The sequence below is a fragment of the Physella acuta genome, unplaced genomic scaffold (genome assembly GCF_028476545.2).
Source record: "Physella acuta isolate Inbredline_101_S28 unplaced genomic scaffold, ASM2847654v3 ptg000137l, whole genome shotgun sequence".
NCBI classification, from domain to species: Eukaryota; Metazoa; Mollusca; class Gastropoda; family Physidae; genus Physella; species Physella acuta.
Window position 1 is genome coordinate 68443 of NW_026731656.1, and position 111879 is coordinate 180321.

General features: G+C 39.0%; 1 protein-coding gene across 1 annotated transcript; it reads right to left on the reverse strand.

Annotated features, from left to right (window-relative positions):
• Window positions 1-28029: 28029 nt before the first annotated feature.
• Window positions 28030-104359, reverse strand: LOC131935203 (parathyroid hormone/parathyroid hormone-related peptide receptor). Its single transcript, XM_059291577.1, has 13 exons — window positions 104252-104359; window positions 63648-63738; window positions 50985-51128; window positions 38124-38239; window positions 37660-37754; window positions 36651-36819; window positions 35574-35730; window positions 34620-34680; window positions 33884-33953; window positions 33053-33141; window positions 32071-32212; window positions 31633-31674; window positions 28030-30383 (listed from the first exon to the last, which is right to left on the reverse strand). The coding sequence occupies exons 1-13, from the start codon at window positions 104252-104254 to the stop codon at window positions 29976-29978; spliced, it is 1587 nt and encodes a 528-aa protein (XP_059147560.1). The 5' UTR covers window positions 104255-104359; the 3' UTR covers window positions 28030-29975.
• Window positions 104360-111879: the final 7520 nt, after the last annotated feature.

Here is a 111879-nt window from a genome sequence, read left to right on the forward strand (position 1 = left end):
CTTAATACAAACAGCCAATCAATTTTGTGTTTAACGCATTTTATATTTCTTTAAACATAGAGTCGTTAAAATGAAGTGTTAGATTGAGTTAAAGATAAACTGGACTAAAATGAAACAGAAAATCTCACCATTCTCAAGGCTCCATTGACAAACGCTCGTGTGGTAGAGTCCATCATGGGGTTATCAGAATCCAAGGGTTCGAATCCTTCGCTGTGTCCTCACTCTAAGACTCCTTATTCACGGTGCTGCTTGTCGCTAGTAATCCATGACACAGGTGTAATCCACTGAATCCAGAGACACATTCACTGTGAGGACACACTTTTCACTTTAACCACCTAGTTAAGAATTGCTCAACTCACGGTGACATGGGCGGTGTGTCATCACTGCCAAAGACACAGGAACTAACTAGGAGACTAATCAAGCATCAGTCACTAATCCAGCATCAACCACACCAGGCTACCTAGACGCACGGTTCTGGACTGTCGTTTAATTTTTGAAATTCTTAAAATATTTTTTTAATAACTGTTTTATATTTATCTGGAAAAGAAATTTAATTACATTAATGTTTTGTAAAGCTATATTGACTCATATATACGTACATGAAGATGCTAATTGTATCTTCCTTTACAGACATACACACATATATACAGATGTTTCTTCTAGGCTTGTTTTTTCTACAGCTAAACGTCTTTACTGGAATGTTATGAAAATAACGGTTTGAATGAATGTTTTTACTACTGTTTATTTTTTTTAAAGGACAAGCGTTATCACGTTAATTTCAGCTCTCCCCCCCCCCCCCTCCCCGCATAGTTTTCTCTAATTAAAAAGTGGCCGTTACGTAATCTGAGAAAACATTTTTGTCCCCCCCCCCCTCCCGCCCCACCACACACACATTCTAGCAGCAAGCCATTCATCACAATGTGTCAGATTAAAACAACGGCAGCCATTTTAAACTGTGGATGTCGCCGTCGACACCGGAAATGAAATTTAAAATTATGAAACAAGACCTTGTACACTGTTGACACCGGAAATGGGCTTTCTGTGAACTGCGCATGCGGTGAAATTAATATTTCGCGGTGGGAAATACATGTATTCGCGTTTTAGTTAACTCAAACGGTTTATTAAAATTAATTTTTAAACTTTAAAATCAAATTCTAATTTTAAATTTAACCTAACCACAAGAAACTCAAAATGACTTCGCACGACAAAGTACGGCTTAGAACTGGAGTTCTAGGTCAATATAAGTACAGAAAAAAACCAATCTAATAAACGAAGGTAAAAATCGCCGGTGAAGGCGAATTAAAGAACAGTTACCCCAATGACCTGAGTGTACGTGTAGATGAAAAGATTCAAAATGAGATCGTTTGTCTAAAGTGCAAAATTACCCCGGGTTTCCCCTTCTTACGATCAAAGATAACTAAAAAAGCAATTTTTACCACATGGTGTTTCTTAACTTATTCTACTTTTAATTTAAACATATTTTTATTTTTTTATTTTTACACATCTTTATTAAATTCAAATGGTAAATATTTTTATCTTCATTTTATAATATGAAAATAATTTATATCCATATTTATTTTTACTCTCAGAAAGTAAAATTTGAGTTGCATTTTTAACGAAGTTTTTTTTTTTAATTTTTAAACAATAAAAAAAAAAAAAAAAAAAAAAAAAAAAAGAGAAAATAAAACAAGCTAGACAACTCGGTCTTGGCTGTTTTAGGGGCAGGAAACTCTAATGTCCTTGGTTCGCGTGGCTAGAAATAGCCCAAGTTTAAAAATTATTTCCGGAAACGTAACACAAATCTCTTTATCCCTGCGCAATGTTTAAACCTAGTTTCAGACATTCTTTTGATAAACTTTACTTTGTAATTGTATTTTCCAAACTTTAGAGGGTACATTACAGAAATAATTTTACTTTCAACAAACTGAGCTTCGTATTAGTTACTTCAAACTAAACGTTTAATGCTGACAAGTATTAAAATGTTTAAACCGCAGTTTTTATTTTGTTTGAAGATGTGATGCCCATCCCCCTCCCATTAGAATAGTTTAAATGATTTTCGCTGCTAAACTGACCATACCGTTTGTGCAAATATTAATATTAACCATAGCCATAAACTTTTCTAGTTATCAAACGACCCGTATTTTAAACTTGAATAAAAAACTAAAACTTCTAAACTTAAAACTAAAATTAAACCTAAACACAAATCTAAACTTAAACCTAGACGTAAACCTACTTATAACAACTTAACCATAGATAAACATAACCATTGCCTAACCAACCAAACCATTTTAAATTTAGAAAACTAAAATAAACATGAGCGGAATAACTCCGTCGCTTTTAAAAACCTAGTGCTATTTAAGTCGACTAGCATACCGAAAACAATAAATAAACGGCGTTAAAATACGAAGGTATGCTCGCATCAACAGAAGCTGCGGTTACATTTTTTAAACAGTTCACCGCAGCGCAAAACCTATGTAGCGAACAACGTGCTATCTAATCTTAACCTTAACCCACTTCTCACCACCACTAAACAACACAGGATGTGGTAATCAGAACTACAACATTAGTTGTCGTGTAATCTAAACTACAACATGTGTCCCTGGTGAGAAAGTATTGGATCAGGATATGTTTTTTTCTACAGAAATTCCATCGCAATAAGATTGTATTACAGTCCATGACATATATATATATATATATATATATATATATATATATATATATATATATATATATATATATATATATATATATATATATATATATATATACCGTTAAAATATTGGCACCATAGTCCACACATTGAAAAACAGATGTTTTGTAACGTTGATATATAGGCTTAGTATCCACCAATAGAAAAAAAAATGATGTTAGAATATTGGCCAAGAAGTCCACACTAGAAAAAAAAACGAAATTCTGTAACGTTGAAATACTGACCAAGAAGTCCACACTAGAAAAAAAACGATATTCTGTAACGTTGAAATACTGACTGTCTGGTCCAGTGCCTGCTCTAAACGATGACAAAAATGTAAAAATTTCGGATCAACACGCCGTGGATGACGTAGGTTCTAGCGTCACCTACAGGAGAAAATCAAATAAAAGCCACCGGTACATTCTCTCTATTCAACCTAGCTTATTGATCTCTAGAATCACACCCAATAGAATCTGATCAGTCGTATCAATAAATGAAAAGATTTGAACTTTCAAAGACAGGACATGAAAATCGATATATATTTTTTCTAATATTCATTTTCTGCAATAAAGTTTAAAAAAAAAATATATTCAATAAGCAATCACGGCTTGTATTCGAAACCATTGTATCGAATACGACCACCGATCCACACAATATAATAAAGCTTATCTTCAAAGCCGATTACTGAAAAGCTTTTTCGAAAGTCCGTATTCAAAGTTATGAAAAGTTCTTTAGAATGTGTTTCTTAGTCTGAAACCAGAACTACAAACTACATACATATGAATGTCTTAAAGCATAAACGTATGTTTTTTGTTGGCGTCCAAGTTTTGACATAATTTGACACGTGACTCGCGCATTGACACCTTGAACACCTAGTAACGCTGACGTCATCAAAGGCGTGACGGTTGTGTTTACATAACAACTCACGTTCATTTACTGAGAGGTGGAGTCCACGCGGAGGTTCAAAGAGCCGTTGGGTTAAAGAGTTGGGACAGGAGATTGCTACAGCACCAACAGTACAAGTTGTACACTTGGAACAATTTGAACATAACTTCCCAACTCTACTTCCGCCAAAAATATGAAAGAGTGTATGATAATAGGGACACTTTGAACAATTTGAACACAACTGACCCACTCTACTTCCTCTAAAAATTTGAAAGAGTGTATGATAATAGGCACACTTTGAACAATTTGAACACAACTGACCCACTCTACTTCCTCCAAAAATATGAAAGAGTGTATGACAATAGGCACACTTTGAACAATTTGAACACAACTGCCGAACTCTACTTCCTCCAAAAATATGAAAGAGTGTATGACAATAGGCACACTTTGAACAATTTCAACACAACTGACCCACTCTACTTACTCTAAAAAATTGAAAGAGTATATAATAATAGGCATACTTTGAAAAGCGTATAATTGCCGATTCCAAAACTAAAGATTTCGGACCCACGGGAAGATGAGGCTCTTTATCTGGGGACAGGAACTTATCAGGGGAGAGAAAAAGGTCTGAATAAAAAAAAAAAACGGCTGCTTCGCAGATTGTTCTTGGTTGGACAAAAGCTAAGGAAGCCAATCTAGAAATAAAAATTTAATAAGTCAGAGTCAACAGGCCATATGGCGCATACCATGTTTACACGTAATACTGAAATCTGTGGGAGGAGATACCATTTACTATGACCATTTCAAAAGTCATCATAAATCCTTAAAATGTCACATACACACACACACACACACATATATATATATATATATATATATATATATATATATATATATATATATATATATATATATACGTATATATATACGTATATATATATATGTATATGTATATGTGTATATATATGTATATATATATATGTATATATATATATATATATATATATATATATATATATATATATATATATATATATATATATATATATATATATATATATATATATGTGTGTGTGTGTGTGTGTGTGTGTGTGTGTGTGTAAAATATAAGCTTGTTACCCCTGAAAAAACTTCTGCTTGCGTCTATGCTTGTTAAGCATAAGGCTTTGACAAAATAATTATAATGTAAGTTACAAATAAGCAGATCATTCGTGTGTCTTGTAATCTGAAATTGCGCTACGGCTTTTGTAGTGGTGAAAACTAACGCCTCATTGATTACACGCTTCCACTTAATACACGCCTAGCAGGGTAATGTAGATTGGGTAGCAAGCTCAGGTCGATCTTACGGAGAGAGTTTTAATCAAACCAGTTCAATGCTAAGTTTAATACATTTGTTTATATTTTAGTTGGTATCTGAGTCCGACTTTAAGAGATTTGCCCCCTTGCTCCGACATATGAAGAGAGTAATTTGTTAGGCGCATGCCTTATCTAAGTCATATACCCTGTGGGTCTTTCACTTGACTTAAGTCATATAATTATTGGGGCTTTTGCTTGCCCCATTTAAGTCAAATATACTGTTGACGTTCTGCATATTAAATCCAAAAACTGAAGTCAAGAATTTCCGGCTAGAAATCAAGCGCCCTCAACTCAAAGCTGGAATTATAAACTGGTACTCCAGTAATTCTTTAACACACGAGTACAGGGCTGATTGCGGGCTGTATGATGGTCGCATGCCGAGGACCCGAGTTCTAAACCATCACACACACACACATGATAAGTAGGCCGACATCCATTGTGTTGTTACACATGTGAAATCTAAAATAACGTGTGTAGTTATCTTTGATGTATACATATCACAAAGTAGTAAAAATGTATCTAAAAATAGTATCACATATTCCCAGTTATATAAAATCAACACTAACCTAGTAGGACTTGATGCATCATCGCTAGATCTTCCATACATGTCTACTGAATTAGATGACTACATATTTGTAACATATCCAACTCGTCATGTAACTGAATCGTCGTTTTAAAATAACCCATTTCCTAATACGAATTTAAGCTGTTTAATTAAGTTGTTAAGGACGTTTTTTAAAACGGAGAGAATTAATATTCTAATTAGAAACTGCTTTGGGCGGCTAAAAGTACACGGCCATGATTGATGTCTGATGACGTCACTTCCTGTATTGTTAGTGCATGTAGTATAGTTGCACTTCATCATGTCAGGGTGGCTAATAGAAGTATGGGAGGGGAAGGGGTTTGAAACTGTGGGACAAGGCATGCACGTTCTGGTGTGTGTTGTGTGGTTGACCTTGTATGTGTGAGTGTGTGCTAAAAGTGGGTAGTTGAGTTGACCATGTGTGTGCATGGATGTACATTGTGGATCAAGTGTAACGAGCCGCTAAGTTGACCATGTATGAGCATGGTTGGTCATTTGTGTACATTATTTAGTACTTAAGTTGACCATGTGTGTGTGTGAGTGTGTGTGAGTGTGTGTGTGCTAAATGTGGGTAGTTGAGTTGACCATGTGTGTGCATGGATGTACATTGTGGATCAAGCGTAACGAGCCGCTAAGTTGACCATGACTGAGCAAGGTTGGTCATTTGTGTGCATGAGTCAGTCAGTAACTAAGTTGACAAATAATGACCATCACTGACAACGTGTATGCATGAGTGAGTACTTAAGTTGACCGTGGATGACCATGGCTAACCATGTACGCGCATGAATGAGCAGTTAAATTGATTACGAATGAGTATAGCCGACCATTTGCGTACAGACTGGAGTTTGTGCCGCATGTGACGTCATCAGAAAATTGAGAGAAAAGCCGGAGGCACTGTTTTACCTGTACAGGTAAGTAGGTCATCCGAAAACGTGAGAAGCGACTGATTAGGTTGGTCACTGGCCTACATATCTCAGACGATAAGCCCCCTCGATGACGTCACACCGATGCTTTGATTAGGTTTTTTTTTAAACACGTTTTTTTAACTTCTGTGAGAATAGTTAGGACTACCAACGGAGCGGGGGAAAAAAATTAGGAGAATTCTTTCAAACGTAGCGTTGATTTGATTGGTTAAACAGACCGGTCGGCGCGTTAAGATGTGCATGCTATGACGTCAATAAGAGGGGTCAAAGTTCACAGCTTTAAAAAACGTAATGTCTTACATGAGGCGAGGTATTCGTCTGTTCGCCTTATTTCTAAAATTAGTTTAACTGGGAAATATCAAACTATAACTTAACAGTAAACCTAGCGACGGATCTTTAACCAAGATTACAATTAAACTTAATTATTAAACAAAATTTAAGGCTACATTTAACCCAAACCCTTAACATTACAGTAAAGGTTTAATTAAAAAAAATTAAACTATAACTCCAAGAACAAAGAGTACACAGAAGACTAGAAATCCTACACTGTCCTGTTGAGATTACAGTCCTCATTCTCTCTCAAGGGTCACAGATTATCATTGTCACAAAAACACAGTCATTAAAGGTCAACAACTTTTGACAAAAAAAATTAAAACACAAAAACTAACGCCACGACAAATGTAAATACTGACTTTATCAATTTGTTGCAGCTTCTTATTCCTGTAACATGATGTACAAGTTTACACTGATGATACATCTAATTTAAAACACAACTTGAATCAACAGTATAAATTCTCTGTTTAAACCACAAAACAAAACATGTGTTACGTTCGAAATCCATCTCAAAAGCACACGAATCAAATATCCAACACATAAAAATGTCGCTGTCACCGTGAAATATTTCAACGCTGTAAACGGAAGTTAGTAAACCACAAGAAGTTACTAAAGAGGTCACCACAACAGTGCATAGGCCGTGTTTGGTTGCCATTCATTTGAGATAACGTGGAGATAGTAATTGGTCTAATTGGACTAATCAATTGAATGATAACAGGACCTTGTGTCCCTTTTGTCTTGGTAGGGTCAATATTTGCCGTCAGTTTATGGTCGTAGGGGTATAGTCAGTATTTGCCGTGTGCGGATATTGTCAGTATTTACCGATAGTTATGTTCGAGGGGTACGGTCAGTATTTGCCGTCAGTATTTTCCAGTCGTGGAGATATGGTCAGTAGTTGCCGTCAGTTATGGTCGTGGGGGTATGGTCAGTAGTTGCCGTGTGCGGATATTGTCAGTATTTACTGTTAGTTATGTTCCGCGGGGTACGGTCAGTATTTGCAGTGTGCGGATATTGTCAAAAAAACGTAGTTGCCGTCAGTGAATGGTCGTGGGGAATGGTCAGTATTTGCAGACGGTTTATGGCCGTCCGAATATTGTAAGTAATTGCCGTTAGTTTACAGTCGTGGGGGTAGGGTCAATATTTGCTGTTAGATTTTGATAGTGGGGAGATATTGTTAGTATTTGCCGTCATTGTCTTTGGCGTATAGTCATTATTTGCAGTCAAGTTATGATTATGCGCATATGTGTACAGGAAGTAAGTTAAAACAACTACTGTATGAACCAAATGTGTTGACCTTTTCAATTGGATTGTGGGTGGGGTGGACGTCTCTTACAGAAGATCAGCGTTATCCAGACAATATTCTAGGCTGACTGTCATGTCACAAAGTGAAAGTAGACTAAGAAAGGTTACAGTAAACAATACCGGTGACATTAGACTGTAGGCGAGGTGGAGAGACCGCGGTGCATACTTAGAGATGTATCAATGCTAAAGGCGGTGTTAATTTTAAGGTCAATTTGTTGTTGTCGAATAATTTATTGTGCTTAATTAATTATGTAACTTCCTTTCGAATTTTGGCGATTTTGTTCTAGCGTTTATTCGAGTATAAAATTTGGGTCAATCGATCATACTTGACCTATAACCTAGTGCCCATACCTCTGGCTACCCCCCCCCCCCCCACCCCTATCCCCTCCCTCACAAAGAACCCGGAAACACGTCACCACTGAGGAGAGAAGCGCCTCTCGTCCAAAACTCTCGCTGCAAATGTGAAGCACACCTCACGCCGACTTTCAACTCACCGCAGATGTGAAGCACCCTTAAGCCCCCAACCCTCTCCCCGTCCCCCCCCCCCCCCCTACCGTCACACAGTAAAGAAAATCCATTCTCTAATCCTAATGAAAATCGACATATGACGCAACCTTTTGGCTAATTAACCCCCTTTTTACGGCCTAATGATCTCAACATTGTCTTAATGAACGGCTACCAGTGACACCAAATGGATGATATAAATACCGACACGGACGAACGATTCTTATACTTACATATCTCAGGGCATTATTCCCACTTCCCACGCTTGAGTGCTTCAGCCTACACAATGAAAACACACGTCCTTTTCTAAGCCAGGTATTGATTGGTTATTCCTGTCACATGTCGTCCGTCATCGCATGAACACATTCACTTACATTTTTTTACCACTCAGATTGCACATTTCCATTTCAAAGTTAAAAAAAAAAAAGCAACGCTAGTCGGCATTATCTCCCTTGTTTGAGTTTTTGAGAGTTATCTCCCCTAGTAAATACAGCGACCAGCACGTCCCCGTGAACACACGTACACACAACAACCGTCTACACGTCGATACTAGATTGATAGGTAGACAATCAACGACTGACTTGAGAAAGTCATACCGCGACTTTTCCATAGCCCCTCCTTTCGGTCTCACCTTTAACCCCCCCCCCCCCCTTTTTTTTTCCCCTTTCATCGCTAGATAGCGCCATGATTAAAACAAACAAGTAATATGACGAGTTGAGGATTGGGGCAAATGGAGTGGTGTCCCCTGTTTGACGTCATGTACGAGACAGAGGCGTCGATCTTTTGGCTATTCGAGTGGGTGTATTAGTATAGACACGCAATGGTTAAAATAAATAAACGTACACTGTTTGTGTACAAAATAAGACGTATTATTAGTATGGTTCCCAGATGAAAAAATGCTCAGCGGAAACCTGCGCAAACAGAAAATGCTCAAATACAAACTAATTATACTAATACACTTACATTCTGTCATATTTCTTTATGCTGCAATATACATGTGGTCATTCTTTCCTAATATCAATCAATGCTCGATTTAACATTTAAAAACAAATTCCCTTGCGCATATTTTGTGCGCAGATTTCCGTTGCTCATTTTCCGGTTCCCCATACATCTAATGGTACACCTCGGGTGGAGACGCCTTAGCACTGTTAGCTTAACAGGTAGCACAAATCACTACCGACCGCAACTACCCTCCCCCAGGAGTTCCTCCACCCCCACCCCCACCCCCCTATCCCTCCACCCACGTCCCAGCGAAACTGTGTCAATGAAAGAGATAGCGGAACTCTAGACAGGAACGACAACTGCCTTTTTTGATCAAGTCCCCAGAGGGTATGTCGCATCTCGGATGTCGTACAGCACATGCCGCATGCCGTGTCGTGTAACGTATGCCGCATGCCGTGTCGTGTAACGTATGCTGCAGGCCGTGTCTTATATGAAACTTGTAGCGTGCCGTCTAATACATTATATGCTGCATGTGGTATGATACAGGTCTGGCTTTATTCATTATAATGTTATGTATGCTATGTTGATGCAACTAGCTGTATGACATGTCATATATAGCATGCTGTGTCATGTATGCCATTGTACATTCCGTGTCATATGCCGTATGCTGCATGCCATAAGTGTTTCTTCCAGACTTTTTTCTATAGGGGGGGGGGGGGGGGCTGCACTTGATATTTTCGGGGGGAGGGGCGGACAAAATTTTCCGGGGCGAGGGGGGGGGGGACACTGATAAAAGTATATGTTTTCTATATAAATTAATACGCCTGGATGGAGTACGTGTGCATCAGCCAGAGATTATTGGCTCAACCACCGGACAAATTACACATTGCCTTAAATGAAATAAATTTTTTTTTATTTTATTTTACTTTTTTTATTTTTTTTAGAAAGAAATGTGTCCCTTTAACTAGGGATCCAGAAATAGCCAAAACTAATAATCACGTGGACTTAAATGAAATAAAATTAAATATTTTAATAACCAATATAGCAGATGTACTGACTAGTGAATGACGACTTTGGAGCAACTATATATTACTAGTAAATATAGAGTTAATGTTGTTTAATAATGCAGAATATATAAACATAAATATAAGAATATATAATGTAAGTATTAATGTAACACTTTATGCGATGGAATAGTTAAACTAGCACACTAGTTATTCAAGTACCATAACTAAAGCCCAGCTCAAAGACGTATTTCAGTTGTAAAAGTCCTACAGCCTTGTTAGGATAAAAACCTATGTGAGTGATTTCCCTTTGATGGCCGCGCTTACAATAGGGACAGAGCACAATTTATTCCACCATTGGTTGGATCGATCGTAACAAATTCTCGCTGTTATAGTGCTAGTGACGTAACAGTTATCCCACTTTTCCTTTACATTTCAAGGCAACTATCATGGTAAACAAATAATAAACTTAGGTTTATTGGAAAAGAATAATTTGGGAATTAAAATCTCAGATTAGTCAACGTATCTTGATTTATAAGAACAAGGAAACCGTTTTTTGTGTGTTCAAAACCGCTTCTAAATTTCGTTCAGCAGAGTCGTATCTAAAGCAGCCCAAATGGAAGTCTTATTTTAGGACGGCGTGGTCGAACAGTAGCGCACAAGACTGTTAACTCAAAATACTTGAGTACTCATCTTGGACTAAAGATATTTTTCCGTCAATATCAATCCAACAGATGAACTGCACTTCATTTGCCGTATACTATATAAATATAAGGAGACCACGAATAGAGCTTATGACAGGTAACCCAAGAGACTTCAGTTCGGATCCAGGGAACGAGGCTGTATGATTCCCCGAGTACACCCAGCTCTGATAAGTACTTGACTTGCGAAAAACAAAAGTAATAGTGCTAACCACACTACCCGTTCATATGCCAAGTTCATTGAAACAGATGAACTCTACTTCATCTGCCGCATGTTTCTTAGGCACAAAAGAATGATGTTGATCTAATATTTTTGTCCTGGGTGAGTGTTATCTACTGTGCCATCCTTCTTGTTATTCGGGTTTACCAGAAGGCCATTTAAATGCATTGAAAACCCGATAGGCAATGGAAACCGGAGAGATGAATGGGGGGGGGGGGGGGGGGTAAGCCGTGACTAGATTACCAGATTACAATAACAAAACTCGGACACAACACAACACACAAAGGGGGGGGGGGGAGTAAGCCGTGTCTAGATCAGTGGCGTAGCGAGGTCGGGTGTCACCGGGTGCGGCACTTAATTGTGTCACCCCCCATAGGCGTAGCGACTCTTCCCGTGGACAAACTTTCAATTTTCGATTTGCAACCCCCCCCCCCCCTCAAACTTTCGATTTGCCTCCCCCCTCAAACTTTCGATTTGTACCCCCCCCCCCCACTCGAACTTTCGATTTGCACCCCGCCCCCCTCAAATTTTTTCTATATATTTTACTATTTTTTGCCTTGGTGTCACCCCCCCCCCTCCCCTAAATTGTGTCATCCGGTGCGGTCCGCACCCCGCCCCCCCCCCCCCTCCCCTCGCTACGCCTATGGTCTAGATTACCAGATTACAATAACAAAACTCGGACACAACACAACACACAAAAAGAGCGAACCAATAACAAAACTCGGACACACAAATAGAGCGAACCAATTACAAAACTCGGACACAACACAACATACAAATAGAGCGAACCAATTACAAAACTCGGACTCAACACAACACACAAATAGAGCGAACCAATTACAAAACTCGGACACAACACAACACACAAATAGAGCGAACCAATAACAAAACTCGGACATAACACAACACACAAATAGAGCGAACCAATTACAAAACTCGAACACAACACAAAACACAAATAGAGCGAACCAATTACAAAACTCGGACACAACACAACACACAAATAGAGCGAACCAATTACAAAACTCGGACACAACACAACACACAAATAGAGCGAACCAATTACAAAACTCGGACACAACACAACACACAAATAGAGCGAACCAATTACAAAACTCGGACACAACACAACACACAAATAGAGCGAACCAATTACAAAACTCGGACACAACACAACACACAAATAGAGCGAACCAATTACAAAACAACTCCCGGAAAAAAAAATAAGGAAACGGATCCGGAAGTGAGGAGTCGAGCGTGACATTCAACTGATAGCGTCGACCCTGTCTTCTCGGACGCTCGCGTGTCAACAAGCAGTGGGTCGTCTGATGTCCGTCTGCTATCAGCCCCGGCAGATCGCGTCGGGTTGCACCGGGTGTTAAACCCCTTACAATAACTTCACTTCTGCAAACCTGAATCCCACGTCTGCTACTATCGAGCGTGGAAACACTTGTCAAAACAATCAAACTTACCTGTAAACCCGCAGACGTCATTGGGGGGTCCGGGCAGACGTTGGCTTGGCTTAGAGTTCTGATAAACAGAGGAAGTGACGTCAGGAGGTGGGCTTATTGCCGTTTTCTCTGATATAATTTGTGTAGATGGATGCATGTTTAGAAACCGTGTGGGAAACTTGCTGCGGTTAAATCGAAACATTGAGAGGTTACTAAGCTGAAATCTGATCGATTGCTTTACCAGAACAGGCCGAGACGAAAAACGACCTTCATGATTTGACCTCTAGTGTAAGGTTTATATTTGGGCATGGGTTACAGTTAACATAGACGTATGGGTTATGATTGACGTTTAGTTTAGAGTTGAAGTATTAAAGCAATTGTTGCCGTAGTTGTTTTGGTCTAAGGGTAGTAGTATAGTAGGTCCCTTTTGAGTCGATTTTGTGCAGACATGTTTATATAGTAAAATATTGAGCAGCCAGAGCAGACATGTTATATAGTAAAATACTCCAGCTGGAGCAGGTGTTCCCCTCCTCCTATTGTCTTCCGTGACGCTCCTTTACGGCCGCGACGACAAACAATAGAGTATCGATTTATTTTTTTTGAAAGATATGTTTAAATAGTCATTAAAAATAATTTATTCAGCTAGGCTTGCTTTACAATAGGCCATATTTCTCATACAATTGATCTATAAATAGCCGTTACTATTTACTATTAAGTCTGTTTTTGTCCTGTTTTTTGTCTAGTCGTGTTAATTATGTTGCTTTATTTGTTGTGGCTGTTTGCTTTGTTGGTTTTTAATATTTACATATGTTGTAATCACAACGTTTTCATTGTTTTCATTGTTTTTTTATTTATTTTTTAACCACCTTTTAACTTTAAGGTTCTATAACCATCATTTTGACGACCACTTATATATATATTTAAATACATTTTGTTTATAATTTTATAATTTTCTAAAAAAAATATTAATATAGAAGATAAACAAATAATTTTTTTTTTTTCTTTCTGTGATCTCGGCATATGAAGTGATAGTGTGTTCATCACTATGTCCAACCGCCTTACTTTCCCTAACGTAAGTTAGGTACCCATCAGAGTTGGGTAGACTCGGGAACAGTCTACTGTCTTTGAACCTGGATTCGAACTCGGGACTTTTGGGTTAGCAGTCGTAAGTTCTACCACGCTGCCCCCTTCATTCATGACTATATAAGTTCCTATTGATTTGGTTTTTTACTAAATAAAACTAATATAGAAACGAAGGCAGAGTCGAATTTTTCTAGAACAGTCTTGTTAACAACCACGAGTAGCGTCCCGTAAATTTAGGATCCCAATGGTTTAACATAGAAATGACACTAAACACCCCTTGGTGATGTCTTTGTAAACGAAAAGTCCGTTAAGTTTCAAATATCAAGTTTTGTAAACGTCTTTGTTTAAGTATTTACATTGTTTTATGTAGGTTCAGAAGTATTTCATAGCGACAATGGACCAGTGTCCGTGCGCGTTTGTTTACATTTAAAAATACATGTCGCGTGCTTTGCGCGCGTCTCTCGACGTTTTAAGTTTTCCTAGTGTTTTTAAAACAGCGATTTCTTTCTAAAATAGTGACCAGGGTCAGACATCAAAGAGTATATTAATCAATTATCATTAACAATTTTAAAAGTAATTTAGGATGTCAATGGTTTAACATAGAAATTACACTAAATACCCTTGGTTATGTCTTTGATTTTGTAAACAAAAAGTCGAGTATGTTTCAAATCTCAAGTTTTGTAAACTTCTTTGTTTAAGTGTTTACATTGTTTTAAGTAGGTTCAGAACTAGGTTTATTTTATTAACATAAAAGTTTTGTCTTAATTAAAAATAATTGTCAGACTAAATAGCTAATTAAAATGATCAATAGCAGTTTGGTTTAATAAGTAATATATGTGTTACACCAGCGTTAATCTTAGAAAAATATTTTATTGTTATGATTATAATTGTTTTTTTTCCAATTGTCTTATTAATACTCGGCCCTATGATTTGTGAGATAATGACCAGCATGGTATATATTATATTTATATACACTGTTATTATTTTTTTAAAGTCATCACTACCCCACTGAAACCTCTTAAAATAAGACCATTTTCCTATGATCAAAATTTTAGCTCAAATCAGTGAGAAATAAATCGGGTCTAGCATATATTAATCCAACTGATGTCGTTTAGAAGAAAAGCTGTACCTACAATTAAATTTACTGAAAGGTTTGCTTAAAAGCTTTTATCAAAATGGTTGTGCACTTATACTTGTAATAAGTTATAATTTTTTTTTTTACTTTTCATAGATATGTATTGAATTAGTCCATTTTGATTATGACTTGTTGTCCTGGCGTTGACATTTTACACTTTTTTTTTTTTTTTTTTTTTTTTTGAGACTCACATATACACATACATATACATACACACACACACACACACACAAATGAAACTAAAATCAAATCACAACAAGTCTTGTTTAATTTTATTAATTTTATTTTCCCTAAGCCGATAAAATACTATGGTATAATATTTACAAGCTTCCAAAACATACACGCGTCATTCACTCTATGTATTTTTTAAGTGCGACGAAGGCACGAGACCGCCTTTTATTGTGTGCCGTGAGCACAATACCCATTGTATGGGTATCTGAGCATAGGGCAATAGCTATACCCCAACGCACATGGGCGGTTAGATAATAAGCGAGGTAGCTTTTCCGCGGAGCAAGCTGTGAAACAGGTGAAATAAAGAAAGCCGCTTTTTTTTTTTTTTTTTTTTTTTTTGTATTTTATGTCTCAATCAGGGTGGTGCGATATTTTTTTTTCTCTTTGTATCCGTGTTGTAAACAAAATGAGGAGGAGAAAGGGTAGTGACCTACCCTCCCACCCGTGTGTTCCATGATGGCAAACACAATTTTAAATGTGTATTTGTTAGGTTTTAGTAGCGATACATCTTCTACTTGTTTCTTCCTTGTGACATCATTAGCAGGGGAGACGATTCGTTTCCGCGGAGCGAGTCGTGCGTCATTTAAAGACATCAAATAGGGTAATGTTACACAAGACAAGCTTTTTTAGTACTCTGTTGAAATTAATTAAAGGGAGAAAACCCTAAAAAATATTTACTAACATCCCTCTGGTGTAATCTTTACAAGCTAACAAAACATACGCCGTCATTCACGCTACGCATTTTTTTAAAGTGCTACGAAAGCACGCGGCTACCTTCCATTGTGTACCGGGACCACATTACCCATTGTATGGGTATCTGCGCATAGGACAATGAATCAAACAGACTGTGTCGGAAAAATACTTCCACACAACACCCTTCTCTCGAAGAAGACAATTTATTTTTAACTTCACGTTGAGTAATTTTATTTTTATTTTTTTTTTAAAGTGTTTTTGGTACGTTTTAGTAGCGAGATATCGTCTACTCGTTTCTTCCTTGCGATGTCATTAGCAGGGGAGATGATTCGTCTTTTACAGTGAGCTTGACCATCTCTTTTCCAAGTGCAACGTACGCGAAATAAAGACACTAGCTTTTGTATTTTATATCGCAAGCAGGTGACGGGATATTTATACATCTGCTTGAGCGTTATCGGCGAAACTTGTTTTAAACATTATTAATACGCTAAAATTTTAAAATATCTATTATTAACAAATATTGTCATTTTAACACACTGCGTAACTGCGTAACCATCAAGTTGAATCAACCACACCTGATGTTACCACTCGTAAAGTCAAGTCTTCAAGACAAAACACTGATACTAAACAAGACATTAAACTGAATTATATGCCACTATGTGATACAACTAATATTATCTTTGCAATGTTAAAAGAGGGGGTATAACTTGTATTGAGTATAGATGTATAGTGTTTAATATTTAATACATAGAACACAGGACAAAAAAAAACAGATTTACATCACCGCAACATCCGACATAAGGGTTGGGGTGGGTACGGGGAGGGCGGAGGAGAAGAAAAAAAACACCATAAAATGTATAACGCTACAAATGTTTGGCTTTATTCAACGACTTAAGAGTAGAAATGTGCTATAATTTTATGTATGTCTTCATTGTAACAGTCACCATAACAAATGATTAAACTTTATGATTTTTTTGTGTGCGAGAAATGCTACCAGTGTGATTGCACCAAGTCCTGCCACAGACCATTTAATTATTGTTTTAAAAGATGCCCAATCTCTCTGACTTTCAGTGCGGCGTGAATAAAACTCAACCAGACCTTGCTGTAGAAGATAAAAATAAGAGAGACTCAATTTCTTAATTTCTCTATCTTGAAGATGGGTAATCAGTATACTTTAAAGTCATGGGGAGAGGGGTGATAAAAGATGATAGAGATAAAATATAGCTGTAGCATACATAACAATTATCCTAAACGCAATATGCATTCTAATGAAAACACAGCACATAAATTTGAATTAATCAATATTCTGTTGTTCAAATGTATCAGTTAAAACAAGTCAATATACTGATTTAGATTCTTCTTAACAGGTGATATAAATTTGATATTATGATGTATGCAACTAGAAACTATTCTTACCCATTTATCATTAGACGTCAACCATTCTTGTAAGTTAGTGTCGATATATGAGGTAACCCATTCAACAACATTATCCGCCAAATGGCTTTTATTATGTACGAAACAATATACCACAAAGCATCCAGCGAAGCCTAAAAGCGCCACAATCCTGCCCCAGTTAACACCATCAGAGAAGGTTTCATCAACTATTATTTTAAAAGTATCATAAGCGTTGTTATCAGTAATATTAAGCTGTTCAATCAAATCATTGAATCTATTTCGAAATCGTTCCTCAAATTCATCACCAAGATTACGCATTGCCGCTTGGACAACATTTGGAGTAACACTACTTTGTCGCCCATCATTTTCCCACTGAAAACCTTCCTTCGCTACTCGATGTTTGATATAATCCACTACTATCGAACGAGTATTATAAGATTCCATGTTTTCAGACAATTCACTCGAACTTAACACATCTGTTTTTAAAAAACCATCTCAAACTTTAAATGAGATTCATTTATATTACACAAAAACAAAAATACCTAGTTCAGCAAAAAAAAAAAAAAAAAAAAAAAAAAAAAAAAAAAAAAAAGTGAAGACCTTTTGTTATTCGTAGCAACTAAATCGCCAACCAATCTTACGACCACCTGCATAATCGATCAAATTATAGAAAGAACGTGGTTTGCATCGCAAATTTAAAAACATGGCGATGTTTACCTATGCTTACAGACCTCAACCAAAAAAGGCAATGAAACTATAAGAAGGAGGAATATATATCTTAGTCATGCAGCAGATTACCTGCCCATGTTCGCTTTAGTATTACAGTTTTCATTTAATTTCTTTTTGACTTGAACTTCTTTAATTTAAGAAGGTTTACTTATACATAATACATTACGTCTAATTACAATTTTTTTATTTTTACCACTCAATGTATTTTGTTTTTTCTATATCTTGCATTGTCATCTTAATTTTTGATCACCTTAGTAAAAATTTGCTTAAGACTATAAACTTCAAGTTTTAAAAAACATCAACGTTATAGTACGTCGTGTCAAATGACACACCGTTTAAAATGTCTACATTTAAAGTTCACCAACATAATGACGTAAAAACTAAATATGATATGACGTTAGCATACATATCATTCAATCTAATCACTCTAAAGTACAAATCAATAATTTTTATTGATTGAGGGGCTGGGTGAGTTATTTTTATTCGGGTGCCCAGGGAAGGTTTGGGGTTGGTTGGGACAGATTTTATACACGAGTCGGTGACGTTTTCACCGAGGCAGGGTTCGAAGCTAGACCATGCATGTTTTGGAATTGTTAGGGTTCGAGTCTATAGTAGGGTCGGGGGAGTTTTCACCTAGGCAGGTTGCAAAGTTGGTACATCCATGTTTTAGAATTGATAGGTAGAGAGTTTATACGAGAGTCGTGGGAGTTTGTATTTCACTGAAGCGTGTTTCAATGTTGGGACATCCAGGTTTTGGAATTGGATGAGGTACACTTTATACTAGGGACGGAGGTGTTTTGGTTACACCGAGGGTGGTTTCGAAGTTGGTACATGCATGTTTAGGAATTGTTGGTAACCGAGTTCATACTAGTGTCGGTTAAGGTTGGTTTTGAACTCGGAACATGCATGTTTTGGAATCGGTAGGTGTAGAGTCCATACTAGGGTCGGTGAAGTTTTCACCGAGGCATGTTACAAAGTTGGGACATGGATGTTTAGGAATTGTTGTCAGTCGAGTTCATACTAGGGTCGGTGGAGTTTTCACCGAGGTAGGTTTCAAAGTTATTACATGTATGTTTAGGAATAGATGAGGGGCAGAGTTTATACAAAGGTCGGAGGTGTTTTGTTAACACCTAGGTAGGTTTCAAAGTTGTTACAGGTATGATTTGGAATAGATGCGGGGCAGAGTTTATACAAAGGTCGGAGGTGTTTTGTTAACACCTAGGTAGGTTTCAAAGTTGTTACAGGTATGATTTGGAATTGATGGGGGTAGAGTTTAAACTAGCGTCGGGGGAGTTTGGGTTTCACAGAGGCGTGTTTCAAACTTGGTACATGGCTGTTTTGGAAGTGATCGGGGAAGAGCTTATACTACCGTGGGATGGATTTCGTTTTCACCTAGACAGGTTTCAAACTGGGACCATCGATGTTTCGGAATTGGTTGTGTTAGAGTTTACACTAGAGTGGGACGGTCTTTGTTTTCAACAAGACAGGTTTCAAAGTTGGTACATGGATGTTTGGTACAGGACTGTTTTGGAATCGGTGAGGCAAAGTTAAACTAGGGTCAGGGGAGTTTTCAACGAGGCTGGTTTCGAAATTGGGCCACGAATGTTTCGGAGTTGGATGGGAACGATGTCACTTGTAACATTAGTTGAATACAGATACAAGTTTGTCTGTTACTTTGTCGTTTGTCTGTCCAAGTAATAGTGTGGGTAGTGGTACGGTCTGTTTATCTAGCGGGTGTTTAGGGCTGGGGCGAGGGCGGCGGACATAGGTGGCTAGGCTGCAAGAGATATTCAACGAGGAGTGGTGTCTATAAGTTAAATATCCCAGTCTGTTGGAGTAGTGTCTAGGAGTTGTGATATTAGTTGAATAAATATTTGTCTGTAAGATTGTCATACATCCTTTGTCTCTTAAATGGAATAGAATGGGTAGTAGTACGGTCTGTGAATCTAACGGTTGGTATTGAGGTTAGGAATGGGAGAAGGGGAAAGGGGTTGCGGACAACGGAAAGGGGAAGGGCGAATAGTGATAAAAATAACTCACCCAGCCCCTCAATCAATAAAAATTATTGATTTGTACTTTAGAGTGATTAGATTGAATGATATGTATGCTAACGTCATATCATATTTAGTTTTTACGTCATTATGTTGGTGAACTTTAAATGTAGACATTTTAAACGGTGTGTCATTTGACACGACGTACTATAACGTTGATGTTTTTTAAAACTTGAAGTTTATAGTCTTAAGCAAATTTTTACTAAGGTGATCAAAAATTAAGATGACAATGCAAGATATAGAAAAAACAAAATACATTGAGTGGTAAAAATAAAAAATTGTAATTAGACGTAATGTATTATGTATAAGTAAACCTTCTTAAATTAAAGAAGTTCAAGTCAAAAAGAAATTAAATGAAAACTGTAATACTAAAGCGAACATGGGCAGGTAATCTGCTGCATGACTAAGATATATATTCCTCCTTCTTATAGTTTCATTGCCTTTTTTGGTTGAGGTCTGTAAGCATAGGTAAACATCGCCATGTTTTTAAATTTGCGATGCAAACCACGTTCTTTCTATAATTTGATCGATTATGCAGGTGGTCGTAAGATTGGTTGGCGATTTAGTTGCTACGAATAACAAAAGGTCTTCACTTTTTTTTTTTTTTTTTTTTTTGCTGAACTAGGTATTTTTGTTTTTGTGTAATATAAATGAATCTCATTTAAAGTTTGAGATGGTTTTTTAAAAACAGATGTGTTAAGTTCGAGTGAATTGTCTGAAAACATGGAATCTTATAATACTCGTTCGATAGTAGTGGATTATATCAAACATCGAGTAGCGAAGGAAGGTTTTCAGTGGGAAAATGATGGGCGACAAAGTAGTGTTACTCCAAATGTTGTCCAAGCGGCAATGCGTAATCTTGGTGATGAATTTGAGGAACGATTTCGAAATAGATTCAATGATTTGATTGAACAGCTTAATATTACTGATAACAACGCTTATGATACTTTTAAAATAATAGTTGATGAAACCTTCTCTGATGGTGTTAACTGGGGCAGGATTGTGGCGCTTTTAGGCTTCGCTGGATGCTTTGTGGTATATTGTTTCGTACATAATAAAAGCCATTTGGCGGATAATGTTGTTGAATGGGTTACCTCATATATCGACACTAACTTACAAGAATGGTTGACGTCTAATGATAAATGGGTAAGAATAGTTTCTAGTTGCATACATCATAATATCAAATTTATATCACCTGTTAAGAAGAATCTAAATCAGTATATTGACTTGTTTTAACTGATACATTTGAACAACAGAATATTGATTAATTCAAATTTATGTGCTGTGTTTTCATTAGAATGCATATTGCGTTTAGGATAATTGTTATGTATGCTACAGCTATATTTTATCTCTATCATCTTTTATCACCCCTCTCCCCATGACTTTAAAGTATACTGATTACCCATCTTCAAGATAGAGAAATTAAGAAATTGAGTCTCTCTTATTTTTATCTTCTACAGCAAGGTCTGGTTGAGTTTTATTCACGCCGCACTGAAAGTCAGAGAGATTGGGCATCTTTTAAAACAATAATTAAATGGTCTGTGGCAGGACTTGGTGCAATCACACTGGTAGCATTTCTCGCACACAAAAAAATCATAAAGTTTAATCATTTGTTATGGTGACTGTTACAATGAAGACATACATAAAATTATAGCACATTTCTACTCTTAAGTCGTTGAATAAAGCCAAACATTTGTAGCGTTATACATTTTATGGTGTTTTTTTTCTTCTCCTCCGCCCTCCCCGTACCCACCCCAACCCTTATGTCGGATGTTGCGGTGATGTAAATCTGTTTTTTTTTTTGTCCTGTGTTCTATGTATTAAATATTAAACACTATACATCTATACTCAATACAAGTTATACCCCCTCTTTTAACATTGCAAAGATAATATTAGTTGTATCACATAGTGGCATATAATTCAGTTTAATGTCTTGTTTAGTATCAGTGTTTTGTCTTGAAGACTTGACTTTACGAGTGGTAACATCAGGTGTGGTTGATTCAACTTGATGGTTACGCAGTTACGCAGTGTGTTAAAATGACAATATTTGTTAATAATAGATATTTTAAAATTTTAGCGTATTAATAATGTTTAAAACAAGTTTCGCCGATAACGCTCAAGCAGATGTATAAATATCCCGTCACCTGCTTGCGATATAAAATACAAAAGCTAGTGTCTTTATTTCGCGTACGTTGCACTTGGAAAAGAGATGGTCAAGCTCACTGTAAAAGACGAATCATCTCCCCTGCTAATGACATCGCAAGGAAGAAACGAGTAGACGATATCTCGCTACTAAAACGTACCAAAAACACTTTAAAAAAAAAAATAAAAATAAAATTACTCAACGTGAAGTTAAAAATAAATTGTCTTCTTCGAGAGAAGGGTGTTGTGTGGAAGTATTTTTCCGACACAGTCTGTTTGATTCATTGTCCTATGCGCAGATACCCATACAATGGGTAATGTGGTCCCGGTACACAATGGAAGGTAGCCGCGTGCTTTCGTAGCACTTTAAAAAAATGCGTAGCGTGAATGACGGCGTATGTTTTGTTAGCTTGTAAAGATTACACCAGAGGGATGTTAGTAAATATTTTTTAGGGTTTTCTCCCTTTAATTAATTTCAACAGAGTACTAAAAAAGCTTGTCTTGTGTAACATTACCCTATTTGATGTCTTTAAATGACGCACGACTCGCTCCGCGGAAACGAATCGTCTCCCCTGCTAATGATGTCACAAGGAAGAAACAAGTAGAAGATGTATCGCTACTAAAACCTAACAAATACACATTTAAAATTGTGTTTGCCATCATGGAACACACGGGTGGGAGGGTAGGTCACTACCCTTTCTCCTCCTCATTTTGTTTACAACACGGATACAAAGAGAAAAAAAAATATCGCACCACCCTGATTGAGACATAAAATACAAAAAAAAAAAAAAAAAAAAAAAAAAGCGGCTTTCTTTATTTCACCTGTTTCACAGCTTGCTCCGCGGAAAAGCTACCTCGCTTATTATCTAACCGCCCATGTGCGTTGGGGTATAGCTATTGCCCTATGCTCAGATACCCATACAATGGGTATTGTGCTCACGGCACACAATAAAAGGCGGTCTCGTGCCTTCGTCGCACTTAAAAAATACATAGAGTGAATGACGCGTGTATGTTTTGGAAGCTTGTAAATATTATACCATAGTATTTTATCGGCTTAGGGAAAATAAAATTAATAAAATTAAACAAGACTTGTTGTGATTTGATTTTAGTTTCATTTGTGTGTGTGTGTGTGTGTGTATGTATATGTATGTGTATATGTGAGTCTCAAAAAAAAAAAAAAAAAAAAAAAAAGTGTAAAATGTCAACGCCAGGACAACAAGTCATAATCAAAATGGACTAATTCAATACATATCTATGAAAAGTAAAAAAAAAAATTATAACTTATTACAAGTATAAGTGCACAACCATTTTGATAAAAGCTTTTAAGCAAACCTTTCAGTAAATTTAATTGTAGGTACAGCTTTTCTTCTAAACGACATCAGTTGGATTAATATATGCTAGACCCGATTTATTTCTCACTGATTTGAGCTAAAATTTTGATCATAGGAAAATGGTCTTATTTTAAGAGGTTTCAGTGGGGTAGTGATGACTTTAAAAAAATAATAACAGTGTATATAAATATAATATATACCATGCTGGTCATTATCTCACAAATCATAGGGCCGAGTATTAATAAGACAATTGGAAAAAAAACAATTATAATCATAACAATAAAATATTTTTCTAAGATTAACGCTGGTGTAACACATATATTACTTATTAAACCAAACTGCTATTGATCATTTTAATTAGCTATTTAGTCTGACAATTATTTTTAATTAAGACAAAACTTTTATGTTAATAAAATAAACCTAGTTCTGAACCTACTTAAAACAATGTAAACACTTAAACAAAGAAGTTTACAAAACTTGAGATTTGAAACATACTCGACTTTTTGTTTACAAAATCAAAGACATAACCAAGGGTATTTAGTGTAATTTCTATGTTAAACCATTGACATCCTAAATTACTTTTAAAATTGTTAATGATAATTGATTAATATACTCTTTGATGTCTGACCCTGGTCACTATTTTAGAAAGAAATCGCTGTTTTAAAAACACTAGGAAAACTTAAAACGTCGAGAGACGCGCGCAAAGCACGCGACATGTATTTTTAAATGTAAACAAACGCGCACGGACACTGGTCCATTGTCGCTATGAAATACTTCTGAACCTACATAAAACAATGTAAATACTTAAACAAAGACGTTTACAAAACTTGATATTTGAAACTTAACGGACTTTTCGTTTACAAAGACATCACCAAGGGGTGTTTAGTGTCATTTCTATGTTAAACCATTGGGATCCTAAATTTACGGGACGCTACTCGTGGTTGTTAACAAGACTGTTCTAGAAAAATTCGACTCTGCCTTCGTTTCTATATTAGTTTTATTTAGTAAAAAACCAAATCAATAGGAACTTATATAGTCATGAATGAAGGGGGCAGCGTGGTAGAACTTACGACTGCTAACCCAAAAGTCCCGAGTTCGAATCCAGGTTCAAAGACAGTAGACTGTTCCCGAGTCTACCCAACTCTGATGGGTACCTAACTTACGTTAGGGAAAGTAAGGCGGTTGGACATAGTGATGAACACACTATCACTTCATATGCCGAGATCACAGAAAGAAAAAAAAAAATTATTTGTTTATCTTCTATATTAATATTTTTTTTAGAAAATTATAAAATTATAAACAAAATGTATTTAAATATATATATAAGTGGTCGTCAAAATGATGGTTATAGAACCTTAAAGTTAAAAGGTGGTTAAAAAATAAATAAAAAAACAATGAAAACAATGAAAACGTTGTGATTACAACATATGTAAATATTAAAAACCAACAAAGCAAACAGCCACAACAAATAAAGCAACATAATTAACACGACTAGACAAAAAACAGGACAAAAACAGACTTAATAGTAAATAGTAACGGCTATTTATAGATCAATTGTATGAGAAATATGGCCTATTGTAAAGCAAGCCTAGCTGAATAAATTATTTTTAATGACTATTTAAACATATCTTTCAAAAAAAATAAATCGATACTCTATTGTTTGTCGTCGCGGCCGTAAAGGAGCGTCACGGAAGACAATAGGAGGAGGGGAACACCTGCTCCAGCTGGAGTATTTTACTATATAACATGTCTGCTCTGGCTGCTCAATATTTTACTATATAAACATGTCTGCACAAAATCGACTCAAAAGGGACCTACTATACTACTAAGGGTAATCTATAGATAATCTAAGGGTGGCTAGATTATTGGGTAGAGTTTACAGAGGTCTTCTAGTCCACATAAGGTGTCGGTATGGTCGGGTGGGTAAAGCTCACGGCTGCTAAACCGAAAAGACCCGAGTTCGAACAGACGAGGCTCGATAGGAGGGGACAGCAACCCATCTCGGGGAGGGCGACACTCCAAAATCAAACAACTGATGCTAACACGGCATCGTGGGTGTATGATCTCCCACTATAGTCACCAACCAGAGCACAAGAGTTCCTAGATCAACTTCCACGCGTTTGTGACCAAGGCGAACCACCTAGAGGGAGGGATCCATATGTGGTCAGGCTTGGAGAGGGGATGGCGCCTCCATGCGACACTTAACCCCTGAAACACACCACAAATATGTGTTTCTTCCAGACTATTTTCTCTGGGGGGGGGCACTTGAAATTTTCGGGGAGGGGGGGGGTAGACTTTCTTCGAGGGGGCGGACACTGTTAAAAGTGTATATTTTCTATATAAATTATATAAATTTCATTTCGTTCGGGGGGGGGGGGGGGGAAGGGGGCGGTAAAAAAAATTTCGGGGGGCGGGGCAAAGCCTCCCCCGAAGAGATGCCTGGAAGAAACTCTGTTCTGCAACGACCTCAATAAGGGTTAAGGGATTATTATTTTAATCTTATAAATAAAGCATACTAAAAACAACCTACGTTCGTTTTTTTACTGTCAGGGTATACTATTTTATATTGTGTTTTAAAATGGATGTTATGCTATAAAAAAATAAATGAATATCGATAACATAGTGCGATCATACGTTTACCACAGCAAACCCATACATTTTATACTATAATAAATCTGCTAAGGTAATCTGTACCTAAACAGTTGCAAAAATTTAAACTCTATAAATTTTATTGGCCAAGCAAGACTTTAAATACACGACAATGTAGCGACACATCGTTTGAAAAAAATATAATACTTTACATGCCTTTTAAATGCAAAAAAACCCTAGAGATATTACATTCTTATTAAAAGAAATAAGTGTGAACTGTTTCTTGTTATTAAATCAATTTCACCTTTTCAAAAAAAAAAAAATTAAATAAATAAAAACCTGTAAATGACTACTGTTACTAGCTAAAGGATAAATAAAGTTTAATTAAAGACCTCACCGTGCTCTTAAAATATTAATGTAGCAAGATTTGTATAAACCAAGGGACATAACACATGTATTTTACATTTTTGGATTGGCGCTGATTATGTACCTTGAATACATTCTTAATGAAATGTGTATATTTAGTCACAAATATTGTACAACAAAAGAAACGAAGGAAAGAAAAAAAATATTTTTCTTGAAATGTTCATGAAGTAATCGAAACACTTATAGAAAAAAATGTAACGCTATACATCCAACGATGCTCCACAATTGGTGCTGTTCAAAATAAAGTGCAGCGAGAATAGAAATAGATTTACCTCAACATTCTTGGCTTGAAGACGCTATTTGCACAACCACTCTCTCTCTCTTTGTTTGGATGTCAGCTCTATGATGTCATTTTTAATGTCCGTGTTTTAATGCCAATTATTTGAACATTACTTTTTAAAATGCCATCTCATGATATGTGGATTGTTTAAATGTCAGTTTCGAATGTCAAGAGTTGAGATGTTATAGGTTCAGATCTCAAGAGTTCAGATGTCATAAGTTTGTATGTCAATAGTTCAGATGTCATAAGTTTGTATGTCAAGAGTTCAGATGTCATAAGTTTGTATGTCAAGAATTCAGGTGTCAGCTTTGAGAATGTTTCATATTTGAATGTGATCTGTTGATATTTCAATCTTTATAAAACAAATTGTATTTAATTGTCTTGAAACTGTTTTACTTTCTTTGGATAACTTCCCTTTCCATATTAGCTTACACACACAACTATTGTGTCAACACTAAAACTATTTCCTTCTTTTAACTTGTATGTCATTCAGCTGTTTAACCTTTTGCATCTTTCAAACATTTAAGGCTACATGTAATTCAAAACGTAAAGATTACACAATCAAAAATTGAAAGTTTCACATTGATTCAATTTTTTTTATTCAACGCCATTCAACTAAAGTTTTAAAAAGGCGGGAAGATTTAAATCCTATGTACAATTTATTTCTAAACCACAACAGCAGACAACATATATAAAGTCACGTGGTAAAGGTTAACAAAAGTGTACAGCAAGTCCAGGGAAAGATAAAATTGTCGAGTGTTAACATTTACCTGTCCATGATGTGTTGTGTGATGTGTTGTGTGATGTGTTGTGTGATGTGTTGTGTGATGTGTTGTGTGATGTGTTGTGTGATGTGTTGTGTGATGTGTTGTGTGATGTGTTGTGTGATGTGTTGTGTGATGTGTTGTGTGATGTGTTGTGTGATGTGTTGTGTGATGTGTTGTGTGATGTGTTGACTGATGTGTTGTGTGATGTGTTGTGTGATGTGTTGTGTGATGTGTTGTGTGATGTGTTGTGTGATGTGTTGTGTGATGTGTTGTGTGATGTGTTGACTGATGTGTTGTGTGATGTGTTGTATAATGTGTTGTGTGATGTGTGGAGTGATGTGTTGTGTGATGTGTTGTGTGATGAGTACTGTGTCAACATCTTGTCCATATTGTGTGATGTGTTGGCTGATGTGTTGTATGATGTGTGGAGTGTCAACATCGTGTACATGATGTGTTGTGTAGTGTGTCAATATTGTGTACATGGTGTGTTGGGTGATGTGTTGTGTGATGTGTGGAGTGTCAACATCTTGTCGATGATGTGTTGGTGATGTATTGTGATGTGTGTAGTGTAGTTTTAACATCTTGTCCATGATGTGTCATTTTTGTTGTGAACATCTTTTCAATGATGTATTGTGATGTGTAGTGTGTCAACATCTTGTCCAAGATGTGTCAAGTTTGTAGTGTCAACATCGTGTCCATGATGAGTTGTGTGATGTGTAATGTGTCAACATCTTGTCCATGATGTGTTTTGTGATGTGATGTGTGGATTGTCAACATCTACTTGTCCATGCTGTGTTGTGTGATGTGTTGTGTGATGTGTTGTGTGATGTGTGGAGTGTCAACATCTACTTGTCCATGATGTGTTGTGTGTTGTGTGATGTGTTGAGTGATGAGTTGTGTGATGTGTTGTGTGATGTGTTGTGTGATGTGTTGTGTGATGTGTGGATTGTCAACATCTTGTCCATGAATGTGTTGTGATCTCTTTGATCTGTGATCGATTTGAACAAAAATCAATATATTTGATCAATTTGATCTAATAAACTTTGAAATTATATAGAACGAATACATATAACGATTTCCATTGATTGACTTAATCATATTGATGTGTTTGCCCTGTTTATCTCTTTCACCAGGTTGTTTATTCTATCATAATGATTTTTTATTGCCGTTTTGATCAACCGGACCATTATAGTTTGTTCACAAATAAGATATAAAACAGCAATAAAAATAGCGATGATAGACAGCAACATATAATAAAATGGTTAAGTGTCTGGTTGTTCCTCGGAAAAAAATGGTATGTCGGGTAGATAGTAGCACCGATCACACAGCGGGCTGGTCACTTTAGCGCGTACGTAAGAGAAGTAAACAATTGTTATACATCTTCACAGAGTCACATAGGTAAACAATTGTTATACCTCTTCACGAAGTCACATAGGTAAACAAATGTTGTATCTATTCACAAAGTCACATAGGACACAGTTGCTCTATCCTTAAAAAAAAAACACATTCTCGTTGAAGGTGTCAAACGTTCAGCAGACGGCTATATTGCGTCTTTGAATTCTTTGGCGTGAAGGTTTGGTGTAGTAAACACGTAACTAGGGTGGCAAATTTTAGCGCTGTAGATGGTGGGTTCGAATCCCAGCGATTTGTCAATATTTCCAGCAGTTAGTTCAACTTTAGCAAAGCGCATCCTATAAAGTCTTACTCAAGTAAGATAGTATTGTTTAATTCAATCTTGATTTAATATAAACACAGTGTATCTTTGGTAAAACAAAAAGCTGTATGATCTAATACGTTGTCAAATATCACATTGTCACTGATAAAAGTATTTTCGGTATAATGTGCAGTATTGAAAAGGTACTTACATTATCAAGTACTGTATTTAAAATGTACTTACGTTAAATAGTACTACATTTAAAATATACTTGTATAAAATGTACGGACTTCAGAATGTAACGATATCATAGCTTCTTGAATTGTATCAGAAGTAAAAGCTTATATAATTTTGTTAGAGAGAGCTGTGCTTAAACCTAAAAGCTGATAATGGCTTTTGGTGTATTGATGAACTGTCTTTATTTGATACATTATCGTTTATTTTAGGAACATTTTTTCAGTAGTATAAAAAACTCCCGTTCAAATAGTGGATGTGTTGGGTTTTTTCAAAATCGGATTCAAACAAGATTTTAATTTCCTTTCTGTATCGATCTATAGAGTTAGTGGCGGGGAGTTATCAGCCAGACGACACCAGATCATCCTCGTCAAGTCTCTTGTTTTCTCGGAGCTTGAGCTTCAGCTCCAGGTCCTCCACCGTCATAGGCGGCGTCTCCATGTTACAGTTGTGCCGGACGATAAACGGCGGCGTCGGCGCCCGCACGATGCTCCGGTCTTTGCTCTGCGCGATCCCGAGAAACCGGAGGAACCGGTCTTTCAGCCGGACGGCCCACGGCTCCTGTTTGGTGTCGAAACTTTCAGAGCCGGAGAGCCGGCTGGAGATGCGGGAGGGCTGGGTGTTGTTGAGGGAGGAGCGGTGGTGGTAGGAGCTCCTCTTGAAGGAGGAGAGGACGAATGAGCGGGTGGCCACGCTGTCCCGGCGACGGATCCGGCGACGGAACCAGATGTTCTTGATCTCGCTGTGGACCTGTGGGGGAGGGGGGGGGGATAAAACAATTTAAGGGGGCAGTATCACCCAGACTACGGGAGGGAAACAAAAACTATCACCAAAAAAAAACTATTTGACATACACATGTCAATTTTTTACAGCAATAGTAACGTTTCTTCTGCTATAATACAGTATATAAATTGTAGGGTATATGTATGGCAATAAATTGTCAAAAAATTATTTTGTTAATATTTTATCACATTTTAAATTTTTTGTAAACTTTTTTCGAAACCATAAGTAAAGTACTTAAAATTTGGTATAAACCTTCCTTGCGTTGTTGGCCACGTCTGGGACTAAGATAATAGTATTCTATTGAGAGATAAATTTTTTAGGAAATTTCAAAGTTCAATTATTTTGGTCTGACTTTGAAAAATTCTAAAATTTTCAAAATTTGTCACAATGGATATCTCCTAGCCCCGGACATAGGCAACCCTGTTATGCATCTCCTAGAGTATTTTCAGAAGGAAGGGCCTAAATGTTGGAAAACCGCAGCCAAAAATTACTTAGTAAACATTTTTTGGTAAAATTATTTATAAAAAATGTTTGCATCATACGTTAACTTTCTTTTATGTGCTGTTTTATAGTTCCTTGCTATTTACTATTATGGTAAAAGATTTATGTGTGTATGTATAATAGTTTTTTTTTGGCAAATTTTTTCGTCAATTTTCAAATTTCTGGGTGATACTGCCCCCTTAACTGATAAAATGATGACTTGGCAGGGCAGGGAATTATACACAACTAGAGTTGAGCCTTGATTACACATAATTTTGATTGGACGAAATGTAGACTACTAAATAAACATCAGTTATTTTTTTCTAAATCTTAGCAATATTGATTCAGCAGAACTTTACTTCATCTATAACATAGACAGTCTAAAGCTATTTCTCATTTTTACCAATGCTGATAAATGCCAAGTAAAACTTTTGCTTGGCAAATATTAATGTTCATGTATTAAAACAAGTCTTCTGTTCAATTTATTTAGTAAATCTAATTTCTTCCTTAAAAAATACATGGTGCCATTTATTTGATGCCACTGACATTAGTAAAAAAACAATTAGCTCAACAAAAATAAAAGGAAAAAAAAAGGAGTTCAGAATGAACACAATTCTAAAGGTTACGGGCAATTATTATGTAACCATATTCTTAAGTTTAAGTAATTTAGATCATTCAGGTCATTCGTTTAATATGTCAATGTGATCATCAATTTCACAAGAACACACATGCTCACCTCCTCATTGAGGAAACAAAATAACAGAGCCAGGACGAATCCCTGGGGAATAAAAAAAAACATTAAAATTATTATCAGCAAATCCGAAGTAATCATGTAACCTGTGTTTAAATCTTGAGGTGAGATGGTAGTTTATCATTTTCATATAGGGGTTGGGGTAGTCATTAAGATTCGTGTTTTAGAACAATTTTTGTTTTCTATACTTTGATCATAAATTACTGAAATATTTTATTAGTACAAATATCCGCCAGTGCTATTCTACGGTATATATATATATATATATATATATATATATATATATATATATATATATATATATATATATATATTCTTTGTAATGGCCAAACGTTCTGTTGCAATGACGAAAAACACTTTAGATGATGGCCAAATACACAACAGAGATGGCCAGAACCAAACTTATGATGGCCAGCAACTCACCTGGAAAGCGTTGTACGTCTGCTCCACATACATGGGCATGAGCACGAAGCGATCCCGGTACCCCAGGGGGAAAGCGAAGTTGACGGCGATGTAGAAGACGCCGAACAGCGGTATCAAGACAAGGATAAACTTAGCCAGCTGTCTGAAACATGCAGTCACATTTCCGTTAGATGGTACCAGTCGAGATGGAAACTATGAAACATAAGCTGGTTTAAGTATCAAGTGCATGGAAATCAAACTTATGCCTTTGTCTTTTCTTTGTCTGTCTGTTTATTTTGTATGCGTTCCTACACTAGTCGTCCGGCCCCAATAAAATTTTAGGAAGTTGAATAGTACATTTCTACGAAGGTTTTTGGTATAACATGTTATAATTATTGAAAGGTCAGCGCCCCAGTTGTTATGATGGTCTAACAGATGATTTACACATACAGCATACACTGGAGCGTGTGACTAAACCCTGCCCCAACAGCTGATTTATTTTCCAGGAACATCAGATTGCGCCAACTGATCCCCCCCCCCATGATGATATTTTAACCGCACCTCACTTAGTTTTAGTAAATTACTGGACAGGTAGGCGAACGCAATATTTTGTTGTTGAACTCACTAATTGAATACAAGTCATTTTTTAAATCTTAGTTCAGAGCAACGCTTAACAGGACCCTTAGTTTCACAGGCGTAGCTATGGGAGAGCAGGTGGAGTAGCCGCCCTGGGCTCTAACCCTATGCGGTGGGGAGCGCCAAAACGAGAAGAAACTATTAATAAGGTCTTTTACAGCTGACGCGTATTTTTTAATCTGTAACATGATCGTAAATTTCGTTGACTTGTATTTATTATCTCGTAACTTTAAGTAACATGTGATATTTGTTTGTCTACCCGTAACATTTAAATTCTCGACATGTATTTGATTACCTGTGACATTTAAATTCTCGACATGTATTTGATTACCTGTGACATCTAATTGATTGAAATATATTTATTTACCTGTACTTAGCTCGCCCCATGTGTCGTTGACTTGACCTTACACGTGTGCACAGCACGCGCAGAATGTTCAGGAAAAAGAAAAAGTTGAGCTGAAAAAACGCACGAGAGAAATTATTGTTTGACTCGACAGTGACTGACGCGATGCATAGAAGATTTAGTCACAGATTCGTTCAGTTTTAAGACAATTTAACTTAAATGTAGATTAAGTTTAAGTAATTTCTACACGCTAAACACGCGTAAACTTCACACTCAACACGAGTACACATTACATACTAGACAAGAGTAGAAATTACACATTAGACAAGAGAATACATTACAAATTACACACTAGAGATGAGTACACTTAATACACTCAATACGCGTACACATCACACATCCAACAATAAAACAAAGTACACACTGAACACGAGTACACACTACACATCAATACGAGTACACACTACACATCAATACGAGTACACACTACACATCCAACAATAGTACACACTACGCACTCAATACGAGTACTCACTACACATCAATACGAGTACACACTACACATCCAACAATAGTACACACTACGCACTCAATACGAGTACTCACTACACATCAATACGAGTAGGCCTACACACTACACATCAATACGAGTACACACTACACATCCAACAATGGTACAAATTACACACTAAAACAAGTACACACTACACACTAAAACGAGTACACACTACACACTCAACACGAGTACACACTACACATCAACACATCAACACGAGTACACACTACACACTCAACACGAGAACACAATCAACACGATGACACACTACACACTGAACACGAGTACACATTACACACTATATTTGTTGCCAACATCGGTCCCTGTGTAACCCACAAATATCCAGGTTTGGCATTCAGGTTCCAGCAGCTGAAATTACAAATAGTCTATTAGGTCAGAGGTTAAAGTTCACTGTTCGATACATTCATTTTACTCACAGATGCTAATGATTTTAAATCAACCTTAGCTACTCTCAAAACCAAAGCTTATATTTAGCTCATTTCAAAGCAGTAGATTAGCGAGGGGGAGGGACATATGTCCCCGGGCGTCGACCTTAGGGGGCGCCAAAATGGGTTGGAAATATAAATTGAAAGGTTGAGGGGGGTGCAAATCGAAAGTTTGAGGGGGGGGGGGGTGGAAATCGAAAAGTTTGTCCCCGGGCGCCGGGAAGGGTCGCTACGCCTCTGTTTCAAAGCAAAAGCAAAGTTTAGCTCCTGTCAAAACCAAACCTTAAATTTAGCCCCTCTAAAAACCAAATCTTAAATTTTACTATTCCCTTTTAAACAGCGTAGTTTTATAATTTAATCTCCTTTCATGAACTATTTATTTATAACCATAACGCTAATTAACTTTCTTCAAATTAAAATCCTAGCTTTAACCGTAATTTAAAAAGTATTTCTCAACCGGAGCTTAAATTAAACGGCTAGGTCACAGCAGAGCTTCAGTTAACTCCAAGGTAATAAACAGAGCTTAATTTATATTTAATGCTAAATTAACTTTAACCCCAAAACGGAGCTTAAATTAAGCTAAACTCACATATTGTTGTCAGCAACTGCCTTTAAAATGATCCATGGAATGACGAGAATCAAAGGTAACGCTGAAATCAAAAGTAGAGAACATTGTTTCATAGTTCGAACATTGGTTCATAGTTCGAACAAGTTATCCTAGAGTGAAATTAGAAGTAGAGAACATTGGGTCATAGTTCAAACGTTATCCTAGAGTGAAATTAGAAGTAGAAAACATTGGTTCATAGTTCGAACAAGTTATCCTAGAGTGAAATTATAAGCAGAGAACATTGGTTCATAGTTCGAACAAGTTATCCTTAAGTGAAATTAGAAGTAGAAAACATTGGTTCATAGTTCGAACAAGTTATCCTAGAGTATCACGTGATGCCATCACGTCCCATAAACAGGACTGTAAGTCACGGGAAACTTTTTACACCATACTATCTTTAATACATTAATGAGAAATATACGTTTAGCGTCAGAGCATTCAATGCTATATCAGGGAAGGTTCAACGAATGCATTAGTTTAACGCGTCTACATTTTAAGCCGTGGAGCTGTTAAAATATAATTGTGGATAAAAGCCACTATATATATACGTTTTTCTTGTTTAGAAGTCAAATATTCAGTTGTATAATTTAACACTCATATTTTAATTTGTGTTATAGTAGCTCTTTAATTATACTTGAGAAGTCTAGAATCTATGAAGTCCTGTAGCTATTGAGTTAGACTTGAACAAGTCTAGCAGGCATTTAATTATAATACTTCTATCGACCCAGTGTGTGTGTGTGTATGTGTGTGTGTGAGAGAGAGAGAGAGAGAGTGTGTATGTGTGTGTGTGTGTGTGTGTGTCTATTCTAGCAGCAGTAACCTTGAACTTACTCCAGCCCAGAGCCACGTATAGCTTGACCCAGTGTGTGTGTGTGTATGTCTGTGTATGTGTGTATGTGTGTGTGTGTGTTCTAGCGGCTGTAACCTTGAACTTACTCCAACCCAGAGCCACGTATAGCTTGACGCCATTCCTCTCTGTACTGAGGGTACGGTAAATCAACATGTGGAGGTACAGGCCCTCAACAAAGATCCACATCTGGCTGGCAGTGATGGCGTACATGAACACTGTCTGGAGCAGACGACACTCCCAATGCTGCGGGGGAATATTACAGTACACTTTGATATAACTATATAAACAGGGAAATATGACAGTACACATTAATATAACGATATAAACAGGAAAGTATTACAGTAGGTATTGATGTAACGATATAAACAGGGAAATATTACAGTACACATTGATATAACAGGGAAATATTACAGTACACATTGATGTAACGATATAAACAGGGAAATATTACAGTACACATTGATATAACAGGGAAATATTACAGTACACATTGATATAACGCTATAAACAGGAAAATATTACAGTACACATTGATGTAACGATATAAACAGGGAAATATTACAGTACACATTGATATAACAGGGAAATATTACAGTACACATTGATATAACGCTATAAACAGGAAAATATTACAGTATACTTTGATATAACGCTATAAAAAGTAAAATATTTCCGTATACTTTAAAACAGCGCTATAAACAGTAAGAAATATGGGTTTTCACCATTTTACTAGCTTAAGTTATCATTAGATTCCACATGCCTTAATCAGAATTTGTAAAACTATTTGATTGTCTGTGAATGTTTTCAATTCTTCATCCCTTTTCATAATTGTGATGTTAGAGGTGATTTTCTCCAACATAATTAAGTATCTTATGTCAACATGTTATGCGCCATATGTCATCGTGACAACTGCTGATTTGTAGTTTGTTCTAGTTTGGACAAAGGCTATGGAAGCAAATCCAAAAAGAAAAGTAGGCTGAAATCGGAGTCAACGGCCTATAAGGCGCTTAACCAATTGACACGTATTCTTAATTGTGTTCGACGGAATCTCTTCAAACAATAAAATTAAGAAAAAAGGTGAATAAGAAGATTTCTTAACCACTCTGTCAAAATTTTAAAAATTAGTTAATGAATATTTTTTATTAATGAAGGCGTGAACTCACCGACCCCTCGTGGTTAAATATAACCTGACCATTGGCCAGTCGCCTGATGTCCTTCTCCAGACCAAGGTCCTGGATAAAGAGCAAACTCCTGATGAACGAGATACTAGCCCTCAGGATGAAAGCCAGGAACAGGTTGACGTGAAGGTTGTTGCTTTTTGACTTGAGCCGTCTGCGGAGGTAAGGTACGGTGGTCAACTGTATATCTTGTAACATGTCAACAGTCAATATAGCACCCTGTCAGCTGTCAATATTGCATCCAGTCAACAGTCTATGTAGTACCCTGTCAGCTGTCAATGGTGTATCCAGTCAACAGTCAATGTTATACCCTGTCAGCTGTCAATGTTGTATCCAGTCAACAGTCAATGTTGTACCCAGTCAACAGTCAATGTTGTACCCTGTCAACAGTTGATTTTGTACCCTGTCAGCAGTCAATGTTGTATTTTTTCAACAGATAATGTTGTACTGTGTCAACAGAAAATGTTGTACCCTGTCTATAGTCAATGTTGTACCATGTCAACAGTAAATGTTGTACCCTGTCTATAGTCAATGTTGTACCATGTCAACAGCTTGAACCGTTTCTTTTTACATCGAACAACCAACGGCACATTAACCATTCAATAACCTAAGTTAAACAATCACTCAGTTACTTAAAACATTCAAACACTCACGTAACCATGTTAAGCAATCAAACACTCCTCTATATAAAACAATCACATATATGAAACAATCACGTATATAAAACAAACACCTGTCTATATAAAACAATCAACCACTCTCTTGCATAAAACAATCAAACACTGACCTGTATAAAACACATGCCTATGTTAAACAATCACACGCTTACGTGAAAGAATCACTCCCATAGCGATGTTAAACAATCACACACACTTGTGTGAAACAATCACACACACTTGTGTGAAACAATCACTCACACACTTATGTAAAACAATCCCTCCCGTAGCGATGTCAAACAATCCCACCAGCCAGTTAAAGACAACGATGTACTCACCTAGAACAGCACATGATGACGACAGCCAACACCAGAGAGCAGAGACTGATGCCATACCCGACCGTTGAGATCAACTTCAACCTGTTGCCGTGTTCCTGGTGCCATCAGAATTGTGTATCAACAACATGTATGTTTGGTATTACGCACATAACAAATATGTAAACGATATGCATATGCTTTAGTATTTAATTAGTAATTTTGGTACTAACCCTGTTATGTAAAGGTGTACTATCTATAGGGCTGGTAAGTAGGTCACCAATCAGTTCTATGGCTCATGCAGGTTTTATTGAGCCGTAGAACTGATTGATGACCTACTTACCAGCCCTAAAAACATAAGCATGTACTATTCCTATGAGTTTTCCTGAAATAATCTATGACCTAAACCTGCACTATTCCCATGGAGTAAAAGTGTACTAATCTATGACATAATGTGTACACATCCCATGACCTCATCGTGTACTGACCGTGTGAAATACCATGTTGTTTGATTGTGTACACGCCGTGTAGTTGGTCCAGTCCTTCCTGTACTGGTGGTTGTAGAACCAGGTGCCATTAGGGGTACAGTGCCGGACAGCCATTTCTGTGGAACATGAATAAATTATACAGTGCCGGACGGCCATTTCTGTGGAACATGAACAAATTATACATTGCCGGACAGCAATACATGTAACATAAACAAATTATAAAGTGCCGGACGGCCATTTCTGTGGAACATGAACAAATTATACAGTGCCGGACAGCAATACATGTAACTTGAACAAATTATACAGTGCCGGACGGCCATCTCTGTGGAACATAAACAAATTATAAAGTGCCGGACAGCCATTTCTGTGGAACATGAACAAATTATACAGTGCTAGACAGCCATTTTCACTTTCTCGTATATACGAAGTATAAAGAAAGTATTGAACAAATTATACAGTACCGGACTGACATATTTGTTACATGAACAAATTATACAGTGTCGGACAGCTATCTTTGTGGAACATGAACAAATTATACAGTGCTAGACAGCCATTTTTACTTTCTCGTATATACGAAGTATAAAGAAAGTATTGTAATCGTGCAAAAAAATAGAGATTTTTGCAAATCTCGACATTTTACACCTCCCTGAGTCGGAAAAACATTGTTTTGCAATCTTGTCTGTATGTCTGTGTGTGTGTGTGTATGTGTGTAAATACGCTAACTTGAGTACCGTTACAGCTAGTTTGATGAAATTTCATATATAAGTATTATATCAAAATCGGAGATCCGTATCAACTTCTGAGCGATTTCCGATAACCAGAAGTGGTACTTTTTCTACTTTGAATGTTTCAAAAGTATATAACTTGAGTACTATTTCAGATAGATAAATGGAATTTCACATGTAAGTAAAAGATCTAATTTTCTGCCTTCTGTCAAATTTTGAGTAATTTCCGTTGACCGGAAGTACTAATTTACGCTATTTCTGATTTCTCAAAAACGCATGTTAATTTATAAAGTACTAATAATATTCCGCACTATTATACACATCTTTATTCGGCGTTCGCTTGGTGCGCAATTCTTTTTTCTATGAGATTCTATTCTATTTTAAAAAGTTTAAGTATTTAAAATGGATTAAAAATCATAACTATATCCCCTATTGTTTTATATAAGAATATTGGAGAAAGTTTAGGGGAGATCACTCCCGGTTTATTTTGGAACATGAATACATTTTAACAGATAATTAATTATTTCAATTACAACGTGTTTGATTTCAATCTAAAGTCCCGAGTTCGGATCTCAGGTATCGGAGGAGTGTTAGCTGGGCAAAGCAACCCATTTGGGAGAGAACACTCCAAAAATCAAACATATGCTGCCTTGTAGATTGTTCTTGAATTAATTGCACTCTTTTGAAGTCGAAATCAACAGGGGAATTACCAGAGGCGTAGCGACCCTTCCCGGCGCCCGGGGACAAACTTTTCGATTTGCACCCCCCCCCCATCAAGATTTTCAATTGCACCCCCCCCCCCCTGAAATTTTCAATTTGCACCCCACAACCTTTCAATTTAATTTTCCAAGCCATTTTGGCGCCCCCTAAGGTCGGCGACCGGGGACATATGTCCCCCCCCCCTCGCTACGCTACTGGGAATTACGTGTTGACACCTCTAATTGTGTTGGAGGAAATTCCCTTCAATATTACAATTAATAACAAAGAAGGAGAATTATCACAAAACCTAATTAATATAGTCCTCCTTAAAACAAAGGCAAAATGCTCGTAAAGGAAGCCCTTCACCATTATCAATGTTATCAAAACACTATATCGCGGACTTCATCAATCCAACAAGTAAACAAATTTATGAAATAAAATATGTTTTCGTTAATAAGTGATGAAGGGTGATAAATCATATTTTATACAACGTTTTGCCCAGACGGAGTTAACGTTCTTGTAAATTTTTCCATAAGTGGTTGTTGAGTGGTGTATAGATGGCAGGTGATGAATGAATGCTGCTAAGTATGTAATGCATGGGTAACATGCCCTTGTGAGAAAATATGGGATAGAGAATCAGACGCACTTTGACTATTCCGGCATAAATTTTAATTTTTGTTACGTCGACGAGTAGTTTCATATCTTGATGGTGAATTTTACACATCCATCAACGAACTCCCATACACTCACAACCACACATACAACCACATACAACCACACATACAACCACATCTAACCACACCTAAGCTCACATATTCACACACATTCACACACAACCACACACAGCTACACACAATCACACATACAAACGTACACACAACCACACATACAACCACACAACTAACCTTAGTTACGAACCCATTGTCCATTAAGCCGCTTTTTCATGTTGGTAACTGATGTAGGTTTATATGTTAAATCTCTGATATCACATTTAGGATGTTTATCGCCTTATGTATTTCTATATGTTTTAAGTGATTTTGCTTTTTTTAATACACTAGCCGTCCCGGCCAGGCCCTGCTCTGGCTTCTGTAAAAAACCTTTCTGTTAAAGACCATCACCTGTGTGTTTAGTAATCATCATAAACCCGGCACTGCCCACCCAAACCACAACCAACCAAAACCAAAACAACAAAACGCAAACAAAACGCTAACACAATTACAAATACAAACGGAAACAAAAACCTAACAACAAACCCAACCACAACCAGAAACACCAATACAAACACAAAGAAAAAACAAACAAAAAAAGAAACGAAAACAAAAACCTAAAAACAAATCCAACCACAACCACAAACACCAATACCAACCAATAACGAAAACAAACCAAATCCAAACGCAAAACCAACCAAAAACACAAATACAAACCCTAAGAAAAAAACACAAACAAAAACGAAAAAAAGAAAGACCAAAAACGAACCAAATCAAACCGCAACCACTAACGCAAACCCAACCTAAACACAAAGAAAACACTAACGCGAACATACACGCAAAGTGCTCACAGTCTAGCCCGGGGCGAAATCGCCTGTTTTAGCTTAATAAACGACAATAGTACCCCAACTATTTCATAGTCTTTTGCTCTCATTTAAACGAACGCACCTGTTTCAATTTAATGAACAATTATAATACTCCAAGCTTATCCGTAAAATACCTACAACATTTGCACTTGATCAATCCCCGCTAATTATGTAATTTTTTTTTTCCCAACACCAAAACAAAGTAATAAAAAGTAAATTCTTTTCCACTAATGCAATGTGTTTATAAAGGGAAGTAATTGTGTTTTCCTAATTTATCAAAGGGAAGTAAGTGCTATAGGACTAAATAAAGACATAATTAGAATTTTTGTAGAAGATGATATTTTTTTAAAACTTGTGTTTAATGAACATGCCGAAAATTATTACTTTCAGTTTGATAAATGAAAATTATTTCCCAAAACTTTCATTATTAATTTTTTAACTCATAAATTTAGTTCATAAGGACTTTAATTATTTAACACTTTAATCCATCGAAGTATGTCAACGACAAACATGTATTTTTACATACAGAATTGAGCTTTATATATTAGATTCATACTACATGTAGATAATTAAATCTCCTGTTACAACGTTCATTATAGATAAAAACCTTAAGTTTTCTTTTACCCTTTACCCTTACAAACCAAACCCTTCACCCATACACCTCGACACACCTCTACACACCTCTACACACCTCTACACACCTCTACACACCTCTACACACCTCTACTACACACCTCTACTACATACCTCTACACACCTCTACACCTCTACTACACACCTCTACACACCTCTACTTCAGACCTCTACTAGACACCTCTACAGACCTCTACACACCTCTACACTTCACACCCTTACATCCTTACACCTATACATCTCTACACGTCTAACCCAACCCTAATGACACCATCACTGCTATCACCAATCCCCCCTTCCCCCGGTTCAAACCACGACTGCATGTATGTGTAACAGTGATAAGAAAAAACGTTTTAAAAACAAACAAATCCCCAAAATACGCCTTTTAATTCTCCTCCACTCCCAACCCACGCCTCATATCACACAATCAAAACATCACCCCACCCCTCACACCCTATCCCCCCAACTTCGAGGTCACCGTACGTAAACATCCCCACCCACGGTGATACATTCCCCCATTGTTCACCACCCCTTTAAAGACCACTTGCTCATCTTGATGCCACTATCTGCATGCAAGCAGGCGGCTTCTAGTCGAGCGCTACCAATTGTCTGAAGAACCGCCCGGCTACCCGTACATTGACTGCCAGATTTAAAAACCTGAGGGCGAGTCGCCCGCCAACCCGGCAAGTCTGATAACCCAACACTATTTTTATTCAAGTTGAGATAACTCTTTCAGCATGTCACGTCCCACCCAGTTGCACACCCCACAGCTATAAAGATACATTTATTAGTACATACGTGTACATTTATGGAACGGCGTGGTTGGGGGGTAGAGCGATCGACTGCTAAACCGAATGTTCGGAACTCGGTCTTTACTTAAGTCTGAACCTATCCAGCTCTAAAGAGTACCTGACTTGCGTGATTCAACCACACCCTTAAAAACTGATAATTAATATAATCTTGACTTCATCTTAGCTACTGATCAGTTGTCTGAAAGGGGAACTACTAATTTAGTTGTAAATTTAACGTCTAAAGTGAAGTTAAAAAAAAGTAATCATGAATAAAAAATTTATCTTAGTACTCATACATACCTCCTACCCAAAAAAAAAACCAACAATAAACTGACATAAATTACATACAGATATTTAAAGATACATTTCAAATATAAATGTATCATTATATAGGATACAATCCTAACATTTATTTTTAAAAAATGCAGCATGTTCTTGAAAATACAAACCAAAACAGAATACGATCCTAACGTATGGAATACAATTTGTCGTAGCGTAAAAAATAACATGTATCAACACAGCCACACTTGAAACCACACACCACACAGCCACACTTGAAACCACCCGCCACACACAGAATTTCTTTCACACATCAATTACAGGGTGGGGAGTATTTGAAACATCCGGGGTCGGTGTAATGGTTGAAGTATATATTTTCTAATTTCATTTATTTATTTATTTTCATGCGGAAGAAGGGGCGTATGTTCTTTATACGGTTAGTGCCCCCACGTCCCGGAAAGGCATGAAAGAAACACTTCATGTGGACGAGGTCATGACATCCTGACATCTACTCAACAGACTGTAGTAGACGATGTTATGTAAGATGTTCACACATTTTCTTGTCAGTTGATATGGCCATCCATGCCATGACATCTGGCCAACCATGTCAACTGACATCTGGCCAACCATGTCAACTGACATCTGGCCAACCATGTCAACTGACATCTGGCCAATCATGACAACTGACATCTAGCAAACCATGTTAAGTGACATCTGGCCAATCATGACAACTGACATCTAGCAAACCATGTTAAGTGACATCTGGCCAATCATGACAACTGACATCTGGCCAATCATGACAACTGACATCTAGCAAACCATGTTAAGTGACATCTGGCCAATCATGACAACTGACATCTGGCCAATCATGACAACTGACATCTGGCCAATCATGACAACTGACATCTAGCAAACCATGTTAAGTGACATCTGGCCAATCATGACAACTGACATCTGGCCAACCATGTCAAGTGACATCTGGCCAACCATGTCAAATGACATCCGGCCAAACATGATGCATGACCCCATTGGACTGTATGATATATGATCTAAGATGTATAACATCATTGACTTTGTATGTACTGCATATGGTATTTGTTGCTAAAAAAAATTAGGCTTGCAACATGCTTTAGGTAGCACACGTACCAGTATCTTGCCAATGTTACACCTTCATTACCTGCCATCGATCCACAGAATGATCGAACCATTATGTTCATATCTCGGTCAACAGATACCGTGATCGTAGTGATTGATCTGGGATAGTTGATTAAAGATTCCCAACCTAACATGACAGTTTGGTCTAAATATAGCCAGGGCCGGAGTTAAACGGACTGATTGACGTGTTTAATGACAGGGCGCTGTTGGGTAATTAGAGCAGGCACGTGATTGCTGGCTAATGAGGCTGTAGGTGTCGTTACGGGGTGAGTAGAACAGGTGTAAACGTCAACTTCAGCTAAATGAATATACGCACTTACATAATGATGCGGTGGTGTTGGGAATCTGGTAAGTTGTAAGATACGGGAGTAATTACAGAGGTAAACGTGGGTGGCTAAGTTGGTATAATGCAGGTAACATATGGGTGGTAGAGGTGATGTTATACAGGTAACATATGGGTGGTACAGGTGATGTTATACAGGTAACATATAGGTGTCACAAGTGATGTTATTCGGGTAACATATGGGTGGTAGATGTGCTGTTATACAGGTAACCTATGGGTGGTACAGGTGATGCTATATAGGTAACATATGGTGGCACAAGTCATGTTTTAAAGGTAACATATGGGTGGTACAGGTGATGTTATACAGGTAACATATGGGTGGCACAGGTGATGTTATACAGGTAACATATGGGTAGCACATGTGATGTTATACAGGTAACATATGGGTGTCACAGTATGATGTTATACAGGTAACATAAGGGTGGCACAGGTGATGTTATACAGGTAACATATGGGTAGCACATGTGATGTTATAAGGTAACATATGGGTGTCACAGGTGATGTTATACAGGTAACATAGGGATGGCAAATGTGATGCTATACAGGTAACATATGCGTGGTACAGGTGATGTTATACAGGTAACATATGTGTGGCACAGGAGATGTTATACAGGTAACATATGGTGGCACAGGTGATGTTATACCGGTAACATATATGTGGTTCAGGTGATGTTATACAGGTAACATATGGGTGTCACAGTGAGATGTTATACAGGTAACATATGGGTTGCACATGTGATGTTATACATGTGAAATATTACTGTTACACGTGATGTACACACCGCAACACCTACACTTACACCTACATCTATATCAATACTTATATTTATATCTACATCTACACACACATGTGCATACATATACACCTACACCTTCATGTCTACAAATTCATAAGCATACGCATGCATCTACATTTACAACTATATCTACATACATATTGTTCCATCACATATATCTACATATTATACACTTGACAGATCTTGGAAAATATTTAACTTGATACCCCTCCCCACCCTAGACAAATCCTGTTTACGCCCATGCATGTTGTGTATCAAGAAGAAAACTTTCTCTTCTAAAAATAACTCGCGTGAGCATGGCAATAAATCAGAGAAAAAAACGATGACACGATTCATTTCATTCATGAAGAACAAGAGGGGTGTATAATGGTCGGGGGGGGGGGGGGGGCTGGCCAACAGGTGTGTTTCCAGATAAACAATTCCACTCACGGCAGGTAAACACTTCTACCTCCCCGTGGGACGGGCGTGAGCAGACTCCCCCAATCACTCAAGGTCAGGTGAGTGAGCAGGAAACGTACACGCCGCGTCACGACCACTCACAGTTTTATTGTTCCTGATAAACCGCGGTACCCAGGAGTACCAGAGCTTGTTCACTTCCCGCCAGGCGGCGCTGGAAGACTTTTAGGTTCACGCAGCATGACCTTCACCCGCCCGCTCGTGACCTTCAAGCGCGTGCTTCATTATGTTCCAGAGAAAATTACCTTGTTAACTGGAAGAAAAATTGGAACAGGTACCTTAAAGTTCATTGACCTATAGCCGGTTATTTTTACCTGGCGAATGTTATCCAATTTGTGTCAGCTGGTTTGACACAAAACAATCTTGTTTTACCAAAACATGGTGCCACCCACTGCTTCATCTTGGTACTTTCATTCGCGTGATCATCTTTGGTACTTTCATTCGCGTGATTATCTTTATTGCTTTCATTAGTGTGATTATCTTTGGTGCTTTCATTCGCGTGATTATATTTGGTGCTTTACCTAATAATTTTTGGTGCTTACATGCACCAGATTACCTTCGATGCTTTAACTATCTTTGGTGCTTTTATTCGTCAAGTTATCATTGCTGCTTTAACTAATTATTTTTGGTGAATACATTCACCTGATTATTTTTTGTGCTTTCATTCACCAGATTATCTTTATAGCTGTATTTGTTGCAGTAATGTGTTAAGATACCTGCAGTGATGGAGAGTGAGCTTTGATTGTTTTGTTACCTACACAATAAACCTGACAGAACGATAGAAATTAGGGGTATGTGTCCTGGTATTTTGCTGACCATCCTTCTTCTTCTTCTTCTTCTTCGTTCTTAATTATTAGTGTTGAAGGGGATCGAGATTTATCTGCCAGTGGGTTTGAACTCGGGACTTTGTTCAAATGTATCAACCATGAACTTTTTGCCGACTCGACCACGCCTCCAACACAATTAAGCGTAACGTGTCAACTGGTTGTGCGCCATTGAGGCCATCGACTCCGATTTCAGCCTGCTTTTCTTTTTTGGATTTGTTTCCATAGCCTTTGTCCAACCAAGAACAAACTACAAGGCAGCAGTTGTTTAATTTTGGAGTTGTTTCTCCTAGAAGAGTGGCTGTCCCCAGCTAACGAGCCTCATCTGCCCGAGGGTTTGAACTCGAGACTTTTCGGTTTAGCAACCATGAGCTTTATCGCCTCTACCACGCCGACCCCGCTGAACATCCAACAGCCAAGATTTTCGGATGGCGTCATCAATGATTTAAACTTTAACAATAAATAATTGTTCTATTAAATATGAAACCATAAAGAAAGCAACTCTCTAATACATATTTTCAAAAGCTGTGTTTCTATGTGTAAATTTCAAGTTGTATTATGATGTGAACTATCTTTACATAATTGATAATGTAGCACAACTTTACATTTTTTATTATGTAGCATGACATTACATCAGGACAACACCTTACAAACGTGAACTACCAAACCGGCTCGTCAAATTCCTTCCAAACTTCTAGAAATCTCTAATCAGCAAAAATTCATTTCACCGTGTCAAAGGTTGAGGCTGATAAATGATATGAACACGACGTAAATCCAAATTAATTTTTTTTTACTCAGTCTCACCTCATGATCCTAGCAGTATAAAAATCTTCGCCATGAGCAGATAACTCGGGATGATACTATAGAAAGGCTGGGTAAGGGGAGGGAAGAATGGAGTGTAAAACGTGCGACTACAAATTCACGGTTAGGGTGACCTAGTCGTAGGGTGGTTATGACAAGAAATACGGTCAGTGGAAAGACGTACAGTTGAGAGACGTACAATTGAAAGAAATACAGTGGAGAGACGTACAATGAAAAGACGTACAATGAAAAGGCATACGTTGAAGAGACGTATTGATAAGAAGTACAATGAAAAGACAATGAAAAGACATATAGTAGATAGACGTACAATTGAAAAAAATACAGTGGTGAGACGTACAATGAAAAGACGTACAATAAAAAGACGTACAGTGCAAAGATGTAAACTGGAAAGACGCAGAGTGGAACGACGTAGTGGAAAGACGTTCTTTGAAAAGACGTAGAGGGAAAAACATACAAACGATATATAAACTAAAGCGGTATAAACTAGAGACGTACATGGAATATCCACACATTAAAGACGTACCACGAAATTAATCAAGCTTCACAACAGACGTCACGTAAAATTCCTACTAGACAAAAAAAAAAGACGCACTAAGAACGGCATTGATAGAAAACACAAACGGAGCTAAACACAACACAAACACGAGAATCAAAGTTTTGATTGTTAGATCAGCGGATTTTTCGGCGCTGATTTTAGCTACCGGCCCAGCGAGCAATAAATCAAGGTTTGCCCATGTTCCACTAACTTAGGGGACTGAACTAATGGACGTTCTATAACCTCACATAGACGTGTACCGGCTCAGGGGAGTGAACTAATGGGGGCTGTATAGCTGCCCACAGACCAATCAAACATATCCACAGTACACATCTTTCAACGGTCGTTCACTGGACAAGGTCGAGACGCCGAATTTAGAAGTTGGTCACATTTTTCGGTCAACGGTCGAGGGTCGTTTGGTGCGTTGGGTTGATCTATAAAAAGCTTTTTAGTTGATTTAGTTGGCAAGACGAGAGATGAGATGATGTACTAGACTTAACTAGACCGATGATAAGATTTGTGGGGCATTGGTGGGATGAGAAAAACAAGTTAAAATATTGAAATCTGGTTCCTTGAAGAAATGGAAACCTCTCTCCACCACTCGCTTTTATTACAATTTACTGTCTGGAATATTACTTTTATTTTCAAGTGCTAAAACGTGATGTCACACGTTATGAATACGCCCCCCTCCCTCTTCCTTGTAACACATTGTCACCAAATATCGAATATGTCTACTCGGGAACATGAAGCTATTTATAGACAACCTTAACCCTATCCAAGCCGTAACGCTAAAAAAACAAAAATTCAAACTAACTTTTAGACAACTATTCGAGGAAGTACGGTTAAGAAGTTAAATTCCTATAGTGGTCGAACGGTACCCATGTAACGGAAATGTAGCGTACACGTGTCCCATAAAATGGGGAACTGACCAGGGTAAGACGTGCCTAAAACAACTCACGTTGCTGGCGTCATAGACGTTAACCTTGACCTCTGGGTCACCGTGCTCTGGCCTACAACAGTTTCATTCATTAAACCTGCTAGCACATTTTGAGGTTTTACACAGATTTTATGTTTATGGCTTCACGTGATCTGCTCTGGCTGCTCCTATAGCTGGATATGTGTGCGTATGTCGTGCTGTAATTTCAGCTATGGTCGTATAACTGAAAGTGTTATTTGTTTTTAATGTTACTATATTTTACTTTCTCGTATTTGAAGTATTGAGGAAGTATTGTAATCGTGCAAAAAATCGAAATCAAATGTTCACAAATCTCTACGTTTTACACCTCCCTGAGTCGGAAAAACATAGTTTTGCAATCTTGTTCGTATGTGTGTATGTATGTGTATGCGGGTATTTAAGTATGTCTGTGAACACAATAACTTCAGTACCGTTACAGATAGATGGTGAAATTTCACATATATGTATTTTATCAAATTTGTAGTTCTGTATAAACTTTACAGCATTTTCCGGTAACCGGAAGTGGAAATTATTATGCTCATGGTTTTTCAAAAGCCTATAACTTTTCACATAGATGAACGAAAGTTCACATATACGTAAAAGATCTAATTTTCTGCCTTCTGTTAAATTTTGAGTAATTTCCGTTAATCGGAAGTAGTACTTTACGCTATTTCCGATTTCTCAAAAAGAAAGCATATGAATTTATAAAGTACTAGTATTCCGCACTATTATACACATATTGTTTCCGTTCACTTGGTGGACAATTCTTTTTATACAACATTCAAATCTATTTTTAAAAATTTAAGTATGTAAAAACTTATTTAAAATCAGGTCTCAATCTCGAGTAGCCATCCCCGTAGTGTTGTATCAGAATATTCGAGAAAGTTTAGTGAGATCACTCCCGCTTTATTTATGATCATGTATATGGCCAGCACGGTCAGTTCAGCTCAAACACGTACCTAGCATAAATTGGGGAAGATGTAAGAAGGTTTACTGACATTTACCCTCGTAATACACTAGACCGATACCCAGGTCAACTCTACTCCTTACACAGACACAGAGCACGAATCGTCTCTTGTTGACTTGGTACTCGAGATACTGGCGTCAAGAAAAACAGATATAGTCAAATCAGATACAAGGACTTTAGATTGAAGTTTAAATGTTATAATTTTAGACAATACTGCAAGCTAAAGGGCATTTAGCGTATAAAACACTGTGCACACAATTATCGTTTAAAATACAACTGAATTAATATTTACTTATGACTTAAATTAAATCAATAACTAATGATCTAAGATTTTGTAAATTTTTGCCAAGTATTTTGACCGCTTTCTTTGGCAAAATGTGAGTGTACTAATCAAGACAAACTCATTGTAAATGTGTGTTAGTCGGAGAGTCAAAACATAGATCGGATATGACTGAAGATTCAGTCAACTTAAGTGACTTACCTGTGGGGTAAAAATCATAAATATTGGTTGGGAGACGTAATCCAGTTAAGTAAAGTGACTTACCACAGGGTTTAAAGACTGATCGTTGTTTGTAAGACCTAGTTAAGTCAACTAAAGTGACTTAACAGCTGGATTAAATCATACGTTTGTGAGACCTAATTAAGTCAACTTAAGTGACTTACCCGCGGGATTAAAGTCATGAATGTTAGTTGTGAGACTTAAGTCAAGTGACTTACCCGCGGGATTAAAGTCATGAATGTAGAGAGACCTAATTAAGTCAACTAAAGTGACTTACCCGCGGGATTAAAGTCATGAATGTAGAGAGACCTAATTAAGTCAACTAAAGTGACTTACCAGCGGGGTTAAAGGCATGAATGTTAGTTGTGAGACTAAAGTCAAGTGACTTGACTTACCCGCGGGATTAAAGTCATGAATGTAGAGAGACCTAATTAAGTCAACTAAAGTGACTTACCCGCGGGATTAAAGTCATGAATGTAGAGAGACCTAATTAAGTCAACTAAAGTGACTTACCAGCGGGGTTAAAGGCATGAATGTTAGTTGTGAGACTAAAGTCAAGTGACTTGACTTACCCGTGGGATTAAAGTCATGAATGTAGTGAGACCTAATTAAGTCAACTAAAGTGACTTACCCGCGGGATTAAAGTCATGAATGTAGAGAGACCTAATTAAGTCAACTAAAGTGACTTACCAGCGGGGTTAAAGGCATGAATGTTAGTTGTGAGACTAAAGTCAAGTGACTTGACTTACCCGTGGGATTAAAGTCATGAATGTAGTGAGACCTAATGAAGTCAACTAAAGTGACTTACCCGCGGGATTAAAGTCATGAATGTAGTCCGGGCAGGGCTGCCTCTGGGTGGTGTTAGCCTGTGAAGCGTTCCAGCAGAGGACGTTGTCCCAGACCGTCTCACAGTAGGGCGTGGTCGAGTTGTCGTCTCCCGGGGTCGGAGGGTCTGAAACACGTGAGAGAGGTGCATCATTAGACGGGTTCAGTTGGGGTCGGGATTGGTGGGGGTGGGGGGGGGGGTGAGAGGAGGGGAGCACTTGTGAGTTTTCTTATTTCATTCAGTAAGCTACGTCAATTACTTAACAAATAAACGCTAATCTTTGTATATTAACGCTAACCTTTAAAAATTACTTTGTCCTTAGCATATTAAAGCTATTCTTAAATATAAGATGTTTATATATATATATATATATATATATATATATATATATATATATATATATATATATACATAATAATATATTATAAAGATATCTTCGATATAACAGTGGCATTAGCACATAAGCCTGGCCATAGCACAAAGACGGTAACCATAGCCACATCACGCTGAAATTTGAAGATTAACGTAGGCATTTGTATATTAAACCTGATCTTAGCACATCGACCCTGACCTCTGTTCTTTAGCCTTGACCTTAGCACATTAACCCCAGTCTTTTCTCATGAACTGAGGCTTTAGGACATCAACTAGCACGATTTCCTCGTCTAGACATTGTGACGTCCGTGACGTCTACCAGGCCATTAGTGTAGGCTGTTCTCAAATTAGGCAAATCTAAGTTCCGCTAACTCGCGCTTTTTAAACCGTCGTCTGCCCTAGCTAAATCCTGGCACTACTGACCTTTGCCCACTGTTTTACTGACATTTGCTGACCACTGTACTGACATTTGCTGACCACTATACTGACATTTGCTGACCACTATACTGATATTTGCTGACCACTATACTAACATTTGCTGACCACTATACTGACATTTGCTGACCACTATACTGGCATTTGCTGACCACTATAATGACATTTGCTGACCACTATACTGACATTTGCTGACCACTATAATGACATTTGCTGACCACTATACTGGCATTTGCTGACCACTATACTGACATTTGCTGACCACCATACGGACATTTGCTGACCACTATACTTACATTTGCTGACCACTATACTGACATTTGCTGACCACCATACGGACATTTGCTGACCACTATACTTACATTTGCTGACCACTATACTGACATTTGCTGACCACTATAGTGACATTTGCTGACCACCATACTGGCATTTGCTGACCACACTACTGACATTTGCTGACCTTCTTGCTGATCACCCTACTGACATAGTTTGCTAACCAATCCAGTGAAATGATTTTCTGACCGCGAGTTCAATCCTAATCAGTCACACCATATGGACAAAAAGGACGCACATTGTGGCAAATGTAAATATGCCCAACTTTAACCTTGGTTTCGATTTTATAACTCGCTCTGGCCCCTTGCTACTCTGGTCCATACAACTCTGGCCCATACAAATTATGTGGCCCATACAAATTATGTGGCCCATACAACTGTGGCCCATACAACTGGCCCATACAACTCTGGCCCATACAACTGGCCCATACAAATTATGTGGCCCATACAACTCTGGCCCATACAACTCTGGCCCATACAACTGGCCCATACAACTATGGCCCATACAACTCTGGCCCAAACAAATTATGTGGCCCATACAACTCTGGCCCATACAACTCTGGCCCATACAACACTGGCCCATACAACTCTGGCCCATACAACTGGCCCATACAACTGGCCCATACAACTGGCCCATACAACTGTCGCCCATACAACTGGCCCATACAACTCTGGCCCATACAACTCTGGCCCATACAACTCTGGCCCATACAACTGGCCCATACAACTCTGGCCCATACAACTGGCCCATACAACTCTGGCCCATACAACTCTGGCCCATACAACTCTGGCCCATACAACTCTGGCCCATACAACTCTGGCCCATACAACTCTGGCCCATACAACTCTGGCCCATACAACTCTGGCCCATACAACTCTGGCCCATACAAAATATGTGGCCCATGCAACTCTGGCCCATACAACTCTGGCCCATACAACTCTGGCCCATACAACTCTGGCCCATACAACTCTGGGCCATACAACTCTGGGCCATACAACTCTGGCCCATACAAATTGTGTGGCCCATACAACTCTGGGCCATACAACTCTGGCCCATGCAACTCTGGCTCAAACAAATTGTGTGGCTCATACAACTCTGGCCCATACAACTGGCCCATACAACTCTGGGCCATACAACTCTGGCCCATACAACTCTGGCCCATACAACTGGCCCATACAACTCTGGGCCATACAACTCTGGCCCATACAACTGGCCCATACAACTCTGGGCCATACAACTCTGGCCCATACAACTGGCCCATACAACTCTGGGCCATACAACTCTGGCCCATACAACTGGCCCATACAACTCTGGGCCATACAACTCTGGCCCATACAACTGGCCCATACAACTCTGGCCCATACAACTCTGGCCCATACAACTGGCCCATACAACTCTGGCCCATACAACTGGCCCATACAACTCTGGCCCATACAACTCTGGCCCATACAACTCTGGCCCATACAACTCTGGCCCATACAACTCTGGCCCATACAACTCTGGCCCATACAACTCTGGCCCATACAACTCTGGCCCATACAAAATATGTGGCCCATGCAACTCTGGCCCATACAACTCTGGCCCATACAACTCTGGCCCATACAACTCTGGCCCATACAACTCTGGGCCATACAACTCTGGGCCATACAACTCTGGCCCATACAAATTGTGTGGCCCATACAACTCTGGGCCATACAACTCTGGCCCATGCAACTCTGGCTCAAACAAATTGTGTGGCCCATACAACTCTGGCCCATACAACTGGCCCATACAACTCTGGGCCATACAACTCTGGCCCATACAACTCTGGCCCATACAACTGGCCCATACAACTCTGGGCCATACAACTCTGGCCCATACAACTGGCCCATACAACTCTGGGCCATACAACTCTGGCCCATACAACTGGCCCATACAACTCTGGGCCATACAACTCTGGCCCATACAACTGGCCCATACAACTCTGGACCATACAACTCTGGCCCATACAACTGGCCCATACAACTCTGGGCCATACAACTCTGGCCCATACAACTGGCCCATACAACTCTGGGCCATACAACTCTGGCCCATGCAACTCTGGCTCAAACAAATTGTGTGGCCCATACAACTCTGGGCCATACAACTCTGGCCCATACAACTGTAGCCCATTTAACTCTAGCCCATGCAACTCTGGCCCATACAAATTGTGTGGCCCATACAACTGGCCCATACAACTCTAGCCCATACAACTCTAGCCCATGCAACTCTGGCCCATACAAATTGTGTGGCCCATACAACTGGCCCATACAACTCTAGCCCATACAACTCTAGCCCATGCAACTCTGGCCCATACAAATTGTGTGGCCCATACAACTGGCCCATACAACTCTGGCCCATACAACTCTAGCCCATACAACTCTGGCCCATGCAACTCTGGCTCAAACAAATTGTGTGGCCCATACAACTCTGGCCCATACAACTCTGGCCCATACAACTCTGGGCCATACAACTCTGGCCCATACAACTCTGGCCCATGCAACTCTGGCCCATACAACTCTGGCCCATGCAACTCTGGCCCATACAACTCTGGGCCATACAACTCTGGCCCATACAACTCTGGGCCATACAACTGGCCCATACAACTCTAGCCCATGCAACTCTGGCCCATACAAATTGTGTGGCCCATACAACTGGCCCATACAACTCTGGCCCATACAACTCTAGCCCATACAACTCTGGCCCATGCAACTCTGGCTCAAACAAATTGTGTGGCCCATACAACTCTGGGCCATACAACTGTGGCCCATACAACTCTGGCCCATACAACTCTGGCCCATACAACTCTGGCCCATACAACTGACCCATACAACTGACCCATACAACTCTGACCCGTACAAATCTGGCCCATACAACTGACCCATACAACTCTGGCCCATGCAACTCTGGCCAATACAACTCTGGCCATCCTAACGATGGCCTTCCTATCATCTCTCGCCTTGTTAATGTTGTAAGCCAGACTATCAGACGCCGTGATACGAGTATCCGCTTATCTCGAATGTTTAATCACTTATCTCTACCTCAGGATAATCCGGGATAACACGGACACCTGGTCAGCAAAACGCGTGAAGCATCACTGCTGGCCCTCCCCCCCCCCCCCCCTAGGGGACTGACAGAAGAATGTCTGGAATCTGGTTTCGTTTACGACATGGAGGTGTCCCTGACCTTGGTGCTAGACAGTGAAGTAAAGGATTGAATCTCCGCGCCGTTCTTTAGTTTAGCCATTGACACTCTCCAGACTAGAGGATAATATTAAATTGTTTTTTAATGCACAAGTTGAAGGTTGTGCAGATATTTTATTAGGTGAAGGATTGCAGTGGGTGGTTTACCTTTTTGTGTTTTTATTCCGTTTGAGTTTGTCATGCATGGCAGACAGCAATGTTTATAAAACAGATTATTTTATTTATTCTTATATTATTTGTTTTATGTGTTTGTTTTTTTTTTGGAAAATTTGACTTATTAGAATATTCGTATGAATAATTATTTGTTTTAACAGATGGTTTCACAGCTTTTTATGGTTTATATAAAACATGAAATTATTTTTTTTTAAATTTATAAAAGTAAAAAATAATATCAAAATTACAATTGGTATTTTGATGAAATGGGGATGGGGTCCTAACAAAGTTGTACGATATAAATCTTGTTGGTCTAATGAAAATGTATTAAACCATAACGAAAAGCATTGGTTTGTTAATAATATTCATTAAAATGTGTTAGATAATACCTGTACGATAGGTCTACGACAAATTCCCGAAAGACACTTGCCCGAATGCCGTTTTTCCTAAAGGACACTTGCCCGAATTCGACAAATGCCCGAATGGACACTTGCCCGAATGGAACAAATACCCGAAAGCCACTTGCTTGAATGCTGTTTGCCCGAAAAATGCTAACATTATATTATATTAAAATTGTACCATAAGTTGATCTTATCTGTTGTCTGATACGATAATCTGTTGACAATGTCATCTGTTCTACGATTTATGTATCTGTAAGATGTTCAAGAAACTACGTAGGTAAAAATTTGCATACATCCGCCTTTTCTTGCCTAAGAAAGCTAACTCAAAGGCCTCGAATTATAGGATTCGAGAGTGTAGGATATGCCGGAGTCTGTCCAGCTCTAATGGGTACCTGACTCTTTTTCTTGAAACCTACGCAGCTCGGCGTATTGTTAGTCACTCTATTCCTTCATATGAGGTCATTGAAACAGATGAACTCTACTTCATTTGCCCCATGTGCCGTGGTCACAAAAATAAAAATATAATTAGGAAAAATCCGACGTTTTACAGTCTTCAGATTCCGAAGACACCGGCAACAAAATGTCCCCACATCAACATCCATCTTTAATTAAAAGTTATACTAATTTCAAGAAATACATCTAAACCATCTTTTATTAAAGGCAATAAAAATTTGAAAAATACATTTAGACCATATTTAATTAAACACACTATTTTATCAAGCTAAATATATAATTAACCTCTAAACCTACCACAAAAACCTACCCAACCCCATTTTAATAAACCAACACTAAATCTTCAAGCCTAAAACGAGATCATTAATTACCTTCAACCTTCTGAACTAAATCTTGAACGTAAAAAAACTATCAAAAGCGAGCTTGTTTGGATTACGTAGATAAGGATAATTTAATTAAGCTCACCATGGCCAAGACATCACGATCCGACCGAAATTCTACGGGAATTAGACGAGAAGGATCATCGCCCTTTGCACATGTTTTTACAAGCCGTGTGACAAGTCGCATTTACTTCCCTTGCCATGTGATAAACCACATGATAACAGACGCTAGTTAATTGGTATTTACTTGTTTAGTTTAGCGGACAGCAAACAGCTTGACGTCTGAATCTGAGGGTTAAACTCCTGACTGTATACACTTGCTTTAAACACAAACTAGTGGCTTAAAAACATGTAAACATAGAATTCTGATGTTAAACACCAACTCTAGACTTAAACACAATCCCCCGACATCAACACTAACCCCCGACATCAACACAAACCCCCGACATCAACACAATCCCCCGACATCAACACAATCCCCCGACATCAACACAATCCCCCGACATCAACACAATCCCCCGACATCAACACAAACCCCCGACATCAACACAATCCCCCGACATCAACACAATCCCCCGACATCAACACAATCCCCCGACATCAACACAATCCCCCGACATCAACACAATCCCCCGACATCAACACAAACCACCGACATCAACACAATCCCCCGACATCAACACAATCACCCGACATCAACACAATCCCCCGACATCAACACAATCCCCCGACATCAACACAATCCCCCGATATAAACACAATCACCCGACATCAACACAATCCCCCGACATCAACACAAACCACCGACATCAACACAATCACCCGACATCAACACAATCCCCCGACATCAACACAATCCCCCGACATCAACACAATCCCCCGATATAAACACAATCACCCGACATCAACACAATCCCCCGACATCAACACAATCCCCCGACATCAACACAAACCACCGACATCAACACAATCACCCGACATCAACACAATCCCCCGACATCAACACAATCCCCCGACATCAACACAATCCCCCGATATAAACACAATCTTTCGACATCAACACAATCCCCCGACATCAACACAAACCACCGACATCAACACAATCCCCCGACATCAACACAATCCCCCGACATCAACACAATCCCCCGACATCAACACAAACCCCCGACATCAACAAAATCCCCGACATCAACACAATCACACGACATCAACACAATCCCTCGACATCAACACCAAAACCACTTGAACCGCATCCTTAGACTTATCATAACAAACTTTGTTTTATTGTTATAGTTCGCGACACCGTTATCTAAATACATTATATAATGATAAACCCAAGCATTAAGCTCATATGAAAAAAAACAATCAAAAGCAGTTTACGTAACACAAGGTTTAAACGGTCATACAATATGTGAGAAAATGGGTCGTGGGAAGTGGAGCGAGTCAGGCAAGAAATACAGGGGTATGGTCAATGTTACATGGTGTTGTGTGTGGGGATTGGTTATATTGTGGGGGTCAATGTTACATGGTGTGGGGAGTGGTTATATTGTGGGGGTCAATGTTACATGGTGTTGTGTGTGGGGAGTGGTTATATTGTGGGGGTCAATGTTACATGGTGGTGTGTGGGGAGCTTTTATATTGTGGGGTCAATGTTACATGGTGTTGTGTGGGGGAGCTGTTATATTGTGGGGGTCAATGTTACATGGTGTTGTGTGGGGGGAGCTGTTATATTGTGGGGGTCAATGTTACATGGTGTTGTGTGGGGAGCAGTTATATTGTGGGAGTCAATGTTACATGGTGTGGGGAGTGGTTCTATTGTGGGGGTGAATGTTACATGGTGTGGTGTGTGGGGAGTGGTTATATTGTGGGGGTCAATGTTACATGAAGTTGTGTGGGGAGTTGTCCTTTCTCCATTTTACTTCGGCGCTAGTCGCTACGACATAGCAATATCTGTGTATTATATAGAATACATCATGATAACACCATTACATAGATAACAACATGCTGATAACACCATTACATAGACTACACTCCTAAATACAACATCATAGACTACACCATATACTTCTTGTCATAAAATAGACACTAGGAAATAGAATAGGTCATTGATTAAGTTATAGACTACGACATAGGCTTGGTGATAGACTAGACACTAGATCAAAGACTAGACAGTAAAACATAATCTAGATCCTATGATCCTTACAAGTTCAACCTTCCATAGACTGACTTGCCGCAGCTTCGAGACACACAAAAAACATTTTTTCTCGCTGTGTCAACTCTCCTAGGATCTGGCTTCCATTAAACTTTCATGCCGCTCTGTCATGCCTGTCTGTCACCCTAGACTAAGGGTCGAAAACCTGTGGCCCTAATCGGCTCCCGGGATTTGTAATTAATAAGTTTCCCTATTTATTAGCTTTTTAAAAACTACTTGTAAAATAAAATTTAGGGAGGGATATAACACCTATTAGTTTTTGCACTTTGGAGTTTACTATTCGACGACTTTAAAGTGCGTTTTCAGTATGGAACCTCCCCCCCCCCTACCACAACAAAAAAAAAAAAAAACAATGAGAAGAAAAGAAAGTTCTTTAGAAAAGGTGTTAGATACAGTGTTTCTAGTCATGGTCTTAATACAGTGCTCTTACATATACAATTCGGTTAGCTTGTCCTTGAAGCAGAACATTTGCAAGCAGAATCAGCTTTAAGAAAGTGAAGGTCTACGTAAATCTTATGCTAATCTTTCGGAATACCAATCGTATACGCGTTTAGCGTAGTCGTTAGGAAACAAATCAATGGGAAGAAATCGATTCAGTTAAGTTAAATTTACCTTGATACAATGGTTTAAGGTTTAGATTTATTATCGTTTGATCGGGCAAGACTGAAAGTAAAACTAAATGGACGCCCGCAGATCCGGAGACCACAGTCCAGTTCATTCACGAAGTTGGACTTGTTGGTTAAATTCTCCGACATGAATAAAATTATGACGGAGAATAAGAAAAAATAAGTCGGGCAAGTAAGGAGAAGGTGTTTTAAATCTGACCTTCGTGTAGGTCGGATTGAAGTTAAATTGGGCGAGGAATCAAACGGAATTAGTAAGAGTTCTGGAACGTTCTGACCTTATTATCAGCTGACAGGATGCTGGGTGTCACGCTTGACTTCACCTGGTTGATAAACAATAGCAGAGGGAGTTACACCTCACCTGATGCGTCCTGCCGTATCACGACGCAGGTGAGAAAACGAAAGGTAGAATCTAATCAACGATACAGGTTGAGATTTATGTGTAGCCATCCAGGGCGACTAACGCATAGAAATGAAATGCTCGGTATCCACAAACAACACACAGGCCGCTACATCAATGTATTTAAATAAACATATTTTACCGTTCTTATTCACTTTTTAGTTAGCAGTCGCCATCTTGTAAATTGTTCATCAATGTGCTGATTAAAGTAGGTAATTTTAACTACGTTTTTAATTACCTAGATGTCGACTTAGGGGCCCTTTTGTAGTGTACCAACCGGGGCCCTAAATACACGTAGCACGTCTGTGTAACTATTTTACTGAGATTAATTAATTCTATTCTGTTCTGTTTTGTTTGCTATGAAAATAAAGAGACGTGTCTGAAGTTATTTGTTAGAAGATTCCATGAGCTGACATCTTTGAGTAGGGTACGGGTTCTAAATCTATTTCAAGGAGACATTGGAACCATAAACTGACCACCATTTTGGCTTTATAAAGGCATGATCTTGGATGACCACTATCTTCTCCGTGAGAAGCATTTTCTGTGACATATTGTCCTACCTAAACGCCATCTTGTTTAAATCACCATTTTATCGACCTTGACGCCATCTTGTTTAAATCACCATTTTGCCTGACCTTGACGCCATCTTGTTTAAATCACGATTTAGCCTGACCTTGGCGCCATCTTGTGGGACGCCCTCTATCCTGTTTGACATCACCTACCCCATCATTTGTCGTGATGCTGTCTGTTGTTTCTACCCTCCATTACCGTGTCTCACAAACAAGCAATCAATAGCACTAGCGTACTGTAAACCAAAGGCTTTTACTTGTGTGTATATGCTTGTTTCTGGTCGGGTGTTTATGTTTGTGAATCAATAGGTGTTGTAAAATCTTTAGTGTTTAGCGCAGCTAGACTATTGAAAGGATAATACTGTATAACCTTCAATTGAGCATTTGTAAACTCTACGGGAGCAAAACATACCCACAAGTGTAATATAATGTGAGGGTGGGGTGGCGTGGAGAGTGGGGGATTAAAACACCTTGACATTAAGTAGCCAGATAATAGTCCACATTGTCACCTCAAGGAATTAGCATCTAAAAAGTAAAACTACTTGCTTGATTACTGGTGGCAAAAAGATATTTGCGCAGCTCTTATTAGCTGATATTATCACAAAATCAAAATAACTTATTGACTTATAGTATAGTAAAATTGATCTTTCTCTTTTTTTTGTTGTTATGGTGAATTCGTTTTCCATTAACTTATTTTGTTATCTTTCTCGTAGCAAATTTATCTTTGTATGTTATCGCTAGTTTATTTTCAAGTTTCTTTTAGATTATAGTGGCGCTTGTTTTCCACGAACAACCCACTACGTAAACACACGAGATCTAGTTTAAGACAATTCTATTTAACATTTACTCAACAGAAACCAAATATTATAATGACTGTGGCATTGTCTACGCTGGTTTGGTCCACATTAAAAGACACGCAACTCTTCTCGGTCACGCCAATGCTCCCCCCTTCTGTCATTAATTGGGGGAAATTTCTATTTCCTTAATCAACGAAACAATAATCGATAAGCGATTAAGTTAGGGATCTTATTCGATTACAATAAAAATAATCGATGCTAGAATATCGGGATGGGGCGATTTGTTTGAAATGAGATCTGGATTGAAATTACAGACATTTTTTTTTAAATGTGTGGGCAGTTGTGTGGTTTTTAATGTGTGGGCCTTTGTGTGGTTTGGTGGTCATGTGATACGTGAAATAATTACCGGAACTTTGAGGGATGAACATTGTTCAGGCGAACTTAAACCTGACTCCGCCTCGTAAAGGGGAATCGTGACATCGGTATATTAAGGTGTATAGGTTTACATTGTTTGTAAAGCATATGGAGGGGGAGGGGGTGGAATGCCGTGACAGGAAGAAGATGAAATTTAGACACGACACAAAATGTATCATGTTTGGTATTAGGTATGAGGTTTTATGTCAAGAGGAGGTCTGGAATTAAAGAACATTTATATTAAAGAACCAGTTTCAAGGTAGGGAAAGCAAAAACAAAGCCTTTACAATAATAGTGACATCGGACTGCACTCAGCAGACACGTTTAAACTAGACTTTAAATTAGTGTTGTTTAGTATTGAGATACATGTTTGGTTTGAGACTTTATGAAAATTAGACCATCGGAAACGAGTCTATGATATTACCCCCCCCCCCCACTGTCAATTAATCCCGGTCGTAACCCTCTGAAGTAACATCCCAAATCAATTCCCCGCTCCCCCCATGCTATACCCGGCGGTCTATAATATGCCTGAAATTGGAAAGCAGAATCTGAATATATTGCCTGAAATACGTTAAACTGGTGAAGTGTATATTAAGCTTTAATGCTCTAAAAAATAATAATAGAAATGGAAAAAAATGCATAATCTTATCACCAACCCTAACCTCATATCTGATCAAAATTATGACCACAACACTAGCCTTAACGATACCTTAAGATTTAGTTTAGGTTTATTTTTCAGATTATATTTAGCATCAGTTTGCAATCACTAGCAGTGTCTAATGTCCTACTTCAGTTTTTTTGGTCAGCGGGTAACGTAAAGAGAGGAAAATGGGTAACTGTCACAATAAACACAATTTTGCAGAACATCAGGAAACTACGACTACCAGAAGTTAACAATAGCCACACAACACAAACACACAAGTGACAGAAAAAGTCCTAGAGTTTACGTCAACAAGTTCGACAACCCCACAGAAAAATCCCCCCCCCCCCAGCCTTACTGCATGTAGGGCCAGCCATTATAAGCACTCATGTATTCATATATTCATAGCGCCTCCGTGTTTCCCAGAGTGGTTTATGGTTTTCTCCCCTGTCCCATCTCATCCCATAATCCATACTATCGAAAACTTGCAATTTCCTCCCACTTCTCGCTGTTAAAGGGCAGCAACTTTGTATTTTTTTTCCACATCTAACTTGTTGTTACGGGGAGACAATTGCTGCGTAAATTCTCTCCCCTGATAATAAATAAACGTCAAAATTCCGATTGTGTCAAAATCTGCTACACCTTATACAATTTAGCAGGTAAACGTTTGATATTAATCCTAAAAACTTATCTGATGTAAATTCTCAAAAAAAATCAGTTGCGTCCTTTCAGCTGTCATCACTAGTTAAGTCAACTTTTGTTTTTATTGTCTTCAGGCCGGCAAAAAAACTGGGAATCAGGCAAGTGAGGAATGTACACAGACAGTTGTGTGACGTGAGTGTACACATCTTCATGTGTGAGTGTACACATCATGTGTGAGTGTACACATCTTCATGCGTGAGTGTACACATCGACATGAGAGAGTGTACACATCTTCATGCGTGAGTGTACACATCTTCATACTAGCAGGATCCTTGGGTCGGTACTTCACCCTTTTCTTCTTTTGAGTTGAAAGTTTCAATAAGGAAATTAGTAACCGTTTTGCGTAGGGATGCATCGATACAGTTTTTGTAAGAATATTAGCTACATGTAATTATAATCTTTAAATATATAAATGTAGAAAAAATCTTTAAAAATATTTTTAAAGTAAAGATATGTAAAATTATCACACACATAGCTAAATGGATAAATAAATAAATAAAGTTAAAGTGAAAATAATAGTGAAAGAACTATTAGACATACTTCTCATGGACTCGTTAATCCGTTTCTCACACTCCCACTTTGCCTTGAACAGATGTTCCCGTTGTTGGCTGGCTTCAGTGATGGTCGCAGCCTGTACAGATGGGATATATGTGTTATATAAGTCATGTACAGATGGAAGATATAAGTGTTATATAAGTCGTGTACAGACGGAAGATATACGTGTTATATAAGTCTTGTACAGATGGTAGACATATGTGTTATACAAGTCATGTAGGCCTACAGATGGAAGATATACGTGTTATATAAGTGTTATATAAGTGTTATATAATTGTTATATAAGTCAGGTACAGATGGACAACATACGTGTTAGAAAAGTCGTGTACAGATGAAAGATATACGTGTTATATAAATCGTGTAACACACACGCTTCTGCACATAAAGACACGCACATGTATATGCATTTTAGACTAACGTATCATAACGTTTTGTAACTCACAAAACAAATACACACACAGACACACAGACACACACACACACACACATATATATATATATATATATATATATATATATATATATATATATATATATATATATATATATATATACATATATATATGTTGGCATGAAGCTTTTAAGGTGTTATTCTGTGAATATTCCCTTGACCTTTACATTTCGATGAAACAAAAGCTTCCAAACCATGTTTTTATCCACCCTGACAGAATTAGAACGACGTCACATTATGGCATTCTGCCACTTCCGGGCACAGAGTGAAAACGAAAGTTGCTGGGATTTTTTTTAACGTCTTGTGTACACCAAATTGACCTTTCACTGCAAAAAATTATATCCGGAAAAAAAAACCCACACAAAAACAAAAACTTAAACAGAGAGCTTTATCTTTCATAGACGACAACAGGCCACACCACAAATCAATTTTTTAAATCGCTCCCGAAAGGCTTTTCCGGCGTAAGAAAATTTAATTCGATAATAAATCTCGGAATTTCAAAGGCTAATGACACTTTAAAAAGCAGCCAAGTATGAATAAAAAAAAAGTTTAAAAAAAAAATTAATTTGCCTACACTACAAAAAATAGTTTCTTATTTCCTGCAGTTGAGGTTACAGAACTTGATTTTTAGCTCTTATCCATTTTGAATGAGCTTGTTTTGAGCTTAAAGATCATGTATACGTCTTTATCTTAGATCTAACAGGCAGGCAATAACTTTTAAATAAAAAACATTTCCAATGCTGCCATGTGCTGATTAAATTAAACCAGATAATTATCTATAGCCCTCCGGAAGAATCAATTAATATCTTAATTACTAGATTTCCAGAACGCGGTGTGTATAAAATATCGGTTCGACCTAGAATTTGTAAAGCATTTCGTTCAGGCGATTTTAAAACCCTTCATCATCTCATCCTATTAACACCCTCTTTCCCCCACCTAACCTCTTCCCCTCCCCCGTTCTATCTCCCCACTCCCCCATTCTAGCTCCTCACTCCCCCGTTCTAGCTCCCCACTCCCCCGTTCTAGCTCCCCACTCCCCCATTCTCAGTCCCTTCCTCCCATTATTGCCCCTTTTCCCCATATTCTAACACCATATTTTCTCATTCTTCCCCACTCTAATACTCCGCCCCCCCCCTCCCCCACACACTCTAGCCTCCCTATATTTTTACTCACTTACCCGCCCACACATTTTAATTCTCCATCTCCCATTCTAACAATTTAAATATCTTTTCTACCACTCTAGCCCCTCCCCCATTCTCACCCCCTCACTCCACACTAACCCCACCACCCCACTCTACTGCCCCTTAGCCTAAATGCACTGTCCGCTTGCCGAGTCACACAACTGTCAAACCATTTAACCGGTTAACGACCAGATTAGCCTGACATTTCAGTACACACCAGCCACCTCTTCAAATCTGGTCCAGCCATTGGTGTGTGGCCACTTGTCTTAGACAAACTGCCCATTGGAGGGAAAACAAACTCCCACGTAGAATCAATTAATAAACCCAGACACACCAAACCCTCCAAGACAAATCGAGCAGTTAGTAACTGGGTAAGGTTTACTTCAGAGACGACCCTTAAATCACGATTAATTTCAATTTTTTTTTTGAAAAACGATTTAGAACAGATACGGTCTTTGATACATGACTTTTATTTTACTACCGATTTTGTTTGAGCTAAAACTCCCATAAAATTGGTGTTGCTAGCTATTTTTTTTTAAAATTTATAATTATATTTTTTTTTCTAACAAAGAGCATATAAAATAGTTAACACATTTTAAAATTTATAATTGCGATTTTTACTAACAAAGAGCATATAACATAGTTAACACTTTTTTTAAAAACTATTATTAAAATTTTAACAAAGAGCATATAAAATTATAATTAACACTTCTTTAAAATGTATTATAATTATAAAGAGCATATTAGATAATTTATAAGTTTATTTGAGAAGTCCCAACATAAAAGTGTGCAAACACGAACAAATCTTTAGAAACAACGAAATAGGCCTACCTACTCCTGAAATAGACTTTTTTTTTCTTGCTGCTTCACAAATAAGCAGAAGTCTAGAAGTTTAAAAAAACACTCCATGGTAACAAATATGATTCATTAAAATTTAATGGGCCAGTCTAAAGACACTGTAGGAAAGGGATATGAGGTGGGGGATGCTGGGTTTTTTAAAGCTAAAAAATCTCGCACACAGAAGGAAACAGTAAAAAAATGTTTTTTTCGAGCAATGTGAACCTTTTAACTTCCACCCGAACTTAAAATCGTTTACTAACTACAAATCAGACACCCCCCCTCACAAAGACGAAACAATGTCAGGAAACCAGTCTCTTATTGCGTTAATACCTAACAATAATTCTAGAGTAAATAGAAAATTCTGTTTGTTTTTTATTCTTAAGAAATACAGCCCTAATACGTCACATTTTTCACTCCCAAGTTACTTTTTTCCGCTGTTTGATGTAACGCATCATCATACACATCTAAACCCCAGTCCCAAGGTGTGCGACGTCTATCATGGATGACCTTTAAAGTAGAAACCAACTAGCAACGTTTCTTTCAATGAGGATGGTTTGATCTAGGCGATTAGCCTAGGGTCAGTGATGCGGTTTTATCTAGGCGATTATCTAGTCGATTATCTAGGCGATTATCTAGTCGATTAGGCGATTAGGTCAGTGATATGGTTGTGTCTTGACAGTAAAGTGCCGTAAATAATTTATTAGAAGATTAAAAGCCTTGTCATAAAACCGAGTGAGCTTAAAATCCAGCTTATCGTATTTCATAATTTACATAAAGTGGTAATTGGAGTTGCACATGACGGGAATTTGAAGACATGACATTTTTAAAGTTGTGACTCTTTTATTTATTTTATTTCATTCTAAAACTGAAATATATTTCTCGTAGTTAACACTAATTTAGACGTCCACTGTTTGATTATCAATTTGTCAGACGTCCAGCGTTTAACCATCACTCTGTAGACCGTACAGTATTCGACCATCGTTGTTCCTGTCAAGGTTTGTCTAAATGCAGAGGCGTAAAGAGGCGGGGGGGACATATGTCCCTGGGCGCCGACCTTAGGGGGGACGCCAAAATGGGTTGGAAAAACAAATTGAAAGTTTGAGGGGGGGGGGGGGTGCAAATCGAAAGTTTGTTCCCGGGCGCCTGGAAGGGTCGCTACGCCTCTGTCTGAATGTAGATGACGATGGAACTTTAAACACGGCAGTTATGATTCAATATTTGAAAGAACAAAATAGAAAATGCCAGATATAATTTCCTTAAAAAAAATGGCCAGCAGGTAATAATATTTTAACTTTGGAAGCAAAAAAAAAAAAGACGCAGTGATAAAATAAAAATGTAATTACAGTCAGAAGTTAAAACGACTATTGTAATTAAAGAGATAGAATAATCAATATCAGTCACAGTACCGACGCTAGACTTGAGTAAAGACTAGAATTCTGTGGAGATTGCGCTTAAAAGAGAATAATTTCAAATTCGCACCGAAATAGAAATAAATGCCATTTCTTTATCCTCTTTAAGCTGACGACGATGCTTTGAACTTTGATAGAATTAAGTGAGATTTCTTCCCAGATATAACGTCAGTTACAGCTATTGGTGAGGGGAGGCTACTTAAGACGTCGGTGGAAGAAGGGAGGATACTTTAGAAGGGGGAGGAAGAGGGGAGGATACTTTGGAAGGGGGAGGAAAGTGAGAGTTAGTTGTAAGGGGAGGCTACTTAAGACGGAGGAACTGCACAATGGCATTGGTGGAATCGGATGTCAAATGAGAGATTGATAAAGCGCAGGGGTCAAACACTAGGTCACGTGACTGAAGTACTTTTGTAACTGATACTATTTTTAGATGGTTTGATTCTTCAAGAAAATCTAGATTTTTTTTTTTACGAGCAAGAACGCATTGTTTATTAAACAGGAAATAAAATAGGTAATCTCTTAAATTCTATATGTGTAATTAACACTTATCATTGAGAACCAACTAAACTTAACACAGCAACTACACTCAACAACAACAGTAAAACATTCGTTACACGAACCACGCATAACACGATAAATAGCAACGGCTCTTTATGAGGTAGGCAATAAATCTAAGTTTTAGACCCGTTTTTCCATGACCCCGTTACGTGTTGACATCATAAATGGATGACACATTAGCTTATATTTTTAGTAACACTCAACATACTCAAAGCAATACGCAACCTATCATGCTCATCTCAAAAAACACATTGATCAAAATCCCAGCTAGACACATTACACACACACACACACACACCCTTAACACATCCCCTCAGCGCCCTCCTAAACATACAGCCTATACCCCTGAAAAGAATCCCTCAATACACCCCGTCAGTACATCTTCTCATTCCCCCCCCCCCCTTTCAACACACCCCTGCAAAACACTCCTTCAACACACCCTGACTCCACGCCCTCAACTCATCCAAAAATACCCCCTTAACACACCTCTCAACAAATCCCATCAGCACACCTCTTAGACACACTTCCTCAACACATCCAGACAAAATACCACTTCAACAAATCTAGACAAAATACCCCCGAAACACAGACAAAATAACCCCCAACACATCCAGACAAAATACCCCTTCAACAAATCCTAATATATAATTTCCCATGTGCGCACTTCTCTCTCTCTCTCTCTCTCTCTCTCTCTCTGTCCGCAAAATATTTTCACCGGACATCACGTCAGAAACGGCAGCGATATATGGAGAACTTTATACGGACTTTTGTTGAAAATAATATGTTAGATGTTTTAAATGTATAACCACAATTTTATTTAAAGAAGAAAAATAAAAATTAAAGGCGTATTTGAATGTAGAGAAACAGTATTATTTATGCAACCGGGAAAGCATTAATAGATGTGAAAAAGAACGCATAAAACTGTGACGTCACTATTGCTTATACATTAACTAATGACGTCATCTGCCGTGTTTAGAATAAAAATAAATGAACTATTTCATTCAAATTTGATTTAGATCTACGTACACTATGAAATGTATACAATACAATTTTTCCGGCCTAAACTCATAAAATTTATTTTATTTATTTGGATTCTAGATCTAGATATTCTAGATTCATCTATTCAAATAATACATTTCTATACTAAAGTATTTCAGGCCTTAATTACTTTATTGAAATCTTTGTTTATCTATGCAATTTGCTAATCTGTATAATATATAAAGCAAAGTTGTCGGGTGCCCGATTGGGCACTTCCCGGTGCCGCAGGCGCTTCAAATTTGGCAGGATCTTGCCTTGGGGCGACAGAACACGGGGGACGGTTGGCCGAAAAGTCTACGCTGATAGGGTCAAAACTGACCTCGACTGACCGGCGCTTTATATGAGCTATAAATCGAAAAAAAATGTCCACGGAGGAACCTCTTCATAACTCTTGAGGTCGTAGACCGACCCTCGGGCGAATTAATTAAGCATTCAAATTCTCAATGTTTTCGAAAACCTAAGCAAAGCTGGGCAGCATGCCTAATCTAGACAAAATACCCCCGAAACACAGACAAAATAACCCCCAACACATCCAGACAAAATACCCCCACCCCCCCAACACATCCAGACAAAATACCTCCCCCCCACACACACATCCAGACAAAATACCCCCCCCAACACATCCAGACAAAATACCCCCCCCCCCCAACACATCCAGACAAAATACCCCCCCCCCAACACATCCAGACAAAATACCCCCCCCCCCCCAACACATCCAGACAAAATACCCCCCCCCCCAACACATCCAGACAAAATACCCCCCCCCCAAACACATCCAGACAAAATACCCCCCCCCAACACATCCAGACAAAATACCCCCCCCCAACACATCCAGACAAAATACCCCCCCCCAACACATCCAGACAAAATACCCCCCCCCCCCCCCCAACACATCCAGACAAAATACCCCCCCCCCCCAACACATCCAGACAAAATACCCCCCCCAACACATCCAGACAAAATACCCCCCCCGAACACATCCAGACAAAATACCCCCCCCCCCCCCCAACACATCCAGACAAAATACCCCCCCCCCCAACACATCCAGACAAAATACCCCTCAACACATCCAGACAAAATACCCCCCTCAACCCACCCCCTTAACACACCTCCAAGCCAAAATTATTTTTCCCCACCGTAATAAACCCCTTAATCCTCAGCCATTTGGACACCTGTTTTAGCCAGAAAACAGCTTTTCCTTCCCCAACATGAAGAGTGAAGCGATTCCTTATCCAATTTCCCCCGGCGTAAAAGCCTTTTTATTTTCACATAAAGCGAGAGCTGACATTTTTGTGACATCTTCCTACTGGTCAAGAAGCTTCGTGCACGAGGCCATTGAACCCGTGACCAGGGAAACTAAACGTCTGCCTATTTCCAGACCTATCTAGAACTTTACTTTATCTAGTGTTTTTCTTTTTTTTTTATCGTGGGTTATCTTTCCTTCATAGCCGAGAACATAAATATACATTTCGAGGTTTTTTTTTAAATTTTTATACGACTGGTGGTTGAAAGTTTTTTATACACATGAAATTTTAATAACTTCGTCGCGTAATGTGGGGGATTATCAGTTAAACGTTTGCCACGTGATGTCATTATGACGTCAACAAATGTGAGATGAGATTCCAGCGAGTAGATTTGAAATATGTAAAAATTTGTCCCATATAATATTTGTATGTGGTGATTTATGGGGAGGGCACGTGAGGGAATGTGGTGTGGAGAGTAAATATGGGTGAGAACTAGCGCACTTATGTGAGTTACAAGGTCAGTTTAGGTCAATTGTAGGTCGACTTTCGACTAACTGTTTCGTCAATTTTAGGCTTGCGGTCAACTTTAGGTCAATTTTAGATAAATTATAGGTAGGCCTACACTTATATTAGGCCAACTTGCGGTCAACAATAAATCATCTTTAGGTCAACTTTAGGTCATTTTAGATAAATTATAGGTACACATATATTAGGCTAACTTGCGGTCAACTTATGGTCAATTTTAGATCAATTATAGTTACACATATATTAGGCCAACTTGCGGTTAACTATAAATCAAATTTAGTTCAACTTTACGTCAGCTATGGTGAACTCTAGGTCAGATATAAGCAAGCTTATCTTAGGTCAACTGTGGTCAGCTTTTCGGTCAACTTTAGATCAACTGCCGGTTATGGTTATGGTTGTATTATGTTTCAGCTGAGCTATTGGTTCTAGAGATAGATGTCCAAACCTTTTACTCTTTAATCATGTATGGCATATCAGCTATCAACAGAATTAACACTCTACTTGATCCGTTTGACATGTGAAAATCGTCAGTTGTGAAAATATTCAGTTGAACCAATATTTAAGGTATCATTCTTGATATCTTATGATATTAAGATACAAAGATATTTGGTAGCCTTTCAAAATTAAACTGTAATACTTATCTGTGTTTGTGCTTAAGTTAAAAGCATTGGAGCAGAGCTGGCAAAAATAATGTATCAAATTTAACTTATCAATGTATTGTTGTATAAACAGTTTTATCAATATTTAACTTATCAATATATTGTTGTATAAACATTTCCATGTTTAATCTTCAAGTCGGCGGTTTCTATATTTTTGTTTTCTCTGCGTCTCTATTGAAAGGTTAAAAAAATTATTTTCGCCGATACATCGCAGAGGTCACTTTAAAACTGTATCTTCAAATCTATATATATAATTCTCTTCTGGGAAACGCTAGAAAACAAGTTGTAAGCGCGCTCCCTACCACCCCCACCCCTACATGGTCTGGTGAGCTGTGGTTCATGCTAAATGTTTACATAACAATCGTAGAGCTGGGTTTAGTGACGACTATTAGTGGCAGATAATTTAGTTTGAAACGATTTTAAACCAAGGGGAGGTAACTAAGAGGAGTTTACTTTCACGGGGGTGGGGGGGGGGGGGGGGGGAAGGAGGGGGGGGGGGTTATCGTCCTTAACGAGCTACTGATTGTTTTTTAAAGCAAATATTTTCAGTGGCAGCGTTGGTACTGTCGAATTCACAAATTATGAATTACTGAAAAGTAGAATATAAAACAACTAAATAGCGGCGTATGATAGCCGCGGGTCGGCTCGTATAAAATAACACGTTATGACTTATTAACTTGTTTAGTTTAGATTTCTTGATTTTCAAGACTCTCCTACTACTTATCAGTTTAGAAACCAGTTCTATGAGGCATGTCATCACTCATCTACCCATGATTAAATTAAATCTCACTCAAATGATTAAGTTAATATGATAATATCTGTAGCAACACACAAACAATAGCGTCAAAAGTGGTAGTTGTAGGTTGGCACTACTCTACCCCGTGGGTCAAGCGTTTCCTATTTCTGTTAAGATATAGTTATATATATTTTTTTTAACTGGGAGGAGGGGGATGTAGGTGAAAATATAACCGATTTATGTTGCTACGTTAACTTCGTCTACATTGTAATCTATTCATGTGTTCCTATGAAAGTGTTCTCTATTGTGTTCAATAGCCAGCTGGGAGCTATCACTGCATGACCCCAGTTTTTTCCCCCTCATATCTTGAAACCTTCAAAAGCTACAAGTCTTGAGGCTTATGTATAATTTGTTTGTTTACTTGTTTTTATTTTCGACATTTTTTTTGCAAAAGAGCGCATTGTTCGTATGTCTACGTCTGACAACATAATGGCAGGAACGTGACACATGTCACGTCTAGCGCATGTCTTATGTCACGTCTGGAGCATGTCTTCTGTCACGCTATGCAAATGTCTGCCAACGACGGCTGGCTTTGAACATTTTCTTCCCCGGTCACAACTTTATCCGTCACGTAGCTCAATGCTAAACAGTTTTTGTTTGGTGGGTGGAGGACGCCACAACGGTCACGTGCCACGCTGGCCCGTGACGTAATCATGTGACGTCACCATGCTGAGGTCGGTTCAATCAACCGTGTAACAGAGAGGGACAACATAGTTGGGGCAATAGCCTGACTTACAGGTAACATGGGGAAAGTACGATAGGATTGTAGTCTAGCTTGTAAACTACATTGGGATTGTTGTCTAGCTTGTTAATGTACATTGGGGTAGTAGCCTAACTTATAAAGTACATTAGGATTGTAGGCAAACTTGTAAAGTACATTCCGATTGTGATATAGATTCTTGGTTGAATTCTTTATTTTAAAATATGTGAACGTATTTTTTTATAGACCACACACATAAAACTGGGATTAGATTTATGTAGTGACGCTTGCTGTGTAAATAATGCTGTCGTCCTCTCCAGTTTTCACAGTATGGAGTGTACCTTTACATTCTCTTGCTTCTTCTTTTATCTTGATAATGTGAATTTCTTAAGACTAACTGATTAGTACTCATTTTTAAGTTCTTACACAAGAGGACACAGTTTGTATTTTGTTAGATGTTGGTGGACATTATTAGTACAAGGCAGACATCACCAGTAGAAGGCGGGATATGCTGTGAACATCAGCAGTAGCAGGCACTATATGATGTAAACATCATCAAACAAGGCAGGATGTGAACATGAGTAAATTGCAGGATGTAGTGTGGCCATCACCAATTGAAGATTGGATATGATGTGGACATCACCAGCAGAGCCTATGCTAGGACGTGAACATCATAAGCAGAGAAGACCATGCTATGAAACTGGATATATTTTGTCATTGTAACGATAACTAATTTACATTTTAATAAAAAAAAAAGAAAAATTCCCCACGATACACTTAATTTAATGCAACTAAATTCAAGGACTATGGAGTAGCTGTTGTAGCCTTCTTATTGATGGCTGAGGCATGAAATTCAAATAGAAGCTATTTGATTCTATAAGCGTTGAATATAGAATAAAAAAGTATCAGTCTTTAGATAGTGAGATATTCGAGTTGGTAGAGTATCGATTGCGGTGGATGGTAAGGAGGGGGGGGGGGTGTATTTACATTTTTATTTGTTGCAGCATAAAAAAAAACTACATGGCTACAAGAAAAATAAATGTTTAAGAAGATAGATGAAAATCGTGGTTAAAATTACGTTATCATTTGTACTTCTACCTGATGAATATTCATAAGGTTTATGTGGATAATAAATTAGTGGATGTTTTTTTTTTTTACCTTTCGCCACCCCTCACAGTAAGTAAGAGCTGGCTTATTTATTCAGATTTGATAGCCAATACAGGCAGGCAATTTCTATCCTGTCCGATAACTGTTTAAAGTTCAAGCGATTTCTCCATCAATTGTAGTGGAGGAATTGCCCCAAAAAGCAATAGAAATATGTGAGGGGATATTTTTTACGGCGTACTTTAGACAGGATCACCGCTGACGTCAATGTAGCCACGAATGTATTGTAAGTGGCCGGTCTATGGCGGCAATCTATTTCTCGGAGAGTAAAAAAAAATGTTGCTGGTAATAAAGTAGACGTTGATAAGTAGATTGGGGGCGATTTTTTAGGTGAATGCTCAACATTTAGCATGCCTAGTGTGCGTTATTGCGCAGGTGTTTGAGTATAGGTCCAATAAACCACGTGATTGTGTCTTACATTACATCATGATAAACACAACTTTAACACAAATGGCCGGTTTAAACGTTATCATAAGAGAGGCAGGGTGGTACGGGGATTGTTAACCGGAATATTCCGGTTTAAAAAGTTGCGAAAATTTGAAAGAGTCGCGCAACTGAAAGTCAGCAAAAATGTGCTATTTCTTTTCAGGAATTTGTTTCACACATTTTTTTTTACGCCCGTTCGTTTGTTCTTGTTTAGTAGTCTTAGACTGGTGGTTTAGTGGACAGATCTTGAAGACTTTAGACTTTGTCCTATTATGTTTCCTATCCCACCCTCACTTCATTGTCCCACATCGTCACAAATCCCCCCCTCCCCCCCCCCCCCCCCAAAAAAAAAATGACGTCATACTGCAGCCTATCCACTCCAAAAATTCATTTTTGCATTTTAAAAAATTGGTTCCATTCTAAAAATTTATTTACAATAATTTAGTATATTAATCAGCTTTCGATGATAACTTATATACCATTTTAAAAAAATTGAGTATAATGGCTAATATCGGTATTAAAATACAACAGTATTCCAGATTTAAAACGTCACAGATTCTGACCCACGATTCTTTTCTGTCACATATCGTCACACAAGTCTAAACTCACCCAACATCTTGAGTGTGACGTCATACAATGACGAACCCATACCCCTCACCTGTCTTAATCTAAAGTAAAAAGTTAAAACACATCTTTTACATGGGGGGGGGGGGGGGTAAAGATACAAGAGACATCTGCGCGGTAACGCTAATGGTATCAACAAGTTTGAAAATGTTTTATTTCTCATTGGTAGAGTGTTGAACTTGTTCGCGGTTCAGTAAAATGTGACTATTGTCAATGTTGGGGGGATGGGAAGGGGGGGGGGGGGGGTTACCGTAGTCAGGTCACCCCCTCCCACCCCCTTGTAATTCCTATGCTTATCTCTGAAGGTATATGTTAATCTTAAATTTATTTTTGTAACTTTGTAGGCCTACGTTTATATATTTTTGTTTTAAAATTTTATCTCTCCTAAAAATTAATATATCAACCATTCAATTTTTCTATTTCAGAGTTTAAATATTTTTTTACTTTCTCGTATATACGTAGTATAGAGAAAGTATTGTAATCGTGCAAAAAAAAAAAAATCGAGATTTTTACAAATCTCGACGTTTTACACCTCACTGATACGGAAAAACATAATTTTGCAATCTTGTCCGTATGTCTGTGTGTGTGTGTGTCTGTGTGTCTGTCCGTGTGTAAACACGATAACTTGAGTACCGTTACAGCTAGGTTGATGAAATTTCATATATAAGTATTATATCAAAATCGTAGATCCGTATCAACTTTTGAGCGATTTCCGATAACCGGAAGTGGTACTTTTCCTACTTTGAATTTTTTAAAAGCCTATAACTTGAGTACTATTTCAGATAGATAAATGAAATTTCACATGTAAGTAAAAGATCTAATTCTCTACCTTCTGTTAAATTTTGAGTAATTTCCGTTGACTGGAAGTAGTAATTTACACTACTTCCGATTTCTCAAAAAACTAATGTAAATTTTTAAAGTACTAATAATATTGCGCACTATTATACGCGTTTTTATTCGGCGTTTGCTTGGTGCGCAATGTTTTTTTTATGAGATTCTATTCTATTTTTAAAAGTTTAAGTATTTAAAATGGATTAAAAATCATAACTATATCCCCAGTTACCATCCCCTGTTGTTTTATATAAGAATATTCGAGAAAGTTTAGGGGAGATCACTACCGGTTTATTTTTAAAAATCTAGCTTGTACATAAATCAAATATTTTAAAACATTTTACGTAATTACAGTATCAGTTTAATGTATCAAAAACTATATATCAACGACAATTCCTAATGTTTTTTTTTGTGTCTACGATGTAGGTCGACATGGAATTCCATAAGGTTAATGAGCCATCATTTCTTGACTTGTGGCGTTTTTCGTCAAAATTCCCCTCAAGTGATGAAATCATCCGCTTATCGCCCCTGCAGTATGGGAGGTAACACGTACTAAGGGGCGTTAAATCTCGCTGTCTCAAGTTATCTGATCATCGAATATTTCGGTTATTTAAAATGAGTGCAGATTACGTAGTCCGGTTTATTGCAGTTTAGCAGAAGTGTAAAGGTGTACGGGTAGGTAAAACGTGGGTGGGCAGCGTAGGATTTTAGGGGGTGGGGGGACCCATAAATTACCTGATAATGTTGTTTATAGATATTTTCGTTCTGATGCACGTTTTACATCAAGCGATGATACACATCTTAAGGCATGAAATTCTGCTTTGTTTGAGGAATGCGGCGATTCTTGATGAAATGCATGCTGAATTAAGGTTGTATGGCTCACAGCGTGGACAGAATTAGATTCCTCTCCGCCAATCAGATGCTTTGATTAGGAAGTGCAAATATCACGCGGGATAAAAGAAAAGATAGAAAGATTTGGATGATAATCTTAAGGGAAATTGTTATAGATAAAAGAACGTGAAAAAGTGAGTTGGATTAGAGGATGAGCGTTCACTACTGTAGGTTGGTGATGAGTTGTGGGATTGTGAAGGACGTTATCTAAGGGTGGGATTTTGTTGGATGAATGCCGGGGGCGAGTTGAGTGGTATTGAAGGATGTATGCTGCGGCGAGAAAGCTAGATTCTAGTGGGAGGATCCTGTATGCTAGGTGTAAGATCTGTAGGATGTATGCTAGGTGTAAGATCTGTAGGATGTACAACTGGGTTAGGATTTTGAATATTGCAAAGCTATGCCAGAAAATTTGATTTCCATCGAATACTTTGTGTGATTGTCCTCAAACTTGTGCGTTGTTTTTTTTAATTAAAACACTTTATCAAATCATCGTCAGCCAACACCATCTGCATCCATGCCACCCCCCCCCCCCCTCCATGTATCACATCTCAATAGGCTATACTATCACGCCAAGTTCAGCCGGTGACCTGTCTTGCATGAGTGACCCTCTAATCAGATAAACCTGTCAGCTGACGGCTAGACACAGGGTCAGTTCTGTGTTCATGTTTGGTGAAAGTGTGAGGGCAAAAGTTGTATCGTAGCTCTGGAGATGTTCTGTCAAATTTCAGTATCCATGGTTACCTTCTTGATACCGTTATGTTATAAACAGATGTCACCAAGTATAACATGAGTCGCATATTACATCGTCAATATAATACATATTACATAAGAATTTTAAAAAAAACGTAATATTTTGATTTATAAAATTGTGAGAACATAGTCATAATGCGACATTAGCTGATCATCAATATCTGTAATTTAATTGGAGACAACTCTTATTTTGTGGGTCGAAGGGAGTCTTAACACCCCCTTCCCCAACACCCTTGGTGCTACAAATGAAAAGGGGACATTTAAAAATTGGATTCGAATACAAGAATATGTATTTCCCGGTAGATCGTATGTATTTTATTAGTCGAATAATTATTTTTTATTTTTATATTTAGACGTTTTGTATTAGATCTATGTATAAGTAAACCATCTTAAATGAATGAAAGTAGGCTACAATTAAGAAAGAAGTATTACTATTCTAAATCTGTATCAGTCCTCACAAGCCGATGATGAAAACTGTAATACTAAAGAGATCATGCAAGGCAAACTGACGCTGTAAATTATATGTCTGAGGCGGAAGAAAAAAAATGTAGACTTTGAAGATAAGCATAAACTAATCCCTACCAAATGCACCTTAATCATTCACCAAATGTTCAAACTATTTACGTTTTAGTCTCAAAAAAATAATTATAAAAAAACGCCCTAAAAAAAACCCCACACCAACACTACGGTGTGTATACATGGGTCTCTTATGTAACCCACTTACACCATTTTTTGAAGAAAAAAAAAACCTTCAATCACCAGGATTGTCCCCCTTTAATTCAGCTTTATTGTGCCTGTCTCGCGTGATTTTATTTCCTTCAACGCGGGAAACAAACTAACCATAAACCGGAGTGGAGAAACGTGACGTCATACTACTTCCTGTACACCCTGGCTCCACAATCCTCCGTGCGGCCACCTTCCGTCCATCCCATGTCCTATTACTGGTCCAAACACGGGAATTAAATACGCGCACTGGCAAATCTATCTCGTCGAGTCCACTCAAGCGAGAAAGATAACGCCGGTCCCCTGAGTTCCTGCCGTAAAGAAATGAACAGCGGCAAGATGGATGCAGCCAACACGGACTGTCGTGCGGCTCCTAATGAGTTGAACTCGGCAAAAGGTGGCCGTTTTTCTTCGGCTACGTGTAATCTAAATATCTTTTTTCCTTGTGTAGGGGGGGGGTTGTCGGGACAGGATGATAAGGGTAATGTGTGAGAAGTTGGTGGGTGGAACATTCAGCTAGTGCAAGCATGGGCCTCCTTGTTGTACACCAAGGAGTCGAGATTGCATGACCCCCCCCCTCCCCCATATCTTCAATCTATAAAATGATAAGGGGGGGTCGTCTATAAATAACATACATGCATTTTAGCATATTTTAACTTCCAACACATATAAACGGTTGTTCTAAAAATAAATAAAACGCCACCATCTCATCCCATCCCACATCTAAAAAATTAACCTACCGTTTAAAATCAATGTACAGTAATTTTAAAACAATGTTTTATTTCTGAGTGACACACACTACATGTTTCGCCACAATATCACCTTCTTCCTAATGTTTAACTAAGTTACACATCGTCAAAAAATTATGCATTTCCCTATGTCCCTCTCACATACTTACAATTTTCGTGACACCATTCAAAAACATTCACTGAAAAGTAAAATATTACATACGAGCCGACCCGCGGTGTATCATACTCCGCTATTTAGTTGTTTTTTTCTACTTTTCAGTAATTCATAATTTGTGAATTCGACAGTACCAACGCTGCCACTGAAAATATTTGCTTTAAAACACTAACACCCCCCCCCCCCCCACCGTGAAAGCAGCTTCTCCTTAGTTTAAAATCGTTTCAAACTAAATTATCTGCCCCTAATAGCCGTCAACAAACCCGGCTTTAAACATTTAGCGTGAACCTCAGCTCACCAGACCATGTGGGGTGGGGGGGGGGGGTGGTAGCGATATAGAGGAAGAGAGGGGACTGCAAGGCGCGCTTGCAGCTTGTTTTCTAACGTCTCCCACAAGAGAATTATATATACAGATAATATACGATTGAGCTTTTTTTTGTTTTCATAAAATATCACAGTAATTAAGCAATTAATTTCAAGACTTTATGATTATCCAAAGCACTCTCTAAATTAAAGTGTGCATTCATCGCCCCCACCCGCCCCCGCATGGTCCGGTCTCTCTCTCTTATCTCCGCCCCCTCCAAAAAAAACCATGGAGGCGCCCCACGAGCTGGAGTATTTTGTTGTGGAAGATAACAAAGACATCGAATAGGTGCACCAGAGGCGTAGCGACGGGGGTGCGAGGGGTACATATGTCTCCGGGCGCCGACACTAGGGCGCCAAAATATTTTGAATTATAAATATAAAAAATATATGGGGGGGGGGGGGCAAATTGAAAGTTTGTCCCCGGGCGCCGAGAGGGGTCGCTATGCCTCTGAGGTGCACCGATTTGTGACAGAGAGATGGTGCAACAGTTGCTGAAACTCTGACATACCAGCCTGATACCGTGGCGCTGCTGTCTTTATATTTAGCTCGCTATCGGTCGATCGTTTTGAAAGGGTAGATTAGCCTTAGAGCCATCTCAGATTGGCAGCTGAAGTATGACATCTTGTCATTGATAAACGGCAATTGTGTGACAGGTAAACTATGACATCTTGTCATAGATATTCGGCACCTGAATGGCAACTAAACTATGACATCTAGTCATAGATAAAGGGTAACTGTGTGACAACTAAACTATAACGACAGAAATTTGAATAACAGCAGCGTTTATCCATTGTGACATTTGAAGTATGACAACAGGCATTAAAAAGCAAGATATTACTTTATAATGTGTTGTTTAGTGTGAAGAACAAGCATGCAATTTTGTCCATACATTCAGCCAATCGCGAAGTCTATCCAACTAAACATTGGCGTGAAGCTTTTTAACATGTTTACATAATTGTTGTTATTATTCCACATGGGTAGTGTAAACTGAGTGTACAAGTAGCAGTTGACCAAGATAATGATAGAACGACTCAAATCTCTATCTAATGCACCTAAATCAATTATCCCAGGGAGGAGAACTAACAGATAGGCAATTAGATCAATCTAAGTATTCTCATGCTCAATTACAGATAATAAAGGCATCGAAATGATCGAACTATTTATAAAAAATGGAAACAAAAAATAATCAAGTTCACATCTGGCATGAGGAAGACACAGAGGGAAAAATAAGTTGATCAAAAACAGAATGGCGACACTCCTTCAGTCTATCAGATAGATAAATAAATAGACAGACAGATAGAGAACATTGGTAAGATTTTATTTTTCATCTTAACTAGTTGAAATTAGCTTGTTAATTAAAAACCGGGTATTTTTTATTATTTTATAAACCGGGTATTTTTTTTTTCCCCTCAGACATGTAATTTACAGCGTCAGTTGTGTGTGTTCGCTTTAGTATTACAGTTTTCATCACCGGCTTGTGAGGACTGACACAGATTTACAATAGTAATATTTCTTTCTTACTTGTAGCCTACTTTCATTCATTTAAGATGGTTTACTTATACATAGATCTAATACAAAACGTCTAAATATAAAACAAAATAAAGCAAAATAAAAAAAAAAAACACCTGAAACTGAAAATGCAAATGTGTAATTAAATGATGATTCAATGTTTCCTCAGCGTGGTAGGCTGAGGGGACGAGGGGGGGGGGGGGAGAGGGGGGGAATTAGTTTTTTTTTTTTTTAAAGTAGAGATGAAATGAATTTGGGATTACAGAGAATTAAAATGATACAAATTTTAAGCAATCGGAAAAGTTATGTTATTACAATGAGACACGTAAAAGCAAACACTCTTCCCTTTCAAACATCTAGATCTATACAGTCCTCAGTTAGTTTTTTTTTTCCTTTTTTTTTTTTTTAAATTTTTAAACATTTAAATCAGTAATAATAATTTATTTGATAGATTTTACACAGCATCAAAGACATGAACATCAATTGCATATATAATAATCAAATGGAGAAAATAAAATGGCATAAGAACTAGACTAAAATAAGGTGTGCAAAACTACGTTTCTCTTGACTGCTTAGTTTACTGTGCTCTGTCCTTAGCCGAGGAGTCAAAAGTTCACATTGTAGGCACACATGGACAGAAATAGAAACGACCATGGGAGAAGTGTCTCTGTAATACACATACTGATCTATCATTCCAAAACTTTCCATGACATAAAATTGACCCTTGGTAATGAGGGCACGCTACCTTGAAAAATCCGCCAGTCCGGTTGAGTGGGGGGGAAGTGTGTGTGTGTGTGAGGGGGGGGGGGGGTGAGGTGTGTATCTCTTTCTACCATTCAGGTTGTGCACTTTTAAAAACCTGGGAAACAGAAGACTTCTAATGTTAATTTACTTGAGGGCTGATCGAGTGATGTTTAGCTTGAGACTGTCGATATTAATTATTCATCTAGTTCAGGGGTCGGCAACCTGCGGCTCGCGAGCCGCATGCGGCTCTTTTGATATCAAGATGCGGCTCTCCAGCTCCTTGAACAAATACTAATAATCTTAATAAAAAAATAAAATATTTGAAATAAAAAAAATGTTAGTGGCTCTTTAAAACCAAGAAAATTTTGAAAATTGTAACTTTTGGCTCTTCCGCTTCAAAAGGTTGCCGACCCCTGATCTAGTTTATTTGCTTCTTCTGTAGTTCCAATGTTAGTTTCCTGTAAAAGTATGATGTCAATATTGTGTTTATTTATTATGTTGTTTATATAATGTGTTTTGTCCCTAGCCCCCCTGATGTTCAATGTTGCCAGAGTTAGCATGAATTATTTGGGGTTTTCTTTCGAACATCTGTTTCTGGAGGGCTGGATGGTGGTGGTCTTTTAACGCCAAACTTTCCAGCCGCTGGTTTGCTATCCCGTTGGGCCCTGGTCATGACCCTTTGAGGTGGCTTTACTGTAGGTAATTGATTTTTACTTGAACTGATTGCTTGACTATATGACAGTTGACCTGATACCTTTGTTGCCGATATACTTTGTGAGCTTTTAATTTCCTTTAGCGGTTTCGTTATGTTTTCTGAACTAGTGTTATCTTGAAGAATATCATTTATTGTTTCGTCGACAGCCTCCAAATTTTCTTGATTCCCATCTTTTTGAGACCCTGTTACTATGGAATTTCTGGTCGCTGTTGTCTCCATGGCTTCGGCCTCTATGGTGGTTTCTGTTACGCTTTCGTTAACTTGCTGTGATGCTGCAGTAGTATGATGTGCTTCAGTTTGGCCATCTACTCCAAAGGCATCTTCTACCTCTCTATGCCTTGCTTCTCTAAGCATTTCATTTTGTCTTTCTCCGTCAACATCATAACTGTCCCAATGCTTTAAGAAATTTCTATTGTTACTTAGATGCTCCCTAACTTCTTCTTTATCATTTGCATCCCAAGGCTCAATTGCCCTGTACTGTCCATCTACTAGCTGGACGCCGTCCAGAGCGCGAGTCCTCAAATGCTCACACATTTTAGGCAGGTGTCTGTCAGTGTTGCAGTGGGAACATTGCACCCTCCTCCCATTGAGGATTATAAGGACTCTGCTCTCCTTGTTGGCCTCATTTGTAAGTATAATATAGTGTGGGACACTCTCCACATCTTCTTTCTCCAGAGAGATGGTGAATTGGACCACATTTGATTGGTCTATTCTCTTAAATGTTGGTGTTGAGTCCTGACTGCTTATAGATTTCAGAATCGCCATTATATCATCGTCGCTTGTCTTGGAAGGCAGCCATTTCAGCATGCCCCTTTGCCCAGATTTATCGGCGTGGGTTATTGATATTCTCTGCACTCTGTATCTGGATGTTACCCCAGGTGGCAAATCTCTGTGAAATTCTTTTAGGTGCATTTTCTCATATAGTTCTTTTGATCTAATGGTGACATACCATTTACGCAGTGTCCCATAGTTATACAGACCTTCAAATTCAGCTGGTGATAGGCTACATAACATACATAGCTCTCTTTTTAGTTCGTCAGCTGTGAGAGTAGCTAAAGAAAAAAACCCCTTCTATGGAAATTTATTTTTATTAAAAATTTTGATCGAAAAATTGTCTGATTCTTTCATTAGTCTGATCATAATTCATTATTATAAAGTATAGTTTTATGTTTTATATCAGTATGGTGAAAGCTAAATAATTAATAAGCTCCCGATTATTAAAAGAATCCTCATTATTATAAAAATCAACAACTACATCTTAAAAAGTATATTTTTTTTAAAAAGATCTTTTTCCATCTATTACATACGTAATAATTTATAGAATAATCTAATCTAATAATTATCCAATAAACAATCCAAGCACATTGAATTATCCCGCTTTAGGTCACCTTTTTAACTCACGTTAGGGAAAGTAAAGGCGGCTGGGCATAGTGCTGACCACACTATCTCTTCATAAGCCGAGGTCACAGAAACAAGTGAACTCTGCCCCATAGACCGTCCGGTTTGAAAGGGAAAACTTAAGGTCACATTTTGAAAATTAGCATTATGGTCATAATTGTATCTGTAGCAATGCATGGCCGGATTATTGCGTCTTATTTGCAAAAGTTAAACAAGACTATAATTTTTAATTAATTTATTAGTTACAGTTTGTAATTATGGCTGCTATCTATCAGGGGCGTAGCTAAGGGAAGACGGGTGGGTCGGTCGCACTGGGTGACGACCTTAGGATTGCGCCACACGGGATAGAAAAACAAAAATGCTGATTCTTAGCTGCATTATTCAAAGCCAAATCTAAGCTAATAGACTACAACTTGGCTTTACAGACTGATTCAACTGTTTTCTACTTCAATTGTGTGATAATAAAATAAAAACTGTTCAGGGACAATCACTGATATAAAAAAAGCTACCTAACTTTTTAAATTTGGCTGTGGTCAGGTGAGGGGGGGGGGGGGGGGGCGTTTTCGAAAACGTGAACAACGATATATAACTGTTGCGGTGGGGGAGGGGGTTGATAGTTGCCCTAAGCGCCGGAGTGACTCGATACGCCTCTGTTAACTACGAGTCTATTTGTTACCACAAAATAATTTTAAAATTTGGCAGCTCTAGGCAATATGGCAAGTATTTGTATCTGCTATTGTAAGTTCTTCACTTAATTTTGTGACGAGGACAGTTTCACTTTTATTCGAGTATAAATCGTGTGTTGACGATTTGGAGCCATTGGTATCCACTGCGTCTCTGGCTAGCCCAAGTATCGCACATTTCACGTGTGACGATCTATAGGTCTGCAAACGATCTATGACATGACCTTATGTAATGTGGACAGACATTAAAGGTTTCCCCAGGTAGACCCGGTACACCTGTAGGCCACTCCACTCTGGGTCTATCAAACAACTAGAAAACCCCACTACCCGAAGTCGTGTTCTATTAGTCTAACAAACAACTAGAAAGCCCCACTACATAACGCCATAAGTAACTATGACGTCATAATGATCTTATTCAATAGGTCCACTTAGAAACGAATGCATCACATTGCATAATGACTAAATGGCATAAGTCTACGAAGTAACTATGACACCACAAACACTGTTGACCATATTCCTTAAGTTGAGCAAGTAGCTGCCATTTCACCACCTTAGATGTCCAGCCCCACGTCCTAATGGTCATGTCCTGCCCCAGGTCCTAATGGTCATGTCCTGCCCCACGTCCTAATGGTCATGTCCTGCCCCAGGTCCTAATGGTCATGTCCTGCCCCACGTCCTAATGGTCATGTCCTGCCCCACGTCCTAATGGTCATGTCCTGCCCCACGTCCTAATGGTCATGTCCTGCCCCACGTCCTAATGGTCATGTCCTGCCCCACGTCCTAATGGTCATGTCCTGCCCCACGTCCTAATGGTCATGTCCTGCCCCACGTCCTAATGGTCATGTCCTGCCCCACGTCCTAATGGTCATGTCCTGCCCCACTGCCCCACGTCCTAATGGTCATGTCCTGCCCCACGTCCTAATGGTCATGTCCTGCCCCACGTCCTAATGGTCATGTCCTGCCCCACGTCCTAATGGTCATGTCCTGCCCCACGTCCTAATGGTCATGTCCTGCCCCACGTCCTAATGGTCATGTCCTGCCCCACGTCCTAATGGTCATGTCCTGCCCCACGTCCTAATGGTCATGTCCTGCCCCACGTCCTAATGGTCATGTCCTGCCCCACGTCCTAACGGTCATGTCCTGCCCCACGTCCTAATGGTCATGTCCTGCCCCACTGCCCCACGTCCTAATGGTCATGTCCTGCCCCACGTCCTAATGGTCATGTCCTGCCCCACGTCCTAATGGTCATGTCCTGCCCCACTGCCCCACGTCCTAATGGTCATGTCCTGCACCACGTCCTAATGGTCATGTCCTGCCCCACGTCCTAATGGTCATGTCCTGCCCCACGTCCTAATGGTCATGTCCTGCCCCACGTCCTAATGGTCATGTCCTGCCCCACGTCGTAATGGTCATGTCCTGCCCCACGTCCTAATGGTCATGTCCTGCCCCACGTCCTAATGGTCATGTCCTGCCCCACGTCCTAATGGTCATGTCCTGCCCCACTGCCCCACGTCCTAACGGTCATGTCCTGCCCCACTGCCCCACGTCCTAATGGTCATGTCCTGCCCCACTGCCCCACGTCCTAATGGTCATGTCCTGCCCCACTGCCCCACGTCCTAATGGTCATGTCCTGCCCCACTGCCCCACGTCCTAACGGTCATGTCCTGCCCCACTGCCCCATGTCCTAATGGTCATGTCCTGCCCCACGTCCTAATGGTCATGTCCTGTCCCACGTCCTAACGGTCATGTCCTGCCCCATGTCCTAATGGTCATGTCCTGCCCCACTGCCCCACGTCCTAATGGTCATGTCCTGCCCCACTGCCCCACGTCCTAATGGTCATGTCCTGCCCCACTGCCCCACGTCCTAATGGTCATGTCCTGCCCCACTGCCCCACGTCCTAATGGTCATGTCCTGCCCCACGTCCTAATGGTCATGTCCTGCCCCAGGTCCTAATGGTCATGTCCTGTCCCACGTCCTAATGGTCATGTCCTGCCCCACGTCCTAATGGTCATGTCCTGCCCCACGTCCTAATGGTCATGTCCTGCCCCACGTCGTAAGGGTCATGTCCTGCCCCACGTCCTAATGGTCAGGTCCTGCCCCACGTCCTAATGGTCATGTCCTGCCCCACGTCCTAATGGTCATGTCCTGCCCCACGTCGTAAGGGTCATGTCCTGCCCCACGTCCTAATGGTCATGTCCTGCCCCACGTCCTAATGGTCATGTCCTGCCCCACTGCCCCACGTCCTAATGGTCATGTCCTGCACCACGTCCTAATGGTCATGTCCTGCCCCACGTCCTAATGGTCATGTCCTGCCCCACGTCCTAATGGTCATGTCCTGCCCCACGTCCTAATGGTCATGTCCTGCCCCACGTCGTAATGGTCATGTCCTGCCCCACGTCCTAATGGTCATGTCCTGCCCCACGTCCTAATGGTCATGTCCTGCCCCACGTCCTAATGGTCATGTCCTGCCCCACTGCCCCACGTCCTAACGGTCATGTCCTGCCCCACTGCCCCACGTCCTAATGGTCATGTCCTGCCCCACTGCCCCACGTCCTAATGGTCATGTCCTGCCCCACTGCCCCACGTCCTAATGGTCATGTCCTGCCCCACTGCCCCACGTCCTAACGGTCATGTCCTGCCCCACTGCCCCATGTCCTAATGGTCATGTCCTGCCCCACGTCCTAATGGTCATGTCCTGTCCCACGTCCTAACGGTCATGTCCTGCCCCATGTCCTAATGGTCATGTCCTGCCCCACTGCCCCACGTCCTAATGGTCATGTCCTGCCCCACTGCCCCACGTCCTAATGGTCATGTCCTGCCCCACTGCCCCACGTCCTAATGGTCATGTCCTGCCCCACTGCCCCACGTCCTAATGGTCATGTCCTGCCCCACTGCCCCACGTCCTAATGGTCATGTCCTGCCCCACGTCCTAATGGTCATGTCCTGCCCCAGGTCCTAATGGTCATGTCCTGTCCCACGTCCTAATGGTCATGTCCTGCCCCACGTCCTAATGGTCATGTCCTGCCCCACGTCCTAATGGTCATGTCCTGCCCCACGTCGTAAGGGTCATGTCCTGCCCCACGTCCTAATGGTCAGGTCCTGCCCCACGTCCTAATGGTCATGTCCTGCCCCACGTCCTAATGGTCATGTCCTGCCCCACGTCGTAAGGGTCATGTCCTGCCCCACGTCCTAATGGTCATGTCCTGCCCCACGTCCTAATGGTCATGTCCTGCCCCACTGCCCCACGTCCTAATGGTCATGTCCTGCACCACGTCCTAATGGTCATGTCCTGCCCCACGTCCTAATGGTCATGTCCTGCCCCACGTCCTAATGGTCATGTCCTGCCCCACGTCCTAATGGTCATGTCCTGCCCCACGTCGTAATGGTCATGTCCTGCCCCACGTCCTAATGGTCATGTCCTGCCCCACGTCCTAATGGTCATGTCCTGCCCCACGTCCTAATGGTCATGTCCTGCCCCACTGCCCCACGTCCTAACGGTCATGTCCTGCCCCACTGCCCCACGTCCTAATGGTCATGTCCTGCCCCACTGCCCCACGTCCTAATGGTCATGTCCTGCCCCACTGCCCCACGTCCTAATGGTCATGTCCTGCCCCACTGCCCCACGTCCTAACGGTCATGTCCTGCCCCACTGCCCCATGTCCTAATGGTCATGTCCTGCCCCACGTCCTAATGGTCATGTCCTGTCCCACGTCCTAACGGTCATGTCCTGCCCCATGTCCTAATGGTCATGTCCTGCCCCACTGCCCCACGTCCTAATGGTCATGTCCTGCCCCACTGCCCCACGTCCTAATGGTCATGTCCTGCCCCACTGCCCCACGTCCTAATGGTCATGTCCTGCCCCACTGCCCCACGTCCTAATGGTCATGTCCTGCCCCACTGCCCCACGTCCTAATGGTCATGTCCTGCCCCACGTCCTAATGGTCATGTCCTGCCCCAGGTCCTAATGGTCATGTCCTGTCCCACGTCCTAATGGTCATGTCCTGCCCCACGTCCTAATGGTCATGTCCTGCCCCACGTCCTAATGGTCATGTCCTGCCCCACGTCGTAAGGGTCATGTCCTGCCCCACGTCCTAATGGTCAGGTCCTGCCCCACGTCCTAATGGTCATGTCCTGCCCCACGTCCTAATGGTCATGTCCTGCCCCACGTCGTAAGGGTCATGTCCTGCCCCACGTCCTAATGGTCATGTCCTGCCCCACGTCCTAATGGTCATGTCCTGCCCCACGTCCTAATGGTCATGTCCTGCCCCACGTCCTAATGGTCATGTCCTGCCCCACGTCGTAATGGTCATGTCCTGCCCCACGTCCTAATGGTCATGTCCTGCCCCACGTCCTAATGGTCATGTCCTGCCCCACGTCCTAATGGTCATGTCCTGCCCCACGTCCTAATGGTCATGTCCTGCCCCACGTCGTAATGGTCATGTCCTGCCCCACGTCCTAATGGTCATGTCCTGCCCCACGTCCTAATGGTCATGTCCTGCCCCACGTCCTAATGGTCATGTCCTGCCCCACTGCCCCACGTCCTAACGGTCATGTCCTGCCCCACTGCCCCACGTCCTAATGGTCATGTCCTGCCCCACTGCCCCACGTCCTAATGGTCATGTCCTGCCCCACTGCCCCACGTCCTAATGGTCATGTCCTGCCCCACTGCCCCACGTCCTAACGGTCATGTCCTGCCCCACTGCCCCATGTCCTAATGGTCATGTCCTGCCCCACGTCCTAATGGTCATGTCCTGTCCCACGTCCTAACGGTCATGTCCTGCCCCATGTCCTAATGGTCATGTCCTGCCCCACTGCCCCACGTCCTAATGGTCATGTCCTGCCCCACTGCCCCACGTCCTAATGGTCATGTCCTGCCCCACTGCCCCACGTCCTAATGGTCATGTCCTGCCCTACTGCCCCACGTCCTAATGGTCATGTCCTGCCCCACGTCCTAATGGTCATGTCCTGCCCCACGTCCTAATGGTCATGTCCTGCCCCACGTCGTAAGGGTCATGTCCTGCCCCACGTCCTAATGGTCAGGTCCTGCCCCACTGCCCCACGTCCTAATGGTCATGTCCTGCCCCACGTCCTAATGGTCATGTCCTGCCCCACGTCCTAATGGTCATGTCCTGCCCCACGTCCTAATGGTCATGTCCTGCCCCACGTCCTAACGGTCATGTCCTGCCCCACGTCCTAATGGTCATGTCCTGCCCCACGTCGTAAGGGTCATGTCCTGCCCCACGTCCTAATGGTCATGTCCTGCCCCTCGTCCTAATGGTCATGTCCTGCCCCACGTCCTAATGGTCATGTCCTGCCCCACGTCCTAATGGTCATGTCCTGCACCACGTCCTAATGGTCATGTCCTGCCCCACGTCCTAATGGTCATGTCCTGCCCCACGTCCTAATGGTCATGTCCTGCCCCACGTCCTAAAGGTCATGTCCTGCCCCACGTCGTAAGGGTCATGTCCTGCCCCACGTCCTAATGGTCATGTCCTGCCCCACGTCGTAAGGGTCATGTCCTGCCCCACGTCCTAATGGTCATGTCCTGCCCCACGTCCTAATGGTCATGTCCTGCCCCACGTCCTAATGGTCATGTCCTGCCCCACGTCGTAAGGGTCATGTCCTGCCCCACGTCCTAATGGTCAGGTCCTGCCCCACTGCCCCACGTCCTAATGGTCATGTCCTGCCCCACGTCCTAATGGTCATGTCCTGCCCCACGTCCTAATGGTCATGTCCTGCCCCACGTCCTAATGGTCATGTCCTGCCCCACGTCCTAATGGTCATGTCCTGCCCCACGTCCTAATGGTCATGTCCTGCCCCACTGCCCCACGTCCTAATGGTCATGTCCTGCCCCACTGCCCCACGTCCTAATGGTCTTGTCCTGCCCCACTGTCCCACGTCCTAACGGTCATGTCCTGCCCCACTGCCCCATGTCCTAATGGTCATGTCCTGCCCCACGTCCTAATGGTCATGTCCTGTCCCACGTCCTAACGGTCATGTCCTGCCCCATGTCCTAATGGTCATGTCCTGCCCCACTGCCCCATGTCCTAATGGTCATGTCCTGCCCCACGTCCTAATGGTCATGTCCTGCCCCACGTTGTCATGTCCATCAAGGTTCACCCAACACCAATGACGTCCAATGTCGAGCATGTTACACGTCTGGACAGCCCCAGCAGGTCACCAGTTCCAGACTACCATCTCACTGGACGCCAGACATCAGATCTACTCTGCTACGGAAGTCCACGCCGGAAACCGGGGCTCGATATTTTTCAGCCGGAACTAGTGACTCGATACTTTGGCTCAGATACTGGAACTCGATATTTCCGATAGAATTAGGGTTTCGATACTTTGAGTCAGATTCAGGGACTCGAATCTTACAGACATAAGGTGGGACGACCTCTTTGAGTCGGACATTGGGATTCGATACTCTGAGTCAGACACTGGGATTCGATACTTTGAGTCGGACACTGGGATTCGATACTTCCAATCTGAACAAATAAGATAACTGCTGTGACTAGAAGTCGCATTAAGTAGCTCCCAAAGAGTTGACGATGTGTAAAGAAGTGTTTGATGTATAGAGAACAAATAAGATTATTTACGTCTTTAAAATGCAGGTAAAAAACTACACAAAAATGAAAATAGCTCACAAAAAACACTTTAATTATAAGTTAGGTTAACATAACTCGCTACAAAATCATGCCACACAAAATCATATACTTTTACCCTATTTGAACTAAACTTATTGATTGTCTTGAAAAAGGAATTTTCAACTGTTTTTTTTTTTTAATTTTAATTACCCATTTTAGCTTGCCATTTAGATTTTATAGAAACCTTTTTAAACTGTTAAAATAAACATATTTAATCCTATAATAGAAAGATGGGTGTTTATTTTCGTATACGTAAAGCGATAAATAAATCACGCTCTCTTCTATCAACTTCCATACAAATAGGGTAAAATGTAAGCATGGGGGTTGGGACAATACGGGGGGAGGCGTTACACTAGGGGTGTCGCAGTGCTGGGGCATTATATGGGAGAAGTTGACTTGATTTGTGGCTAATTGTACCCAGCAACTTCGCGTCAATGTTTGAGGAGACGGGTGTTATTTTCTTATCGATAACGGGGGGATGACGGGCGATGATCCCAACGTACAGCTAGTGTGGTGGGGATTTATTACATCAAGAAAAGTGCGGGGATTGAAATCCTTATCTTGGGGACTAGTTGGAAAGTCTAGAAAGAATTTTTGTAATCATGTCCATTCAGAAACATATTATTACTTTTGTGAGCTTACAGTGGCAGTTAGTCTGATCACCACGTATGACAGTGAGATGTAAGCAAAACACGAGCCGTATAAACCGTTACACATGTAATCAATGAGTAGTCAAGTGTTTTTTCCTGTTGATACAGAAAATAACTTGGTTGTATAGCATGTGAAACACGAGCAATTTTATCTTGTCGCCATTTTAAAATATGATACTTATATTGAACATGTTAGGTATCCCAATTTTGCAAACATAATTTATTATCGAGTTATATAAAAATAATTAATTACTGGTATCACCAGATAAGGCATAGATATATTAAATTAACAGATTTTCATGTGATAAATTATTCATATCTGCGATTATAAATACATTTTAAATTTTCGTGGCAGCAAAGTAGTCATGTTGTAGAGGAGATAAGTTAGGTAATTTATTTAAGAAACAGATTGGTAGTTAAGGTTAGGGTTGGGGTTAGGGTTGGGGTTGGGGTTGGGGTTGGGGTTAGGGTTAGGGTTAGGGTTAGGGTTGGGGTTAGGGTTAGGGTTGGGGTTGGGGTTGGGGTTGGGGTTGGTGTTGGGGTTGGGGTTGGGTTAGGGTTGGGTTTGGGGTTGGGGTTAGGGTTAGGGTTAGGGTTGGTGTTGGTTTTAGGGCTGGTTCCGATACAGAAAACAATTGGCAACCCCACTCTGAATAAATTTGCACCAAGAGAACGTAAAACAATGGACGTGAAAGATCGACTTAGATAATGATTATAGTTTAATTAGGTCCAGAGGTCAAGAGTAAGTATACTAAATATATTATTTTTAAAATAATTCGCGACCTCAAATGTGTTACCTAATTGGAATTTCTTGAAAGATGTTTTTAGCTAGAGTTACACGGCAGGTGTTACCAAATATGTTACCTGACATATGTCATATGACACGTTTTCATACGCCAAAGGGCAACGAGCATTACGCTACCTAGATACCTTATAACTAACATCTCACGGGAATTGTCAACTCTCCAAATTATCTGCCACTTTTTATCTAAATGGCTGTATATTTCTGGTGTTAGCTCTAACAGTTTACATATTTTATGTACGTTACCTGAAGTTTAACACAAAATATAATGCATGACTTATTTGAACTCACAATGCGTTGCTGGCGTTTAAAACAAGATGGGGTTTATTTAAAGCTTACCTGGTCTATTAAACTTGACATAAATTACCTGATGAATCTCTTGTCTTTGTATGTTATATCAGGTATATTACCTGTTTTTTTTATTTGGAACTTTACACTTTTATTACCTGAAGTGGTGTCTATACTCCTTACACAACGCCCCTGCGGTTTTATTGTGATAAGATTCACTACAACAACATTTTAAGACTTCCTTCTTTTTTTATTTTTAATCCATTCAGTTGTGAACTTCTGAACTAAAACAGGATATTGTTTCATTGACCTAAAAAAAAAAGCCTAAATAGGTCAGATTTGATAAGGATAATCACTTAATTTATTACTTCAACTTAGATTAAGTATTTCTACCTGGAGCTAGGCCGCGTAAAATGTTTTTAATAGCGGGGAATAAACAGCAAACAGAGAGTCGTTTCCCCTGGCTGTGAACAGACGAGAATGGAATTATCTCCCCTACTGGTGCGAGTACGTCAAATCAGTAAACATCGCATCTGTTCCGTGACCTAGTTCCTAAGCCGTTGTCTGGAGCCGTTTTCTGCTACACTTCAAGGTGACCTAATTATGAACTCACCTGCCCGAAGATCTCATCGTAAATGAACTCATTGATAACCCGATTAGAGCAAGGATTAAAACGGAAACACAGCGATTAATTCAGAGCTGTCTTAAGGATGACGGATAGCTTAAGAAAGTTGTCTGAACTTTGCGGAAATTATGAAGTACCTTTTTAAAGCTTTAATACCCGGACTGCTTCAATACGCTGAATACGTCTGTCTTTTTGTCGGGATTATCCAATCGAACGTTGAGATTAGGTGGTAATGCCAGATTAAGCAGGGTTAAGGTATAACAAGAAACGGATACCCAGCTAATCTTGTGACACCAGCTATAGCCGTAGTGGTGATCAAACAATGTATACAAACATACCAGCTATAGCCGTGTGGATGCTTACATAATTTATACAAATATACAAGCTATAGCCGTGTGGATGCTTAAATAATTTATACAAATATACCAGCTATAGCCGTGTGGATGTTTACATAATTTATACAAATATACAAGCTATAGCCGTGTGGATGCTTAAATAATTTATATAAATAAACCAGCTATAGCCGTGTGGATAAACACAGAATTTACACAAAGATACCAGCTAAAAAAACAAACTAAAACCGTCTGAATGATCGTTCTATTTATTAAAACACCCCAGCTATAGCCGTGTAAATAACCTACAGGATGCTAGTACTAATATGGCGACCCAGACAATTTGCGACAGTTGAACTCACTGTACTCACGTTTGACAAATTAACTTTCTCTCCAAAGTTTTTCCTCAATGGGAAGACAATAAAACACACTAAATCTAGTCAACAAATCATTCCAGGCAAACTAATCCAGGTCAACCAACCAATTCAAGGCCAGCTTTATAAAATCCTTAGGTTTTGTGTTCAAAGTTCTCTAGTTCAGGTAACAGACAAACGCAGCAATGTTATCATTCAGCAGCAACCACATGTTTTAGTCTAGAATTGCTGTAACCACATGTTTTAGTCTAGAATTGCTGTAACCACATGTTTTAGTCTAGAATTGCTGTAACCACATGTTTTAGTCTAGAATTGCTGTAACCACATGTTTTAGTCTAGAATTGCTGTAACCACATGTTTTAGTCTAGAACTGCTGTAACCACATGTGTTAGTCTAGAATTGCTGTTACCACATGTTTTAGTCTAGAATTGCTGTAACCACATGTTTTAGTCTACAATTGCTGTAACCACATGTTTTAGTCTACAATTGCTGTTACCACATGTTTTAGTCTAGAATTGCTATAACCACATGTTTTAGACTACAACAGCAGCAACCACAATTTTTAGTCTAGAATTGCTGTAAAGCTAACTTGTGCAGCAACTACTTAGATCTACTGGCGCTATGTAAACATTACCCTAGTTTAAAAATTATCTCTACATCTAATTTAGTCAAGTACTCATTGCATTAGTTTACACTGACTAATATTACGTAAACAGCAAATAAATTTAAAGAGTATCTTTACATCGACATTTGTCACGTACACCAAACAATTTTAAAGTGTATCTTCACAACGACAGGTAGAATCATCATGTTAAACACACACATCATGAAACGAAACAACACCAAAAATATTTTTATCTTATATGCAGTGGATGAGCATCTAGATATCCCAGTGTTCCGCAGTCAAACCGGCGATATGTAGGGCTTAACTCTGCTGTTTCTTTATCAATACACATTTTAAAATCTATAAATACATTTAGCAAAAAGTATATTTTCAACGCATTTTAAGGTATCAATTTTATTTTTTTAAAAGAAGTTAAAAACGGCTTTCTAAGTGGCTATAATTTGGAAAATTACTGTTTGCTAAAGGGTATGTAGTTGAATTTGATGTGAATGTTGAAGAGAGAGAATTGTAGCAAACTGATATATTCAACAGTGTCGAATAAAAAATGAAATTTTTTCACAGCAGAACAGAACGTATATATATTTTCATGTTATTAGGTACTAATGTCGAAATCAGGGAAAATGACATTTTAGAATTTAGATAAACACGAGGGACATTAATGTTAGGTCAAGGGTTGTGGTTAGGTTAAAGGTTTCTCCACAACCGTGCCTTGATAACATATCCCGCCAGAAAGTAAGCGGATAGCCACCTTTAATCCCGGCGGGGACGGAATCAATTAATCCGTGTACGGACAAGATTGCTGTCATCTGTTTTAATCTCCAGCTAAAGTACATCTTGTTGACAACAACTTTTTTTCAACAGGGAATTTATATCTTGAAGCTCTAGTGTCTCGATCTCTTTTCTTTACGGTGTGTGTATCATATATATATATATATATATATATATATATATATATATATATATATATATATATATATATATATATATATATATATATATATATATATATATATTACATACAGATATGTTGATACACATTTCGATTTTAAGTTTTCATGTGTGTCTTCTCTTCGAGTAGTCTACTTGTAAAACAAATTGTATTAACAATATGAATAGTTAAGTCTAGATCATTGTTTTATAAATGTCAAGCCATCGAATAAGAACAATCTTTTGCTAATTAAATCATATAGTTCAATGATGTTGTTGTGGTCTGTATGTGTGTTTGTTAAAAAGTTTGTGGTTAAAAAGTGACGCTTCCTGCTTAAAAATCTAAGTCGATGCTGCACATTTCTGATATTACATTCTAGAACACAACTGTTGGAATTTAACCATTAAATATGGCACAATTAAATAATAAAAAATAAAACAATTCGCCTTCAGAAATAACGACCTATTGGGCAGATGAAGTTTAGTGCGCATGTTTCATGACCTCGGAATATGTAGGAACGGTATGTTGACCATTAGCCCAACCGCCTTTACTTCCCCCAACGTACTTTGAGTACCCACCAAAGCTGGGTGGACTCAGGTAAATCATCTATATATATAATTCTCTCCTGGAGCCGTTAGAAAACAAGCTGCAAGCGCCTCCTTGCAGTCCCCTCTCTTTCTCTCTATCACTATCACTACCACCCCCACCCCACCCCCACATTGTCTGGTGAGCTGTGGTCACGCTGTTTACATTTTACAATCATAGAGACGGGTTTGGTGACGGCTATTAGGGGCAGATAATTTAGTTTGAAACGATTTTAAACTTAGCGGAGGTAACTAAGAGGAGGCTGCTTTCACGTGGGGGGAGGGGGGTTTAGTGTTTTTAAGCAAATATTTTCAGTGGCAGCATTGGTACTGTCGAATTCACAAATTATAAATTACTGAAAAGTAGATATAAAAAAAAACAACTAAATAGCGGCGTATGATACGCAGCGGGTCGGCTCGTAGTCACTATTCCGAAACGAGATACGAACACGAGACCATTCCACGTCACCATTTAGCTGTAAACCTAAACCCCTTTTTGTACCAACAACGTTGTCAGACTGCTACATTCCACCCCACGACACCATTTAGCTGTAAAACTAAAACTCTATTTTGCACCAACATCGGTGTACGACTGCTACATTCCACCCCACGTCACCATTTAGCCGTAAAACTAAAACTCTATTTTGTACCAACATCGGTGTACGACTGCTACATTCCACGCTGCATCTCTGCCACGTCACAACATTTCTAGACAGCTCCTGTACTCCGCAGGGTCAGTAACTCTAGACCAGATATAATGCCATTACCTCTTAACATAATCTTCAAACTGACAAGTCCCGAATTTTTGCAGCGGGTTCTGTCCTCTCTTTGAACTCGCTGCACTTGGCGGGATGCTGCGCTAATCAGGTTCTGTCCAGACCTAATCAATTCTTCAGGTTTTTTTACGGCGGCAGGTAGGGGGGGGGGGAGTAGGATAGGTGGGCGGCGAGGGGAACCAGGTGCGTCCCTCATCTTAATTGGAGACTCGGTTTGAAGCATTCTCGAGTACACGGTGTCCTAGTAGATAGGTTACTTAAGGCCTAGTAGACTAAAGTAGACACAGTAGACTAAAGTAGACACAGTAGGCTAAAAGTAGACACAGTAGGCTAAAAGTAGACACAGTAGGCTAAAAGTAGACACAGTAGGCTAAAAGTAGACACAGTAGGCTAAAAGTAGACACAGTAGACTAAAAGTAGACACAGTAGGCTAAAAGTAGACACAGTAGGCTAAAAGTAGACGCAGTAGGCTAAAAGTAGACAAAATAGCCTAAAATTAGGTAAACTAGAATATAAATAAACAAAGTAGGCCTAGATAAAAGTAGACTAAAAGTAGACAAAGTAAAAGAAGACAAAGTAAAGCAGACAGAGTAAAAGCAGACATAGTAAAAGCAAAAAACAAAGTAGACTTAAAGTAAACAAAATATACTAAAACAGACAAAGTAGGCTAACCAGGCAATGTAGGGCGAAAAGACCAACAATTTTCAATCTAGTTCCTGTTCTGGTGAAGATCTTGTGTCGCCTTTCTTCAATCTTTAGTCCCTTTCCTCACTAATCGAACTCTAATTGTAGTGTATTTCTCTTCTCATTGATGTTATTTATAGTGGACTTCTCTCCCCCTTGGTCGTTATATGTAGTGGATTCTCTCCCATTAGAATTATTTATAGTGTTTTCTCCCAATAAGGTCTCTACCCTTAAAGTTAAGAGTATCCGCTCCTTTACAAAGTGGGTAATGTTGTGTAGAGCTGACATCCGCTCCCCACCCTCACCCCACTACCATCGCATCTACATCCACACTCCCGTCTAAATTTAAACCGCTTATTCAATCTTTTGTTGGGAACACGTACAAGTAAAATCTTTAAATGATCACAAAAATTTAGTCTGAAAACTAAAAGGTCCCTCGACATTAGGACAATGACTTACGGTTCCAATGTTCCCCCTATTCACCAAGAAAACCTTGACGACGGGACAGTCGCCTGATGCAATTATTTTATCATCCACTTCAACTTGCGTGCGGCCCAGCTGAATTTAATTAGAAAAACCAGAGGTGGTTCTGAAATAGGTTAATGCTGATGCCATTAGTGGAGTCGGACAGGACTTATTAAATTCCAGCATGGTTGTGCTTTAGTGTGGATTAGTATCGTTGTGAGCAAGGTTTTAATAGCCTCAACAGGACCCCCCCCCCGTTCGTCAGGACCCCCATTCGTCAGGACCACCCCCACCTTCACCCCCCCCCCCACCCCCGTTAAACCACCCCAGTTAGGAGAGAAGTTTTTCTCTTAGGTGACAAATCTTGTGTCATGACGAGAAAAAAACTGAAATATTAAATCAACTTTATTTGTTTAGTGGCGTATTTAGACGGTTCATATCTTTCAATGCATAAGTCAGACTACTTATTATGTTATTGTATGTAATATGAATATGAGTATATTTTATGTAAAATATATCAGTCCCTATAACAAGCCATGAATAGGCAATAAATTATGTTGTACATCAATAGCCGATAAGTAGGCGAAAATAAATACCAAATTATAATGTCTCTATATACATAGTTTAAAGGTAAACCAGTCATGGAAATAACGGAAATAACTTTTGTAAATTAAACAGGATATTGAAATTGTTGAATAATTATAACATTATGACAGAACAAGTAAAAAATAATAATTGGCATGGAAAGGCAAAAACATTTTTTATCCAAGAACTTTCGGAAAATTCAGTTTTCCCCCAGAATGTACTAAAAATAAAAAATGTAAATCTTGAACCCAGACAGTCTTGCACAGAAACCTTAGCACTTGCACGTTACAATAGTTTAAGGCGCTTTTAGTTTAGTGCTTCAAAAATTCTACATCAAACTTCATTTGTCTGATCCGGTAAAAAAGTCTGTCTAAGGAAATCGGTCAGAGATTTAATACAGACATAGAAAGCTTTTGGTTGTGATGGAACTCTAGTACATGGAAATCTTGTTGACATGATTTCTATAAACATAATACACTGTTGTAGATAAACCCATACTTGTAAATGTAATTGTTTTTCAAAATGATAGTTTACATTTAGGTACTAAATAATATATTATAGGGTAATAAAGTTTTTTTTTTTTAAATGTAAACAGTAGCAGAGCTATTAAAATTTTTTTTCTAAGTCAAACTAACTTTAGTTTGTCCTGAAAAAGCGACTAATGTAAATAGTTAGCATTATTAATTACATTATCATTGCTAAAAATAAAGCGCGATTAATTAACTATTTAAGTTATCTTTATTAAAATATTAAAGTGTATTTTAAAATATTTTTCTCCTTTAAACGTCTTTTCATGTAGTTTTTGCTTGTAAAATGACGTCACTTTCTATTTTTAACCCAGAAGGTGTTTACATTTGGGCGGGAGTCTTGTCACAAGACACCCACATCAAAAGGCCATCCAGAAATCCTTTAAAACGCCAAGCTTAAAATGTGTCAGTGCAGTTAGCGAGGCTCATGTAAACAAAAGAAGCCTTCACCCAACTCACACTGAAACTCTTGAACCGTTCATTGACAACCCTACACAGTCCGCAAGTTTTTGCAGCTTAAAATAAATTAAACCGCGGCAGTTGTTTTATTTTTTTTTACAATTTTACCAGACAAAAAATGGCAAGTCAATGTGCAAAGAGTGAGTAGTATTTCAGCTGCGTGCATGTTTTTCTCGTATCTAACCCCACACTCTGATAACATTTTTTGTGTGTGTGCACAAATGGATGTTTCAGTTTAAGACTGCTGAAAACAAATTGTAACGTGAAGAAATTTTTCATAAGCTTAAAGTTTATTGAACAAGAATTCCAGGATATTATATTATGTTACAGTTATAACTGCATAACCTACTGTAATTTTATTTTTCATATATAACAAACAGTGAGGTTTTACTACGTTTATTTTGACTTTAAAGAACATTGAAGAAGGTATTAGTGATCCCAGTAAATATTGATCAACTAAGTACTGTTTGTAACATCATAGTATGCAGCGAATACGTAGGACTTAGATGTGATGGTGAGTACTCACAACAACAAACGACAGAGAGCCCAAATATAACTTATTAGAGAGCTCACACTGATCAAAGATGGATTGCACGTCCGTTACTTGTGTTGATAAGGAAAAGTGAGTTATCAGTTAAAGCATGTGATGGCAGATGACAATGAACGTGGATGTATTTTCGTAACGAGCACTGAACTATCCATCATACAGATACTGAAGCTATCTGCCAAAGTTACAGGTTATCTGCTAGGGCCAAAATAAATATATAAAATGGTAGCGGCAGTGAGGTTAATGCAATTAGCAATAAAACAGGTAGTGTTAGTATCTTCACAGATTAAAGGCAATTACAGGTACAATAAACTTTTCGACACAAGATCTCCGTCGGCAATGTGGTTAAAGCTAGACAAAAAAGACAACCATTGATGTAAGTTTGGACTTCTTGATTATAAAGAACAAAGAATAACAAAGAGTGAAATATTTAGGACAAAAAAAGAAAGGATGGAATTTAACGTAGAGATATGGGAGGTTTAAAATAACCATCACTCAGACGCCATCAGCAACAACATCAGCAACAACATCAGCAGGCAACATAAACGGTTTGAAGGTTAGGAAAACATGAGATCTATTTATAGCTGCTCGTTACTCTGTTGCCTGACTTAATTTAATGATGTGAGTACCCGACCCAGCCAGACCCCACCTCATCCTTGATGTCCCCCACCCCATCCCATCTCCCAACAACCCAACCACCCCACCCCATCCTTGATCTCCCCCACCCCATACCATCTCCAAACAACCCAACCACCCCACCCCATCCTTGATCTCCCCCACCCCATCCCATCTCCCAACAACACAACCACCCCACCCCATCCTTGATGTCCACCACCCCATCCCATCTCTCAACAACCCAACCACCTCATATTGCCACGACCCCAACACCCCCGCTTATTTTAGACTTAACCTCACTATTACAATTTACCACGATAAATACTCACATAGATTTTATTACTGTTTTTTAAAGGTTACTTTACCACCATTACTGATGTTTTTTAAAAATTACTTTACCACCATTACTGATCAACGTGATGTCTGATCTACACGAGTAGACCAAATATTGATTTAATTTTTTAAAGTGCTGATCAATATCTAACAATATCATCGAAATATTAAGTTCAATGGTAAATTGTAACTATGAGTGAAATTGACGTGATTTTAAAAATATCCCCGCCCTCCTCCCCCCCCCCCCCCGGTTTCATCAAATTATGTACCCTCACATTAGTGACGTTTACAGCAAAGTAAACATTGACAAAATGGGATTTTAGTTCTACATGAAGTATTTATAGACGGATTTAAATTCAAGATGTGATTTACTTCTCAAAAATTGGGTTCCCAATTTTACATTTTCAAAAAAATTCTGTCCCATGACTTTATTCGTTTTAACTAATGAACTTTAATGACGAGCCAATTGTTCATGTTTTTATCTGAAAGAACGCAACAGACCATACACAAAATCTACACAAGCAACGTTTTTAGCAGATAAATTTACCTCTAGAATTTGAGATAATATCGATAAAAACAAGAGATTAAAACACCAATCTTCACATTTTTTCTACAATAGTTTCCTTCCTCCCACCCAGTGGCGCAGCGAGGTCGGGTGTCACCCGGTGCGGCACTTAATGGTGTCACCCCCTCAGAGGCGTAGCGACTCTACCCGGGGACAAACTTTCAATTTTCGATTTGCACCCCCCACCCTCAAACTTTCGATTTGCACCCCCTCCCCTCAAACTTTTGATTTGCACCCCCCCCCCTCGAACTTTCTATTTGCACCGCCCCCTCAAACTTTCGATTTGCACCCCCCCTCAAATTTTTCTCTATATATTTTTTGCCTTGGTGTCACTCCCCTAAATGGTGTCACCCGGTGCGGTCCGCAACCCCCTCGCTACGCCTCTGCTGCTCCCCCTCCCCCCACATCCCAAAGAAAAAAAATTTAAATCACAAAATTAGGAGACAAAAGCGGATGTCACAAAATGCACTAAAGTAAGAAAATATTTCTTTCCCAAAATATCTCAGTTAAATGGTTGTCGCGTCTAAAAATAGAACATACCCGCACTAAATCTAATGTAATTTGATCGTTGAATCTCTTGGTTTGTGCTAAGCGTTGATGTGGCGTGTGGTCAAACCACACAGTTTATACCGTGTGGCGTGTGGTCAAACCACGTAGATTATATTTGCTAACTCAGTAACAACCTTGCCTAGAGGCTAAAGAAAAAAACGAAAAAAAAAACACCTTTTCCAGGACACATGTTTAGGACTGTCTTAACAAAATTATTTGAACTTTAGCAGTCCCTCCATCCTCACTAACAAGATTCCCTTTACATCACAGCCAATATTTTTTACTGTGCCGTTTTGTGGGTTAGGGGGTTGTCTGGGGTTATGGGCCTTTAGGCCGTCGTCACCAGATACAATTTTATACTGCTAGTTCAAAGTTGTACTCTAGGTGGTTTGGTAGTGTTATCACAGGTGGTTTGGTAGTGTTAGTTTATCACAGGTGGTTTGGTAGTGTTAGTTTATCACAGGTGGTTTGGTAGTGTTAGTTTATCACAGGTGGTTAGGTAGTGTTAATATAACACAGGTGGTTTGGTAGTGTTAGTTTAACACAGGTGGTTTGGTAGTGCTAGTTTAACACAGGGGGTTTAGTAGTGATAGTTTTACATAGGTGGTTTGGTAGTGTTAGTTTAACACAGGTGGTTTGGTAGTGCTAGTTTAACACAGGTGGTTTGGTAGTGTTAGTTTAACAAATGTGGTTTGGTAGTGTTAGTTTAACACAGGTGGTTTGGTAGTGTTAGTTTAACAAATGTGGTTTGGTAGTGTTAGTTTAACACAGGTGGTTTGGTAGGGTTAGTTTAACACTGGTGGTTTGGTAGTGTTAGTTTAACAAATGTTGTTTGGTAGTGTTAGTTTAACAAATGTGGTTTGGTAGTGTTAGTTTAACACTGGTGGTTTGGTAGTGTTAGTTTAACACGGGTGTTTTGGTAATGTTAGTTTAACACAGGTGGTTGGTAGTTTAACACAGGTGTTTAGGTAGTTTAACACGGGTGTTTTGGTAATGTTAGTTTAACACAGGTGGTTAGGTAGTTTAACACAGGTGGTTTGGTAGTGTTAGTTTAACACAGGTGGGCTTACCACTAGCTGTAATTAAAGGTGTACTACAAGTTTGGTAGTTAAAATTATCCTGAAACTAAGCATTTTGTTACATTGTAGATGAATGCTCTAATGGGAAAATCAAGAATTTCCCTAAGACCTGATGACATTTGCGTGATATTAAAGTTGAACAGAGCGTAGACCCGTGCACTCAATTTCGGAGAGAAGGGTGGCGTAATGGGGGGGGGGGGGGCAGCCCCAAACGGGGTGAACGGGAGATCGATATGTATCAATTATTGTACTGACCAGAACGCACTACAAAAGCATGGATCATTATGTACCGATAAAATAAAAGACCAATGAGGGGGGGTGGAGCGAAAAGTTTTAGTTGATCTAGACTTCATTTAGTGGAAAAGATTGAGAAAACTACTGATTAGTCAACTTATTAGAGAAAGAAAATGAAAGCTCTTACCATTATAGAGCCGCCTTTGGATCAGAAGAAGTTGTTAGTGTGTGATTTTATTCCAGTGATCTTCCATCTGTTTGTAGGGTCAGACTTTATAAAAACAGACTTTGTGAATACAGACTTTGTAAAAACAGACTTTGTAAATACAGACTTTGAGAAAACAGACGTCTGTTCCGGTACCCCATCTGTATCGTCCTACATTGTGTGACCTCTGTGAGTTCCGCTCCAGTTACTTTTGTCTGACTCGCAGAGATACGTGTCGTCTGGTCACGGTTAGGGTTCCAGGTCTTGACAGGACGAGATACCCGTCACACGTGTAGATACACCCGTCTCTCCTGGTCTACAGGTGGGGGGGGGGGATTGTCAGTCGAGGGTCAGTTTCACGACAATCACACACTGAATTCAGTCTTTTAAAATCAAATTTTGTGTTTCACACTGTACCAGAAACCCAGACAATAGTAAGTTAGTTTAATGTGAATGAATACACCCAGCAACAAGCGTGATTTAGTTATCCAATAAATCGCTATCCCACTTTAAAAACACACCTGGAGATGGTAAAATACTATTTCCTGTTTTAACTGAACTTGTTCTAGCACATCATAACCCACAACACGGTAGTATCTTCACATAAACCTTCATCTACATTAAACACAGAATCTCTGTAATAAAACGATATTCACTCAGTTGTATGCTATGATTGACCTGTATCACATTTAATAAAAAAATCGAAATTTTTATCTTCAACTTGCAATGTAAAACAATGCCGATGTGTCGGTCACTGGATAAAACGTTAGTCATTCAATTTTGTGCTATCGTTGACATGTAGACTATCACACACAATAAAAATCGAAATTTTTATCTTCAACTTTCCATGTAAAACTTAGTCCTTGTGTTGATTACTAGATAAAATACTGCAAAGATAAGTTTCTTTTCCTTTTCCAAAATTCGTCGTCCTATAAAGATAGAGAAAAAAATATATTAATGTAAAATTATGGTTTTCAATTAGAATCTGCAATATTTTTATAATCTTAAAATATACAAGTAATTTTTTACTTTAAAAACATGTATCGATGTACATTTTGAAAGGCATTCATAGTTTTATATCCATCTTCAAGAAATAAAAATGTCTGGTTAATTATGACAATAAGTAAACAGAACGTAATTGATATTTAATTTCTTGGTATATTATTCTGTGGCTCTCATACCATATTAAAATAAAGTAAGTTAGTACAGTTCCCTTTTGAACCTGACTGTCCATTTTGCAAGTCAAGTAGAGTTCACCAGTTTCTGCGAACTAGGCATATTCAATTTCATTGTATATGCGCCTCTCATACCATATTTAAAAATAAAAAGTTAGTAAGTTATTGAAATTCCCCTTTGAACCTAACTGTCCATTGGGCAAGTGAAGTAGAGTTTCTGTGAACAAGGCACATAAACGGGTAGATTGGTCAGCACTATTATATCAGTACCGTTGAATTATTTGTAAACAATGTGTTTACTAAAACAGTTTTTTTTTAACCTTGTTTGTCAACTGTTGTGTTGGATTTGACTTGACAATTGTTGAGTTCCGTCAACATTAACTTAGGCAAGACGAAGGATCACAAATTCATTTATTTGATTCTCAGCACTAAGTCTGTGGATGACAAATATAACCACAGCTTAAATTTGGCACGCGATGTTTGTTTGTGAACAAACAGCTATTTTCAGATTGGAGACATTTCCTTACAGTGTTACATAACAAATTTTAGCTAAAAAATATTTTTTTTTATTCCAACGTTATATAAGGAAACATCATCACACAAATAAAGTAAGTGCAATCCGTCTAAAATTGCTAGGATTTCGGTTGAAAATAACGTGACACAGATAGAAATCATATAAAGTTCAACTAATTGGGGCGATCCAGGATTTTGGTGGCTGTTACGTAGCTGTTTATGTGGATGTGGGTGTGGGGTGGAGGTGGAGTCGGGAGTGGAGGTGGGGTGGGAGGAAATGGAGGATGTTTTCATCAGCGTGGAGCAGGGACCATTTGTAGCTTGTCGGTCTTTAGCTGAGTGAGACAAATCACCAGCCTTGACCTTGGTATTAATTCGATATTTTGTTCTGTGACTGTGAGAAATAAAAAATAATTGGTCGAGCGCCGTATAACGCAGCAACTATACCGTCGCAGTTGGGATTTTTACAGTCACATAAAACTTGAGGATTTACAGATTAAACTTGGCGCTTTGTTTCAAGTCTTTATTTTTAATAAAGAAAGTGTCCTACTCGTTAAGTGTATTTACATGTTATTTAATGCTTTGTTGTCAAAGAAATACGAGTTGTGTGATGTAAAATTTACATTTTTAAATGCAATATAACTAATGATATTTCAGTTTCCTTTGAGATTCCTCTGAGTTACACCAATATCCTTGACTTATAAAAGCGATATCCTACCTCAAGTTCTAATAGAAAACGTACTGCCCGCCATCAATGTGAAATACGTGTAATACGAGTAACTTACCTTAATCGAATCATTACAAAACGGGATTATAATTAAACCTAGCAAACTTAACAAGACTAGAGGTCATAAAATGACACGTATTCCTTGATTCCACAACTCTACGCCGGCTTAATCCGCTAACAACGCAAGCGTTCCGGTCCATTTAATCTCTACAGCGTTTATCTCCGGTAGATAAAGCCGGTTACTTTTTCGTCACGGTGGAGTCTGTGATTAAAGGACTTAACTATAGGGGTGAGAGAACGTATCGGGTATCACGTGGGGTTAGACGTACCTCACTGAATAACAAATGTCAGATCAGCATGAGTGAATCTGGTGGAGAGATGATGTACGTTAAGGAAGTGTGGGTTTAAAAACATATTTAGTGATAGTGTGGTTTTGACAAAAGGCGGTTGAATGTGTGAGATATTTGCATACACTTTCAGTACAATTTAAATATCATTGTAACTTTAGTACAATCTCAGTACAATTTCAATATCACTGTAGCTTTACTACAATCTCAGTACACTTTCAATATCATTGTAGCTTTACTACAATCTCAGTACACTTTCAATATCATTATAGCTTTGCTACAACCTCAGTACAATTTCAATATCATTGTAGCTTTACTACAATCTCAGTACAATTTCAATATCATTGTAGCTTTACTACAATCTCAGTACAATTTCAATATCATTGTAACTTTAATACAATCTCAGTACAATTTCGATATCATTGTAGCTTTACTACAATCTCAGTACAATTTCAATATCATTGTAACTTTAGTACAATCTCAGTACAATTTCAATATCATTACAACTTCAGTGCAACTCCAAATCTTTGTAGCTTTAGTACAATTTTAGTACAAGTTCAATAACATTACAACGCCAATACAACTTTCAGATCATTTTAACTTAAGTATTGAAGGTATAAGGAGAAATATTTGTGATGACTGGTTAAAAACAATACTGGGCCTTTCAATTTTACTGTAGTTTATTGAATGGCAGTAGTAGTACAATTTCTTTTTTCACGCCTGACGGTCCATGGAGCAAGTGAAGTAGAGTTCACCTGTTTCTATGACCTCGGCATTTCAAGTGATAGTGTGGTCAGCACTATGCCAAGTAGCTATACTTTCCCGAACGTTAGGTACTCATCTGAGCGGGGTGACTCAGGGACGTTCTACTTACTTGAACCCGGATTCAAACTCGAGATTTTCGGGTAAGCATTATAGCGCTCTACCACTAGGCCACGCCGCCCCGTGGTTTTTTTTTTGTATAATATAGGAAATTGTTAATAGAAAACCTCTGTGATATGGATAAATGCTGCTTACATCCATAAAACTCATTGACACAGCTTCACATATTGCTACCCTGGTACCCATATATTTATTACATATGTACATATCTAATAAACAGAATAATTACATGAAAGACAGTCTTACAATTTTCTAAATGTAATTTATTACATTGAACTGCAATATATGAAACCTGTCAGCTCCCCACACAAAAAGAACTTTAACTTCCTTGTCCCCTGAGAAATCGACGAATATTTCCTTATGTGTGCACTATAAAGAGAGAATTTTTTTTACCGCCTGTCAACTTTATAAAGCTTTAACATAGTTCTAAGCAGTCTGGGTGGATTTCAGGTTTAAGGAAGCCTTAGTTGGAAATACCTGGAGTTTTAGCATCTTCCTGAATCTTTTGATTTATTTCGTTTGTTTCGACTTAGCTTTGTGATTGAGTGTTACATTTTTTATCTATTATTTCTATGGCATGGTGTATTTGTTTATTAGGAAAATTATTGTTTTTGTACATCTGAGTGTATAATAATAATAATATCTAAAGCGTATGAAATAAAAAAAAATGAATTGTGAATTGTTAATTAAAAATAAATGATTATGTCCTTAGACTTTGTTCTATTTAATGCTGGTTAAATTTTAAAAGTCCTGTGGACTATTTAAATGCTGATGTGTTGGCTAATTTCATGTATAGCGCTGTACATAGGCAAGGCCTCACTACTTATTTAGACCTCTACTTCCATTAGTGTCATCCTTGCAAATCCCGTTCCACTACTGGTTAAAAACCTCTTCGAGGAATTATGGTATTCGTAGAGATTTTACCTCATTAACTTAGAAAGTAATACCTTGTGGGCCTCAGATATACGGCCCCAAAATTAACAGCCCCAGGTCGATAGCCCCCCCGCCACAGAGATAGCGCCTCCCCCCCCCCCCATACGACTTCAAAGTTTCGTACTGATAGCCAGCAATGTTTCCACCCACCCCTCCACACCTTAAAAATCCCATACTGATGGCCCCAGATTGGTAGTACCAACAGTGATAGCCCACTCCCCCTCTATGTCTTAAAAGTTCTCTAACATTGTTGATCGCCCCAAAGTGTCCCACCCCCCCCCTCCACACCGTAAAAGTTCCATACTGTTGAACCCCACAATGGCTCCACATTGATGGCCCCCACTATAAAATTCCCCACATTGATGGCCCCCACTATAAAATCCCCCACAATAATGACCACACCTTGAATCCCCCATATTGATGACCTCAACCTTAAAATCCCCCAAAATGACAACCACAGCTTGAATCCTCCACCACTCCCCCCACACAATACACACCTTATGTCTGGCTCTATGTGTTGTCTGTTAGAGCCAGAGTTATCTCTAGTCTGGTGCCCCAATCAGCAGCTGATCTTCGCCTGCAGCTATCCTGTTTGTCTAGGACACCCCCCACACCCCCACAGCTACCGTATTTGTCTAGGTGACCCCTCTTTTGCCCCTCCCCCCACCCCACAGCGACCCTGTTTGTCTTGGGAACCTCCCCGCTTGCACTCTTAAAACTTATCTGATGACGTTTTTGACGCTACCTTTCAACGCCCACGCGCCGGGTGCCGCCTTTCAAAAACAATCAGTGCCTCTAACAATTGGTCCGGCAGTCAGTGTATATCAAAACCACGACTAACACGGAGTATCACCTTCACGTTGACTTTTTTACCAATAGCAGAATTGAACATATAACAATATTCAAACTAAAACTCTACAACTATTATAAAGTATGTTGAAAAAAAAGTATGCGTTGCATACATCATTTTTAGATAACGATTATCATAACATAAAAGCAGATTTTAAAACGACAACATATAGAGCAAAACTACACTTAGTTTTACTACAATATGCTCTTAAATCCTTAACCATGCCCTAACCATAACCTTAGCCTCAAAAATAAATTCTATCCTGGGCCTAATATTAACTGCAAACTCGATATAGACAGAGTAAAATTTGCAAAAACTCTACACATAAACTTAGCACGACAGATACCATTTCAATAAATCATCTGCATAGTTTAATTAAATCTATCAATCACCAAAGAACATGTGTTATTTTAACAGATCTAATATTCAAACCAGCGCCATCTCACACGAAAGAGAAACTGTACACACAATAATAAAAAACGGACCGTGAAAGACAACAGCTAAAATACACAAAAAACGTGATTTTTATCTTGATATTCCCGAAAATCTGGCCACGTAGCTCTTCACAGCAAGAACCTGACATGGAAAAACAATATCTTCACCTGACTAGGTTTTACAACGCATGCAAGCCAATTTTATTTACTTTTCGTTCGAACGATGCACGAGAAATGTGCATTTTAAATTAAGGAATCTTTTTCTTCTCCTGACGGAGTTATACCTTGGGTTTAGGGTTTCTGTTCTTATTCTTAGCATGAGAAAGTACTCGAAGAGCAATGACCGGTTTTTCTGATGGTTTTAATGTCAAATCCTAGATATAAAACCAAGTGTAGGTTAGGGTTTTGCTTGAAATCTACAATCACATTATGCAAAGCCAATGGTGTTTGAATTTTAGACTGAGGAACATCAGCAACAAAAGTTGAATATAGATAGTAGACACGGGGATGAACATTTTAACAATACGGTTAAATATGTGTTGCGAACAATCTTAAACATAAAGTTCAACATTCAAAATGTAAGTTTTATATTTTATTATACAGAGTTTTTAGTTAGATGAATGTATTGATGGGGGGGGGGTGATGAAGGCTTAAAATAACAAAAACCTGATCTGATTTTTCTAGAATTTTCTCTATTTGAACAAGTCGATAGCATGGATTTGCATCGCGTTTTTCTGTAATTTAAAGCTCGGCCTTGATGTTTAAAAATAGACAAAGGTCAACATTTAATGCTGGAGGTTTAGGGGAGTAAACTCTCGGCGTTGTTTCTATTTTGGGCACACGATCTGTCAGGGGTGGCACGTGAAGGTGAAGGATTTAATTAGGGCGACTCGGGTAAATTTTATAATCGGTTAATTTGATTCGTGGTTAGATGAATATACAAGCATGATTTTGTCACATGATTTTGTTTCGTTATTAAAGAAGATATTTTAATCAGATGAATTTACACGCATGATTTTGTCACATGATTTTGTCACATGATTTAGTCTCATGATTTTGTTTCGTTATTAAAGAAGACATTTTAATCAGATGAGTTTTACACTTGGCAAATACTGGCTGAACTGGGAAATGTAGCTTATGAAATCATACGGCAAGCACGGCTATAGACATTAGTGCAACTTGCGGAAAAATTAATTTGGTGAACAAATCTGCTGGATAAGTTAGATTCGCGATATCGATACTTAGTATTGATATTTAGTTACTTTTTGTTTAAATACTCTGTGGTTGGTATCGGAAGATGAGTTGGGATCGATGATTCAGTTCGTGATTTGTAATCGGTAACAGGGTTGTCTGGTTGTTCTAAGGGATTCGATTAGTCATGCTACATAGAGTACTTTTAAAAGTAAACTGGCCGTTTAAATTTACTTGAAATTTAAGGGCTAGGCGAAGGACGCTTGCATTGAAATCAGATAATACATTCAGTCTACAGTTGTTGTTAAACACTGGCCTAGTAACATATACGATGTTAATGTGGCGAGAAAAATAAGGTTTTAAAAGATGATCTACATAGTATGTAAGTAAAGATCCTTTTCAAACCTGAATGTTCGTAAGGGAAATGTAGAGTTCACATGTTTCTATGACCTTGGCATATGAAGAGATAGTGTGGTCAGCACTATGTCCAGCCGCCTTTACTCAAAACGGGAGTCAGGAATCTATTAGAGCTTGGTGGACTGAATCCAGTATTCGAAC

Bases quoted from the DNA above. Each gene is read 5' to 3' on its own strand.
- LOC131935203 (XM_059291577.1), bottom strand. The intron at 36,820-37,659 runs GTGAGTACATCG...TTACCTCCGCAG, and splicing joins GTCATCATGTGCTGTTCTAG to ACGGCTCAAGTCAAAAAGCA. The intron at 33,954-34,619 runs GTGAGTTTAGCT...TTGTAATTTCAG, and splicing joins GCAGTTGCTGACAACAATAT to CTGCTGGAACCTGAATGCCA.